The 132,012-nt window shown below is 41.6% G+C and overlaps 5 protein-coding genes across 8 annotated transcripts; 1 reads left to right on the top strand and 4 right to left on the bottom strand.

Annotated features, from left to right (window-relative positions):
- The first annotated feature begins 13,197 nt into the window (after positions 1–13,197).
- LOC139535926 (ly6/PLAUR domain-containing protein 1-like) lies at positions 13,198–16,076 on the top strand. Its single transcript, XM_071335894.1, has 3 exons — positions 13,198–13,504; positions 15,201–15,338; positions 15,515–16,076. The coding sequence occupies exons 1-3, from the start codon at positions 13,453–13,455 to the stop codon at positions 15,742–15,744; spliced, it is 420 nt and encodes a 139-aa protein (XP_071191995.1). The 5' UTR covers positions 13,198–13,452; the 3' UTR covers positions 15,745–16,076.
- A 674-nt stretch (positions 16,077–16,750) lies between these two features.
- LOC139535925 (probable Bax inhibitor 1) lies at positions 16,751–27,838 on the bottom strand. 3 transcript variants are annotated; one of them, XM_071335892.1, is made up of 10 exons: positions 27,705–27,838; positions 23,322–23,420; positions 21,065–21,173; positions 20,707–20,827; positions 20,015–20,063; positions 19,823–19,920; positions 19,488–19,567; positions 19,217–19,317; positions 18,855–18,930; positions 16,751–18,581 (listed from the first exon to the last, which is right to left on the bottom strand). In XM_071335892.1, exons 2-10 carry the CDS (start codon positions 23,405–23,407, stop codon positions 18,561–18,563), a joined length of 741 nt encoding a protein of 246 aa, XP_071191993.1. In that variant the 5' UTR covers positions 23,408–23,420; positions 27,705–27,838; the 3' UTR covers positions 16,751–18,560. The 3 variants fall into 3 exon arrangements, with proteins under 3 accessions (XP_071191993.1, XP_071191992.1, XP_071191994.1); XM_071335891.1 differs by having other exon boundaries at positions 17,360–18,584; XM_071335893.1 differs by lacking the exon at positions 23,322–23,420 and having other exon boundaries at positions 18,422–18,584; positions 27,705–27,830.
- A 4,675-nt stretch (positions 27,839–32,513) lies between these two features.
- Positions 32,514–54,719, bottom strand: LOC139535927 (advillin-like). Its single transcript, XM_071335895.1, has 20 exons — positions 54,440–54,719; positions 53,923–54,045; positions 53,743–53,817; positions 42,662–42,858; positions 40,698–40,806; positions 40,472–40,582; positions 38,909–39,114; positions 38,590–38,668; positions 38,376–38,474; positions 38,043–38,196; positions 35,940–36,040; positions 35,686–35,823; positions 35,405–35,563; positions 35,027–35,206; positions 34,606–34,757; positions 34,252–34,396; positions 33,869–34,057; positions 33,674–33,742; positions 33,255–33,365; positions 32,514–33,010 (listed from the first exon to the last, which is right to left on the bottom strand). The coding sequence occupies exons 2-20, from the start codon at positions 53,980–53,982 to the stop codon at positions 32,897–32,899; spliced, it is 2,448 nt and encodes an 815-aa protein (XP_071191996.1). The 5' UTR covers positions 53,983–54,045; positions 54,440–54,719; the 3' UTR covers positions 32,514–32,896.
- An 8,087-nt stretch (positions 54,720–62,806) lies between these two features.
- On the bottom strand, positions 62,807–93,869 carry LOC139535928 (carboxy-terminal domain RNA polymerase II polypeptide A small phosphatase 2-like). Of its 2 annotated transcripts, XM_071335896.1 has the most exons (8): positions 93,346–93,869; positions 80,325–80,476; positions 73,230–73,268; positions 71,663–71,764; positions 70,827–70,883; positions 65,533–65,625; positions 65,086–65,271; positions 62,807–64,826 (listed from the first exon to the last, which is right to left on the bottom strand). In XM_071335896.1, the coding sequence occupies exons 1-8, from the start codon at positions 93,404–93,406 to the stop codon at positions 64,701–64,703; spliced, it is 816 nt and encodes a 271-aa protein (XP_071191997.1). In that variant the 5' UTR covers positions 93,407–93,869; the 3' UTR covers positions 62,807–64,700. The 2 variants fall into 2 exon arrangements, with proteins under 2 accessions (XP_071191997.1, XP_071191998.1); XM_071335897.1 differs by lacking the exon at positions 73,230–73,268 and having other exon boundaries at positions 93,346–93,706.
- An 8,423-nt stretch (positions 93,870–102,292) lies between these two features.
- On the bottom strand, positions 102,293–103,802 carry LOC139535238 (probable splicing factor 3A subunit 1). Its single transcript, XM_071334572.1, has 4 exons — positions 102,925–103,802; positions 102,767–102,829; positions 102,627–102,691; positions 102,293–102,477 (listed from the first exon to the last, which is right to left on the bottom strand). Exons 1-4 carry the CDS (start codon positions 103,223–103,225, stop codon positions 102,475–102,477), a joined length of 432 nt encoding a protein of 143 aa, XP_071190673.1. The 5' UTR covers positions 103,226–103,802; the 3' UTR covers positions 102,293–102,474.
- Positions 103,803–132,012: the final 28,210 nt, after the last annotated feature.

A 132,012-nucleotide genomic window follows, 5' to 3' on the forward strand; every position in this document is an offset into this window, starting at 1 on the left:
TGCAACAATCATGTGCCTATGAACCAGATTTATGCTGTTAGCACTGAGGCGGTGTACCCTAGTAGGATGTCAACTGTGTGCAGCTCACCCTGCACGGTGGGAAGCTGCTATAGACCACCAAGTGCTAACAGTCAATATCTGGATAACGTGTGAAATGCTTGATAATGTATGTGATATCAACAGAGGTATGCTTTCTGGGTGATTTAAATATTGACTGTCTTTCATCAAGCTGCCCACTCAAGAAAAAGCTTCAAACTGTAACCGGTGCCTGTGTAAGGGATGTGAAATGACTAGCTAGTTAGCGGGTACGCGCTAATAGCGTTTCAATCGGTTACGTCACTTGCCCTGAGACTTGAAGTAGGGTTTCCCCTTGCCCTGCAAGGGCCGCCCGCGGCTTTTGTGGAGCGATGGGTAACGACGCTTCGTGGGTGTCAGTTGTTGATGTGTGCAGAGGGTCCCTGGTTCACGCCCGTGTCGGGGCGAGGGGACGGTCTAAAGTTATACTGTTACATTGATGCTGTTGACCCGGATCACTGGTTGCTGCGGAAAAGGAGGAGGTCGAAAGGGGGGTGAGTGTAACGGATGTGAAATGGCTAGCTAGTTAGCGGGTACGCGCTAATAGCGTTTCAATCGGTTACGTCACTTGCCCTGAGACTTGAAGTAGGGTTTCCCCTTGCTCTGCAAGGGCCGCGGCTTTTGTGGAGCGATGGGTAACGACGCTTCGTGGGTGTCAGTTGTTGATGTGTGCAGAGGGTCCCTGGTTCGCGCCCGTGTCGGGGCGAGGGGACGGTACTAAAGTTATACTGTTACACCTGCAACCTGGTTCAGGTTATCAGTCAACCTACCAGGGTAGTTAAACAGCACAGGAGTGAAATATTCAACATGTATTGATAACATCTTTACTAATGCTACAGAAATGTGCTTGAAAGCTGTATCCAGATCCATCGGATGTAGCAATCGCAATATAGTAGCTATATCTAGGAAAACCAAGGTTCCAAAAGCTGGGCCTAATATAGTGTATAAGAGGTCATACACATCCAAGTATATCCAATTTTGAATTCCGTAAAGTGAGCGTGAGGTGAGGTGAAAAAAGTATTATTGTCTATCAACAATGACAAGCCACCGGGGTCTGACAACTTGGATGGAAAATTACTGAGGATAATAGCAGATGATAATTCCACTCCTATTTGCCATGTCTTCAAACGTGTTGCTGTGCGTTTTGTTGCTGTGCGTTTTGTTGCCAACCTTACTTTGCTAGCTGACAACTTTACGTTTTTTTTTCTTTTTACTTTTTAATTACCGTTTATATTTTTAGTTTTTCCATCACAACTTTTTTCCCTCATTCAACTTTTTCACTCCGGACGCTTTATCTGGACATGGTTCGTCAGCACCTTCAATAGCCGAAGCTAAGTAGTAACATTAACATGATGTCTTCTAATTGCAGTCGCTGTACTCATAATATACAGGAGAACGATCGCCTTATGGCGAGGATAGCTGTGCTGCAAGCCCAGCTTCAGACGCAATCGTTAGGCAAGGGTAATTTCAGTGTAGGAAAGGATGAAACAGCGTCTGTGCCACCAGTAAGTACAGATAGTAGTATAAACCCCCCCGCACATACCCCGCAGCCGGACAACTTTCTCATGGCTTCTGGAGGGAAATGCTGTAGGAATGCTCAACTGGTGTCGCTCATTCAGCCGACAGAAACTTTCAACTGGTTTTCCCCATTAAGTAGCGAGTCGGAGTCTGAGGCCGAGTCTTCTCTTGTCTCTACTCCTCCCGTTACGGGGTCTGAGACGCCGAAGGCTCCCACCATTAGCTCTGACAAATTGAAAACCCTAGTCATTGGCGACTCCATTACCCGCAGTATTAGACTTAAAACGAATCACCCAGCGATCATACACTGTTTACCAGGGGGCAGGGCTACCGACGTTAAGGCTAATCTGAAGATGGTGCTGGCTAAAGCTAAAACTGGCGAGTGTAGAGAGTATAGAGATATTGTTATCCACGTCGGCACCAACGATGTTAGGATGAAACAGTCAGAGGTCACCAAGCGCAACATAGCTTCAGCGTGTAAATCAGCTAGAAAGATGTGTCGGCATCGAGTAATTGTCTCTGGCCCCCTCCCAGTTTGGGGGAGTGACGAGCTCTACAGCAGTCTCACAACTCAATCGCTGGTTGAAAACTGTTTTCTGCCCCTCCCAAAAGATAGAATTTGTAGATAATTGGCCCTCTTTCTGGGACTCACCCACAAACAGGACCAAGCCTGACCTGCTGAGGAGTGACGGACTCCATCCTAGCTGGAGGGGTGCTCTCATCTTATCTACCAACATAGACAGGGCTCTAACTCCTCTAGCTCCACAATGAAATAGGGTGCAGGCCATGCAGCAGGCTGTTAGCCAACCTGCCAGCTTAGTGGAGTCTGCCACTAGCATATTCAGTGTAGTCAGCTCAGCCTCGACCTAGGTTGGGCAAAACTAAACATGGCGGTGTTCGCCTTAGCAATCTCATTAGGATAAAGACCTCCTCCATTCCTGCCATTATTGAAAGAGATCGTGATACCTCACATCTCAAAATAGGGTTACTTAATGTTAGATCCCTCACTTCAAAAACAGTTATAGTCAATGAACTAATCACTGATCATAATCTTGATGTGATTGGCCTGACTGAAACATGGCTTAAGCCTGATGAATTTACTGTGTTAAATGAGGCCTCACCTCCTGGTTACACTAGTGACCATATCCCCCGTGCATCCCGCAAAGGCGGAGGTGTTGCTAACATTTACGATAGCAAATTTCAATTTACAAAAATAAAATGACGTTTTCGTCTTTTGAGCTTCTAGTCATGAAATCTATGCAGCCTACTCAATCACTTTTTATAGCTACTGTTTACAGGCCTCCTGGGCCATATACAGCGTTCCTCACTGAGTTCCCTGAATTCCTATCGGACCTTGTAGTCATAGCAGATAATATTCTAATTTTTGGTGATTTTAATATTCATATGGAAAAGTCCACAGACCCACTCCAAAAGGCTTTCGGAGCCATCATCGACTCAGTGGGTTTTGTCCAACATGTCTCTGGACCTACTCACTGCCACAGTCATACTCTGGACCTAGTTTTGTCCCATGGAATAAATGTTGTAGATCTTAATGTTTTTCCTCATAATCCTGGACTATCGGACCACCATTTTATTACGTTTGCAATCGCAACAAATAATCTGCTCAGACCCCAACCAAGGAGCATCAAAAGTCGTGCTATAAATTCTCAGACAACACAAAAATTCCTTGATGCCCTTCCAGACTCCTTCTGCCTACCCAAGGACGTCAGAGAACAAAAATCAGTTAACCACCTAACTGAGGAACTCAATTTAACCTTGCGCAATACCCTAGATGCAGTTGCACCCCTAAAAACGAAAAACATTTGTCATAAGAATCTAGCTCCCTGGTATACAGAAAATACCCGAGCTCTGAAGCAAGCTTCCAGAAAATTGGAACGGAAATGGCGCCACACCAAACTGGAAGTCTTCCGACTAGCTTGGAAAGACAGTACCGTGCAGTATCGAAGAGCCCTCACTGCTGCTCGATCATCCTATTTTTCCAACTTAAATTGAGGAAAATAAGAACAATCCAAAATTTATTTTTGATACTGTTGCAAAGCTAACTAAAAAGCAGCATTCCCCAAGAGAGGATGGCTTTCACTTCAGCAGTAATAAATTCATGAACTTCTTTGAGGAAAAGATCATGATCATTAGAAAGCAAATTGCAGACTCCTCTTTGAATCTGCGTGTTCCTCCAGGGCTTAGCTGTCCTGGATCTGCACAGCTCTGCCAGGGCCTGGGATCGGGAGAGACACTTAAGTGTTTTAGTACTATATCTCTTGACACAATGATGAAAATAATCATGGCCTCTAAACCTTCAAGCTGCATACTGGATCCTATTCCAACTAAACTACTGAAAGAGCTGCTTCATGTGCTTGGCCCTCCTATGTTGAACATAATAAACGGTTCTCTATCCACCGGATGTGTACCAAACTCACTAAAAGTGGCAGTAATAAAGCCTCTCTTGAAAAAGCCAAACCTTGACCCAGAAAATATAAAAAACTAAATCGGCCTATATCGAATCTTCCATTCCTCTCAAATTTTTTTGAAAAAGCTGTTGCACAGCAACTCACTGCCTTCCTGAAGACAAACAATGTATACGAAATGCTTCAGTCTGGTTTTAGACCCCATCATAGCACTGAGACTGCACTTGTGAAGGTGGTAAATTACCTTTTAATGGCGTCAGACCGAGGCTCTGCATCTGTCCTCGTGCTACTAGACCTTAGTGCTGCCTTTGACACCATCGATCACCACATTCTTTTGGAGAGACTGGAAACCCAAATTGGTCTACACGGACAAGTTCTGGCCTGGTTTAGATCTTATCTGTCGGAAAGATATCAGTTTGTCTCTGTGAATGGTTTGTCCTCTGACAAATCAACTGTACATTTCGGTGTTCCTCAAGGTTCCGTTTTAGGACCACTATTGTTTTCACTATATATTTTACCTCTTGGGGATGTCATTCGAAAATATAATGTTAACTTTCACTGCTATGCGGATGACACACAGCTGTACATTTCAATGAAACATGGTGAAGCCCCAAAATTGCCCTCGCTAGAAGCCTGTGTTTCAGACATAAGGAAGTGGATGGCTGAAAACGTTCTACTTTTAAACTCAGACAAAACAGAGATGTTTGTTCTAGGTCCCAAGAAACAAAGAGATCTTCTGTTAAATCTGACAATTAATCTTGATGGTTGTAAAGTCGTCTCAAATAAAACTGTGAAGGACCTCGGCGTTACTCTGGACCCTGATCTCTCTTTTGACGAACATATCAAGACTGTTTCAAGGACAGCTTTTTTCCATCTACGTAACATTGCAAAAATCAGAAATGTTCTGTCCAAAAATTATGCAGAAAAATGTATCCATGCATTTGTTACTTCTAGGTTAGACTACTGCAATGCTCTACTTTCCGGCTACCCGGATAAAGCACTAAATAAACTTCAGTTAGTGCTAAATACGGCTGCTAGAATCCTGACTAGAACCAAGAAATTTGATCATATTACTCCAGTGCTAGCTTCCCTACACTGGCTTCCTGTTAAGGCAAGGGCTGATTTCAAGGTTTTACTGTTAACCTATAAAGCGTTACATGGGCTTGCTCCTACCTATCTTTCCGAGTTGGTCCTGCCGTACATACCTACACGTACGCTACGGTCACAAGACGCAGGCCTCCTAATTGTCCCTAGAATTTCTAAGCAAACAGCTGGAGGCAGGGCTTTCTCCTATAGATCTCCATTTTTATGGAATGGTCTGCCTACCCATGTGAGAGACGCAGACTCGGTCTCAACCTTTAAGTCTTTACTGAAGACTTATCTCTTCAGTAGGTCATATGATTGAGTGTAGTCTGGCCCAGGAGTGTGAAGGTGAACGGAAAGGCTCTGGAGCAACGAACCGCCCTTGCTGTCTCTGCCTGGCCGGTTCCCCTCTCTCCACTGGGATTCTCTGCCTCTAACCCTATTACAGGGGCTGAGTCACTGGCTTACTGGTGCTCTTTCATGCCGTCCCTAGGAGGGGTGCGTCACTTGAGTGGGTTGAGTTACTGACGTGATCTTCCTGTCTGGGTTGGCGCCCCCCCCTTGGTTTGTGCTGTGGTGGAGATCTTTGTGGGCTATACTCGGCCTTGTCTCAGGATTGTAAGTTGGTGGTTGAAGATATCCCTCCAGTGGTGCGGGGGCTGTGCTTTGGCAAAGTGGGTGGGGTTATATCCTTCCTGTTTGGCCCTGTCTGAGGGTATCATCGGATGGGGCCACAGTGTCTCCTGACCCCTCCTGTCTCAGCCTCCAGTATTTATGCTGCAGTAGTTTGTGTCGGGGGGCTAGGGTCAGTTGGTTATATCTGGAGTACTTCTCCTGTCTTATCCAGTGTCCTGTGTGAATTTAATTATGCTCTCTCTAATTCTCTTCTTCTCTCTTTCTTTCTCTCTCTCGGAGGACCTGAGCCCTAGGACCATACGTCAGGACTACCGGGCATGATGACTCCTTGCTGTCCCCAGTCCACCTGGCCTTGCTGCTGTTCCAGTTTCAACTGTTCTGCCTGCGGTTATGGAACCCCTACCTGTCCCAGACCTGCTGTTTTCAACTCTTAATGATCGGCTATGAAAAGCCAACTGACATTTATTCCTGATTATTATTTGACCATGCTTGTTATTTATGAACATTTTGAACATCTTGGCCATGTTCTGTTATAATCTCCACCCGGCACAGCCAGAAGAGGACTGGCCACCCCTCATAGCCTGGTTCCTCTCTTGGTTTCTTCCTAGGTTTTGGCCTTTCTAGGGAGTTTTTCCTAGCCACCGTGCTTCTACACCTGCATTGCTTGCTGTTTGGGGTTTTAGGCTGGGTTTCTGTACAGCACTTCGAGATATTAGCTGATGTACGAAGGGCTATATAAAATAAACTTGATTTGATTTGATTCAATTGAAGCCTACTGGAAAGTATGTGCCCTCAGGCCTGGAGGGAAGCAAAAGTCATTCCACTACCTAAGAATAGTAAAGCCCCCTTTACTGGCTCAAATAACCAACCAATCAGCCTGTTACCAACCCTTAGTAAAGTTTTAGAAAAAAATGCTATTTTACAGTAAACAAGTTGACAACAGTTTTTCAGCACGCTTATAGGGAAAGACAATCAACAAGCACAGCACTTCTACAAATGACTGATGATTAGTTGAGAGAAATTGATGATTAAAAGATTGTGGGGGTCTGTTTTGTTAGACTTCAGTGTGGCTTTTGACATTATCGATCATAGTCTGCTGCTGGAAAAACGTACATTACCAGTCAAAAGTTTGGACACACCTACTCATTCAAGGTTTTTATTTTATTTTGTTTTTTTACTATTTCCTACATTGTAGAATAATAGTGAAGACATAAACTATGAATTAACACATATGGAATCATGTAATAACCAAAAAAACAAAAAAAAATCTAAAATGTATTTAGAATTCAAGGCACACTTGAAACTAGGGGGCAGAATTGTTATGTTTGGAAAAATAACGTTCCCAATGTAAGCTGGCTATTTCTCAGGTCCAGATACTAGAATATGCATATAATTGACAGAGTAGGATAGAAAACACTTTAAAGTTTCCAAAACTGTCAAAATATTGTCTGTGAGTATAACAGAACTGATTTTGCAGGCGAAAACCTGAGGAAATCCAACCCGGAAGTGACTCTTATTTTGAAAATTCACTGTTCCATTGCCTGCCTTTTGTCCAATTAAAGGGATATCAACCAGATTCCTTTTCCAATGGCTTCCTCGGGGTGTGAACAGCCTTTTGACATAGTTTCAAGCTTTTATTCTGAAAAATTAGTGAGATTTATCAAAACGCGTCAGTGGATAGACGGAGGTCCTTACATTAGTTCATGAGCTTGACACTAGTTGCTCGACATTTTCTTTCTCTCCAGTATTGAATAGTTTACAGTCCGGTTGAAATATTATCGATTATTGATGTTAAAAACAACCTGAGGATTGATTATTAAAAACGTTTGACATGTTTCTACGAACTTTACGGATACTTTTTGGAATTTTCGTCAAGCCTTGATGACCTGCCTAAGGCTGTGGAATACTGAACATAATGCGCCAAACAAATGGAGGTTTTTTGATATAAAAATAATCTTTATCGAACAAAAGGAACATTTATTGTGTAATTGGGAGTCTCGTGAGTGCAAACATCCGAAGATCATCAAAGCCATTAATTTTATTGCTTTTCTGGCTTTCGTGACCAGTATACATTGCTGCTTGGTGTTCTTAATGTTTTGTCTAGTGATCGATAAACTCACACAAACGCTTGGATTGCTTTCGCTGTAAAGCATATCTTCAAAATCTGACACGACAGGTGGATTAACAACAAGCTAAGCTGTGTTTTGCTATATTGCACTTGTGATTTCATGAATATAAATATTTTTAGCAATTTTGGGGAAATTTGGCGCTCTGCAATTCAGCGGTTGTTTACGAAAATGATCCCGCTAAAGGGATCCGTGCGTCAAGAAGTTTTAACCAGCATGGCTACCACAGCATTCTGCAGCGATACGCCATCCCATCTGGTTTGCGCTTAGTGGGACTATCGTTTGTTTTTCAACAGGACACTGACCCAAAACACACCTACAGGCTGTGTGAGGGCTATTTGACCAAGAAGGAGTGATGGAGTGCTGCATCAGATAACCTGGCCTCCACAATCACTTGACCTCAACCCAATTGAGATGGTTTGAAATGAGTTGGACCGGAGAGTGAAGGAAAAGCAGCCTATAAGTGCTCAGTATATGTGGGAACTCCTTCAAGACTGTTGGGAAAGTATTCCAGGTGAAACTGGTTAAGAGAATACCAAGAGTGTGCAAAGCTGTCATCAAGGCAAAGGGTGGCTACTTTGAAGAATCTCAAATATAAAATATTTTGATTTGTTTAACACTTTTTGATTCCATATGTGTTATTTCATAGTTTTGATGTCTTCACTATTATTCTACAATGTAGAAAATAATAAAAAATAAACCTGGAATGAGTAGGTGTGTCCAAACTTTTGACTGGTACTGTATGTGTTATGACTTCACACCCCCTGCTATATTGTGGATAAAGAGTTACCTGTCTAACAGAACACAGAGGGTGTTCTTTAATGGAAGCCTCTCCAACATAATCCAGATAGAATCAGGAATTCCCCAGGGAAGCTGTCTAGGCCTCTTAATTTTTTCAATTTTTACTAACGACATGGCTTTGAGTAAAGCCAGTGTGTCTATGTATGCGGATGACTCAGCACTATACACATCAGCTACTACAGCGACTGAAATGACTGCAACACTTAACAAAGAGCTGCAGTTAGTTTCAGAATGGGTGGCTAGGAAAACGTTTCCTAAATATTTCAAAAACTAAAAGCATTGTATTTGGGACAAATCATTCACTAAACCCTAAATCTCAACTAAATCTTGTAATAAATAATGTGGAAATTGAGCAAATTGAGGTGACTAAACTGCTTGGAATAACCCTGGATTGTAAACTGTCATGGTCAAAACATATTGATACAACAGTAGCTAAGATGGGGAGAAGTTTGTCCATAATAAAGTGCTGCTCTACCTTCTTTACAGCACTATCAACAAGGCAGGTCCTACAGGCTCTAGTTTTGTCACACCTGGACTACTGTTCAGTCGTGTGGTCAGGTGCCACAAAGATTGACTTCTGAAAATTGCAATTGGCTCAGAACAGGGCAGGGCGTAGAGCAAACATTAATAATGTCAATATCTCTTGGCTCAAAGTGGAGGAGAGTTTGACTTCATCCCTACTTGTATTGGTGAGAGGCATTGACATGTTGAAAGCACCAAGCTTTGTTTAAATGACTAGCACACAGCTCAGACACCCATGCATACCCCACAAGACATGCCATCAGAGGTCTCTTCACAGTCCCCAAGTCCAGAACAGACTATGGGATGTGCACAGTACTATATAGATCCATGACTACATGGAACTCTATTCCACATCAGGTAACTGATGCAAGCAGTAGAATCAGATTTAAAAAACAGATACAAATACACTTTATGGAACAGCAGGGACTGTGAAGCAACAAACATAGGCACAGACACATGCATACACACACATGATAACATATGCACTATACACACACTGCCTTGACAGCAGCTAATGGGGATCCATAATAAATACAAATAGCCACCATAGGCCTACACAGCACAGCCATTGGTTAGGCAGCACAATAAAACATTTTTTTTTATCAGCAAGAGCAGAGCAGGCCAGGGCTAAGAGTCGGAAAATCCATTGCAGTGTGTAATGCAGCCTAGTTTTATTTATACCATCCCAGCAGCTGTTAGAAATATAACTTTGCTCTGTGCTTCTCCGAGCACGCACTTTGTAGCCTATAGCCTATAGGCTATGGCTCATTTGATTGAGACCACACTAAGTAGCCTATAGGCACACTTGATACTGCGCACCCAGCGGAGAATCAGAGATGAGGGACATCAATTTATAGCCTAATAAGCATTGCTTGACTTGGGCAGGAACTCACCGGAGCGGAGTACCACGACACCTCAAATATTCTTCTGCTTGAGCGCCTGTTCCTCTTATACAATATTAGCTCAAAAGTTTTGTGGAGCTCCTGCACCTAAATATAAACAGTACCAGCACCCAAATTGAGTATCGGTACCTATTTCGGTTCAAGTCAAGCACTGCTAATAAGCAACTCATTCAAAAACACTAAGAAATATTGAAATATTGATGAACTGGAAAAACCACAGAACGTTGCCTGTAGTTATGGCATTGAAGGAGTACTGTTACAAGAGCATGAATGGAAAATGCTGCCCATAGCCTTCTGCTCGCGTACCCTCTTTCCTGCTGAGAGAAGACATGCCCAGATAGAGAGGTAGTGCTTGGCATCAGTTTGGGCTTGTGAGAAGTTCTCACGTTACCTGTGCGGCCTGGAGTCTTTCAAACTGCTAATAGACCACAACCGTTGGTGGCGTTGTTTAACTACAAAAACCTGGATGAGGTCCCTCTGCGCTGCCAGCAATTGCTTATCAGAATGATGAGGTTCAGCCCCAAAGCTAAATATACCCCAGGCAAAACGCTGCTCATTGCCGATACAATCTCAAGACACCCGTCGGTCCGCCTAGAGAGCTCAGACCTGGAAGAAGAGGTCGCAGCCTTTGAAGCTTCACCAGATTGCGCAACCAAACAGTGAAGATGAGGAAATACAGACAGCACTGAAGTATACAAGGCACGGATGGCCGAAGCACATCAAAACAGTTCCTGAGACAATCAAGAACTACTTTAGCGTGAATCAGATGGGCTACTGCTGCACGGAGAGAGAATCGTGATTCCAAAGGTCCTGAGAAGCGAGATTCTCAGCCAGATCCACGAGGGTCACCAGGGCCTCACAAAGTGCAGAGAACATGCTCGGCTTTGTGTGGTGGCCAGGAATCAGCATGGACATAAAGGACAAAGTGAGCCAGTGCAAGCAGTGTCAGGCTACCAAGCCAACGCAAAGAACCGTTGATGACGACCGAGTTGCCAGACAGACCTTGGAAACGCATTGCAGCCAGCCTATGTAAGGTTGACAGACAGCAGTACCTGGTTGTTGTCAATTACTTCTCAAGATTCATAGAAGTGATACACATGCCAGATACATCAAACAAAAGAGTGATCAGGAAGCTGAAGAGCATGTTCCCACATTTAGGAATAGCTGAGGTCTTGGCGTCCGATAACACAAGGCAGTTCACATCTTCCGAGTTCCAGTTCTTCAAGGAACAGTATGGCTTCGACCACGTGACCTCCAGCCCTCACTTCCCACAAGCTAATGGAGAAGCTGAGAGAGCTGTCCAGACTGCTAAGAAAATCTTAAAGCAAGAAGATCCCTTTCTCGCTCTTCTTACCTACATAGCGACACCGATTGCGGCTACAGGCTGTAGCCCAGCACAGCTACTCATGGGTCGTCAGTTACGGACAACGCGTCCAAACCTAGCGAAGAACCTATAACCTAGGTGGCCAGACTTGAAGAAGGTTGCCAAGCAAGACACTGAGGCAAAAGCATCCTACAGGACCTACTAAAACAGGCATCACAGAGCCAGACCCCTGCCACCGTTACAGCTGGGTGACTCCGTGCTCGTGAAGCTCGACCAAGACAAGCTGAACAGGCCAGATCATACATTGTGGATACTGAGCGTGGCGAGTTCATGAGAAACCGGAGACACCTCCAAGCTACTCCCGAGGACAGACACCACACAATGGAAACCCCACAAGGCGAGTCTGATGTTCTAGTGGAATGTCTGCCATCTGCTACCCCAGAGCCAGAGTTGGAAGCAAACCACACTGGTGATCCTCCAACCACACCAAAAAACCCTAGGTCTACAGAGTCACCAAAAGTTACCGGGACGACCTGTGAAGAGACCCGTCAAGATACCGGTCAAAAAAACAACAAGGAAAGAAAAGGAACACTGACAGTGAAATGGACAATTGAAGAAAGGTTGAATGTTGGGACTTTTAGTTAGGGTTAAGTTTAGGAGTTAGGTTAGGGGAAGAGTTAGCTAAAAGGGTTAATGTTAGGGTTAGCTAACATGCTAAGTAGTTGCAATGTAACTAAAAAGTAGTAAGTAGTTGAAAAGTTGCTAATTAGTTAAATGCTAAAGTTGTCCGTGGTGACATTCGAACTCGCAACCTTTGACTTGATAGACGTTTACAGTTGTGTTATGCTTGAGCTGAAAATGTGGTCTGAGGCTTCTTATGGCCGGTGCAATGCGAAGTCGGTGGAGGCATGCAGAGGCCAAATCAAGCTCCTTACTGCATCACCGTGCGCCTCTCAAATTGTGTAACAATGCGGAGGGCTCAGTATAGCTCCACATTGACATGATTGGTTGACGGTAGGAGGTCCAGTATAAGAGACAATTTATGTTTGATCCGAAAATGTGGTCGGTGATGCGTACGAGGAGCCTACGGAGGCACGCTGAGGCCAAATTGAGCTCCATACAGTATCGCCGTGCTCCTCTCAAATGTTGTAACAATGTGGAGGACAATAGCGCTGCGTTGACATGATTGGTTGACAGTAGGTGAGGGCGGGACGTCTTGTATAAACATAAACTCACTTCCTTGACAACTTCATTCACAACAGCTCTGTGCTGCTCGGCGAGGTGTCAGAAGTATGAATGCCCTGACTTCTGCATATGCAGTGTCACCCTAAATGCAGCAAACCCAATGCAGACGACAGATTGACCATGCAGCGCCTTAGAACACAAACTCACTTCCTTGACAACTTCCTTCACAATAGTTCTGCTCCACTAAGCGCAAGGAGTATGAAAGCCCTGACGTCTTTGGTGGCTGTATCACAGTAAATTATGTACGGCCACTTCAGACGTCGGATTCGTCATGCAGAGCCCTACAAAATGTAGGAGCTGCACAGCGATGCAGTACAGAGCACAATTTAGCCTCTACATGCCTCTGGAAGCTTCGCAATTGCGTCACACCCTCCAAATGGAGTCTCGGACACATTTACAGATCAGGCATACATGTGCTCTTAATCCTTCTGTAGGGCCCATTGCGACCAGCACTAGCTGGTCAATGTACGACTAAAATGAACGAGTCACTCAGAAAAATGAATCATGACTCTCGAGTCAGTAAAATGAGTTGTTCAAAGGGAACGAATCGTTTGCGAATTGTACATCACTACACACAGCACTCTGAGATTGATTGCCCACAAGAGCGCACTCACGGCATCCAAGTTAGGAAACGCAAGCCCACCCACTGGAACCAATTTCGGCTTCTGGACGCTTACTGGTGATATTACTGCTTCCACTATACTTTATCAGGCGTGAATTAAAGTCGAGGCTAACCTTACACCTGGGTAATATTTTTTGGAGACAAAGGAACCTTTTGATGGAGTTTATGGAAGATGCAATCGTTTGTTCTCCTCGCTTCTCTATGTGGATGCGTCCTCTGCTCAGGTACATATCTACTGTTTCTCTTTTGTACAGTTCAGTGTAGGTTTATTTATATTATGTATAATATTTGCAATCCCCAGTGTTGATTAATTTCTCAATTATTGCCTCGGTGCCCTAAAATCTCTCAAATTAAAAATATAGCCATTACGTGTGGGATGGCTTCTCACACATCTATTTTATTTTACTTTCTAAACTCAAATGTAGGCTAAGTATGTATGCAATCGTTTTAAATTTAAGATAACCATGCACAATTACGAACATAGACAGAAGTTAATTATTTATTTAACTTGTTTTACCTTTGAAGACTGAGACAACCTGTCATAAACACAAAATCATGAAACCAGTCTCTGTCATTTAGACAGACGCATGAATAATTTCTGCTCCAACAGCATTAGCCTATAGTTAGACCAGTTAATCTCTTTGTTTGAAATATGGATAATGCAATAATAATACAGTATGTGTGGCCACTTTGGATTATTCTTTATGGTAGATGACCCTACAGACAGACAGATCTATGTAGAACCATGCATATAGGATGCAATCACACAGAAAAATAGTAATACAATTTCAAAATAGTGGAGCTGTATAGTGATATGTGTTTTACAAAGTGCTGCTATAATGTTGTTCATGAGTTGCAAGCAATACCCATCAGATCATGCTGGCATAACATATTGCAGCAGCCTCTACTCTTAAACCTTTGGATGCCGTCTACCATAGCGCCATTCGTTTTACCACTGGTGACAGTTTTAATACTCACCGTTGCATCCTGTATCAAAAGGTTGTCTGGTCCTCATTAAAGTCCCGTAGATCAACTCATTACTCTCCTTTTGTTAAAAAAAACCCTACTACACAAGCTTCCAATTTACCTAACTTCGTTGTTAAAGTAAAAAAAAATCATGAGAAACAAAACCCGCTCCCAGAATTGGTTAACTCTTGAGGTTCCTCGGGTTTCCACCGAAATACGTCATTTTTGTTTTGTTTTAATCCACCTCATTGCTGGAACCAATTGCAAAATACACTGCAATTGGATGCTCTGATAACACTTGGGCAATTTAAAATATTGATTGGGGAACTATTTGCCGAGGAATGTGGCTGTTTTTCTTGTTTGTTTGTTGTACTGTATTTAGTTCGTTTTTATGTATGTGTAGGTCTCCGTTGCAAAAGAGACCCTGGTCTCATTGGTGACACCCTATTTAAATAAATGTAACATAAATAAACATCAATCCAGCCCAGATAGTCAGAGGACGAACAACAGATCAACTCCAAACATCTCTGTTGAACAGAGCTGGGTGACTACTGATTGATTGCCAAGGATTCTTAATACTAATGATTCTCTGTATATTGGATAGCCTTCAAACTTGAAGGTGCATGTGATGATCTCTCCCTTTTTTGCTGGGACAGTGGTCATAATAATATGGTGTTAAAACGAGAAACAGTGTAATTTAAAAAGCAGTGGCTGTAGCATTTTTAGAGGGTTTAAACTCATGCTAATTGAAAAGGGCACTAGCCAATGGTCATGTCTATGTATTAGAGAAGGAATAGAGGCATCAACAGAAGGAAATGGCTCCCTCTTGTGGATATTCTGCACTGCATTTATCTACATGGACGTTGCTTGGAAACACGTGAATGCGCTTCCATGTTGTATTGCACCATAACTAGATGTTTCCTTCCATGTATTTTAAGCATGCGTGTGTGTCAGGCTGGCCTTTTCAGATGCAGTGTTACCACTGTGAAGAGACTGTGTTGGACAATGACTGTTCAGCTCCAAAGTTCATTGTCAACTGCACAGCAAACATCCAGAATGCCTGTCAGAAGGAGGTGATTGTGGGTGAAAATGGTGAGCCTGGTGGACTTTTTTTGCTGTCAAGTCTGAATCCATTCTAGCAGGGTTAATAGTAATATAAAAAATTATCTTTGTTGTTTTACAATAACAAACAAAATTGCACCCTTTGACATGTGTAACGTTTGGCCAAGGCTTTGATGTCTCAGTGTTCTCTCTCTCCCTCTCTCCAGGTGTGTCCTACAGGAAGACCTGTGCCTCTTTCTCCACCTGTCTAATCGTATCAGCAGGGTATCAGTCCTTCTGCGTCCCGGGTCGGGTGGGCTCTGTCTGCATCAGCTGCTGTAACACCCCCCTCTGCAACGGACCCCGCCCCCCCAGGATTTCCCTGGGCCCCACCCATCCTCCCGCTAGACCCACTACCCTCCTCATCATCACTGTTGCCATGGGAACACTTCCCTGATGTGGACACTAGTATTGCCTGGATTGGACAGAAGGTTCTCAGGTATGGAGGTGCCTTGCGTTGGAGCCAACAGACACTGCCCTGAGAGATGACTGGAAAAACTGTGTCTACTGTGGACAGAGATTCTACAATCTACCAACAGGGCTGACTGACACATGGCTCCATTGACCAAAAAGAGTGACAAACATAAGTGAAATTGGTCTACAAAGATAACATATATAATTGTTTTAAGATGCTCATACCATGGATCATTAAGCAATTTGATTTTGAATTTTAGGACCACGTTATGTATCAAAAAATATATTTAAATAAAATATTGAATTTGGCCTTTACTACTATAGCCCATAGAAACACATTGAATAACACATTCATACATGGCAAAAAAAGACAGTCTAAAAATAAATCATAAGGAATATGATTTAAGTGTCTGTCCTGAAATCTAGGAGTTAGGAAATGTTTGTTTTTTTAAACATATTTATCTGCTTTTTTGTTGCCACAAAACTACCTCCATTCATTTGTATGGGTTACCTTGAGACAAGTCCCATGACACTTGTGGGGGTTGTAGAGCTAATTAGCATATTAGTTTGTTGTCCAAACAGTTTGGACAGTAGAGACAGAAGTTGCCACATCGGCGGTACTGATTTCAGGCGAGTCCCACGGGACTCTTTCCATAGAGTGGTCATAATAGTTAAAGGCCAAACTGTTAGGATGCTACAGAGGTTTGTGAGAATACCAATTTTTGGGATGTCTCCTGGTCTGACAGTACTGTAGCCACTTTCCACCGCAGTTTTGGAAGGCTGACAGAGGCTGATGTGGTGGATTGAGACGCAGCCCATGCAACAAAACAAAAAAAACATCTTAAACTGACAGATTTTGATGGGGATTTTTTAATCATGTTAATTAGATTGATACACAGGTGCGTCAATAGACTAAGGATTAAAAAACCCGTAGGGATGTGTGTGATACTTTGCAACCCATAAAAAAATCATAATGAACAAATTACAAGTCCCATTGATTTAAACTTTATTTTAACACATTTTTATTCTTACATTAATTTAGTAGATTTACAACAGCAATTCCTGGAAAAGCAAAAGTTTTCACAGTATAAGAGATCAGTTATTTAATTTTTGAAACCGTAAAATCCTCAGATGAGTAGTAGGTGATAGTTTGGTAAACCTGTATTGTTATTGGCACTTCTAAGAAAGGAAAGCCTTGAGGTGCATAGCAGGTAGGATCTTTGACTGCCAGATCATCTATATTCAATTTCATTCAACCAATGTTGAAAACCTAAGGAATATGACCCATATCAGAATGGAAACCGTTCATTTCCCTGCATCTTGATTCCCCTCAACATCAAGGAAGAAGCTTTTGTAACAGCTCATCCTTTAGCCAAGGATGCAGAATTAATGGGTAGAAGACTAGTTCTGACTAGTTCTGACTGGTAATTGGATGCTATGCCATGTGCTTCAGTGACTGAATTGACTGGAATAGTTTGAATTTGGCAGAAATGCCATACCTTATCAATTAATCCTATAACCCCTGTCACAAGAGATTACTTCTCAATTAAACTGTAAGTGCACCTTGTAAATCAATTTTGTTACTCCTGGACATTCCATTAAGATGAGTGGGATTTATTTATTTCATTTCACCTCAATACATAAAATAAAATCCATAGCACATGACACACAGGTTCTCTACTGTTCACCTGTTTCAAGCACTGAATCTTTTTTAGTAGGGGAAAGACAGAACAAGCTTGACAAAAGAAATATCTGGAAAAATATATTACACTTCTCAACACAAGTCAATCAATATATATCACTTTCTAGACACCATAGCGGACAACACCACCAGCAATTACCATACAACTCCTATAGCAATCATTTTTATGTTGATTGAGGTGCTTTGGGCCAGGTCTGGATATTTAACATGATTAAAATCCTCGAACGCAATCGTTTGCATCTTATAAAAAACTCTGAAAACATCCCCTAAATGACAACCTACAAAATAAAAAATACTGATGTAAGAGCATCCTCACCTTGAGAAAGACAATGCCTTAACTAATCAGTAATTTACTGGTTTCATTTAACAGACATAAAAAATAAATGTCCTAGAAAGGGATTGTACTGTAATAGAAGTAGTAATATTTGTTATACCGGTATGCTAATAACAATGATAAACAATGTAAATGACCACCCTACGAACTCATGTTCTTCATTCATCACAACGCTGAAATCCTGCGATGTCATCGTTATGAGACGAATATGGTGGGGTGGGGGGGTTATTTAAGTGGCAGAATTCCCAACTGGACAGATAATATTCACAGAATTATCATCCTCTTTGCAGTAAATGTATCCATTTCCATTATATTCACAGCTACTGAAAGAGGTCCCACAAATGCAAACTGTTATTGTACTTATCAGTAGGTATATAAAAAAATTGCCTTTTTTAATAATTTGAGGCATTGTTCACATGGGAAAAAATAATTTGTACAATTGTCTCCTCAACACTTGTTACCACACAATGTGAAAATAACTATCAAAATAAGTCTGTGTTAATTACTTCAAAGCAACTACACGGTCCCTTCAAAATGGGACTTCTAGAGCTTTTACATCAAAGCTCAAATACATCAAACCTTATGCCAAAGTCAAATTCCAAATGCAACCAATCGATTCCTAAAAATTAAGACAATATACCAAAGAACAAAATCAAATCATGGTCTAAATAATGAATAATAATCAAGCAGTTAAGGCGAATGCACCAGAAGCACTCCTGATGCAATTCCAGGTCACAGATCTTTCCTCTTTCCTCCACTTAATTTACTTATTTTTCTTGTTGTCCTGCTAAATAAATAACATATTTACAATACAGCTCTACATAAAACAAACAAATTCTCACCTAACTAACCTCAAACCATTATTAACCTGGCAGTGCAAAGTACAAGAATATGCTGGTTAATCATACATAGTATTTAGGATGCTTTCTGGTCCTATGTGCATATTATTAGATTGTTCAAAACATAGCAAAGTGTATAAGAGTTAGTGGAAGTATAGTATAGTTGGTATACTACATAAAAAATGCACTGTGTTTGAGCACCCTTGCCAATATTGTACCTTCTCATTCATGGCCAGAATAACCATTAGCTTCCTGAAGATAGTCACAAAGTCCAAGAAGAGATCCACAGAGTGCCTTCAATAGGGTGAAGAGAGAAAAGAGTTAACAAATATCTTATAAAAACACTTAAAGTTCATTGTAAAAGAGCCAAGCTATTGACACAGTCTACATAATACCAAGTCCGCACCAATTGCATTGTATATCCTACTCTATGTTTTAATGTGTTAGATAAGGAAAGATTGCATGGCCTGACAGACACACCCATGCACGTTTCTAAATTCCAGATCACAATGGCAAAAGACTGTTTCAACAACTAGTCCCCCACCCTCTTCACCAGGTCCAGAGAGTGTGTCCCCCTTACCAGATGTAGTCTTTGTCTCCCATCTCAGCCTTCTCAATGATGAGTTGAGTGTCAAACAGCACAAATCCACACATGATGGCCAGGCCAAGGTATATGTGAGCCTACACACACAAAAACAGAAACGCTTTATTGGTGAAAATGACAACTAGCACACATTCTGTGTCATACTATAACTAAGTCATTGAAGAGTAGTGTTGGACAGCACTGTGTATAGTATTATTATTATTCAAAACAATGCAAACATGACTATAGTAGGTTGTTTTCCTCTTACCTTGAACAACATGACAGACCCCAGGAACATGTTGAGGAAAGAGACCAGGAGCAGGATGGACAATCCGGACGTCAGAGTACCTGAAAGGCAGACATGGGGTATTTTAATTTAGTAACATTTATTTTGTACAACAGTACAGTTTCACTAAAACCGGAGCGGTTAGTTTCAGTCCCTTAATAAAAATGTGAAAAAATAAAACTCCAGGACACTGGTAATAACTAGACTATTTTCTCCATGTATCTGACCTAGTAGCACGTCAAGGTGTGCAAGTTTACGTTCTATAGTTTCAATTCCTTTACATTACACAATGTGGTTAGCAGCAGACAACACTTTACCCCAGAGGAAGAGGAAGCTCCTACGCTGGGCGTAGAGAGCACTCAGTGTGAAGGACACAAAGATGATGGAGGTCCCCAGGAAGGCTGTAACTATGATGCTGGTTGGAGAAGGAGAGCAGATATGAGAAACATTTAGAAAAACCTTCAGTCAAAAGGAAACTAGCTACTTACAGATCATTATTGTCATTTTACCTAGGGTTAATAGAGATTATGTAATCCATGGTTGGGCCCAAACCAACACCTGGAATGGAGAAGGAAAAAAAACATAAAATATCAGCACATGACCACTACAATAGCTAAAAATACATAGGCTGCGTTCAGATTCTCTACCCTTCTTTGGAAGTGTGCACTCGTACCCTCCCCCTCAAGGATTTATTAAAAAGGAATGGACTGGTGTAAGGAATATGGTGGCAACTCCCTCCAGCCATGTTTGCACCAATCCAAAGCTTTTAAAATGCATGAGGGTGAGTGAACAAGTACACACACACACACTGTGTAGGCCCTTTTCTGACAGCGCTATGAGGCAGATGAGGTTACCTGTCAAGTAACCTTCGTTAACCCAGAAATAAAGTCTTGTGTAATTGGTCAGCTGCTCAATTAAGTTCTGGGTCCATAGGTGTTAAGAGAAGGGATCAAGACATGCTAAAACAAAGAGCGGAACTGGAACGAGGAGCTCCACCCTCTCTATGCAAGTTACAGGGCTGAATGTCCCCTCCCCTTCCAAAAAATGCTAACACCTGCGAAATCGTGATTGTCCAAATAACCAGTGACGGAAAACCCAAACAACGAAACTACTGCTGCTCGTTATCCTACGCGTCCCATTCCTTCCAGACAGATTCTACGTTACCAGTTATATTTACATAGATCTGTCCACAAGAGATTACCTGTGAAGAAGGCAAAGCCAGAGAGGATGGCCAGTCTCTTCTTCTCCGTCTGAGGGCAGTGGGGGGTCATCGTCAGCCAGACCATCATGGCCAGGGAGCCCAGTATGGTTAACAGCCCACCCTAATGGACATAAAACACACAGCAACAGTTATTATAATGTAATAAGATAAATGGTGATTGTCAATTACCAGTTAATGCAAAACATTACCACACAATCATATGTTATATGACCCTCTTTTGTGAAATCTACCCCCAACTCCACACACACACTTAAGTGTTCTTAATAGTTACAACACACTAATAGAGTGCTTCAGTTTAGTTGTACTTGTTCCTATGGCTACCACTATCTCCGTTTACCTGGAATAGTCTGGTGATGACGTGGACGTAGGCTCCAGCTGCAGCCACAAACATGCACAGGGCCAGGCTGGAGTAGACATTCTTCAGGTGCAGCTGAGTGGAGCGGGAGCTGAGACAGAAGGGAGAGTTGTACTGTATGAGGAACACACAGACACACATATATATATATATATACACACACACAGTTGAAGTCGGAAGTTTACATACACCTTAGCCAAATACATTTAAACTCAGTTTTTCACAATTCCTGACATTTAATCCTCGTAAAAAATTCCCTGTCTTAGGTCATTTAGGATCACCACTATTTTAAGAATGTGAAATGTCAGAATAGAGAGATTGATTTATTTCAGTTTTTATTTCTTTCATCACATTCCCAGTGGGTCAGAAGTTTACATACACTCAATTAGTATTTGGTAGCATTGCCTATAAATTGTTTAACTTGGGTCAAACATTTCAGGTAGCCTTCCACAAGCTTCCCACAAATTGGGTGAATTTTGGCCCATTCCTCCTGACAGAGCTGGTGTAACTGAGTCAGGTTTGTAGGCCTCCTTGCTCGCACATGCTTTTTCAGTTCTGCCCACAAATGTTCTATTGGATTGAGGTCAGGGCTTTGTGATGGCCACGCCAATACCTTGACTTTGTTGTCCTTAAGCCATTTTCCCACAACTTTGGAAGTATGCTTGGGGTCATTGTCCATTTGGAAGATCCATTTGCGACCAAGCTTTAACTTCCTGACTGATGTCTTGAGATGTTGCTTCAATCGATCCACATTCATTTCCTTTCCTCATGATGCTGTCTATTTTGTGAAGTGCACCAGTCCCTCCTGCAGCAAAGCACCCCCACAACAAGATGCTGCCAGCCCCGTGCTTCACGGTTGGGATGGTGTTCTTCAGCTTGCAAGCATCCTCCTTTTTCCTCCAAACATAACGATGGTCATTATGGCCAAACTGAAAAATGAGTTTTAATGACTCCAACCTAAGTATGTAAACTTCAACTGTATATACATGCACATACATATCTCTTAATCTTCTCTATGTCTCTCATGTCTCAGGCAGAGTTGCAAAGAAAAAGACATATCCCAGACTGGCCAATAAAAAGAAAAGATTAGGATGGTCAAAAGAACAGACACTTGACAGAGGAACTCTGCCTAGAAGGCCAGCATCCCGGAGTCGCCTCTTCACTGTTGACATTGAGACTGTTTTGCGGGTACTATTTAATGAAGCTGCCTGTTGAGGACTTGTGAGGTGTCTGTTTCTCAAACTAGACACTCTAATGTACTTGTCCTCTTGCTCAGTTGTGCACCGGGGCCTCCCACTCCTCTTTCTATTCTGGTTAGAGACAGTTTGCGCTCTTCTGTTAAGGGAGTAGTACACAGCGTTGTATGAGATCTTCAGTTTACTGGCAATTTCTCACATGGAATAGCCTTCATTTCTCAGAACAAGAATAGCCTGACAAGTTTCAGAAGAAAGTTATTTGTTTCTGGCCATTTTGAGTCTAATCGAACCCACAAATGCTGATGCTCCAGATACTCAACTAGTCTAAAGAAGCACAGTTTTATTGCTTCTTTAAATCAGGACAACAGTTTTCAGCTGTGCTAACATAATTGCAAAAGGGTGTTCTAATGATCAATTAGCCTTTTAAAATGATAAACTTGGATTAGCTAACACAACGCGTCATTGGAACATGAGTGAAGGTTGCTGATAATGGGCCTCTGTATGCCTGTGTACATATTCCATAAAAAAACTGCCGTTTCCAGCTACAATGGTCATTTACAACATTAACAATGTCTACACTGCATTTCTGATCAATTTTATATTTTAATGGACGAAAAAAAAAAGGAAATTTCTAAGTGACCCCAAACATTTGAATGGTAGTGCACATCACATGCAACACCCACAAAGCCTAACATCAACAGATTAATTGATCTATCACTACACCCAACCCACCCACCCAGAATCAGGTATGCTTGTAGCCTGAGTGGAGCAGGAGGTGAGATCAAGGGGAGAGTTTTTATTGTATGAGGAACAGGTTAAGCTCTACAGAAAATGTATTTTAACATAAAATGTCCAACTCATCAGTTAGGACTAATCTAGTCATATTGTAATTTAGTAACACACCAATGCCTGCAACAGTAGCAAAGCCTGTTAGTGACCAGTACAGACTGCTTCTGTTCAATGACTAACTCATGATGACAACACTAATGATGCCAGTAAGTCTCCTTAATGTTGTCAGATAGTGTGTGGAAATAGTAACTTACATTTGGGAAAATTTAAAAAGGGAATCAAAATGTATATTCCGATCAAACATGTTCATCTTGTCTGGACTTGGTTGGACCCTGTCCATGGAATAAAATTTCCTGAAACAAAACAAATATGTGATGGACATTAGGCATTACTGTTGATTAGTACAGTAATGGCTTGAAATAAACAGCCTTCTTAATTAAATAAAACTTGAACTAGCTATAGTGAGGGGGGAAAGTATTTGATCCCCTGATGATTTTGTACGTTTGCCCACTATAATTTTAATGGTAGGTTTATTTGAACAGTGAGAGACAGAATAACAAAAAAATCAAGAAAAACTCATGTCAAAAATGTTATAAATTGATTTGCATTTTAATGAGGGTCTGAGACTGGCTAGGCCACTCCTTTGTTGCCTTGGCCGTGTGTTTTGGGTCATTGTCATGCTGGAATACCCATCCACGACCCATTTCAATGCCCTGGCTGAGGGAAGGAGGTTCTCACCCAAGATTTGATGGTACATGGCCCCGTCCATCGTCCCTTTGATGCGGTGAAGTTGTCCTGTCCCGTTAGCAGAAAAACACCCCAAAGCATAATGTTTCCACCTCTATGTTTGACGGTGGGGATGGTGTTCTTGGGGTCATAGGCAGCATTCCTCCTCCTCCAAACACGGCGAGTTGAGTTGATGCCAAAGAGCTCCATTTTGTTCTCATCTGACCACAACACTTTCCCCCAGTTGTCCTCTGAATCATTCAGATGTTCATTGGCAAACTTCAGACGGGCATGTATATGTGCTTTCTTGAGCAGGGGGACCTTGCAGGCGCTGCAGGATTTCAGTCCTTCACGGCGTAGTGTGTTACCAATTGTTTTCTTGGTGACTATGGTCCCAGCTGCCTTGAGATCATTGACAAGATCCTCCCTTGTAGTTCTGGGCTGATTCCTCACTGTTCTCATGATCGATGCAACTCCACGAGGTGAGATCTTCTATGGAGCCCCAGGCCGAGGGAGATTGACAGTTCTTTTGTGTTTCTTCCATTTGCGAATAATCGCACCAACTGTTGTCACCTTCTCACCAAGCTGCTTGGCGATGGTCTTGTAGCTCATTCCAGCCTTGTGTAGGTCTACAATCTTGTCCCTGACATCTTTTGAGAGCTCTTTGGTCTTGGCCATGGAGGAGAGTTTGGAATCTGATTGATTGATTGCTTCTGTGGACAGGTGTCTTTTATACAGGTAACGAGCTGAGATTAGGAGCACTCTAATCTCAGCTCGTTACCTGTGTAAAAGACACCTTGGAGCCAGAAATCTTTCTGATTGAGAGGGGGTCAAATACTTATTTCCCTCATTAAAATGCAAATCAATTTATAACATTTTTGACATGCATTTTTCTGGATTTTTTTGTTGTTATTCTGTCTCTCACTGTTCAAATAAACCTACCATTAAAATTATAGACTGATAATTTCTTTGTCAGTGGGTAAACGTACAAAATCAGCAGGGGATCAAATACTTTTTTCCCTCACTGTATATGTCCTGGAATGAAAGTGAAAAAAAAAAAGTCTGGCTGAATCACCTGAGCCAAAAGTACTTTTTTCACTTCATTCTTTATATTATGGATCACATACTTGGGCAGATCAAATAGACAGCTAACGTTAACTGTGTGGGTCTGAAATTGAACAAATGTAGCCTCCTCTTATGCAAAGCAATAATTAGTGTAATGATTAGCCTGGCATTACGGCATCACCGTATTCTTATCGGCAGACTCAATAGCCTTGGTTTTTCTAATGACTGCCTCGCCTGGTTCACCAACTACTTTGCAGACAGAGTTCAGTGTGTCAAATCGGAGGGCATGTTGTCCGGACCTCTGGCAGTCTCTATGGGGGTACCACAGGGTTCAATTCTCGGGCCGACTCTTTTCTCTGTATATATCAATGATGTCGCTCTTGCTGCGGTCGATTCCCTGATCCACCTCTACGCACACGACACCATTCTGTATACTTCTGGCCCTTCCTTGGACACTGTGCTAACTAACCTCCAAACGAGCTTCAATGCCATACAACACTCCTTCCGTGGCCTCCAACTGCTCTTAAACGCTAGTAAAACCAAATGCATGCTTTTCAACCGTTCCCTGCCCGCACCCGCTCGCCCGACTAGCATCACCACCCTGGACGGTTCCGACCTAGAATATGTGGACAACTATAAATACCTAGGTGTCTGGCTAGACTGTAAACTCTCCTTCCAGACTCATATTAAACATCTCAAATACAAAATCAAATCTAAAATCTATTCTATTCTATTTCGCAACAAAGCCTCCTTCACTCACGCCGCCAAACTTACCCTAGTAAAGCTGACTATCCTACCGATCCTCGACTTCGGCGATGTCATCTACAAAATAGCTTCCAACACTCTACTTAGCAAACTGGATGCAGTCTATCACAGTGCCATCCGTTTTGTTACCAAATCACCTTATACCACCCACCACTGCGACCTGTATGCTCTAGTCGGCTGGCCCTCGCTACATATTCGTCGCCAGACCCACTGGCTCCAGGTCATCTATAAGTCTATGCTAGGTAAAGCTCCTCCTTATCTCAGTTCACATGTTCCAGCAGGTATATCTCACTGATCATCCCCAAAGCCAACACCTCATTTGGCCGCCTTTCCTTCCAGTTCTCTGCTGCCAGTGACTGGAACGAATTGCAAAAATCGCTGAAGTTGGAGACTTTTATTTCCCTCACCAACTTTAAACATCAACTATCTGAGCAGCTAACCGATCGCTGCAGCTGTACATAGTCCATCTGTAAATAGCCCACCCAATCTACATACCTCATCCCCATACTGTTTTTATTTTATTTACTTTTCTGCTCTTTTGCACACCAGTATCTCTACTTGCACATCATCATCTGCTCATTTATCACTCCAGTGTTAATCTGCTAAATTGTAATTATTTGCTCCTATGGCCTATTTATTGCCTACCTCCTCATGCCTTTTGCACACACTGTATATAGACTTTCTTTTTTCTACTGTGTCATTGACTTGTTTATTGTGGTATTGGCTTGTTTATTGTTTACTCCATGTGTAACTCTGTGTTGTTGTCTGTGTCACACTGCTTTGCTTTATCTTGGCCAGGTCGCAGTTGCAAATGAGAACTTGTTCTCAACTAGCCTACCTGGTTAAATAAAGGTGAAATAAAAAATAAAAAAAATTACGAAGGTCTTGTATGGCATTTAGTTTTTCACTGACTTGGTTGTAAGGGATTGTGGTAAGGGGCTTCCTGAGTTCAATTCTTATATAGCGCTGTCTCACAATGACCATCTCTGGCTACGTTTCAGATTTAACGTTACTTAGCTACTGTAGCAACAGTTGCGCCACCGATAACTAAACACACAGTTACTGTTAGCCAATACACCGTGGCCAAAATCCCCCAGAGTAACAAACTATTACGGGTAATTAGGCCTACAGTAAACTAATAGTCAACACTTTTGTCAAACGTAATGAAACCTTATCGTAAACGCACACGAGTCGACAATTGATCAGTTACATCAGGCCAATACGCACTGATTCAAAATGACAGTTGCCATGCTCATTTGCTAATCTGAACTAGGAAACTCGGAATTGTACGACTTGCCAAATGGTTAAACGCGGCACGAGTACAACAACAACCAGTAAGCAAGTCGTTCATTTCCGAGTTCCGACTAGTACATGAACGCGGCAAGGGCTTTTAGTGGTAGAAGAAGATAGTGCATCCAGGAAGCTAACTTCCTGGATTGTTAATTGTTAATGTAATCGTAAACTAAGATAGCTAGCGTTTAGGTGCTCCCAAACAGATGGCTAGTTGAAGGGGCGCTGTCATGATAGCCAGATATCTAATGCCAGCACGCTATCCTAGCTAACTTGGCTAACGAAGGCCCTTACCCAATCAAGCGTAACTCAAACAAACTTAACCTTACACGAAACAGTGAACAAGCTATCTAAAACTAGCTAACTTCACTCCGATGAAGTACAGTTGCCTATTGTAAAATAGTTAACCAAAAACCTTCAAATAAAAACCAGGTGACAGGATAACGTTAGATCAGTTTTATGGATAAATAAAATGTGAGTAGAAAGTCAACCATTTAACGTTAGCTATCTAACATTGGCCGTGTTCGAGAGCATCAAACACGTAATGTAGCATGGGTGAATTGACTGACTGATCTACACATTTTAATGGGAAGTTATTTAGATCAGTCAGTCGGTAGTGACTGATTGGCTGCAATGTCGAACAAGCCCACTAAATAGCTATTTTATGTTGACATTGGCTAACAACGTTTTCCCTTCTCTGGCTTTTCATTATCAGACGTCAAAACGAACATAAGAGCAGGTGTCGTTTACAACTTTCTGGATAGCTGCATTTTATATATAATACAAATTACCTGATGGTGATATTTGCACAACGATCAGCAACAGATAGATTTTTAGATAGCTAACGAAAGGTAAGCTGTTTCCACAAATGAGCCAGATATTTCACTGAAAGTACAAGTGTGAAGCATCCGGATGGCGTTTCCGCTCACTACCAAATATGGCGATGAGAGGAAGCCCAGTGGGAGAAGATGGAGTGAGATGGATTTTGGCCGGAATTATGCAAACGTTCTCATCGATGAAACATTTGATCTCAATACCGTTTACTGTTGCCAAAACTAGAATCTGTTACGAACAGAGTGGACTGAGTTTTGTAGATTTTAACCTTTGCAAAAGTTTATTTAAAAATTGCGTTTAGCGTTCTATCAAATACATGCGTGCTTGGCTCTGCCCACTATGACTTATTTGTTCCCATTTGAAACGACATGCTCTGGTCTATCTTGAGTAGAATAATCTTGCAGCTTCTTTACGTACTTTAGCCAGAGCTACTCCTTTCTCTAATATCAATTCAATTTAAGGGCTTTATTGGCATGGGAAACATATGTTAACATTGCCAAAGCAAGTGAAGTAGATAATAAACAAAAGTGAAATAAACAATAAAAATGAACAGTAAACATTACACTCACAGAAGTTCCAAAATAATAAGACATTTCAAATGTCACATTATGTCTACAGTGGGGAGAACAAGTATTTGATACACTGCCGATTTTGCAGGTTTTCCTACTTACAAAGCATGTAGAGGTCTGTCATTTTTATCATAGGTACACTTCAACTGTGAGAGACGGAATCTAAAACAAAAATCCAGAAAATCACATTGTATGATTTTTAAATAATTAATTTGCATTTTATTGCATGACATAAGTATTTGATCACCTACCAACCAGTAAGAATTCCGGCTCTCACAGACCTGTTAGTTTTTCTTTAAGAAGCCCTCCTGTTCTCCACTCATTACCTGTATTAACTGCACCTGTTTGAACTCGTTACCTGTATAAAAGACACCTGTCCACACACTCAATCAAACAGATTCCAACCTCTCCACAATAGCCAAGACCAGAGAGCTGTGTAAGGACATCAGGGATAAAATTGTAGACCTGCACAAGGCTGGGATGGGCTACAGGACAATAGGCAAGCAGCTTGGTGAGAAGGAAACAACTGTTGGCGCAATTATTAGAAAATGGAAGAAGTTCAAGATGACGGTCAATCACCCTCGGTCTGGGGCTCCATGCAAGATTTCACCTCGTGGGGCATCAATGATCATGAGGAAGGTGAGGGATCAGCCCAGAACTACACGGCAGGACCTGGTCAATGACCTGAAGAGAGCTGGGACCACAGTCTCAAAGAAAACCATTAGTAACACACTACGCCGTCATGGATTAAAATCTTGCAGCGCACGCAAGGTCCCCCTGCTTAAGCCAGTGCATGTCCAGGCCCGTCTGAAGTTTGCCAATGACCATCTGGATGATCCAGAGGAGGAATGGGAGAAGGTCATGTGGTCTGATGAGACAAAAATAGAGCTTTTTGGTCTAACTCCACTCGCCGTGTTTGGAGGAAGAAGAAGTATGAGTACAACCCCAAGAACACCATCCCAACCGTGAAGCATGGAGGTGGAAACATCATTCTTTGGGGATGCTTTTCTGCAAAGGGGACAGGACGACTGCACCGTATTGAGGGGAGGATGGATGGGGCCATGTATCGCGAGATCTTGGCCAACAACCTCCTTCCCTCAGTAAGAGCATTGAAGATGGGTCGTGGCTGGGTCTTCCAGCATGACAACGACACGAAGCACACAGCCATGGCAACTAAGGAGTGGCTCCGTAAGAAGCATCTCAAGGTCCTGGAGTGGCCTAGCCAGTCTCCAGACCTGAACCCAATAGAAAATCTTTGGAGGGAGCTGAAAGTCCGTATTGCCCAGCGACAGCCCCGAAACCTGAAGGATCTGGAGAAGATCTGTAGGGAGGAGTGGGCCAAAATCCCTGCTGCAGTGTGTGCAAACCTAGTCAAGAACTACAGGAAACGTATGATCTCTGTAATTGCAAACAAAGGTTTCTGTACCAAATATTAAGTTCTGCTTTTCTGATGTATCAAATACTTATGTCATGCAATAAAATGCAAATTAATTACTTAAAAATCATACAATGTGATTTTCTGGATTTTTGTTTTAGATTCCGTCTCTCATAGTTGAAGTGTACCTATGATAAAAATTACAGACCTCTACATGCTTTGTAAGTAGGAAAACCTGCAAAATCGGCAGTGTATCAAATACTTGTTCTCCCCACTGTATATACAGTGTTGTAACGATGTGCAAATAGTACAACATGGAAAGTAAATAAACATAAATATGGGATGTATTTACAATGGTGTTTGTTCTTCACTGGTTGCCCTTGTGGCAACAGGTCACAGATCTTGCTGCTGTGATGGCACACTGTGGTATTTCACCCAGTAGATATAGGAGTTTATCAAATTTGGGTTAGTTTTTGAATTCTTTGTGGATCTGTGTAATCTGAGGGAAATATGTGTCTCTAATATGGTCATACATTTGGTAGGAGGTTAGGAAGTCCAGCTCAGTTTCCACCTCCTTTTGTGAGCAGTGTGCACATAGCCTGTCTTCTCTTGAGAGCCAGCTTTCTCAATAGCAAGGCTATGCTCACTGAGTCTGTACATAGTCAAAGCTTTCCTTAAGTTTGGGTCAGTCACAGTGGTCAGGTATTCTGCCACTATGTACTCTCTGTTCAGGGCCAAATAGCATTGTAGTTTGCTCAGTTGATTTGTTAATTCTTTCCAATGTGTCAAGTAATTATCTTTTAGTTTTCTCTTGATTTGGTTGGATCTAATTGTGTGGCTGTCCTGGGGCTCTATGGGGTCTGTTTGTGTTTGTGAACAGAGCCCCAGGACCAGCTTGCTTAGGGGACTCTTCTCCAGGTTCATCTCTCTGTAGGTGATGGCTTTGTTATGGAAGGTTTGGGAATCTCTTCCTTTTAGGTGGTTGTAGAATTTAACGTCTCTTTTCAGGATTTTGATAATTAGCGGGTATCGGCCTAATTCTGCTCTGCATGCATTATTTGGTGTTTAACGTTGTACACGGAGGATATTTTTGCAGAATTCTGCATGCATAGTCTCAATTTGGTGTTTGTCCCATTTTGTGAATTTATGGTTGGTGGGCGGATCCCAGACCTCACAACCATGAAGGGCAATGAATTCTATAACTGATTCAAGTATTTTTTTGCCAGATCCTAATTGGTATGTCGAATTTTATGTTCCCTTTGATGTCATAGAAGGCACTTCTTGCCTTGTCTCAGCTCATTCACAGCTTTGTGGAAGTTACCTGTGGCGCTGATGTTTAGTCCGAGGTATGTATAGTTTTTTGTGTTATCTAGGGCAACGGTGTCGAGATGGAATTTGTATTTGTGGTCCTGGCAACTGGACCTTTTTTGGAACACCCTTATTTTAGTCTTACTGAGATTTACTGTCAGTGGCCAGATCTGACAGAATCTGTGCAGAAGACCTAGGTGCTGCTGTAGGCCCTCCTTGGTTGGGGACAGAAGCACCAGATCATCAGCAAACAGTAGACATTTGACTTCAGATTCTAGTAGGGTGAGGCCGGGTGCTGCAGACTTTTCTAATGCCCTCGCCAATTCGTTGATATATATGTTGAAGAGGGTGAAGCTTAAGCTGCATCCCTGTCTCACCCCACGGCCCTGTGGAAAGAAATATGTGTGGTTTTTGAATTTTTTTACTGCACACTTGTTTGTGTACATGGATTTTATAATGTCGTATGTTTTCCCCCCAACACCACTTTCCATCAATTTGTATAGCAGACCTTTTGTCAATTGGGGTGTGCAGGGTGAATACGTGGTCTGTCGTATGGTAATTTGGTAAAAAGCCAATTTGACATTTGCTCAGTACATTGTTTTCGCTGCAGAATTGTACGAGTCTGCTTTTAATGATAATGCAGAGGATTTTCCCTATGTTGCTGTTGACGCATATCCCATGGTAGTTATTGGTGTCAAATTTGTCTCCACTTTTGTGGATTGGGGTGATCAGTCCTTGGTTCCAAATATTGGGGAAGATGCCAGAGCTAATGATGATGTTAAAGAGTTTAAGTATAGCCAAATGGAATTTGTGGTTTGTATATTTTATAATTTCATTGAGGATACCATCAACACCACAGGCCGTTTTAAGTTGGAGGGTTTGCATTTTGTCCTGTAGTTCATTCAATGTAATTGGAGAATCAAGTGGGTTCTGGTAGTCTTTAATAGTTGATTCTAAGATTTGTATTTGATCATGTATATGTTTTTGCTGTTTGTTCTTTGTTATTGGGCCACAAAGATTGGAGAAGTGGTTTACCCATACATCTCAGTTTTAGATAACTCTTTGTGTTGTTGTTTGTTTAGTGTTTTCCAATTTTCCCAGAAGTTGTTAGAGTCTATGGAGTCTTCAATTACATTGAGGTGATTTCTGACAGTGCTGTTCCTTCTTTTTCCATAGTGTATTTCTGTATCTCTGCTTTAGATTCTGTTGTTTCAATGTGTACGTGGTGATGTCATAGGAATAGACACGCCCCGAATATAGTGCAACATGGTACAACGGTTGCATGCATTGCATTGATCACAACACAGCTCCAATAATGTCTGCTAATAAAAATAGTTTGCCATAAAATATATATTCAGGACTCAAAACAATTCAATCACAGTTATGCATGTTTGATTTTGACATTATTAACAACAATTTATTTAAGATGGATTAGGAGAAAGATAATTACACCAAGAAATCAAGACCCTGAAAGCCTCTTGTGAACTACACGCATGAAACACACAACAATGAGAGACATCTCCCCTTTTTTTATTTGTATATTGAGTCCTACCATATTACAATCAACAAAACTACAGGATATTTGGTAGTTGTGCGTGGTCCGAAGATGCAATATAATAATTGAGAATACACTGATATTTTTATTAGATTGATTGTATTTAACATGGATGTTTGATTGAGAGGTAGACATGTACAATCAAAATATTTTTTTAAATGCACAAAACATTAAATATCTCAGTTAATGTCTTCTGACATCCATTGAATTTATGACAGACTTTGAAATTAGAACAAAATAATAAGACAAATTAAAAGTAATGTTGGAACAAGGTACAATTAGTATGCTTTGCAAATTTCAACATCTGGAAATTGATGCAAAATTATGAGAGATTCAGTCCCCTTAAAATAAGCCTTTGCTTTTTTTAATGCTCAGCTGCTTCCATAGAGGCAGGCTGGCAAACAGGTTTTTAGACATTCCAAATATGGCACTGAAGTCTGAGTCTGAGAGATGTTTCTGGAAGACAGAGGAGGGAGAGAGAGAAGGAGACCATTTACATTTTTCAAGGCAACAATGTAAAGAATACATTTGTCAAGACACTTAAAACAAGTTGTACTACACCGTAACTCATAGTAGCGTATTGAGGAGAGAATATACTTTTCACACTTTATAAACTACCAATGAATACAGCATCTGAGTGTATCAGTGTGGCAGTACTTTGAACACTATTCACTTCATTATAGCAGCTCAGTACACCTACCTCCTTTTGGGTGGGTTCGACACCCTTAGGCAGCTCATTGGCTAGTTTGTTGATCAGGTCCTTTGGTGGGTAAGACTGGAAGTTCTTCTTGGTCTCAACACCATTCTGCTCCTGAGAGGCAAAGATTAGATTTAGGCGTTTGTCTGACAAATTTTTTTACACAACAGCTGCCGAGGCATAATGGATGTGTACTTTGTTCAGACCAACTAAACGATCAGTTGTATCATAACCAAAGTGGGTTGTAAATCTGTTGTATGGCCTGAGTGTGTACAGGGCCAATACAATTGAGGTATCCCTTAGTCTGTTGGGTTCACAGCAAGGTTAGGTCAATTGATTGATGGATTCAGCTCATAATTTTCTCAATCTCTCTCTTTACACCAAGTTTTGGTGAATGCATAGATAAATAAAATTGTGCTTACATTTGTGATCCTTACGAGGAATGTCACCTCCCCCAACTCTTTCTTCAGCTCTTCGTAAGTCTTCCCTCCCTAACACAACAAATGTGTGTACAGTATTATTGATGGAATCTATTTACTTAAACAGTTGTGTACAATTTTTGACACACACACAGGCCGAGAGTTCATCTGGAAGAGAAGGAGATCACTTGCACTCACGCTCCATTTGGAGGGGTCCCAGGCGGTGAACCAGCCGGTGAAGGTGGGGGGTTCGTACCCTTGCTTGATGAGGATGATGGGGGTGTCAGGGTCCCGGGACCCTGGGTGGGTTCGCAGGTACTCCTGACTGGTGACCACAGCCTCCTTCCTCTCCAACTCATTGGCCTCATTCCCTACCCAGAGGAAAACCTGGATGCAACATGATCAGATATCTGATGACGGTTCACAAATGGAATATAAAATATAAAAATATACAAAATAAAGTAAGTTTTGATTGCAGACCTATTACCTTTTTTGTTAGTATATTGTTTTATAATTGTGTGATTTACTTTATACCAATTTGGTTAACATTGCAAGTTGTGTTTTAACAATACACACTGTACCTGGTCCCACGTGTCTAGCAGCATAACATCATCCTCGCTGAGGTCATCCTGTGTGAACTGGGTCACCTCGGTAACGATGAAACGACCAGTCTTATTGGAGCATTCAAAGAGACGCTGCTGATGATCCAGAGCAGCCTGCTGTAGTCTTTCAGAGACAAGAAACACACAAACACACAAATGTAAATACACCAAACTTTACTTGAAATCGAACCTATCTAGCACAGTGACTCACATCAATCAATTGTACATGGTTTAGGATTGCAATCACTTCACTAACGTAATACAGCTGCTCCAATTGACATTATATGAGAGAATATTTGGTTGAAATACAGATACTTTCTGACAGTTTATTACCTCTTGTCGTTGGCATAAGGGGCCTTCCCTCCAAGTAAATCCCAGAATTCAACAGGCTCCTGACCCTCCGCCACGATCTCCTCAGCAGTTGAGTGCTGTCCAATTACAGAACTGACCTCCTTCGCCATGGCTCTCTCATCCCCACTTGATCCCTGGCCAATCAGAGAGAGACTATTAGACAGAATGTTGTACCATCTCTATATCTCTGTGTCTGCATCCCAAATGGCACCCTTTTCCCTATACTCCTCAAACTCAACTCTGGACCTCGAAGCATGTTCCACATTGTTCCCCTTCAGTCAGGGACTGATTTAGACCTGTGACACCAGGTGTGTGCAATTAATTATCTGGTAGAACAGAAAACCAGCAGGCTCCACACCTGGTATCCACACCTGGATATACCTATTTATCCTCCCTACAGTACCTTGCCACACCACAGGTGAATCCCGGACTGGCTCCTCAGCAGAAAGACATCGTTTGAGTTGAGCGAGGCTGCCAGGGCCGGCACCTCGATGGCTTTGGTGTTGGAGGCTTCAGAACCGCGGACCTGGAACAATCTGATGGGTGGCTCTGGGTCAGATGTTCCTTTTCTGGAGGTACCACCCTGAGGAACAGAAGATGAGAGCAGGTCAGGTTTGATTTAAATATGTTGTAATAAATTACTTCATGGTTTGAAATCCTAAATCAACCTATAATCACAGATAAACAAAAGACAATCAATTGATATCAGAAAATGAAAACCAGTTTCACAATTCTTAAATTGTATCATTGTACCATTAAATCAAAAACAAAACTGGCTCACCTCAAATATAACCATTTTACCCTTGAACATGGCCATGAAGTGTCTGGGTTCCTTGCCCATGGTGATCCTTACTTGTACAGGCTGGTCACCATACTTTTGATCCAGGGCCACGGCCTGGAAGGCAGATGCCGCTATCTCATCCTGAGAGGCATGACGCCCCTGAAAAAAATATTAACTGTAATGATGTATTTAGGTCTAAAGTAATGCAATTTTATTGCCATGTTATTACAAATAAATGGATGAACCTTCATGCGTTCTACAAGGGCAGTGAGCTCCTTTACCTGCCACATGTAAAGGAGGTAGTTGAGTTTGTTGTGGACCTCATAAGTGTAGAGGACCAAGTAGCAGTCTCCTCCATAGAAGAAGCCATGCCACTGGGATTCCACTGGGACCAACTCCAGGTCCTCGATACGCCACACCTGCATGTGTCACAGAGAGTGTATGAAATGTCCACAAGGAACAAACAGTGAGTCAAATGACCGAGAGATATCTTCGAACAAATTACATGAATCAGAGTTAATGTTTGTGAGTTTACCTGCACTTGGCCAGTGCCATCATCCACCATGCGCTCCTGTGCTGCTACATCTGGCATCACATGCATCCGTGTGGCATCAAACTTCTCCTGAGTGATGTTGGCTAACGTACATATGTATACAGTATTAGTCAAAAGTTGACACACCTACTCATTCTTTATTTTTATTATTTTCTACATTGTAGAATAATAGTGAATACATCAAAACTAGGAAATAACACTTATAACACACAACCAAAAAGAGTTTAAATACACCTTAGCCAAATACATTTAAACTCCGTTTTTCACAATTCCTGACATAGTAAATCATAGTAAAAGTAAAAATCATAGTAAATCATAGTAAAAATTCCCTGTCTTAGGTCAGTTAGGATCACCACTTTATTTTAAGAATGTAAAATGTCCGAATTAAGGTAGAGAGAATGATTTCTTTCAGCTTTTATTTCTTTCATCACATTCCCAGTGGGTCAGAAGTTTACATACACTCAATTAGAATTTGGTAGCGTTGCCTTTAAATTGTTTTACTTGGGCCAAATGTTTCGGGTAGCCTTCCACAAGCTTCCCACAATAATTTGGGTGAATATTGGCCCATTCCTCCTGACAGAGCTGGTGTAACTGAGTCAGGTTTGTAGGCCTCCTTGTTCACACACACACGCTTTTTCAGTTCTGCCCACAAATGTTCTATAGGATTGAGGTCAGGGCTTTGTGATGGCCACTCCAATACCTTGACTTTGTTGTCTTTAAGCCATTTTCCCACAACTTTGGAAGTATGCTTGGGGTCATTGTCCATTTGGAAGACCAGTTTGTGACCAAGCTTTAACTTCCTGACTGATATCTTGAGATGTTGCTTCAATATATCCACATAATTTTCCTTTCCTCATGATACCATGTATTTTGTGAAGTGCACCAGTCCCTCCTGCAGAAAAGCACCCCCACAACATGATGCTGTCACCCCCGCGCTTCACGGTTGGGATGGTGTTCTTCCTCTTGCAAGCCTCCCCCTTTTTCCTCCAAACATAGCGATGGTCAATATGGCCAAACAGTTCTATTTTCGTTTCATCAGACCAGAGGACATTTCTCCAAAAAGTGCGATCTTTGTCCCCATTTGCAGTTGCAAACCGTAGTCTGGCTTTTTTATGGCGGTTTTGGAGCAGTGGCTTCTTCCTTGCTGAGCGGCCTTTCTGGTTATGTCGATATAGGACTCGTTTTACTGTGGATATAAATACTTTTGTACCTGTTTCCTCCAGCATCTTCACAAGGTCCTTTGCTGTTGTTCTGGGATTGATTTGCAATTTTTCGCACCAAACTACGTACATCTCTAGGAGAGAGAACGCGTCTCCTTCCTGAGCTGTATGACGTCTGCGTGGTCCCATGGTGTTTATACTTGTGTACTATTGTTTGTACAGATGAACGTGGTACCTTCAGGCGTTTGGAAATTGCTCCCAAGGATGAACCAGACTTGTGGAGGTCTACAATGTTTTTTCTGAGGTTTTGGCTGATATCTTTTGATTTTCCCATGATGTCAAGCAAAGATGCACAGAGTTTGAAGGTAGGCCCTGAAATACATCCACAGGTACACCTCCAATTGACTCAAATGATGTCAATTAGCCTATCAGAAGCTTCTAAAGCCATGACATAATTTTCTGGAATTTTCCAAGCTGTTTAAAGGCACAGTCAACTTAGTGTATGTAAACTTCTGACCCACTGGAATTGTGATACAGTGAGTTATAAGTGAAATAATCTGTCTGTAAACAATTGTTGGAAAAATTACTTGTGTCATGCACAAAGTAGATGTCCTAACCGACTTGCCAAAACTACAGTTTGTTAACACGAAATTTGTGGAGTGGTTGAAAAACGAGTTTTAATGACTCCAACCTAAGTGTATGTAAACTTCCGATTTCAACTGTATATATATATCATAACAACGGTGTTGAATCACAAAATAAAGACAAACACAAAGTGAGGAATTAGATACTAAAGATAGTATTTTCCAAGCACTTATGTCAAACATACATCCAAAGGGGGGAAAGGTAGTCACTTAAAGACAATACCTTTTATCCCATTTCTAGCTATTGATTTGGATCTGGTACCTAACATAGAAACACATACCCACTCTCCCCACATTGTGTGTTTTGCCCAGGCCTACAGTCTGCTCCTTCACACTCCAGCTCTGGAACAGCTGCTTAAAGAGGGAAGACTCTGCCCCGTCATTCACTGTCTCCACATTGGTGGTGGTGGGGTAGTTCTTCAGCTTAATGAACTCCTGTTCACAGAGGAAAGAGACAGATTCAGTGCATTCCCATCAGATACTGCAACTGGTTACTTGGCACACAAAACTCAAGCTGCCACTATGGCTGATTATCTGTTACAAAAGAGGAAACAAAAAGAAGATACCATACAGTATGTACAGTATGTACAGTATGTGTGATCTCTTGTACCCACCAAAGCTCTGGACATGGCAGCCTGTCTCTCGGCCTTGTTGGCTCGCTTCCCCTTCCACACAAAGATCTTCACCCCTCCCTGGTCTAGGAAATAACAGTCCTGGAGAAAGATTAAGTCACATGAGCTAATGTCTATAACTGGGAGCCCACAACTCTTCATAATGCTTATATCAAATGATGTCCGACTTGTACAATTTTCTGCTCTGCAGACTTACATCATGATTTAACATGTCCTGAACCAGTGGCCTAGTGGCAACTTCTATGACTTTCATCTGGCCCTCAGCATCAGACACACTGTTGGGGAAAGGACATACTTACTAATGACTAAGTATGATTTTAGCCTGAGTGCCAGTCATGCTATCATGCCAACTCTTTGTATCTTATTGGCATGCCAAACATGGTTTGGACTAGACTAACTATGATTCAGAATGAGTTTTAAACTTTTTGGAGTTAACTTTTTTTGCAATAAATGCCTGACACAATCCAAACAGGCAAAAATACAGGACATCTGGACATGGGCCGTTAGCCACTCACTGGTACAGAGTAAGCTGCGCTTTCTGTTGTTGGTCAGCTATTTCATCAGGCGTTCCACTGGGCAGCTTGGAGGTCCGTTGCCCCAGGATGCTAGTCAGGATGTCCATCAGTTTAGAGGAATTTGCCTCTGCTTCCCCCTCTATCACCCCTATCTCCATCCGACCCCCTCGCTCCCTGTCCCGAATGTCTTTAGCCAGCAGCATGCCCTAAGAGTCACAGAATGTAAAGTTAGAGATGTCGTTCCATGAAAAGAGTGCATGTTGCGTCCCTTTGATATTTTCAGTAGAAATTGTTCACCAATATTGCATTTTAAAAGTATGTTAAATGAAATGAAGTGCCCTTTAATATATACCACCTGGAGAATTCGAAAAATCTGATTTTTTTATATGAATTAAAGCTTATAAAGTGCAAAACTTCTGCATTTGTACATGTCCCTCCATCAACCCTGTGTCACTTTTAGGAAGATTTCAACCCACGTCAACCCACCAAACATTTTCCCAAGTTTCATCATCATTGTAAAGCCCTAGTTATTTACTTGATTTGCCAAAGTCATTTCTGAAGATTATTTATTTAATGTGATTAGTGGTTCAATTTACGTCTCTCCCTCTTTTAAGGTCAACCATGTTACAATAACTGCATTTTATTGAGTTTTGGATCATTTTTTCCCAAAAGAAATATTGAACATCTAATAGTCAAATCATAGTGTAAATGCAAGTGAGCTGGTTCTACTCTTTTTGGCAATTTTCTGGTGTTTTGTGATGGGACAACTGAACAGGTCGAGCATAACACCTGTCAACCCTGTTACCCATAAGATAGACAGGCTAGAAATGTTTTAGCAATAAATGTTTTTTTGTGAAGCTTGCATTCAACTGCTGCTCTCTGTTGCAGACAACAAGCTTCCATTCCCCCTGTCACAATGGGATTTATGTCTGATTTAAGATGAAATCATCAACCCTGTTATGGTCAACCCTGTTACTTTATTTGGCACTTAATAGGCACTTATTATAGTATTTTTTATTTATTAAACCTTTTGTGATGGAAAGATTTATTTTGAATAATCCTTGTCAGAGATTGTTTGTTGTATGTAGGTGTGTGACGGGTTGTGCACCCTATTATGTTATTTTTTTGAAAACTTTGGTTTTCAGAGGTTTTTGGAATGTTTATTAAACAGCTCTGTTTTTACCAAGTTTATTTTTCTGCGCCTGACTTCCCTGCCACCAGCAGCATTACATGAACATGTGCTCTTTATGACAGAATGTTATAATTAGGTGAAATCAAATATTTTCAAAAGGCACAGAATTGGTGGAATAACCCAGAGGTGCGTGATTGGTTTACTGTGATTCTAATCTAGTGTTGATTCTAATGTGTTTCTACTAGGGGTCTCTTCAGCCAATCTTTAGGGGAGTGAAGTGGGTTTCACTTCAACCACTCTTGGTTTATTGAGCTACCAATGTGGAATTAGCTTCATCGTGTCACTGATAGGAGGTAGGTGTAATAAGATTACATTGACTTCACTGTTGATGCACTCCTTGAGAACAGCAATTGCACAGATCGTTACCGTACCTTGAGCCTCTCCTGTCTGTTGCTCTCTGGTCCATTCCACTGAATGATGGTTTTACCAGAGTCCAACAGAAAGACATCCCCAAGATTGAAGCTTTTCCAGCTCATCTCTACCTACAGTATGGGCAAAATTGTGCCAGATACATTACAAGTTCACTTTCAAGCATTTTCAGCAGCACTTCCTGTTGTGTTACACAGAATGAAATCCCCCTGTATCTATGTTTCTCACCTCCATGGCGCTGACCCTTTTCTTCCCTTTCACATGCAGCAGTCTCTGGATGTCATAACTGTTGGTCTCTATGTGTTTCATTCCTGATGCCACCCCACCCTTCTTATAGCTGTAGGAGACAGAGAGGTAAGTAGGCTATAAAATCAATTTCTCTTGGTTTTATTACAGTGTAATGTCTGTATTGCGTGCACAAAATACATTGTGTTTTTAGTGATGTTGAAATAAGAGCTTTTGCTCAATAATCAAATCTGTATGGGTGGGTACACTAATCACCATTGATAACTATGCTCCTTTGCCCAACCTACACCCACAGAAGATTTACCCACAGTGCTTCAGAATAAGATCAGAATGGGAATACTGAACAGTGTATAACGATGAGATTGTTTGATTTCTCTATGTCTGTGTATATATGTGTATATATATTTTAATATGTACAGTGCCTTGCAAAAGTATTCATCCCCCTTGGCGTTTTTCCTATTTTGTTGCATTACAACCTGTAATTTAAATGGATATTTATTTGGATTTCATGTAATGGACATACACAAAATAGTCCAAATTGGTGAAGTGACATTTAAAAAAAATTCGCCCCCTTTGCTGTGAAGCCCCTAAATAAGATCTGGTGCAACCAATTACCTTCAGAAGTCACATAATTAGTTAAATAAAGTCCACTTGTGTGCAATCTAAGTGTCACATGATCTCAGTATATATATACACCTGTTCAGAAAGGCCCCAGAGTCTGCAACACCACTAAGCAAGGGGCACCACCAAGCAAGCGGCACCATGAAGACCAAGGAGCTCTCCAAACAAGTCAGGGACAAAGTTGTGGAGAAGTACAGATCAGGGTTGGGTTATAAAAAAATATCAGAAACTTTGAACATCCCATGAGCACCATTAAATCCATTAAAAATGGAAAGAATATGGCACCACAACAAACCTGCCAAGAGAGGGCCGCCCACCAAAGCTCATGGACCAGGCAAGGAGGGCATTAATCAGAGAGGCAACAAAGAGACCAAAGATAACCCTGAAGGAGCTGCAAAGCTTCACAGTGGAGATTGGAGTATCTGTCCATAGGACCACAAAAAAATAAGCAAACATGTTTGGTGTTCGCCAAAAGGCATGTGGGAGACTCCCCAAACATATGGAAGAAGGTACTCTGGTCAGATGAGACTAAAATTTAGCTTTTTGGCCATCAAGGAAAATGCTATGTCTGGCGCAAACCCAACACCTCTCATCACCCCGAGAACACCATCTCCACAGTGAAGCATGGTTATGGCAGCATCATGCTGTGGGGATGTTTTTCATCGGCAGGGACTGGAAAACTGGTCAGAATTGAAGGAATGATGAATGGCGCTAAATACAGGGAAATTCTTGAGGGAAACCTGTTTCAGTCTTCCAGAGATTTGAGACAGGGACGGAGGTTCACCTTCCAGCAGGACAATGACCCTAAGCATACTGCTAAAGCAACACTTGAGTGGTTTAAGGGGAAACATTTAAATGTCTTGGAATGGCCTAGTCAAAGCCCAGACCTCAATCCAATTGAGAATCTGTGGTATGACTAAAAGATTGCTGTAAACCAACGGCACCCATCCAACTTGAAGGAGCTGGAGCAGTTTGCCTTGAAGAATGGGAAAAAATCCCAGTGGCTAGATATGCCAAGCTTATAGAGACATACCCCAAGAGACTTGCAGCTGTAATTGCTGCAAAAGGTGTCTCTACAAAGTATTGACTTTGGGGGGGGGGGGGGGTGAATAGGTATGCACCCTCAAGTTTTCTGCTTTTTTGTCTTATTTGTCATTTGTTCCACAATAAAAAATATTTTGCATCTTCAAAGTGGTAGGCATGTTGTGTAAGTCAAATGATACAAACCCCCCCAAAAATCAATTTCAATTCCAGGTTGTAAGGCAACAAAATAGAAAAAATTCCAAGGGTGGTGAATATTTTCACAAGCCACTGTATATACTTACATGACCCCTTGTTTGAAGTATCCCCGGAAGGCATCCGACTCATGGTTCTGGGCCTCGCGGTGCTGGATGGGCCCTGATCCCAGGAACTCATCCAGCTGGATGGTGTAGACTGCGGCTGCACCCTGTTCATCCTGACTGGACTGGGAGCCGATCCAGTAGTGGATGTCATAGGACAGAGAGCTACCCACTTTCTGGGTCTGAGACAGACAGGGGGAGATAAAGAGAGAGAGATCAATATGCCCCCCTAGACACAAGTACAACAAAACAACCAACAAAAACGGGTCACAACTCCTGCAGCTCTGTTGCACGCTGGGTCTGTACATAGTCAATGATAGGCTTCGAGGGAACTACACCTGTAGGTACACCTATAGCTCATCTCTTGGCAGTAATACTGCAGACCACTTTATCACTGACCTTAACTCAGAGCGTTCACAGTTAGCCCACTGACACCCCTATCAGATCACAGCAAAATCACAATCTACTTGAAGAGAGCAATACTCAACCATGAGACATCGAAGCCGAAAAAACTGAATGCTATTGAGAAATGCTATCGATGGAAGGAGGGTAGTGTAGACACCTACCAAAAAACAATTGGCCAAAAACAAAGCCAATCACCCCTAGAGAACTTCCTGGACAAAATGTTTCCCTGCAATAGTGAAGGTGTAAACTTAGAAGTAGGAAGCCTGAACAATATATTTGACCTATCAGCTAACATATCACATTTTAATTCAGGCAGAAAACCTAAGAAAACTAACAACAATGAGAAATGGTTTAATGAAGAGCTATCTATTAAAAATTGAGATGAAGTGGTTTGTCCATACACCAACCTTTTCAGCAATATAACAAAATTTCTAACATTTAAAAAAAACTGTTTTCACTTTGTCATTATGGGGTATTGTATGTAGATTGATGAGAGAAAAATCAAATTTAATTCATTTTAGAAAAAGGCAAAGAATAAGAGCGAAAATCAGCTATTAAAGACTACCAGAACCCACTGGATTCTCCAATTACTTTGGATGAGCTACAGGACAAATACAAACCAAAAAGGCCTGTGGTGTTAATGGTATACTAAACAAAATGATAAAATATACAGACCACAAATTCAAATGGGCTATTCTTAAACTCTCCAACATTATTCTTAGGTCTGGCATATTCCTCAATATTTGGAACCAGAGTCTGATCACCACAAGCCACAAAAGTGGAGACAAATTTCACCCCAATAATTACTGTGGAATCTGTGTCAACAGCAATCTCAGAAAAATCCTCCTCAGTATCATCAACAGCAGACTCCAATACATCCTCAGTGAAAACAATGTCCTGAGCAAATGTCAAATTGGCTTCTTACCAAAAACACATACGACAGACCACGTACACAGTGCATTCGGTAAGTATTCAGACCCCTTGACTTTTCCACATTTTGTTACATTACAGCCTCATTCTAAAATTTATTAAATTGTATTTCTCTCATCAATCTACATACAATACCCCATAATGACAAAGTGAAAACAGTTTTTTTTAAATGTTAGAAATGTTAAAAAACATATCTTATTTACATAAGTATTCAGACCCTTTGCTATGAGACTCGAAATTGAGCTCAGGTGCTTACTGTTTCCATTGATCATCCTTGAGATGTTTCTACAACTTGATTGGAGTCCACTTGTGGTAAATTCAATTGATTGGAAATGATTTGGAAAGACACACACCTGTCTATATAAGGTCCCACAGTTGACAGTGCATGTCAGAGCAAAAACCAAGCCATGAGGTCGAAGGAATTGAATTTACCACAGGTGGACTCCAATCAAGTTGTAGAAACATCTCAATGATGATCAATGGAAACAGGATGCACCTGAGCTCAATTTCGAGTCTCATAGCAAAGGGTCTGAATACTTATGTAAATAATGTATGTTGTTTTTTGTAAATAAATTTGCAAACATTTCTAAAAAACGATTTTTCATTTTCATTATGCGGTATTGTGTGTAGAAGGATGAGGATTTATTATTTATTTCATCCATTTTAAAATACGGCTGTAACATAACAAAATGTGGGAAAAGTGAAGGGGTCTGAATACTTTCCGAAAGCACTGTACACCCTGCACACAATTATTGACAAACAAAACAAAAAAATAATTTTCATGCTTTGTTGATTTCAAGAAAGCTTTTAATTCATTTTGGCATGAGGGTCTGCTATACAAATTGATGGAAAGCGGTATTGGGGGAAAAACGTGACAATATAAAATCAATGTACGCATCGATTGCGATCGAATGGTTGACCTCCAAGTAATTCGTATTCGATCACCAAACAATTCTGTAAAAAACAACACTGATAAACCTTTGCGTTCCTATTTTTTTAAATTTCGTTTAGCACTGTTGGCCGTAGGTGTATTTGATTCGTCAGCCCTCGCGCCTGGAAGGCAAAGTGTTCCCATTTTGAACCATTTCATGTGTCTGAAGGTAGAACTCTGCATACGCTGCAGGCCCAGATAGCAAATCAAGTGTACCTACAGGCCTACTGCTGGCCAATCAGATAGGTCACATCACGGTGTCTGCACAGTTTCCTCGAGCCATAGGCAGTAAAAAGAAGCCTCGAGCGCACAGCAATGTTGATAATGTGAGATTTCAAAACTTTTAAAACCATGACTAGAGAGAGACTAAAACTTTTAAAACCATGACTAGAGAGAGACTAAAACTTTTAAAACCATGACTAGAGAGAGACTAAATGAATACAGCAAAGAGCTGCTGTTTTTATAAGTAAGTTCATGTTTCAGTTGTTATTCAGCACGTCAACACTTAGTTCAACACTTTTATAGGGCATAAAATGTGCGTTCTCTGTACTTCCACTTACGTTACCTCCAGCAGTTCAGCTGCAATGAATGAGTATAGCAAAGTGTTTCGATTAAGCTTGCGTTGTTATTATTAGCGGCTTGTCTTTTTTAATATCAAAGAATATTTCACTTTCTCATAGGAGGAACATGAGGCAGAAATAATGCAGTGCGACTTAAGTTTTGCCATCAGCTGGAAGACTATCCAGAGAGCTGGAAGTACAGAGAACGCTTCACCGCTGCTCTCCCCCCCCTCCCCTCAGACTGACCATCAGATACAGGCCATTAGTGCAGTAAAATGAAAAGCAAATTATTATGCTCACTCAGCTGTGCCTCACAAGTAATACAACAAATTGTCTATTACTAGTGTGATCATATACCTACAATTGTTTTATATAATTTCCAAATGATCTGAGAAGAACAAGATTGGCAGGTTAATTCAAGCATAGCCAATATGCAGTGATAATGTATTGGGCCTACTGTACAAAGCTCATTGCTACAGAACTGTTTTTAATAGGTTAATGTTTTGAAAAATATCTGAGCGGTAGATGTTGGCTTGCTTTTGGACTCAGAAAGTGTTCTTGACTCAGAAAAGGTTGATGACCACTACCCTAGACCACACAAAGAAGTATACCTACCTTGGCCTAAACCAGGGGCCCATCTTTGGTTTTAAAAGTGGGGGGCACATAATTATTATTATTTATTTATTATCCAATCGGATAAACACTCCAAACAGCCTACCCGACCACTCGGAGGCGTCCACGTGGTCCTAAATCACACCGCTGCCTTGTTTTGTATCACATTCACGTTTTGTATCACATTCCAATGATAAAACTGGGGAGGGGCGGCATGTGAAAGTTGAGCTCCTGGCCTAAACACATTGCTTGACTTCGGCCAGAGCAGTACAGAGCGCCACACCGGCACTTCAAAGTTTAGGGGAACTGCGTACTATCTCCTCTATAAAACAAAGTAGTCTATCGCCGGGCCCAGATTCACACACAGGCAAAAAATGATTGATCGAAGTGGAATGAAGGCGAGATCTGCATTGAATAGCAATGGAGAGTTGGCATTCATTTCCTGATTCCGTTTTGTTCAAGTTTATTTGCTGCTAGTCTGAATCTGTGCGTGACGGTAAACTGTTCGAAATTGCGCAGATTGAATGCACATGATGCGCTGTTCCAAGTTGTCAAATTAGGGATTGTAAGGTCATGGAAATGAGTTTAATAATTTTAGTTATGTAATTCATAAAGGCACATTTTTTTTGGAATGACCCTTCAGTGCCTGTCTGTGTGTGCTGTTTGTGTGCCAGTGCGAGTTGGCCGTTGCCTGAGAAAGAGCGACATTTCAGTAGAAGGTATACAAATAATTACAGACAAGTCTAACTAGATAGCCAATTCAAAACATAACTTGTAGAAATTATCTTGCTATAGCTAACTAAGCATTAATGTCGTTGTCTCATTTCCACCACCACTGTAGAGCCTAAAGAAATCTGCACTGTTGGAAAATTGGGATTCCCCTCTATTAGACAGTAGCCATAATTGCGACAATGTTAAAAAATATTCGAAGAATAGTCTAATTGACAAATAACAAATAACATGCTGTGCATAGATCTCCCCCAAAACATGAATATTATAGCCTTATATATAAATATGTCTAGCTAGATACCTGGCTTTGAAGTAGCTTACTTTATCCATTTGATCCCTGATTCATTGAATGAGGGAATCATTTTATAAAGACAAAAGCATTTTGTTGTAATGTTGCAATATTTTATATCAAGCGTGGTAACCATCCTCCAGGATAGCTACTGGGTGTTCAAGCTTTTGTTCAAGCCCTGGTCTAACCACATTGTAGTCAAAACAGGAGCTGCTCAACAGGGCCTTGATAAGTAGACTTGGGCGTTTCAGGGCTGGATCAATAGCCAAGCCTCCTCACCCAGGAGCTCTCCAGATTGAGGGTTGACCACATGTTGACAACATGTGACTAACTGGAGTTCTACTGGGGGTTAAGTGCCTTGATCAAGGGCACAATGGCAGGAGATGGTAAGTCTACATGGGATCAGACACAGCAGCCTTCCAGTGTCAATAATGCTTACTTTTCATGTACGCTATAATAATGGTCATGAAAATGTGGTTAAAAATCATGGAGAAGTAATGGAAAATGTGTATAAACCATTAACAGTGAATAATCAGGTCTCTATAGCATAATGTAATTTGTGAATTTCGGTGAACATAGTCTAATGAACCAACTTGGAAAATGACAGCTCCTGAACTTCTTTCATCCCAAGTCAAGCATTACTTAAACATCAACACCACAGGTAACTTCCACAAGGCTGTGAGCGATCTAAGAGACAAGGCAAGAAGGGCCTTCTACACCATCAAAAGGAACATAAAACTCGACATCCCAATTAGGGTCTGGCTAAAAATACTTGAATCAGTTTTAAAACCCATTGCCCTCTGGTTGTGAGGTCTAGGGGTCCACTCACCAACCAAGAATTCACCAAATTTGAAAAAACACCCAATTTAGACACTGCATGCAGAATTCTGCAAAAATATAGTTAGTGTACAACGCAAAACTCCGAACAATGCATGCAGAGCAGAATTAGGACTATATCCGGTAGTTATCCGAATCCAGAATAGAGATGTACAACCACCTAAAACAAACCGATGCCCAAACATTCCACCACAAAGCCCTCATACAGAGAGATGAACCTAGAGAAGAGTTCCCTCAGCCAGCTGGTTCTGGGGCTCTGTTCAAACACAAAAGGACAGCAACACAATTAGACCCAACCAAATTATGAGAAAGCAAAAAGAGAACTATTTGACAAACTGGAAAGAATTAACCAAAAAACAGCAAATTGGAATGCTATCTGGCCCTAAACAGAGAGTAGACAGTGGCAGAACACCTGACCTCTATGACTGTCCCAAAATGAAAGAACATCCTTGACTATGTACAGGCTCAGTGAGCATAGCCTTGCTATTGAGAGAGGCCTCCATAGCTCTCAAGAGAAGACAGGCTATGTGCACACTGGCTGCAAAATGTGGTGGAAACTTCCTAACTTCCTGCCAAATGCATGACCCCATTAGAGATACATACACTGCTCAAAAAAATAAAGGGAACACAAACAACACAATGTAACTCCAAGTCAATCACACTTCTGTGAAATCAAACTGTCCACTTAGGAAGCAACACTGATTGACAATAAATTTCACATGCTGTTGTGCAAATGGAATAGACAACAGGTGGAAATTATAGGCAATTAGCAAGACACCCCCAATAAAGGAGTGGTTCTGCAGGTGGTGACCACATACCACTTCTCAGTTCCTATGCTTCCTGGCTGATGTTTTGGTCACTTTTGAATGCTGGCGGTGCTTTCACTCTAGTGGTAGCATGAGACGGAGTCTACAACCCACACAAGTGGCTCAGGTAGTGCAGCTCATCCAGGATGGCACATCAATGCGAGCTGTGGCAAGAAGGTTTGCTGTGTCTGTCAGCGTAGTGTCCAGAGCATGGAGGCGCTACCAGGAGACAGGCCAGTACATCAGGAGACGTGGAGGAGGCCGTAGGAGGGCAACAACCCAGCAGCAGGACCGCTACCTCCGTCTGTGCAAGGAGGAGCAGGAGGAGCACTGCCAGAGCCCTGCAAAATGACCTCCAGCAGGCCACAAATGTGCATGTGTCTGCTCAAATGGTCAGAAACAGACTCCATGAGGGTGGTATGAGGGCCCGACGTCCACAGGTGGGGGTTGTGCTTACAGCCCAACACCGTGCAGGACGTTTGGCATTTGCCAGAGAACACCAAGATTGGCAAATTCACCACTGGCGCCCTGTGCTCTTCACAGATGAAAGCAGGTTCACACTGAGCACATGTGACAGAGTCTGGAGATGCCATGGAGAACGTTCTGCTGCCTGCAACATCCTCCAGCATGACCGGTTTGGCGGTGGGTCAGTCATGGTGTGGGGTGGCATTTCTTTCTTTGGGGGGCCGCACAGCCCTCCATGTGCTCGCCAGAGGTAGCCTGACTGCCATTAGGTACCGAGATGAGATCCTCAGACCCCTTGTGAGACCATATGCTGGTGCGGTTGGCCCTGGGTTCCTCCTAATGCAAGACAATGCTAGACCTCATGTGGCTGGAGTGTGTCAGCAGTTCCTGCAAGAGGAAGTCATTGATGCTATGGACTGGCCCGCCCGTTCCCCAGACCTGAATCCAATTGAGCACATCTGGGACATCATGTCTCGCTCCATCCACCAACGCCACGTTGCACCACAGACTGTCCAGGAGTTGGCGGATGCTTTAGTCCAGGTCTGGGAGGAGATACCTCAGGAGACCATCCGCCACCTCATCAGGAGCATGCCCAGGCGTTGTAGGGAGGTCATACAGGCACGTGGAGGCCACACACACTACTGAGCCTCATTTTGACTTGTTTTAAGGACATTACATCAAAGTTGGATCAGCCTGTAGTGTGGTTTTCCACTTTAATTTTGAGTGTGACTCCAAATCCAGACCTCCATGGGTTGATAAATTTGATTTCCATTGATCATTTTTGTGTGATTTTGTTGTCAGCACTTTCAACTATGTAAAGAAAAAAGTAATTAATAAGAATATTTCATTCAGATCTAGGATGTGTTATTTTAGTGTTCCTTTTATTTTTTTGAGCAGTGTAGTTCTCACAGATCACACAGACCCACAAAGAATTTGAAAACAAATAAAACGTTGATAAACTCCCTTATTTGTTTGGCAAAATACCACAATGTGCAATCGCAGCAGCAAGATGTGGCCCGTTGCCATGAGAAAAGGGCAACCAGTGGAGCAGAAACAACATTGTAAATACCACCAATACTTATCTGTTTATTTATCTTCCCTACTATTCCTACTACAACTATTTGCACATTGCTAATATAATAATATAACACTTGAAATGTCTTTATCTTTTTGAAACCTTTGTGAGTGCAATGTTTACTGTTCATTTCTAATAATTGTTTGTTGATGTTTTGTGTCTTCTCACTTTTGTTTACTTCCCTTGCTTTGTCAATGTAAACATGTTTCCCATGTCAAATTTAGCCCCATTGAATTGAGAGAGCGAGAGAGATAGATCCAGTGCCTTTAGAAAGTATTTACACCCCTTGACTTTTTCCACATTTTGTTGTGTTACAAACTGAAACTAAAGTTGATTAAATTGAGATTGTGTCACTGGCCTACACACAATACCCCATAATGTCAAAGTTGAATTATGTTTTTATCTAAAATGTCTTCAACCCCTTTGTTATTGCAAGTCACATAAGTTGCATGGACTCACTCTATGTGCAATAATGGTGTTTAACATGATTTGTACCCCACACATACAATTATTTGTAAGGTCCCTCAGTCGAGCAGTGAATTTCAAACACAGATCAACCACAAAGACCAGGGAGGTTTTCCAATGTCTCGCAAGGGCACCTATTGGTAGATGGGTAAAAATACAAAAAACATTGAATATCCCTTTGAGCATGGTGAAGTTATTAATGACACTTTGGGTGGTGTATCAATACACCTAGTCACTAAAAATATACAGGCGTCCTTCCTAACTTAGTTGCCGGAGAGGAAGGAAACCACTCAGGGATTTCACCACTAGCCAATTACAGAGTTTAATGGCTGTGATAGGAGAAAGCTGAGGATGGATCAACAACATTGTAGTTATTCCACAACACTAATCAAGATAATGTATATTAGTATTTTATTTTTCGTTACATTTTTTTACCAATATTATAATTTTTGTGTAGATCATTGACAAAAAATTACCATTAAATACATTTTTATCCCACCTTGTAACACAACGTGGAAAAAGTAATGGGGTGTGAATACTTTCTGAAGGCACTGTAGATAGATAAACAGAGAGACAGATAGGGAGAGGGTGGAGATGGGGGAGATAGAAAGAGATAAAAGCATGGAGGGAGATTGAAAGAAGAGGCAGAGGCAGACAGACAAACAGACAGACATAGAAAGAGGAAACATCACAAAGAGCATTTTGTGACTCACAGGCCTTCAAACCAGGACCAATGGTATATAGCCGTTACCAAGCAAATACTGTCACCACTATGATAATCATGCAAAACAGACTCCAAAGCAAACACACGGATTCCCTCCAGGGCATTAATTAACATGCAGTGCCTAGTGAAAGTCTACACACCCTATGCACAGTCTTCACATTTTGCTGCCCTAAAATTCAATTTAAAAATGGATTAAATGTGTGTGTGGGGGGGTGGGGGTTCCCTACAGATCAACACACCATTTTCAAAGTTTAAAGGAAGTTATAGAAAATGTTTAAAAAACAATTTTTTTAAAGTCTGGATTGTGTTTGTTTTCACACCCCAGAGTTAAAAAAAAAACATAGGGCGGCGCACAATTGGCCCAGCGTCGTCCGGGTTTGGCCTGGGTAGGCCGTCATTGTAAATAAGAATGCGTTCTTTACTGACTTGCCTAGTCAATATGTGGTTAAATAAAAAAATTATAAAAAAATCTTGGTGGAAGCACCTTTGACAGCCATTACAGCTGTGAATCATTTAGAAAATGATTCTACCAACATTTAGGGCAACATATCCATTGTTTTTGTCAAAATTGCTCAATCACATTACATTTGGTTGGAATCATTGATGGACTGCAATATTCAAACCTTGTTTCAGATTTTTCAAGCAGATTTAAGTCAGGACTGAGACTGGACCATTCAGAAATACTCAACACCACTTTGAAAGCCATTCTGGTGTGTCTTTGGCATTAACATTGGTGTAATTGTCTTGCTGTAAAATAAAACTCTATCCCAGGGTATTCAGAAGACTGAGGCAGGTTTTCCTCTAACCTTTTACCTGGGCTTTGCTCTTTTCATATTTATTTTGATCCTGACAAACTCCTCAGTTCCTGCCGATGACAAGCATACATATAACATGATGCTGCCACCACAATACTTGAAAATAGAGAGGGTTTCCCTCTGTAATGTATTGGATTTGACCCAAACCTGTAGTTTTATATTTAATGTATTCGCTGTGTTGTCTTGCAGTATTGCTTAATATCCTTGTTGCAAACAGAATGGATGATTTGGAGTGGATGTTTTACTTTATCATACAGGCTAGTAATATGGAGTGAATGCAATGTTGTGGATCCCTTTGTATTTTCAAGAATTGTGGTGGCAGCATCATGTTATGGGTATGCTTGTCACTGGCAGGGACTGGGGAGTTTGTCAGGGTCAAAATAAATATGAACGGAGCAATGCCCAGGTAAAAAGTTGAAGGAAACCTGCCGTAGTCTTCTGAAAACCTAACCTTGGGATAGGGTTTTATATTTCCGCAGGACAATTACACAAATGTTTATGTAAAGACACACCAGAATGGCATACCAAGAGGAGCTGAGTGTTCCTGAATGGTCCAGTCTCAGTCCCGACTTAAATCTATCTTAAAAATCTGAGACAAGGATGAAATATTGCTTTCCATCAATGATTCCCAAGCAAATTTACTGAGCTTGACCAGTTTTGACAAAAATGATGGATATATGTTGCGCTAAGAGTTGTGCAAAGTTGGTAGAATCGTATTGAAAATTATTCACAGCTGTAATGGCTGCCAAAGGTGCTTTCACCAAGTATTAACTCTAGTGTGTGAAGACATATGCATTCAAGAAATCTTAGTGCTAAAGGCGTCACTACAGAGCTGGGTTCAATCCCAGGCTGTGTTGCAGCCAGCCGTTACCGGGAGACCCTTGAGGCAGGGCACAATTGGCCCAGCGCTGTCCAGGTTAGGGGAGGGTTTGGCTGGCCGGGATGTACTTGTCCCATCGCGCTCTAGCGACTCCTGTGGTGGGCCGGGCACTTGCACGCTGACATGGTTGCCAGTTGTACAGTTTTTTCTCCGACACGTTGGTGCGGCTGGCTTCCGGCTTAAGCGAGCAGTGTGTCAAAAAGCAGGGCGGCTTGGCAGGGTCGTGTTTCGGAGGACGCATGGCTCTCGACCTTCGCCTCTCCCGAGTCCGTACGGGAGTTGAAGCAATGAGACAAGACTGTAACTACCAATTGGATATCACAAAAAAGGGGTAAAAAGTACCACAAAAAAATGTGGAGAAGTTGTGTATATCTGTAGAGGGAAAACAACTATTGAATCCCTTTTAGATTACATTTTAAGACAGAAAAATGTGAAGAGGGGTGTGTAGACTTTCACTAGGCACTGTAAATCATAACTCCCTCATTCAACAAATGAATGTGCTGACATGACATCCCTGATGAGTATCATGGCCTCGAGACTCACAGAGAGTAGGATGTAGCAGTCGCCCTCGTAGAAGTTGCCATGTGATTTTTCAGGGACCTGCACCAGCTCCATTTTCTGTGAGGACAAAGAAATGCAGACGTTTGTCTTTTTTACAACTGACTTTGTGAAATCCACACCCTGATCATTTTCAAAGAATACACTGACTGACAGCTGCCTTACCTCGATTCGCCAGATTATAATCCCAGGATTGTGGGTTACTGCTCTGAATGTGTACTCCATGTTTCTCAGATACAGGCAATCTCAATCTATGTGGGAAAGTTCCTTGGACCTGATTTTTGGACCCTGGAAGAAGGAGTATTTCTGTAACCACTGAACCAAATTGCATTATCTGACACAGGAGGTTATTGAGATGGATATTAAAAAGGACTTCAATATCAATTTCAGGATTTATGGAGGTTTACTGCAGAACGAATGTATTTGCATTAAAAAAATGGGTGTTGTCGGAAGAAGAGGGAGAAGCATTCAAAAGCACTGCGTTGCCATTGACATCCACTACTATACATTAGATTCAGTCAATGTCACAAAGTTCACAACATACTGTATCTTACTGTTCTGATGGTCAAAGCTGTGTACGCCTATATCGATCCAGCCATAAAACATCCTGATTCTCTTCCCTCAATACACACCATGAAACTCAGAAATCACAGAGGGCAGATATGATCAAGTCAAACAGTACCTGGAGTTGCTGTTGCAGAGGTAGAAGACAAGGGTGTCCAGCTAGAAAGTTATTTGCTTGACTGTAGGAGTAAGTGCCTCTGTGTGTGTCTGGATGGTTCTTCTGTTGACTCAAGGTTGGACACAGCAGTACATCCCCAGGAGAGTACCAGAGGATTTAGGATTGTCACTGGGGCATCAAAGCATCCTTCTTCTCCTCTTCCTCCTCCTGGCCCTTGGACTCTGGGAGATTTGCCTGAGTTTGCATGTTCCAGGACCTCTCCTATCGCTCCATCCAATCGCTGATTAGAGAAAAGGAAAGATACACAAATCAACAGGGAAATGAGAGAGCAGACACGACTCATATTCAAAAGACCACGGGCTTAAAGGACACATTAGTGATAGTGGAGGTGGGAGGGAAGGGGGAGAGGAGGTGGAGAAAGAAAGGGAGGGAGGGGGAGTAATGAATAACCCTCCCTTTGCCAGGAAATGCATCTGGCTGTATGAGGAAGGAAGCCACAGAGCTATAGATGTTTTGATAAATGATGCACTGCACAATGGACTATTGATGCTGTAATGCAGTTGCTGCCTATAATAACTAGGCATTAGAAGGTCCTCCCCAGTAGAGGGTATACCGTAGGAGAGGTCCTAAGAGCCATCTCCAGTAGAGGCCTATACTGTAGGAGAGAACCTAAGAGCCATCTCCTGTAGGAGAGGTCCTAAGAGTCATACCTAGTAGAGGCCTATACTGTAGGAGAGGTCCTAAGAGCCATCTCCTATAGAGGCCTATACTGTAGGAGAGGTCCTAAGAGCCATCTCCTGTAGAGGCCTATACTGTAGGAGAGGTCCTAAGAGCCATCCCCAGTACTGGCCTATACTGTAGGAGAGGTCATAATAAGAGCCATCCCCAGTACTGGCCTATACTGTAGGAGAGGTCCTAAGAGCCATCTCCAGTATAGGCCAATACTGTGAGTAGTCCTGAGAGCCATCTCCAGTATAGGCCAATACTGTGGAGAGGTCCTGAGAGCCATCTCCAGTAGAGGCCAATACTGTGGAGAAGTCCTAAGAGCCATCTCCAGTAGAGGCTAATACTGTATGAGATAATCTCACATGATGACACAGAGCTACGTGACACTCACTTAACACTGATTATGTTTCAAATGGTGTTATTGATTTTTAGAATGCTCTCACTGGATGTCCTTAAAGCCAAATCTAGCTGCACTCTAGAAGTACAGGTAACTGCCAAAATAAAGGAAAAACCAAAATAATAAAGTGTACACTGAGTGCACAAAACATTAGGAACACCTTAATATTGAGTTGCACCCCCTTTTGCCATCAGAACGGATTCGTCAGGACATGGACTCTTCAAGGTGTCAAATGCGTTTCACAGGGATGCTGGCCCACGTTGACTCCAATGCTTCCCACAGGTATGTCAAGATGGCTGGATGTCCTTTGACCAGTCTTGATACACACAATAAACTTTTGTCTTGCCCATTCACCCTCTGAATGGCACATATACACAATCCATTCCTCAATTGTCTCAAGGCTTAACAAGGCTCCCTTCATCTACACTGATTGAAGTGGATTTAACAAGTGACATAAAGAAGGGATCACAGCTTTCACTTGGAGTCACCTGGTCAGTCTATATCATGGAAAGAGCTGTTTTGTACACTCAGGGTATTTTAATAGGGCGTTGGCACACCACGAGCCAGAACAGCTTCAATGCACCTTGGTATAGATTCTAGAAGTGTCTGGAACTCTGTCGGAGGGATGATGCACCATGCTTCCACCAGAAATTCCCTAACTTGGTGACTTGTTGATTGTCGTGGAAAACACTCAGGCTTGTCGTGGCAATTTCCTGTATTACCAAATGAGGAGAGTTACAAACCACACACCAGTCAGAGTTATACTTACATTTTATTTTTAATAATATGTGAGCTTTACTATAGCCCTTTGACTCTCAGATCAATTCAGTGTCTATAATGAATTCTGAGTGTGCCTACAAAAGAATACCAAGATCGTTTATAGCCAAGATACACCCCTCTCAACTTACATGACGAACCACAGAACTCTTCACAAAGGGCCTTTTACTTGAGAAAGGAGTATCCCATAGCCAGATAGCATTAGCTATAAATTATCGTTCAGTTTGGTCTCTAAGACGAGGTTCTAATCTCGTTCCTGGTACTTCATAGTACCAAAACATTACCTCATCCAAGGCATAACTCAATTGTCAACTCTATATTCTCCCATCTCAAGTAAACCCCCCCTTCTCTTGCGCACAGACATTGTGGAGCCAAGAGATAATTGGTTCCCCCTTAATCACACCATCCCTTCACATGGTTTAACAGATACATTCACATATGAAGACAACGTTCCATTCTGACCTCTCCCTTTCTGATATTCTGCATATTACCAGACATGTAAAAGACAAGCCTGACCTCTCCCCTCTCTGGGCCCCAAGTGACTTTTCCCTAGTTGAGAAGGGAAAAGTGCAACTGCCAACAATATAGTCCCAAGGGAGACATTCTAATGACAAGTATCTCACATAAGCATATTATGTACATAAAACATCTTATTTATCTATGTTACCCAACTAATTCTGATTCATCCTCCACAGGCTCCACTCCAGAATCTCCCATAAGTGTTCTGATGAGATCTGGTGACTGAGACGGCCATGGCATTTGGTTCACATCGTTTTCATGATCATCAAACCATTCAGTGACCGCTCATGCCCTGTGGTTGGGGCATTGTCATCCTATGGGGGCATAGCCATGGTAGCCAACATAGTGGCCTGTATAGCATTTTTATATATGACCCTAAGCATGATGGGATGTTAATTGCTTAATTAACTCAGGGACCACACCTGTGTGGAATTCCCTACTTTCAATATACTTTGTATCACTCATTTACTCAAGTGTTTCCATTATTTTGGCAGTTAACTGTAGCTTTCCATGAAATCTGATGGTTCATGCCAGACATACAAACCCACTGGGCAAAAACTGGTTGAATCAACGTTGTTTCCACGACATTTCAACAACAACAAAATATATTTTGATGACATTGAATAAAAGTGGAAAACTGATTGGATTTGAAAAAAGTAAAAGGTAATTGAATTTCTTATTTTATACACCCAACCTTTAACCTAAATCCAATGACATGGTGAATTTTTTGGTTGACTTCACGTTAGTTGACAACGCAACCAAATGTAAATCAAAACTAGACATTTAACTGACGTCTGTGCCCAGTGGGGAGGCAGTCTGGAAGGTTTATTCAAGAACTCAAAAGTGTATTTCTCGACCTAGTTTTTTTTTTTTTTTTACCGTTATTTTACCAGGTAAGTTGACTGAGAACACGTTCTCATTTGCAGCAACGACCTGGGGAATAGTTACAGGGGAGAGGAGGGGGATGAATGAGCCAATTGTAAACTGGGGAGTATTAGGTGACCGTGATGGTTGAGGGCCAGATTGGGAATTTAGCCAGGACACCGGGGTTAACACCCCTACTCTTACGATAAGTGCCATGGGATCTTTAATGACCTCAGAGAGTCAGGACACCCGTTTAACGTCCCATCCGAAAGACGGCACCCTACACAGAGCAGTGTCCCCAATCACTGCCCTGGGGAATTGGGATCTTTGTTTAGACCAGAGGAAAGAGTGCCTCCTACTGGCCCTCCAACACCACTTCCAGCAGCACCTGGTCTCCCATCCAGGGACTAACCAGGACCAACCCTGCTTAGCTTCAGAAGCAAGCCAGCAGTGGTATGCAGGGTGGTATGCTGCTGGCTTTCCATGTTGGAAACATAGTTGGAAACATAATGCAAATACCAGAAAGCCCTTAACAGCCTGAGAAGTTTGACAGGCAAATTACTTGTGTTGAAGTCTACAAAATACTAAGGACATCACAAACATGTAAACTCAGCAAAAAAAGAAACGTCCTATCACTGTCAACTAGGTTTATTTTCAGCAAACTTAACATGTGTAAATATTTGTATGAACATTCAACAACTGAGACATAAACTGAACAAGTTCCACAGACATGTGACTAACAGAAATGGAATAATGTGTCCCTGAACAAAGGGGGGGTTAAAATAAAAAATAACAGTCAGTATCTGGTGTGGCCACCAGCTGCATTAAGTACTGCAGTACATCTTCTCCTCATGGACTGCACCAGATTTGCCGGTTCTTGCTGTGAGATGTTACCTCACTCTTCCACCAAGGCACCTGCAAGTTCCTGGACATTTCTGGGGGGAATGACCCTAGCCCTCACCCTCCGATCCAACAGGTCCCAGACATGCTCAATGGGATTGAGATCCGGGCTCTTCGTTGGCCATGGCAGAACACTGACATTCCTGTCTTGCAGGAAATCACGCACAGAACGAGCAGTATGGCTGGTGGCATTGTCATGCTGGAGGGTCATGTCAGGATGAGCCTGTAGGAAGGGTACCACATGAGGGAGGATGATGTCTTCCCTGTAACGCACAGCGTTTAGATTGCCTGCAATAACAAGCTCAGTCCGATGATGCTGTGACACACCGCCCCAGACCATGACGGACCCTCCACCTCCAAATTGATCCTGCTCCAGAGGCCTCGGTGTAACGCTCGGTGTAACGCTCATTCCTTCGACGATAAACGCAAATCCGACCATCACCCCTGGTGAGACAAAACCGCGACTTGTCAGTAAAGAGCACTTTTTGCCAGTCCTGTCTGGTCCAGAGACGGTGGGTTTTTGCCATAGGCGACGTTGTTGCCGGTGATGTCTGGTGAGGACCTACCTTACAACAGGCCTACAAGCCCTCAGTCCAGCCTCTCTCAGCCTATTGCAGACAGTCTGAGCACTGATGGAGGGATTGTGCGTTCCTGGTGTAACTCTGGCAGTTGTTGTTGCCATTCTGTACCTGTCCCGCAGGTGTGATGTTCGGATGTACCGGTCCTGTGCAGGTGTTGTTACACATGGTCTGCCACTGCGAGGACGATCAGCTGTCCGTCCTGTCTCCCTGTAACGCTGTCTTAGGCGTCTCACAGTACGAAAATGGCAATTTATTGCCCTGGCCACATCTGCAGTCCTCATGCCTCCTTGCAGCATGCCTAAGGCACATTCTCACAGATGAGCAGGGACCCTGGGCATCTTTCTTTTGGTGTTTTTCAGAGTCAGTAGAAAGGCCTCTTTAGTGTCCTAAGTTTTCATAACTGTGACCTTAATTGCCTACCGTCTGTAAGCTGTTAGTGTCTTAACGACCGTTCCACAGGTGCATGTTCATTAATTGTTTATGGTTCATTGAACAAGCATGAGAAACAGTGTTTAAACCCTTTACAATGAAGATCTGTGAAGTTATTAGGATTTTTAACGAATTATCTTTGAAAGACAGGGTCGTGAAAAAGGGACGTTTCTGTTTTTGCTGAGTTTATTTTGTACAGAGCTTCATAATGTTGAATCTGGTCACAGTTTGTGACTATTATACTACCTCACCCTTGATGCAAACAAATTCAGAACATGGAACAACTACAAGTGATCTGTTCTCAGGGAAACCCCTGCAGAATGGAAATAATGCAAGATTAGTGAAACATAAAAGGATTAGTTAACAACCCAGGGAAGGAGCCACATTTCCTCATGCTGACCTCTGTGATTGGACAATCCTATGTGATCAGAATGACCCACTTTCATTATATAAGCCCCACCTCTGCCCTAGCTATTGCCAAAGATTGTGTTATATTGACAAGATAGTCAAGTGACCGCTCTAACAATGGAAATACGTCAATCGCATCTACTTATAAAGCCCTTTTTACATCAGCAGTTGTTGCAAATTACTTAAACAGAAACCGAACCTAAAACCCCAGAGAGCAAGCAATACATGTCCTCAAAGATGAAGGCAGGCGAGATCAGGTCTGACCATTCTAGCCAATGAGAGGGCATATACGTGTTTCAACAACAGGGCATAGAGATAGATAAGAGGACTCATCTTTGTATCTGTGCCATTACAGCGTTTGTGACAGCCTCAATGGCACTGCCCTTGCTATGTTTTTCATTGGCTGATTGACTTCGAAATCATAGGAATCCCCACCCAGTTGACTACTTTAAAATGGCAAAGTCCATGCTAAATGGGTTATATCATGAGTCCTCTAACTTTATAACAACTGCAGAAATGCCACGTACGTCCACTTATATCATTGCATTTGTAACAACCTAACCATTCATTACGAAACGTATATTCAATCAAATAAGCCTCATGTAACAAATTAGCAATTATATTTTTTGTTTACAAAATTTGACTAATTGACCTCCATACAAAAATTCCTCACTTCGTAGGCTTATTTTCGTGGACAGATTTTGGGTGGACAAAAACCTCTCTCGTCACCACTCCCTCTGCTATTGCCCAAAATGTAACATGGCCACTGATTCTTAACACATGTTCATCACATATTATGATGTCATAATGTAATGAATGTCCCTAAATGCCTTTGCTGGTCCCAAATGAAACCCTATTCACTACATAGTGCACTACTTCTGACCACTGCCACTATGGGCCATAGTCAAAAAAGTGCACTTTATAGGGAAAACAGTCCCATTTGGGATGCCCCCTCTGAATTTGACTTTGATTCAACTATATTGTTTGTGGAATGCAAATCTGTGTGATTAGGAATTATGAGATCTAATTGCTCTCTGGAGATGCGGACACAAATGCACTACAGTAGACACACATGCACTAATCAATGTTTTTATTCCATCTTTGAAAAACAACTTTCAGAATTGCTAGTTTAACAAAAAAGCCAAAATATAATGCAGGAGTCTTACGTTTGTTTGATAAAATAGCTGTAAAAACAGTATTTTGAACTCCAGACGTGCACGAGAGTAATGTTTTATAATTTTCGCATTATACTGTATGTATTACTGCATAGTTTCTATGCAAAATTTGAAGTTTGTTCATTGTACACAACCTGACCCAACCCCACAATCAATCCAACAGAGTCCAGTTAACAAAAAACTAAAATGGAGAAATTATTTTATCCAAACAGAAATCTCATCCATCACTTATCAGAAGAATACTAGACTGGTCACCATTACAATCTATCCAATAGATTGATCAATATATACATAAAAACAACGCTGCATCAATCGATTGTACCCTCGGACTCATGTCTCATTTTGTTCCGATTGGTTGGCATCTAAGAATCCATACAGAAAGTAAGCCAACTGAACACTGAAAATAGATCTCCATATTTTGTAAAGGCCAAAATATTTTAAATTGGAATAATTCATTTCCAAAACAAAAGAACACCAAAAGCTTTTTAGAGCTACATTTCTATCCATTCTTTGCTTTCAATGTTTCTAAAATATTGTGACTTTGTATACATATGGCTTTCATATAAAAAAATTATAATAATTACAAAGAATTCTCTTGATAAGTCACCAAAACTTTTTTTTTTACAGATGGACTGTTTAGGACAATCTATTTCAAATACATTTATCTCCAGTTCTTTACATTCTTTCTTTCCAGGACTTTGAGAAAATAAAAACTGTCGTATGAGTAAGATAAAATTAATACTATTATAATTATCCTAGCATCATTCAGATGCTTAGCGATCATGAAGTGATCATGAAATCTAGTACTTCTCACTAACAGTAAACTATATTTGAATCAAACACAGGACATGTCTGATGTCGCTTTGGTTGAGGGCCATAAGCATGCCCTTCATGGGCGTTACATATTAACTCGCAATCAGGGACGAACGTTAACTCCTTCCGAAACAGTTATCCAAAACATTACTAATTAGGGTTCGACACGTCACTTCTGATGTGAATGTCAATATATTTAATTACATCTAGTCATTTCATGTCAGCAGACATTATGACTGAATATACCAGGTATCATGTGTGGGCCTCTAACCTAATCACCATTACTGACAATTAAGTGATGCATTTTTAAAGCAACAAGACTGGTTCTTTCGACTAGAAGAAAGGAAAGTGAAGCAGAAAACACTTTAATTGAAATTTGTGAATATTTGGTTCCCCCTCCCCTCCAACCCACCCACCCACCTCCACAAAATAAAAGTGTTGAGCTTTTGTAACAATGAATGTCTAACCCCACTTTACCTTTTAGTGTTTCAGACATAATAAGACAGTCAGGTCATGCTCTGTGCACCCTCTACCACGTCCCACCACCAGAAGAGACAACTTAACATCCCATACAGCACTACTATATAGGGAATAGAGTGCTATTTGGGACACAACCAGAGATTAAAATGCTTACAAATATCTAAAGAACAGAAACTATAGATTGGGAGACATGGAGTAGGCCTAAATGGACATATTTCTCTGACAGTATGGGTGTGGGGTCCACAACATCATAACACACGGCCACTTCTTTGAATCCAAATGAAACAGCGGAGTAGGATTACTTGGTAAAGAGTTTTATGGATACTCAATTTCAGCCAAATACGAGAGACAGGTAACAGTTATAAAATTGTAAAATAAAAAATGGGGATGGAGACCCTTCGTGCTTTATTCCAAAGCTTCTATTGCAGAAAGAAACCTTAGGCACTTCATAGTGTAATAGTATGAGAAGGCGCTTTATCTTGTGAATAAAACCACAAAACAAAATCTCTTTGGGATGCAGTGACTAGTCTGGCCTGGGCATGTCTATGTGTGCTAAATTACAACTTGAGCAGTAGAACATCTCTTGCTAAATCCATCCAGTTTATGGCACCACAAAACCGCTGCCACCCCACAATGTGTACAACACCTGAGATATGGCAGTGAGTACCGTAGACCTTCTAGAACAACAGGCAATAACGCAAAGATAATTTATCAGACATACTTTTAAGTCTCAGTAATGTAGAAACATCTCACCAAAAATATAATACATTTTTAAATAATGACTTGGCAAAGTATGGAGAAAGGGCTAAAGGTGGGGGCTAAACTAGTGTGCATTGTGTTCACTCTTAGCAGCTTATACAAGTCCCTCAAGCTAACCAAATAATATGGCACCCAGAAGGCTTGACATAAAATGTGAATAATTTTAAAACAAGGCCTTGGTTTATCCACTATGGCATCCTTAGAAGACTAAATACCAGCAGAGAATTACTCCAAATTTGCAACACGAAGTCTAAATCAGTCTGTTCATTTAAATGTTTTTTTTTTGAGTGCGCTAAAAGTTGGAGGTGAATCAGCTCAAGTATCCTGTAGCTGATGCATCTCAGGGTGAATCGGCATAGAGGCAGGGTTTGTTACACCACTGCATTTACACGATGGGTGTGACCCCTTGGATTGTGATGATCCCTATTGGCTGAGGATATCTTCAGCAAATGAGAATGGAGGATTTCATGTAACTACAACATACAGAGGCTCTTAATGTATGGCTGTTCTTCCTCAACATCCCAGACATTACAAAATTCATCATCTGTACTTCTAACCAACATATCCAACATTTAAAAGACATCTTAAAAATGTATAGAAAAGCGTAAAGATTGAAAAAGAACAACCATTTTCTACAAGGAACAAAGCTTTTTTTCCTTCTTTAAAAACACAACAAAAACAGATTTAATTATTTTGTTCTTATACAGAAGGCACAAAGATGGAGATCCCTTGCTCCCCATGTAAGGTCTGGTCTAATGAGGTCATATCATCTTATGTACTGTCATGTCTAGTTATGTCATGACGGCCTCGACTTCCAAAATTAATTTCCTGAAGGAATCAATCCATTCAGGAGAGAAAAGTCCTTAAAAACAGCCTTTATAGAGGCTGTTGTACTAAGAAATTGAAATTAAATCACTATGTGGATTTTGCCGTTTCCTTGCAATGCTTTAGAGTCCTTCGTCAACGTGTTTCTACTGAGATTATTGTCGAAGCAGAGAGGTGATGTGCAGAGTCCATTGTTTTGTGTCACAATTCGTTTTGTGTCACTATAAAATCAAAGTCTTGTTTTTGGAGAAACAAAGACCTGGCCCGTCAGTTTGAATGATTGGAGTAATAGTATGTGTTTGAGTTCCGATTTTAAAATGAGAAAAGAGTGAGCCACTTTGCATTGTGTTTGTTGGATTGTTTCCAGGACAGCAGTTTTTGCAGCACCAGCTAACATACTGAGAAGGAGGAGGACAGTAGGAGCGGTGGACAGCCGTCCAAACACACAGTTCAGGCGCCAAACAAACACACCGCCAAGTGTGTCTAGGATACTAACACCGCACACAAAGTGCGTGTATGTAAGTAAGGTTTTGGCTTTTTCCGTCGGTTGATGGGTGTGGTCTGGCTGAGAGGGGGAGGTTCTGGCTTGTCAGAGGGGGCGTGTTGTGTCAGGGGGCTCGTAGCTGCTGCAGCTTGGCATAGACGTCGTCCGCCTCACTCAGCTCCTCAAAGACGGGTAGGAGGCTCAGCAGCTCAGTGTCCTCCAGGTCGTCAAACCAGGACACCACAGGCACCTGAGGACACACACAATCAGAATAAAACAGTTACATTTTAGAGAAGGCTATAAATGACGGAAAGACCCTTTCCTGCCACTCCGCAGTTGGGAAACATTGATTTCCACAGTTTAGACAAAACACACATTCAGAAAATAAAATTGGCATCATCAAATAGCTTAAAACAGGGAGATCACCTCAGTGATTCAACATTGGGACAGGCCAGTATGTCCTTTAGAGTAAAGCTCAGAGAAAGATTGGGCTAGGCAGCAGCACTCACAGCATTCTCCGGATGGAAGATGTAGGAGGCGGGGGAGTTGTCCAGGATGAGGGTCTTGTTGAGCTGGCGGCCCAGGCGGCTCAGGTCCTTGACGTAGCAGCCCTGGTGGAACACACAGGACTCCCGAAAGAGACGCGTTCCGAACACACCACACTGATCCAGCAGGTCTGTCACTGGGTCTGCATACTGCAGGGGAGACGGAGGAAGGAGGAAGAAGAGAAAGGGGATAAGACATAAAGATAGAAACAGAAAGGTAGAGAGTGCCAGGCACGGATGGATGTAGAACAGAGAGTAGTGTGTAAGGGGAGAGTGGTATGTTGGGTGGTAGACGACTGAACATAGCTGGAATTGCTACTTTTTCTAACAGGCATATATCATCACCACCAGGGGGAGCAAATGGAATAAATACCAGTTAATTCTCCAAATCAACAGTAAAAGCAATGTTACCTTCGCAAGACTTGCAGTGAAGAGAACACACTCAAACAGCTCTCCCATCCTCTGGAGGAACTGGTCTACATGTGGCCTCTTCAGGACGTAAACCTGGGACACATCACAGCACGGCCATAAGCATCTGGCTAGGAGAATCAAGTACAGCTATCTAACAGCGACCATCTATGAACACTAGTCTATGGACTAACTGACTGGAGAAACTACACACACAACTCCAGTCCCTAAAGACCACAGTATCTATTGATCTTCAATCTGATCAACCTTATTTACTGGCTAGTGACAAGTCTACTCACCTGGTTTAACAAGACTAATGTTTTGGATAATTGAAAAGGCAACAGTGGGGGGAAAAACAGAGGCTGGTGAGCACAAGTGGATCCATCTTTCATCCACCCAACAACCTGGTTCAACATTTCAGAAAATAATAGAACGTGAACATAAAAAACATAACTGAACATGAATGTTAAAATAAGGGTTAGAAATGAGGCCTGCCTCCCGGTTTGGTCTGCCTGTTCTTTCCTTCTCATTCCGTCTGTGGGTTAGGGAAAGCGTGCAAGTATCTGTATGTGTGGTTGTCCCAGAGGGCCATGTTGGAAGAGGTCAGCAGCCTCCTGAAACAAGTAATCGAGAATAGGCCGTGCTGGTGGGAACCAGCCTATCCTGGATTACTTGAACCAGGCTGAGGCCAGGGAGCTGTGGCCAGTGTCCCAGGATGAGGAGGCCGGAGTGGGGAGAGGGAGGCCTCGCTGACCCTTGGCTTAACTGTACTATACAGCTCCAAAATCTAGTATATTCATCTTGACCATGGAAGAGAACACATTTATACAACAAATGTTCCATTTACACATGACTTTTGATTTCAAATTTGATTTCATGTATTCATTTAAAAAAAGTGTTACATTTCAGAAGCAGTAGTGCTACTCCAATGGGCTCCAAAGTATAAAAATAACCACAAGGAGTCACTTAGCAATGTCCTTGTTTTTGAAAGAAAAGCAATTTTTTTGTCCATTAAAAGAACATCAAATTGATAGGAAATACAGTGTAGATATGGTTAATGTTGTAAATGACTATTGTCAAACGGGATTTTTTTAATGTAACATCTACATAAGTGTACAGAGGCCCACTATCAGCAACCATCACTCCTGTGTTCCAATAGCATGTTGTGTTAGCTAATCCAAGTTTATAATTTTAAAAGGATAATTGATCATTAGAAAAACCTTTTGAAATTATGAAAACTGATAAAACGGGCCTTCTTTAGACTAGTTGAGAATCTGGAGCATCAGCATTTGTTGGTTCGACTACAGGCTCAAAATGGCCAGAAACAAATAACTTTCTTCTGAAAATCGTCAGTCTATTTTTGTTCTGAGAAATGAAGGCAATTCCATGCGAGAAATTGCCAAGAAACTGAAGATCCCGTACAACGCTGTGTACTACTTCCTTCACAGAACAGCGCAAACTGGCCCTAACCAGAATAGAAAGAGGAGTGGGAGGCTCCGGTGCACAACAGAGCAAGAGGACAAGTACATTAGAGTGTCTAGTTTGAGAAACAGACGCCTCACAAGCCTTCAACTGGCAGCTTCATTAAATAGTAACACCAGTCTCAACGTCAACAGTGAAGAGGCCTACTCCGGGATGCTGGCCTTCTAGGCAGAGTTCCTCAGTCCAGTGTCTGTGTTATTTTGCCCATCTTAATCTTTTATTTTTATTGGCCAGTCTGAGATAAGGCTTTTTCTTTGCAACTCTGCCTAGAAGGCCAGCATCCTGGAGTCGCCTCTTCATTGTCCTCCATTGGAACACAGGAGTGATGGTTGCTGATAATGGGCCTCTGTACGCCTATGTAGACATTCCATTAAAAAGAAGAAAAAAAAATAGTCATTTACAACATTAACAATGTCTACACTGTATTTCTGATCAATTTGAAGTTATTTTAATGGACAAATGTGCTTTTCTTTCAAAAACAAGGACATTTCTAAGTGACCCCAAACTTTTGAACAGTAGTGTGTGTATACACACACACATTTACATTTTACATTTAAGTCATTTAGCAGACGCTCTTATCCAGAGCGACTTACAAATTGGTGCATTCACCTTATGACATAGACACACACACACACACACACACACACACACACACACACACACACACACACACACACACACACACACACACACACACACACACACACACACACACACACACACACACACAAAGTACCAGTCAAATGTTTGGACACCTAATCATTCAAGGGTTTTTCTTTATTTTTACTATTTTCTACATTGTAGAATAGTAGTGAAGACATCAAAACTATAAAATAACATATATGTAATCATGTAGTAAGCAAAAAAGTGTTAAACAAATTCTTCAAAGTAGCCACCCTTTGCCATGATGACAGCTTTGCACGCTCTTGGCATTCTCTGAACCAGCTTCATGAGGTAGTCACCTGGAATGCATTTCAATTAACAGGTGTGCCTTATTCATTTGTGGAATTTATATCCTTCTTAATGCGTTTGAGCCAGTTGTGTTGTGACAAGGTAGGGGTGGTATACAGAAGATAGCCCTATTTGGTAAATTACCAAAGGTCAGTCAACACGGAAAATTTCAAGAACTTTGAAAGTTTCTTCAAGTGCAGTCGCAAAAACCATCAAGCGCTATGATGAAACTGGCTCTCGTGAGGACCGTCACATGAAAGGAAGACCCAGAGTTACCTCTGCTGCAGAGGATAAGTTCATGAGAGTTATAAGACTCAGAAATCACAGATCAAATAAATGCTTCACAGAGTTCAAGTAACAGACATCTCAACATCAACTGTTCAGAGGAGACTGCGTGAATCAGGCCTTCAACATTGAATTGCTGCAAAGAAACCACTATTAAAGGACACCAATAAGAAGAAGAGACTTGCTTGGGCCAAGAAACACGCGCAATGGACATTAGACCGGTGGAAATCTGTCCTTTGGTCTGATGAGTCCAAATGTGCGTCTCCGTGAAACGCAGAGTAGGTGAATGGATGATCTACGCACTGTGAAGCATGGGGGAGATGGTGTGATAGTGCTTTGCTGGTTATTTATTTTGAATTTAAGGCACACTTAACCAGCATCGCTACCACAGCATTTTTCAGCGATACGCCATCCCATCTGGTTTGCGCTTAGTGGGACTATCATTTGTTTTTCAACAGGACAATGACCCAACACATCTCCAGGCTGTGTAAGGGCTATTTGACCAATAAGGAGAGTGATGGAGTGCTGCATCAGATGACCTGGCCTCCACAATCACCCGAATTCAACCCAAATGAGATGGTTTGGGATGAGTTGAACCGCAGAGTGAAGGAAAAGCAGCCAACAAGTGCTCAGCATATGTGGTAACCCCTTCAAGACTGTTGGAAAAACATTCCAGGTGAAGCTGGTTGAGAGAATGCCAAGAGTGTGCAAAGCTGTCATCAAGGCAAATGGTGGCTACTTTAAAGAATGTAACACTGTTTTGGTTACTACATGATTCCATATATGTTATTTCATAGTTTTGATGTCTTCTAACATTCAACAAAGTAGAAAATACTAAAAATAAAGAAAAAGTAGGTGTGTCTAAACGTTTGACTGGTACTACACATTATATATATATATGAATATATATATATATACTGTATATATACACACAGTTGAAGTCTGAAGTTTACATATACTTAGGTTGGAGTCATTAAAACTTGTTTTTCAACAACTCCACAAATGTCTTGTTAATTAACAAACTATAGTTTTGGAAAGTCGGTTAGGACATCTACTTTGTGCATGACACAAGTACTTTTTCCAACAATTGTTTACAGACAGATTAGTTCACTTATAATTAACTGGATCACAATTCCAGTGGGTCAGAAGTTCACATACACTGTGCCTTTAAACAGCTTGAAAATTCCAGAAAATGTTATGCTTTAGAAGCTTCTGATAGGCTAATTGACATAATTTGAGTCAATTGGAGGTGTACCTGTCGATGTATTTCAAGGCCTACCTTCAAACTCAGTGCCTCTTTGCTTGACATCATGGGAAAATCAAAAGAAATCAGCCAAGACCTCAGAAAAAACATTGTAGACCTCCACAAGTCTGGTTCATCCTTGGGAGCAATTTACAAACGCCTGCAGGTACCACATTCATCTGTACAAACAATAGTACGCAAGTATAAACACCATGGGACCACGCAGTCGTCGTACCGCTCAGGAAGGAGACGCGTTCTGTCTCCTAGAGATTAACATACTTTGGTGCGAAAAGTGCAAATCAATCCCAGAACATCAGCAAAGGACCTTGTGAAGATGCTGGAGGAAACAGGTACAAAAGTATCTATATCCACAGTAAGAACGAGTCCTATATCGACATAACCTGAAAGGCCGCTCAGCAAGGAAGAAGCCACTGCTCCAAAACCGCCATAAAAAAGCCAGACTACGGTTTGCAACTGCACATGGAGAAATGTCCTCTGGTCTAATGACCATCGTTATGTTTGGAGGAAAAAGGGGGAGGTTCGCAAGCCGAAGAACACCATCCCAACCGTGAAGCACGGGGGTGGCAGCATCATGTTGTGGGGGTGCTTTGCTGCAGGAGGGGCTGGTGCACTTCACAAAATAGATGGCATCATGAGGCAGGAAAATTATGAGGATATATTGAAGCAACATCTAAAGACATCAGTCAGGAAGTTAAGCGTGGTCGCAAATGGGTCTTCCAAATGGACAATGACCCCAAGCATACTTCCAAAGTTGTGGCAAAATGGCTTAAGGACAACAAAGTCAAGGTATTTGAGTGGCCATCACAAAGCCCTGACCTCAATCCCATAGAAAATTTGTGGGCAGAACTGAAAAAGTGTGTGCGAGCAAGGAGGCCTACAAACCTGACTCAGCTCTGTCAGGAGGAATGGGCCAAAATTCCCCCAACTTATTGTGGGAAGCTTGTGGAAGGCTACCCGAAACGTTGACCCAAGTTAAACAATTTAAAGGCAATGCTACCAAATACTAATTGAGTGTATGTAAACTTCTGACCCACTGGGAATGTGATGAAAGAAATAAAAGCTGAAATAAATCATTCTCTCTACTATTATTCTGACATTTCATTCTTAAAATAAAGTGGTGATCCTAACTGACCTAAGACAGGGAATTTTTACTCGGATTAAATGTCAGGAATTGTGAAAAACTGAGTTTAAATTTATTTGGCTAAGGTGTATGTAAACTTCCGACTTCAACTGTACATACATATACATATATACACACACATACATACATATATCTATACACATGTGTGTTGATCTAAATGTCATTGTCAGTTACCTGGTGTGTTGTTCCTTCAATCTCCACAGGTACAATGAAGTCAGCATTACTGATGGGCTACAGCATTAGAGGAGAAGACAACCGTTTATCATCAGTTTTCAGATAAAATATAATCAGTTGCAGTGACACACGCAAAAGACAAACGTATACATTAACAAAAAAAGTTAGATATTCTGATTAGGAGATGCATCTAAAAGCATAGCAAAGTTTTAAATTAGGAAAAAACTAACCCTCCCACCCTCTCAACTAACCCTCCCACCCTCTCAACTAACCCTGCCACCCTCTCAACTAACCCTCCCACCCTCTCAATTAACCCTCCCACCCTCTCAATTAACCCTCCCACCCTCTCAATTAACCCTCCCACCCTCTCAACTAACCCTCCAACCCTCTCAACTAACCCTCCCACAATCCAAATAATGCCTTGTTATGAGAAACATGTTAACTATGGGGAACGTGGACAACACTGATTTGTCTGCCAGTGACCATTGATTTGTTGATTGAATGTGTTAACAGCATCAGCAGCTCCCGTTTCACAGCCAGTGTAAAGAGCAACCTGATCCAGCTAACAGATGTCCATTAACACTTACAGTCTAATAGTGGGATATAGAAGTGAGACGGGACACAAACAAAGAGGACTAGCCGATCAAACGATTACAGCTTGTTGTTGCAAATGAGTAAAGTAAGAGTTATGGATCATGCTATTATATATAATCAACTGCCCTGGCCTGCATAGGATCAAAACAAGGTGTCTTCGAATTCTTGGTATGTGGTGAGATAATAGGTCAAACTATGTTTTCCAATAGCACTGTTTCTTATTAACAGTGTATGTATATTACCTTGAAGGAGCTGTGCACCAATGTCTCATCCAGGTCAATGACCACACAGATCTTGCCCTCATCCTGAGGGGTTACCTCGGGCAGTAGACTTGTCCCTGGAACCTGAGAGGAGCGGAACAGGGGAAGGGTAGGAAGAGAGTAGAGAAGTAGAGGATATAGGAGTAGTAGAGGAGGAGGGTGGAGGAGTAGAGTAGTAGAGGAGGACAGTTAGAGGAGGAGATGAGGGTAGAAGAATAGAAGAGGCGTAGAGGATGAGTAGGAGGATAGAAGATTAGAGGAGTAGAGGAGGGTAGAAGAGTATAGGAGTAGAGGAGGGTAGAAGATTAGAGGAGGAGTAGAGGAGAGAGGATGATTAAAAGGGTAAAAGAGTAAATGATTAGAGGAGCGTAGAGGCAGGGTAGAGGTGGGTAGAGGTAGGATAGAGGTGGGTAGAGTGACTTTTCCCCTACAATTTAAATGAAAGATGACACACCCCACACTTAAAGCTGCAATACAGAACTTTTTGGGAGACCTGACTAAATTCACATAGAAAGGTCTGTCATTCTCATTGAAAGCATGTCTAAGAAGTGGTAGATCTGTAGTATGTGCGCTATTTCTATGCTTCCCTTAAGTTTTGTTTTTGCATCATTTACTTTCGGTTTTGTACACCAGCTTCAAACAGCTGAAAATACAATATTATTGGTTATGGATGGTACAGTGATTCTCTACACAATGACGGCTTGTTTTATCACAAACTGAAATTAAGCAAACTATTCTAATTTTATCAACCAGGAAATGGCAGCGTGATTTCTGCATATTGCATCTTCAATGAAATATTCCAGAGGGAATCGATCATCTATTGACCTGGAACCTCTGGTGCGATTCTATACAGGAATCACATTTTTCCAGTTAGGAAAACCTTTTAGTTTGAGAATGAAGGGTTCAATGTGAGTTCCAGAATAATAACCAATGACCTATCTACAGTAACAAATGGGTCATCTAAATATGTTAATGTATTTGGTCCTAGTGTATATAATTAGCCCATACACATTACAATTTCAGACACGTATCCTATTGCACAATGCACACTGTCCTGTAAAAGTGAATTAATTTCCTTTTCCACCCCAAATACAATACAATTTATTCATGATTATTATTTGACCATGCTTGTCACTTATGAACATTTTGAACATCTTGGCCATGTTCTGTTATAATCTCCACCCGGCACAGCCAGAAGAGGACTGGCCACCCCTCATAGCCTGGTTCCTCTCTAGGTTTCTTCCTAGGTTTTGGCCTTTCTAAGGAGTTTTTCCTAGCCACCGTGCTTCTACACCTGCATTGCTTGCTGTTTGGGGTTTTAGGCTGGGTTTTTGTACAGCACTTTCGAGATATTAGCTGATGTACGAAGGGCTATATAAAATAAACTTGATTTGATTTGAATAGCTTAACGGTAACATGTCTGAAGAAAATGGACCAAACACAGAAATATCAGTTACAATACATAGCATCATACCAAATGTGACAGTTTAATCTAAGCCCATTGTATCTACTTCCACAAAAAAACACAGTGATATTGTCCTTTACGTACTTGATGAAACTGGTAGCGAAGGTTTTGAAGTAGATCAAGCTAAACAGAGAGATGGAAAAGACAGTTAAAGGGAAATTTCACAATTTCTCTACTTCATATTCATCATCTCCAGTACCACCCCAACATGTGAAAATGGCATGTTTCTATATTTTGTAGTAAGAAAGTGAGGAAGATAAGTGTTTCCAATGACAACAACCAATTAGTATGCCATGCCTACTCGTAATTGGTTAAAATCACAGATGATGTCATTGAAACAATTATCTTCCTCTCTTTCTTACTACAAAACATAAAAATGCACAATTGTCACATGATGTTGGGGTGGTGCTGGAGATGAATGTGCATTAACTATACTGAACAAAAATATTAAAATGCAACATGCAACAATTAAAAATATTTTACTGAGTTACAGTTCATAAGGAATTCAGTCAATGGAAATAAATTAACTTCTTTGGGACAGGGGGGCAGTATTGAGTAGCTTGGATAAAAAGGTGCCCAGAGTAAACTGCCTGCTACTCTGTCCTAAAAGCTAGAATATGCATATAATTAGTAGATTTGGATAGAAAACACTCTGAAGTTTCTAAAACTGTTTGAATGATGTCTGTGAGTTTGACATGTTTCTACGAACTGTAATATGACTTTTCGTCTGAACTTTCGCATGGACCTGCCAGCACGCGCTGGATTGTGTACTGAACTCGCGAACAAAAGGAGGTGTTTGGACATAAATGATGGACTTTATCGAACAAATCAAACATTTATTGTGGAACTGGGATTCCTGGGAGTGCATTCTGATGAAGATCATCAAAGGTAAGTGAATATTCATAATGCTATTTCTGACAATGTTGACTCCACAACATGGCGGATATCTCTTTGGCTTGTTTGGGCTCTGAGCGCTGTACTCAGATTATTGCATGGTGTGCTTTTTCGGTAAAGCTTTTTTGAAATCTGACACAGCGGTTGCATTAAGGAGAAGTTTATCTAAAGTTCCATGCATAACACATGTATTTTCATCAACATTTATAATGAGTATTTCTGTAAATTGATGTGGCTCTCTGCAAAATCACCGGATGTTTTGGAAGCAAAACATTACTGAACGTAACGCACCAATGTAAACTGAGATTTTTGGATATAAATATGAACTTTATCGAACAAAACATACATGTATTGTGTAACATGAAGTCCTATGAAGATCAAAGGTTAGTGATTAATTTTATCTCTATTTCTGCTTTTTGTGACTCCTGTCTTTGGCTGGAAAAATGGCTGTGTTTTTCTGTGATTTGGCGGTGACCTAACATAATCGTTTGTGGTGCTTTCGCTGTAAAGCCTTTTTGAAATCGGACACTGTGGTGAGATTAACAAGAAGTGTATCTTTTAAATGGTGTGAAATACTTGTATGCTTGAGGAATTTTAATTATGAGATTTCTGTTGTTTGAATTTGGCGCCCTGCACTTTCACTGGCTGTTGTCATACCGATCCAGTTAACGGGATTGCAGCCCTAAGAAGTTAATTTGGTGTATTGCATGTGTGATTTCATGAAAGTTAAATTTTTATAGTAATTTATTTGAATTTGGCGCTCTGCATTTTCACTGGATGTTGGCCATGCGGGACGCTAGCGTCCCACATATCCCAGAGAGGTTAATAAGGCCCTAATCTATGGATTTCACATGATTGGGAATACAGATATGAATCTGTTGGTCACAGATACCTTAAAAAAAGTAAGGGTGTGGATCAGAAAAGCATTTCTGATCCACAAGGAGCATTTCTCCTTTGCCAAGATAATCCATCCACCTGACAGGTGTGGCATATCAAGAAGCTGGTTAACAGCATGATCATTACACCAGTGCACCTTGTGCTGGGGACAATAAAAGGCCACTAAAATGTGCAGTTTTGTCAGACAACCCAATCCCACAGTAATATCAAGTTTTTAGGGAGCGTGCAATTGGCATGCTGACTGCAGAAATGTCCACCAGAGCTGTTGCCAGAGAATTGAATGTTAATTTCTATACCATAAGCCGCCTCCAACATTGTTTTAGAGAATTTGGCTGTACGTCCAACCGGCCTCACAACCGCAGACCACGTGGGCCTCCACATCCGGCTTCTTCACCTGCGGGATCTTCACCTGCGGGATTGTCTGAGGGGGTTTGGGGGTGGGGTGCTGAGGAGTATTTCTATTTCAGGGCTCCACCCCTGTCCAGTCATGTGAAATCTATAGATCAAGGCCTAATTTATTTATTTATATTGACTGATTTCCTTAAATGACCTGTAACTCAGTAAAGAAATTGTTGCATTTATTTTTGTTCAGCGTATGTATATGTGTATATATTTTTTTCTTCTCCAGCGCTGGTCCAATAAAGTTGTTTATTTTTCGAACACTTTTGCATGGAATTATTACTTTCTCTTAACCTATTTATCTTCAACCTAGACAGCTGCTAACACCGGACAGACTTCCTAAAAGTAAGTTAGGCTGGCTGAGTACTTTATAGAAAGACCTAGCATTAGTGTAGTAGACCAACTTCTGTCCAAGAGGTTGTGGCTAGTAATAATGTCATTTTATATCAGAATTGGTCTTAAGTGGCATGTCCCATTAAAAGTTTTGATTTGAGGTAAGTCATTTGAGATAAATCGGAGTAAATAGAGAATAAAGGCTGAATGGAGATTTATATAACTTCTCCCTGACTGATAAATTTGACTTTATCTTTTACATTCTTATCGCCTCAGATTGTGTGCTGCTGTCTTCTTAAATCTGCACTTACGTTGTTCAGTAGTCTAGATGCACCATGTAATTACAAGATCAAATGGCTAATGGGGCCTAATATGAGTCTGATTCATGATGGCTCTATTAAATGTAATTAACCAGCTAGAGTAGAGCTGACCTGATTTATACGGTACAACACTAGTATTTGGGTAAGCATGGCTGTGTCCCCAATTGCACCATATTCTTGATATAGTGCACTAGTTTAGACCAGGGCCCATAGGGCTCTAGTCAAAAGTAGTGCTCTATATTGAGAATAGGGTGCCATTTGGGACATGTCCCATGTCGTCATTACCCTGCAGATTAATATCTGTGATTCTCTGAATTACAGTTTCACTTGGCTTAATTACTCATGTCCCCACACCATGTTCAGATGTCCAACTGCTCATGAACATCACAATAATTTACTCAATCCCCAGTTCAAAGTATTCTGGATTTAATTGGGCCAAGATAGACGTTGGCGATAAAGACAATTAAATTATTCAAATGCAAGCGTTTTCTCGTAGTTGAAAGGCAGGTTTACAACCACACTTCACAGATCCACAGTATATTGATGACACTGTTTTAGTTAGCATGTTGGTGAATGGGCATTTAAATGTGAGAAATTTAGACTTAGGCTAACAGATCAAACTCTGCCCTGTGTTAAGGGATCGCACCCTTTTTTTCAATTTTTGCCTAAAATGATATACCCAAATCTAACTGCCTGTAGCTCAGGAACTGACGCAAGGATATGCATATGCTTGATACCATTTGAAAGTTAACACTTTGAAGTTTGTGGAAATGTGCAATTAGATCTGGTAAAAGATAATACAAAACAAAAAAACATGCGTTTCCTATTATTTTCTTAATCTTTGAAATGCAAGAGAAAGGCCATAATATAATATTGCAGTTTAGGCGCAATTTAGATTTTGGCCACTAGATGGGAGCAGTGTGTGTGCAAAGTTAAATATTGATTCAGTGAAGCATTGCAATACTGGACAATCTTTTGTATCAAGTCTGCCCAAATGAGCCGAATTGGTCAATTGATACATTTCCAAGTACATACAAAAATTATATGGTAATACAAAATTTAAGTTTACACACTACACTCCCAGGAATGTCATACATGATGGATCATTAGCATATATACTAATTTACACACATCTAGAAGGCTGGGCGGGCTGGGTGTGGAGCCAGAGACAGCAGGGGTTCAAACTGTAGAACCCAGTTCCTACATTTGACTATAAAAATGTATTTTATCAAACAGACCTATGCTAAATATTATCTCTGGGACCCTCAGCATGACAAATCAGAGCAAGATTACTGAATGTAAGTACATTATTTACCTTCAGAGGTGAATGTATCAAACCAGTTGCCGTGATAAACGTTTTGTTATTGTGCACTCTCCTCAAACAATAGCATGTTTTTTTTTCACTGTAATAGCTACTGTAAATTGGACAGTGCAGTTAGATTAACAAGAATTTAAGCTATCTGCCCATATAAGACATGTCTATGTCCTGGAAAGTTTGTTGTTACTTACAACCTCATGCTAATCACATTAGCGCACGTTAGCTCAACCGTCCCGGTATAGGAACACCCATCCCGTAGAGGTTTAACCTCTCTAGGCTAGGGGGCGGTATTTTCACGTCCGGATGAAAAGCGTGCCCAAAGTAAACTGCCTGCTACTCAGGCCTAGAAGCTAGAATAGGCATATCATTTAGATCAGTAGATTTGGATAGAAAACACTCTGAAGTTTCTAAAACTGTTTGAATGATGTCTGTGAGTATAACAGAACTTATTTGGCAGGCAAAACCCTGAGGACAAACCATCCAGGAATTTTGTTTTTGATGTCACTCTCTTTTCAATGGGTTTTCTACAGGGATCTAGATTTCTAAGGCACTTGCAGTTCCTATCGCTTCCACTAGATGTCAACAGTCTTTAGAAATTGGTTTATGTTTTTCCTTTGTGTAATGAAGAAGTAGGGCAGTTCAGAACGAGGGTCGAGTGAAGTGTACTGTTTGTTAGAGGCGCGTGACCTGAAAGCTCGCTCCACTTTGTTTTTATCCGCTATTGAACGCAGTTTATCCCGTCTTAAATTTTAGCGCTTATTTACGTTAAAAAATACCTAAAGTTGTATTAGGAAAGTTGTCTGAAATGTTTGAACAAAGATTACAGGTAACTTATTAGATATTTTGTAGTCATGTTGCGCGAGTTGGAACCGGTGTTTTTCTGGATCAAATGCGCCAAATAAATGTACATTTTGGATATATAACGACGGAATTAATCGAACAAAAGGACCATTTGTGATGTTTATGGGACATATTACGGTGCCAACAGAAGAAGCTCGTCAAAGGTAAGGCATGAATTATATCGTTATTTCTGAGTTTCGTGTCGCGCCTGGCGGGTTGAATTATGATTGTCTGTGTTTGTTTGATGGGGTGCTGTCCTCAGATAATAGCATGGTTTGCTATCACCGTAAAGCCTTTTTGAAATCTGACACGTTGGCTGGATTAACCTCTCTTGGGTACGTGAGACGTTAGCGTCCCACCTCTTCAACAGCCAGTGAAACTGCTGGGCGCCAAATTCAAATACAAAAATACTCATTATAAAAATTCAGAAAACAAAACATATTTTACATAGGTTTAAAGATTAACTTCTTGTGAGTCCAACCACGGTGTCAGATTTCAAAAATGCTTTACGGCGAAAGCATACCTTACGATTATTTGAGAACATAGCCCACTAGACAAATCATTACAAACAGTAACCAGCCAAGTAGAACAGTTACACAAGTCAGAAATAGAGATAAAATGAATCCCTTACCTTTGATGATCTTCATATGGTTGCACTCAGCAGACATTCATTTACTCAATAAATGTTCCTTTTGTTCGATAAAGTCTCTTTATATCCAAAAACCTCAGTTGTTCGCCCGTTTTCTTCAGTAATCCACAGGCTCAAACGCAGTCAAAACAGGAAGACAAAAAAATCCAAATTGTATCCATAAAGTTCATAGAAACATGTCAAACGATGTTTATATTCAATCCTCAGGTTGTTTTTAGCCTAAATAATCGATAATATTTCAACCGGACAATAACGTCGTCAATTTAAAAGGTAGACAAGAAACGCACTCTCTCGGTCTCGTGCATGAAAAAGCTCTGTGACACTTTAGGGTCCACTCATTCAGACTGCTCTTACTTCTTCATTTTTCAGAATACAAGCCTGAAACAATTTCTAAAGACTGTTGACATCTAGTGGAAGGCATAGAAACTGCAATTTGAGTCCTAAGTCAATGGATACTGTAATGGCATTGAATAGAAAACTACAAAACCAAAAGAAAAACTACTTCCTGAATGGATTTTTCTCAGGTTTTCGCCTGCCAAATCAGTTCTGTTATACTCACAGACACTATTTTAACAGTTTTGGAAACTTTAGAGTGTTTTCTATCCAAATCTACCAGTTATATGCATATCATATCTTCTGGGCCCGAGAAGCAGGCAGTTTAATTTGGGCATGCATTTCATCCAAAATTCCGAATGCTGCCCCCTACCCTAGAGAAGTTAACAACAAGTGTAGCTTTAATTTGGTGTATTGCATGTGTGATTTCATGAAAGTTTAATATTTATAGTAATTTCAATTTGAATTTGGCGCTCTGCCATTTCACCGGATGTTGTCAAATCGATACCGTTAACGGGATTTGATCCCTAAGAATTAAGCTCTTAATGAAAAATGTCTGGTCCATGTATGTATGCATAGTATCAGCGAGGAAGAGGCAAAACGAGATATTTCACTTTTGCCAAAATCTGTCCAAAACAAGCCTAAATCGTTTCTATGGGCTTATTTTGTGCCTAAGCTTGTCGCCTGCCTTCCCACCTTGGGCCGACTCCCGTTGTTAGGGCGGAAACATAAGCATCTTGTCATTATATACAGATCTCTAATAGTGTTTTCTGTTGGTCTGGTCATTTAACTGTTTTATTAAATGTAACTGTTTGTTGACCGCTTAATGAGGGTCTGTTAGTCATTTGCACCCCTAATTTATATTTTTGTTCAGTGAATATTACTATATAAAAAGATAGTTCTCCATCAAAGTGGAAAATAAACACAATCGTAGTGAATTTCAGCTAACTACTCAGCAAACACATTGCATAACTGTTTTACTGGCATTCTATTCATCATTTTAAATGAATTATCTACCGCCACTTTACTACTTGATTTCCCCATTGCAGGTCACGGTTTCAATGCTAATGTAGAATCAGCAACAGTGCTGGTCTAACCCTGCCACATGGAATTATTACGTTGTCTTAACCTGCATTTTTTTCGACCTGTGCAGCTCTGCACCACTGGAGTGGCTGGCTGACTGGCAGTTGTGTTACCTTGTCGATCGTCCCATTGTCCTCAGGAGGGAGTAGAGTATCCTGGGCAGGGGGTGGAGGCTGAGGGGCATCCTGTGCTCGGAGGCAACAGAAAAGCGCTTTGAAGATATTCCGGCTCCGAGGCTTCTTTGGGGAAGATTTGTTCACCTGGCCTAGGGCGAGAAGGAACAAACTAATATTAACACATGGAGAAATGTGTAAATAAACTCATGGAAGGTGAAACACCATATGGGCCATCCCAAACCTAGACTAATAAGAGATAGTGTTGTTATATGGGATTAAAGGACAAAAATGTAATCCCCTACAACCTCCCCCTTGCCCCTAAACAGACATCTCTGGGACTCCATTAATTTGCACTCGTGAGTCTTCCAGTCAATCTCAAATCAGTAACAAACACCCACAACAAGTAGACCTACAATAACTGACACCCCTAATTGGTACCAACCCTTTTGTCACCCTCTCTAATAACCAGTATAACCTTAGGGCTGGTTTCCCCAGACACAGATTGAGCCTAGTCCTGGACTAAAAAGTTATTTCAATTAAGATTCTCCAATTAGCATGTTTTTTAGTCCAGGACTACGACAAATCTGTGTCCAGGAAACCGCCCTGGCCATAATGTGCCTTCCGTATCCCTCTCTAGAGGAGAATCCTGTTTCCACTAGAATAGATCCATCAGGCCTGGTCTTCACCAGGGCTAATAGATCAGATCAGAGCAGAAAGGAAACTGATCCTGCTCTCTGTATGGGTCTATTTCGGCATAGCCACAGTTCACCAGGCCTGATAGAAGAGGAGGGAGTCGGCTCCATTTACACACTCAGGCATTAGAGGCATGAGAGGACATAAAAAGCCACTGACTGACTCCCAAAAAGCACCCTTTTGCCTATGTAGTGCACTATAGGCCCTGGTCAAAGGTAGAGCACTAAATAGGGAATAGGGGGCCATTTGGGACACAAACAGACTCAAGAGGAGGCTACAGTCAACAAGCGCTGACTAACATAAAAGGTGTAATATGTAGAAATCACTCTGCCATTTCCTGGTTGCTAAAATTCAAAGTTTTCCTTATTTCAGTTTGTGACAAAAAAAAGCAATGCATAGTGAAGAGGATAATTGTACCATCTTAAACCGCTGTGAAATGTATTATCAATAAATACAAATATTGTATTTTCAGCTGTTTGAAGTTGGTGTACAAAACTGAAAGTAAAAGTGACTTAAACGAAACTAAACCGGAAGCATAGAAATAGCGCACATAGAACAGATCTACTGCTTCTTAGACATGCTTTCAATGAGAATGACATCTATAACTCACATTTCTATGTGAATTTGGTCAGGTCACCCAAAAAGTTACATATTGCAGCTTTAATGACAGTTAATGTATTTAATTAGACAAATGCCGACATTGCTATTAATAGTGACTATACCAGGCGGTAGGGTTAGGCAGCATCCAGATTTTCATATCGTCATACCATCCTTCTCTAATGTCGGGATTTACGGTATTAACGGCTTAGTACACAAGGGGGTACCAAAAAAACAAAGACCATTGGGCATCCATTACCAGAATGCTAACAAAATTAGCACAAATAATACCGAATTTCTATGGAGGCTGCTAGCTAAATAAGCTAACAAGTGCAAACTAAAATAAACAAATTCCAAAGACAGGCAATCCAGCTAACAAAGGAATACATGTATATGTAGGAGCTACGGAATGTCATTTTTGGTGAGTTTGGACATTTACAAGCGAATGTGAACAAGAGATTGTGGAAATTGACAAAGTTTTAAAGCATGCTTTTCTGAAGGAAGTCTGGGAGTTCTTAGGGCAAAGGCCCTGCCAGCTCAGCTCCCAGCTCCGAGAAGATGGGGGAGGAGCAGAGCGGAGAAAAAACCCAAGGAAATCAAGCTGCAGTGGCAGCTGTACAGATAACTCATCCAACGGGCTTTGAAGTCTCAAACATGGCAGAAAGCTAACAATATGATGCCCAGCCACCTTACTAATTCAGCCATTTAATTAAATAACTAGCAAGTTAAACTTAGGGGTCACAAACGCAGAATTCTTTGTTTTTCACACAGGAAATAAAATATTAAAATGCTACAGAAATATCTTGATGCGTTTTGTAAACGCAGATCTAAAATGCTTCTTATTGTAATTTCTGATTGGCATCAAACTAATGTTGTGCTTCAGTTGCATTTCTCCACTCGCATGAGAATTCACAAACAAGCATTCCATCAGCAGACAGCACCCTGTTTGATGTGTAGCTACTTTCTCCGGTACTTTTCTCCAGTGTACTGCCGGATTAACTTTAAGCAAAACATTAGGAAATGTAGCTTGCTACACTCTTTCTATGATAAACATTAGAAATAATGTGACCATGCATTGTTTTTATAAAAAATAACTTGCTTTTTGATTGTAAGCTTATTTACTTGTGTGGCTGTCAGCCAAATATAATTGCACATTCATCTGATGACAATTAAGCTATTTCCTAACGAATGTTCACTTTCTGTGAACTATAGTTGCATGTCCCTGATCACTCTATTGAAGCAAAAAAAAACTTCCAATATATAAAACGCAACAACTCCTGTCACTACATAGCTGGACTCAACTGATCCCGCTTTCTCTGGTTGTGCCATTTATAAACAAACAGGTCTGGGGAACTACGGTAAGCTTCATAATGTAAGATAACGTGACAGGTGAAATGAAGAACGTGATCTGCTTTGTCTCCTAATGTATTGCACAAGATGACTGCAGGTATTTACTTAAAGTAGCTACAAATATTAAAACGTATTGAAAAACCTTTGCATGGCTATTTCCATACCCAGTATACGGTATACCACCCAAGCCTACCAGAAGGTGTAAGAGGAAAGCCCCCCAAAATTGTCAGACTCCAGCCACCCAAGCCAGACTGTTCTCTCTGATACAGCATGGCAGGTGGTACCAGTGCACCAAGTCTGGAACCAACAGGACCCTGAACAGCTTCTACCCCCAAACCATAAGACTTTAAAACAAGACTGCTAAATAGCTAATCAAATAGCTACCTGATTTTTTGCACAAAGTATTACACTGACACCTCAACACACACACACACACACTACATATGCACGCACACATACACTGACACCACACACCCCCACTTTCACACTCACCACATACATTGCTGCTACTGTCTATCTATCCTGTTGCCTAGTAACTTTACCCCTACTTACAGTACATAGCTACCTCAATTACCTTGTACCTCTGCACATTGACTCAGAACTGGTACTCCCTGTATATAGCCATGATATTTTTACTAATTATTTTTTATTTGTTATTCATTGTGTATTCATTCCTTGTCACTATTTCTATTTGATCTTATCTTAAACTCTGCATTGTTGGAAAAGGACCCTTAAGTAAGCATTTCACTTTTAGTCTACAAAGCATGTGACAAATAACATTCGATTTTGATTTGTTTTACTCTGCACCAAAAACAGGCTAGAATTGAAGAAGTTGTTGAGTACGCCAGCTCTCTGAGCGCAGCTACTCCAGTTAGGAGAAGAGATAAAGAGATGAGTAATTTGTCATTCAAATATATTTAACATGCTCCCTCCTGGATGAGGTGAACACGTGTACACACACTTTGATGTGAATGCCAAGCAGTTTGAGAATGGTCCTCTCACTTAAGAGTTAAATGATTACTGAAGTTTCAATAGGCCACATGGTTGGTATGAATGTAAACAGTGCGGGTGTGGTGTGAGGGAGGCAGTGGGGAGTCACAGCGAGGCGCTACTAGCCACTATCTTAATTGAAGACTACAATCTTGTTGCTTGCCCTCATTACGCATGCCATGTTTCTCTAAGTGGAACACTTAAGTGTAACATTTCTCCACTTATAGAGATAGTAAGCACATGAAGCATGGAAATGTAGACTAAACATATTAGATAGGCTATTATAAAATAGGCTATTATAAAATAGGATAGATCCACCTGAAACAGGAGCTAGTCGATTTTAAACTCATGTCTGTTTAGTATTCTTTAGCCTACATATCACTCCCACTTTGTGATACAAATTCAGTTAATACTTTCCCCGTCCTTTATTGTAACCATTTTCTGTTCTCTGCCCAGTTCAGGTTAAAGATGCTACACCTAGAATTTCTCAGAGTCCCACTCCCCACGCAAACCTAGGTGAATTGCAACACTAGGCTGCATTCAAAACATAATCTCCCCCCTCCCCTGCATCACATTTACACTTAACTTCTTATGGCTGCAGGGGCAGTATTGAGTAGCTTGGATGAAAAGGTGCCCAGAGTAAACTGCCTGCTCCTCAGTCCCAGTTGCTAATATACGCATATGATTATTAGTATTGGATAGAAAACACTCTGAAGTTTCTAAAACTGTTTGAACGATGTCTGTGAGTATAACAGAACTCATATGGCAGGCAAAAACCTTCAAAAAATCCAACCAGGAAGTGGGAAATCTGAGGTTTGTAGGTTTTCAACTCATCGCCTATCAAATACACAGTGGGATATGGGTCAGTTTGCACTTCCTACGGCTTCCACTAGATGTCAACCGTCTTTAGAACCTTGTCTGATGCTTCTACTGTGAAATGGGGCCGAAGGAGACGGGAATGAGTAAGGTCTGCCATGAGCTGACCATGCTCTGACCATGCGCATTCACATGAGAGGGAGCTCTGTTCCATCGCACTTCTGAAGACAATGTAATTCTCCGGTTGGAACATTATTGAAGATTTATGTTAAAAACATCCTAAAGATTGATTCAATACATCGTTTGACATGTTTCTACTGACTGTTACGGAACTTTTTGACATTTCGTCTGCTTTTAGTGAACACGCTTCGTGACTTTGGATTTGTTTACCAAACACGCTAACAAAAGTAGCTATTTGTACATAAATGATGGACATTACCGAACAAAACAAACATTTCTTGTGGAAGTGGGAGTCCTGGGAGTGCATTCCGACGAAGATCAGCAAAGGTAAGTGAAGATTTATAATGCTATTTATGACTTTTGTTGACTCCACAATTTGGCGGGTAACTGTATGGCTTCCTTTTGTGGCTGAACGCTGTTCAGATTATTGAATATTGTGCTTTTGCCGTAAAGCTTTTTTGAAATCCGACACAGCGGTTGCATTAAGAACAAGTTTATCTTTAATTCTATGTAAAACGTGTATTTTTCATCAAAGTTTATGATGAGTATTTCTGTTATTTGATGTGGCTCTCTGCAATTTCTCAGGATATTTTGGAGGCATTTCTGAACATGGCGCCAATGTAAACTGGATATAGGTTTTTGGATATAAATATGAACTTTATCAAACAAAACATATGTATTGTGTAACATGAAGTAATATGAGTGTCATCTGATGAAGATCATCAAAGGTTAGTGATTCATTTTATCTCTATTTCTGCTTTTTGTGACTCCTGTCTTTGGCTGGAAAAATGGCTGTGTTTTTCTGTGATTTTGCGGTGACCTAACAATCGTTTGTGGTGCTTTCGCTGTAAAGCCTTTTTGAAATCGGACACTGTGGTGGGATTAACAAGAAGTGTATCTTTAAAATGGTGTGAAATACTTGTATGCTTGAGGAATTTTAATTATGAGATTTCTGTTGTTTGAATTTGGCACTCTGCACTTTCACTGGCTGTTGTCATATCGATCCCGTTAACGGGATTGCAGCCATAAGAAGTTTTAACATTGCAGACTCACGCTTGAGCCTTTTACTCTCAGTTTTTGTCCACCAGCTTCAGCTGTAAAAACTATATTCTTTGTAATTGAAAATATATTTCACAGCGATTTAGATGATGCAACGATTCCCTACACTATTCAGTGCTTGTTTTCTCAGATTAAGCTAACTGAAATTGAGCGAACATTGTAGAATTGTAGCAACCAGGAAATTACATAGCAATTTCAACATTGGCGCTTGACCCGATTTCCACTAGATAACACAGACAGCTTTCCCATTTTGCCCAAATTAGGAGGTGAATATCACAGCCAATCACAACACTGGCGGGTAAGTAACACTGAAACACAATCATTCCACTATTACTGCATATATATTATGGACATTTTCTGAAATTACAATGTTAAAATCATTTTTTTTATCCTGTGTAGCACCTTTTAAGGCCTGCTTCACACTCAGTGTCTGAGATCCCCCTCGTAATTTATATCATACTTTGGACTTAGATTGACAGCAGCATCCTACTTTTGGACTTAGATTGACACAGCAGGCCTAGCCTATCAATAGATTTGGATTTCCCAACTAAACTCATCAACCCAGTTTTATCCGACATATTCTCAACTACAGGCATGAAGCTGCTGCAAAGTACACTTCCTGTTCTACACTGGAACTGGGTTCAACTTCACAACTGAAACTCATCCTACTGTCACTGTCCTGTCTGTTCCCTACAGTGCACATGACTACTGACAATGCTGTCATAAGCATGTTGTCTCCAATCTTACCTTTTCATAACAGCCGGTCTAGTGTTTGAGAATGTTGAATGGATACTTTTACAGCCATGAGTGACAAACCAAGCTTTCAAGTAGGGCTAGGCGATATATCGAATTAATTCAAATGTATGTTTTTGCACAGTATTCCAAATTCCTGTATAGCAAGAATCAAATAAATATATATTTTTTTTAGTGAGTGTTTATGTCTGCATATTCTCATGTTGTCTTTTTGTTCTGGTCTCCTTGGCTCCATTCTGTGCATTCTCTCTGACAAGTGGTTTTAACTCGGTTTGGTCCAACAGAAAATCGGTCATATGGACACTGAAAGACATTATTTTACTGTAATAGAGGAGTAGTTAACCTTTCTAACGATACCCTTTGTCTCAACTTCTCAAATTGCGTACAGAGCAGACTACTAAAACAGGAGTATCAATGGAAATTGATTCTGGAAAATTCATGCTCAGTTTGTCGCTAGCTGTCTAGTCTGTTTAATAAATGTGCAACAAGCATAAAACAATTATATGGAATTGGCAACTCGTTCGCATTCTGAGAAATAAGGTAGGCCACTTGATATCAGCATCTGAACAAAGTGAAGAGGCTAGCATGCTGTTCAAAAAGTTGGAGACGGACAGAAGGGTGTGCTCATAACAACTCAACTGTTCTACCTTGTTAGCTAGCAAATAGATCCAAGTTGGCTAAACTTGAAATATAAAGATTAGCTGGCACATGGGCTTGTGAGATTGTTTAGGAGACCTGGGTTAATTTTCTATAATGCCTGCTACAAAAAAAGTAAGTCATTATTAGTGAATGTGCATTATGAATGGTTCAAGTTAAATGTACAACAAAAGTGGCATTTTCATAGACAGATTTGAAAGCCAGATCAGTGAATATAGCAAAAAGCAGGTTAAACAGTTTTGATAAATTAAAGTATTATTAGAAGGCTTATATTTATAGCCTAGGTATAATTTCCCAAGCCCTGAATTCATTAAACGATTGCTGACGGTTTGAAATGCAGTGTATTTGACCCTTCATTTTACAACAAAGCTTATTTGAGCTTTTTATCCCGATAGATAGCTAGCTCGAAACCAGTAAAAGCATTCCAACAAAAACAGTGATCATGATGACCTCAGACCAAACATGAGAAGTTAGACAATCACAGTACCGTGCTCTCATCGCAAACTGAAAACAAGTCTGTGTCAACCAGAATGCTTCACACAGAGGAATCAAATCATTCCACACAGCCTTGTCTTGAAGTGTAACTATCCCCCTAAGCCATACCCCAATAACAGAAGTCAAGGAATTTACTCCGACATTTCTTATCCCCCCTGCTCAACATGCCATCCTCCAATGTAGCATTGTGGTATGCCTACATTGCTAAGAAACAAACTTCCCCCTCTTTGCCTGTGAGATGTAGGCCTATCTGTGCAGGAAGGACAGTTGATGATAACTCGCAATAACATCCACCCACACACAAGAGCTCAAGACAATCTGAAAAACAAACATGGAGTTTCCCATCTGGACCAGGCAGGGCCTTTAATCCAGATCAGAGACAGAGAATAAAAAACACACAATGCCTTCATATCAGCTGCACCATCTCATTCCAGGCTTTTGAATGTTTATCCATGTCTTATGGGGTCCTAAAGACAGTGTAGTTACATGGTGGTATGTCTGTGTTATACTTTTAACATATGGGTAGGATACTGGGTAGGGGTGAAGTTATCTGAACTGCACAAACATGCTTATCATATACAGCCATCGTGACCATCTTTCCTGTCTGTGGCATTAACCAGATCTTATGTTGACTGTCTGTATTGCTTAGCAAAATGAACACATTCTTTTTTTTTTTTTTAAGTAGGTTGTTAGGTGACGCGACAAACAATGGACGCTATGCAGAATTCTACAAAAAACGCAGTGAACAAATCTGTTTTCACTAAATGTCAACGTGTTTGCCAAAAAATAAATAAATCATCTGAAAAAATGTGGCACTTGTTACCCATGTCTAAAAATCGAAATACTGTATGTTATGATATTTATAGGATATGAGCCCAAATGTAAATCAACTGCCATGCTAAGAACATTCAAATCTGAGGAACAGCCCCTTTTGTGAAATCCGCGAAATCTGTGTGTTCGTTCATTTGCTCTTTGCGATGGGTATTCTTCAACCTAAAGTAAGATTGATGTAACATTGTATTGCCAAGAAGTATGGGAAAGTCATGATAGCATGTTTCACGGTAGAGGTCTGCGTGGGACTGATTTGTCCATTCTGCTATCGCTGGGCCTGCAGCTTTTCATACCGTACCCTCCCGCACCTGCTGGCTTTCTGTCCGACTCCCACCTTCTACCGCAAGAACTGGTCCTTAACCCAACCGCAGTCCCGCAATTTTATTTTAAGCTTATGTGAGGCAGCTCACTTGCCAGGCATGGTCCCATCAATTTTGCACCCTATATGCAATATCAAAATGCGCAAAAATAACCTAGGAAATAGGTTAAAATACCAGAGATTCTCACGCGGCCCATTATTAGGCTATCGAATCAATATTTATTGAAAATTAAAAGGTGCAAAGCTCGCTCACCATGATAACCTGTGCGCTCATTATACCTTTTTCTTTTAAAATGATCAAATGTTTTGACTGCAACTCAACTCACGTTGGTTGAGCACCCTCCCCCTCTTTCCATTATCAATATTTATTTACAGAAACTGTAGTTAACTATAGTCTAATCATATTTAAGTTAATGTCCTTGGAAAGATACTTGCCACATGATTCTCCGTCCATGCATTGGCACTAGGCAGTCTACTTTATTTCAATGAGACCACACATACACTAAGCGCACTTGATCTTGCATGCCCAACTAGAAGAGGAGATAGGCTTCTGAACTTGAAGCAGCGAATTCTGAGTGTGTGAATAATGCGACAAAGATGTGCTTTTCATACAATAGATTGGCCTAAGCTAAACGCATACAAAGCAGAAAGACGACCATTTCACAAAAATATTCTTATCCCAAAGTTGTCTGAAGACTCCCTGCTCCCACCCGCAGCATGACAAATGCCGACTGCGCAGCAAAGATCTCCGTCGGGTCCTGCGGAAATGCAGCCCGTTAACTTCACGAACATCTTTTGACTGAAATAAGTTAAAACGTTTTTCCTTTGCTTCTGTCATTCGAATATTTTGAGACACGAAAAAGAAACATAGCAGATTCCAAATTAGAGCTTTGTAACTACTTTTTGATGTATAGATTGTCAGGGATTGGTCCAAATTAATGTTGCAACACCCCTTTCTATGACGAGACCTAGCTTGCTAGCTGTGTGGGAGTGCCTGACGCCATTCGCTTAGCCAACGAGTCGGGCGAGAAGCAGCGTGGCATTGGCTGTGTTGTGCCAGCTGCGAATTTTGTGATTGATGATTTTATTCTTTCAATTAAAAACTAGCAGAATTCAGTGGCCACAGCCCTACAATTGATGAGAACATAGCCATACTAACCAAAAATGTTTCTTGAGCTGAAATAAAATATAAGCTTTTTGCGCATATGGAAAATGTATATTTCTCTCATATTTTTGTACTAATTTGTTTACATCCCTTTTTAGAGAGCATTTCTCCTTTACCAAGATAATCCATCCACCTGACAGATGTAGCATATCAAGAAGCAGATTAAATAGCATAATTATTACACAGGTGCACCTTGTGCTGGGGACAATAAAAGGCCACTAAAATGTGCAGTTTTTTCAGACAACCCAATGCCACAGATGTCTCAAGTTTTCAGGGAGCGTGCAGTTGGCATGCTTACTGCAGGAATGTCCACCAGAGCTGTTGACAGAGAATTGAATGTTAACTTCTCTATGTCAGTATGTTCAACCGGCCTCACAACCGCAGACAATGTGTAACCAACACCAGCCCAGGACCTCCACATCAGGCTTCTTCACCCTCCAGCATAGTCTATCACCAGCCACCCGGACAGCTGATGAAACTGTGGGTTTGCACAACCGAATAATTTCTGCACAAACGTCTCAGGGAAGTGCATTTGCATGCTCACCAGGGTCTTGACCTGACTGCAGTTCAGAGTCATAACCAACTTCAGTGGGCAAATGCTCACCTTCGATGGCCACTGGCACACTGAAGAAGTGTGCTCTTCACAGATGAAACCCGGTTTCAACTGCACCAGGCAGATGTGGGGACAAGAGGTTTGCTGATGTCAACGTTGTGAACAGAGGGCCCCGTGGTGGTGGGGTAATAATATGGGCAGGCATAAGCTACAGACAAGGAACACAATTGCATTTTATCGATGGCAATTTGAATGTAGATACCGCGACAAGCTCCTGAGCCCCCCTGTCATGCCATTCATCCACCGCAATCACCTCATGTTTCAGTATGATAATGCATGAAATCATGTCGCAAGGATCTGTACACAATTCCTGGAAGCTGAAAATGTCCCAGTTCTTCCATGGCCTGCATACTCACCAGACATGTCTCATGATTGAGCAAGTTTGGGATGCTCTGGATTGACGTGTACGACAGCGCGTTCCAGTTCCTGCCAATATCCAGCAACTTCGCACAGCCATTGAAGAGGAATGGGACAACATTCCACAGGCCATAATCAACAGCCTGATCAACTCTATGCGAAGGAGACGTGTCATGCTGCATGAGGCAAATGAAACACCAGATACTGACTGGTTTTCTGATACACACCCCTACTTTCTCTTTTTTAAAGGTATGTGACCAACAGGTGCATTTAGGTATTCCCAATCATGTGAATTCCATAGATTAGCGCCGAATGAATTTATTTCAATTGATTGATTTCCTTAAATAAACTGTAACTCAGTAAAAATATTTTTTAAATGGTTGCGTTTTTTTCTTCAGTGTAAATACTAGGGAATTGAAATTGTGTCCCATCTATCCTTCTCTGCAGCTGGCTAGCAGGCAGCTCACTGTCTCTTCTGAGCCCAGGCTAATTATTTGCTCAAAATGGGGCAGTTCATCTTATCACCAGAGTAACGCATTAAAACCAAAAATAACATTACAATGTAACTCAACTCAGTTGTAGGTTTACCTTAGAAGTAAGCTGTAATTAGACAAGTAGCCTTCTATGTTACAGTTTAGACTTAGTGAGAAGTGTGTGTCAGGCTGTGTGTGTATGTGTGTGTGGTAATGCTGAAAAGTCTGTGTTGTGTGTATGCAGGTGGCACAGGGTTGGGTGTATTATTTGGAACTTTAGGCCTAATCAGTTAAGCTACTGAATACAGCCGAACAGTTACTAATTGGTCAAAATAATAATTTTTGTTCATTATTACTTAATCCCAATTGGATGTACTCTGTTACCACCCCCTGCGAAACATCAATATGTTAACAATATGACCACCTTACTTTAAATGAGTGAGCTTAACATGCTGTATTTTTCAAATTCCGTACAAACGAATTACCATATTAACTCATTTGCATAAAATAGTATAAAAAATTGTATTCCTACAAACTCAGTTTTGCATGAAGATATGTTAATAATATGACCACCCTAGCTTAAATTAGTCATAAATTACTGTAATACCACATTTTAATTGAATAAATGTTACTTTAACTTGGATCATCTCTGTGTTCTACATCAGGCCTGAAAATGTTATAATAATATAACCACCCTATCTTGAGACACTGAACAAAATGTGTTGAATTTAAGAATCCAGACAGGTGATTAGGTGCCATTACTGACAAGGGATTAACATTGACCTTTTCCAATAACATGAAAATAAGATCTTAGCAATGGTAAATCCTATCATCAAGAAATAGTGTTCTATGTTATAAGAAGCTTAAAACATGGAATAGAAAGTAGAACACCAGAGGCAAAGTTTTATTTTGTCCCCTAACACCCTAATAAAAAGGAGTCTACTTTGAGAGATATTTGCATGACAGTCCATGAATGAAGATTGTAGTTACATCCATGCCAAAAGAAAATTATTTATACAAACTGATATGACAAATGACAAAAGTATGCAATCTGTGACTGACTGGATAAATAAAACGATCAGGCGCATTCCAGACATTACAGTACTTCCAGACGGTCAACACTTGTGTTTCACAGCTTTTCAATTATACAAATATTTAAAATCTATGGAGTGTCTGGCTGACAATATAGGCTAGAATCGATGGTTTGCATAATATTAGCCAACAAGACAGTTGTTGGTAAGTTTGCGGATAAAACAAACAAAAAAACTATCCAGATGTTCCCTATCCCTGACTGATGTTATCGTCTGCGCATAAATAGCACTAACTCGCTACGTTCTATTATTTGACTCGCGCGCTGAATGTAAAATGGACACCCACACAGTGCAAATCTGATTCAGTACATCCAGCAGTTGGGATATCTCTAGGCCATAACCCAAATCTCCGAAACACATTCAACAAGAACCTAAATAAAATGTTGTTCACATGACAAAACCAACTCAAACCTGTCCTTACATTAATTAATTAGACTGGCGTGTAGCTATTAGCATGCTACTAGCCTAGTAGCAGCCGCTTGCTTGCTAGCTACCAGTTGACTAGCTAGTGTCCGAGTCAGCTTCAACAAGATTATATTTAAAAGTGATCACACTGCGCCAATAAACCCGAGGATTTACCTGTCTTGGACGGCAGTTGACTATCTTCTTTCTGCACTTGAGTGATAATAGAACTTTCCATCTAACAAATGCACAGCCCCTCAAAGTCCAATCCGTTCCCCCAATTCGCAGGTAGCTACTTTCAACATTCAGCTAGCTGGTTAGCAATTGCGCTTACCAACCCGTTGGTATCCTAAAATATTTAGATAAAAACGTTTTTTCTCGTGGCAATTGCAGCTAGCTGCCGCTATCTTTCCACGTTCAAGCTACCCAATTTGTCTCATGCATTTAACACGAAGTATATTATTGTAACGCCAAGGTCCCCTCTGACAGCTAGCTAACACTAGGCAAGTCCTCGCTATTGCTCCAACATGGAGAATCCAGGATAAAAAAGCAAAACAACCGAGGGAAAATGGCAGGGGCCGGTTTCAAGTTCCCCTTACTACTGATAAACAACCCTGATGACCATAATCTCCAATAAGAAAACGGAAAATATATTGGTCAAATAATTGATTATCTTGGTCCAAAGTAAGAATAGGTGTGTCTGATTAATAATGGATTGTTTTCGTTTATCGAATGCTTTGTTTTTTCTCTTCTGTGGATTTCAAGGGCGCCTTGAAACTGCTCGTCGTCGCGGATTGGATCTCATAGAAGTGGGAGTACCACAGGCATTCTTCTCAACCCGTTTCGTCCTGAGCGCATTCCTGTGTGGTTAGTGCTATCTAGAATCCATTGGAACGTCCCTACTCTAAACCACACTTACCATTTTAAATTCAACATTGGACGTCCCAAGGATCCCGAATAGCAACGATTTCCTGTGTTCGCTCATAGCCTCATCAAATATACTGTATTATCGATATAGCATGCAAAACTTGTTTAATATCGTAAACGTATTTATTTAATTGCATATTTACACGCTGAATATTATTCCAAATGCTACTTATTTATTTTACAGTAAATGTATGTATATGACGTAGTAGACCTATGTGGTTGAAGTAGACCTATCTGCAGCTACGGAGAACAAAGGAATAAATTACTACCATGTGAAACATTTGAACTAAAGACTATAAAGGCAGGATACTTTTTCGTTTTGACCATGTGCATCACCAATCTTTTGATTACAAACCACATTTTAGATTTATCATAAAACCTCAAATTAGCTACCTCTTTACATGTCAGTCATTTAGAAGACGAGCGACTTACAGGAGTAATTAGGGTTAAGTGCCTTGCTCAAGGGCACATCAACAGATGTTTCAACTAGTCGGCTCGGGCATTCGAAACAGCGACCTTTCGGTTACTAGCCCAATGCTCTTAACCGCTACTCTACCTGCTGGCCGTTAAGAATCCTAAATCATAATTGAATCATTCAAACCGGGAGAGGCACGGATCACCAATGACCAGTAATTAAAAATTATCATCAGTCATAACAGTAAAATAAATCAAAGCCTTTGCTGATGCATTCAGAAGACCAAATGTATTTGATCAATTTCTTATCAACTAGTTATCTTGCCTTTGATTGATGGCCTATATCATATTTTCAAACTAGAGTATGATTGTGGTAATGGGAGTATATAGCATATTATAACACTTTATTTGAAAATATCTGCAAATAAACTGATTATAAACATTATGTACATTATTATGTAATCTTACATGCTGACCAGACCGGACACGTCGCGTGCGCGAGCGTCGCAAAATACATTTTGAAATCCATGTTATTCAATTATTGCACCAACACTGCTCGCGTGCGCCAACGAGCGTCTGCGACGCCAAGGGTTAAAATAGAAGTCATTCCTATTTCTGACACAGATCGAGCTGCAAGTCCTGCCTCTCCCATCTCCTCATTGGTTTATAGAAGCAGGTACCCACGTGCCATCTCCTCATTGGTTATACCGACGTGGGTGATTGAAAGACGAACTGTTTTGCCAGTAGTCGTGGTAATACAATGAAAGTTTAGATGCGATCACCATATAAGTTAAACGATGAAAAAGCCTGGAAGGAGGAGAGATGACTAGAAAGGATTTGGTTGGCCTTTTTATGTGTGGATTAATTGTCGGAGTAGAGGTCCTTGTGCATTTCAGGTAAAATAACAACTCAATGTTTATATCCCAGGACAAATTAGCTAGCAACAGCAAGCTAGCTAAATAGGAAAAATTAACGTTAGCTAGCAAGTGCAAGCTAACTAGCTAAATTGCCATACATGTTTAATGCTTTTCGACCTGTACCCAAATTAATGTCATTGGTTCAGAGTTTGTTTTGATATTTTAACCTGCGTGTTGTGATCGCGTTTGGTGTGGGGGGGCAAAATAAATGCACGATAGCGCACAATGGCGCACGCGCACAGCCGGTTTGGGTTCTGTGTTAGGTACATTATTAAAAATGAGTGTTTGAATTTGACATGAATAACTATTAAAAAAAAGTAAATACAGTGCCTTTCGGAAAGTATTCAGACCCCTGGACTTTTTCCATTTTTTAAAAATGTTACAGCCTTATTCTAAAATGGATTAAATAAATAAAAATCCTCGATCTACACACAATACCCCATAATGACAAAGCGAAAACAGGTTGTTAGAAATGTTAGCAAATGTATTAAAAATAAAAAAACAGACACCTTATTTACATAGGTATTTAGACACTTTGCTATGAGACTAGAAGTTGAGCTCAGGTACACCCTGTTTCCATTGATCATCCTTGAGATGTTTCTACAACCTGATTGGTGTCCACCTGTGGACATGATTTGGAAATGCACACACCTGTCTCTATAAGGTTCCACAGTTGACAGTGCATGTCAGAGCAAAAACCAAGCCATGAGGTCAAAGGAATTGTCCGTAGAGCTCCAAGACAGGATTGTGTCAAGGCACAGATCTGGGGAAGGGTACGAAAACATTTCTGCAGCATTGAACGTCCATTCTTAAATGGAAGAAGTTTGGGACCATCAAGACTCCTCCTAGAGCTGGCCGCCCGTCCAAACTGAGTAATCGGGGGAGAAGGGCCTTGGTCAGGGAGATGACCAAGAACCCGATGGTTACTCTTGACAGAGCTCTAGAGTTCCTCTGTGGAGATGAGAGAATCTTCCAGAAGAACAACCGTCTCTGAAGCGCTCCACCAATCAGGCCTTTGTGGTCGAGTGGCCAGACGGAAGCCAGTCTTCAGTAAAAGGCACATGACAGTCCGCTTGGAGTTTGCCAAAAGGTACTTAAAGACTCTCAGACCATGAGAAACAAGATTCTCTGGTCTGATGAAACTAAGATGCAACTCTTTGGCCTGAATGCCAAGCGTCACATCTGGAGGAAACCTGGCACCATCCCTACGGTGAAGCACAGTGGTGGCAGCATCATGCTGTGGGGATGTTTTTCAGTGGCAGGGACTTGGGAGACTAGTCAGGATCGAGGGAAAGATGAACAGAGCAAAGTACAGAGAATCTTGATGAAAACCTGCTCCAGAGCGCTCAGGCGAAGGTTCACCTTTCAACAGGAAAACGACCTTAAGCACACAGCCAAGACAACGCAGGAGCAGCTTCCTACAGATCCTCTTGTGGTATTATGTATGCATGTAATAAGACCTCAAAGTCCAATATAATAACATGTCCTAGCTACTCTGTAGCTCATCATATAAGACGCTTCTAGCCCCTTCATATTAATGGTATCTGTTGCTTTTATACATGTCTTACTACTCGAAAGTCGTCTTTATTCTCGCTCAAAAAACTCCCGTGGCTTATTTTTCAAATGGTCATGCTTCGTTTCTAAATGTCTGCACAAGAGTGAAGGTTTCCCGCGAGAGAGTAATGGTTAATGTGATTGGATGTTAATTATTTGACTAGGCTACCTATATTTGACATTGTGTTGTTATTTCGCTGAACACTAGATAATTGTATTTTATTTTTGGCAGTGAAATGAGGCTACTCAGGTGAGAGAGAAAAAACTCACTTGTTGAAAAATATAAATATACTGTTGGAAAATGTGAAGATTATTATTATTATTTTTTTTAAATGTGAATCACATTTTTATTTGGCGTACCCTCGACGGCATTGGGCGTACCACAGTTTGGAAATACCTGGTCTGGAGGATTAAGAAATGTAGAATATCTGTTATATTGGCAATCACAGAATCTTTGCAACACCACCTGCAAAACAATGCAATACCAGGCAGAAATTAAATGAATCTATAATGATTTTTGCATATGGGTCTGTTGGATTGTTTTTTAAACTAATTGTCCTAAGAGATGAAGATATTAAAAGTGTTCACCAGCTGACAAAACACAGCTGGAAAATAAATGTATCAAATTAAAACAGAAAACAACATGCATAACAGAAATGTCAGGAATAAGTTTAAACAAACAAGAAGTAAAGAACACAGGAAGTGTGGGTTTTTATAAGATAAAAAGCTAATGAAAAAACAGCAGTGTGAATAGGCTGCAGATAAGAGCTATACATTAATTATATGAATTTCATTGTAATATACAAACAAAATACATTGCAGCGAATGATAAATAGGCCAACATGTCTATAGTTGACACCAGGATGAAAGATGTTTTCTATATGTTGTTTCATCATGGCCTCTGAGGACTAATGTAATGGACTAAACTTTCACATGTAATGTCTCACTCTCTGACAACATACTCTTCCAACAACCTGTGCCTGATCAGCAATACAGTGTGCTGTGCATTGTGCGAGGTACGGCTTGGCCTTGCACTATAGATTAGCCTATACATTGACCTATAGGGAGAGATACTGAAGAGAGCACACGTGCAGGCAGGAATGAGGTAACAGGGAAACAGAAGGTTGTGATACTGGATGCCCATTGGTTGAATGTGAGGAATTTATGGAAAACCTATACAGAGGTCACGTGATCCTCAGGGTCTGGCAGGAATGAGGGGGCTGGAGAGAGGGAGACAGGATAAGCAGAGAACACCAGAACTCACAAGGGTGGGGCAGGCTGACACACATAGCGAAGATAACTAAAACAGTGGTGTAGAAATACTACACAAAGCTGTGGCAGGATGGACACATATGGGCAGTTGGCATATCAGGGTAATCGGCCACTGTACTCCATGCTTCCATTTATCTCTCAACCACATCGTAGACCACAAGCTGAACTCATTTAAGACAAGAAGTGAAGGCACCTCCTGTACCACGTGATTTCCAGGAAGATGCTTGTTCCCCCTCTTCCTTCCTATCTTGCCCTGAGGTGGCCTCAGCCATAGGGCCCTGTTTCTAGGAAAAGGGTCCTAGAAGGAAAACTGTGATGCCTGGGCTGAGCGAAACAGGGGGATATGAGAGAGGGAACGAGATAGAGAATGTGAGAGTGAGGAGAGAGACAGCCCACAAGAGAGGTGTAGTGAAAAGAGGTGATGAAACAAGAGAAGCAAACCAAATTGCCCAAATGGAGAGAAGGAAATAAAAGGCGCAAAAACCCTCCCAACTTACATAACTCCCAAAACAATCTCACTGCCCAGCAGTGCAGACTGCTCGCTTTGGGATAATTGGCATTTCATTGAAACAAACCCTCTGTAAAGTACACAAGTCGCTGTACCTGTAAAATGGTATAGAGTAGGTATTCCCCCAGGGGTACGTGCAATGCCGTCGGCGGTACGCCAAATAAAAACGTGATTCTAAGTTGAAAAAATATATAAACTCAGCAAAAAAAGAAATATCCCTTTTCTGGACCCTGTCTTTCAAAGATAATTCGTAAAAATCCAAATAACTTCACAGATCTTCATTGTAAAGGGTTTAAACACTGTTTCCCATGCTTGTTCAATGAACCATAAACAATTAATGAACATGCACCTGTGGAATGGTCGTTAAGACACTAACAGCTTACAGACGGTAGGCAATTAAGGTCACAGTTATGAAAACGTAGGACACTAAAGAGACCCTTCTACTGACTCTGAAAAACACCAAAAGAAAGATGCCCAGGGTCCCTGCTCATCTGCGTGAATGTGCCTTAGGCATGCTGCAAGGAGGCATGACGACTGCAGATGTGGCCAGGACAATAAATTGCAATGTCCGTACTGTGAGACGCCTAAAACAGCGCTACAGGGAGACAGGACGGACAGCTGATCGTCCTCGCAGTGGCAGACCACGTTTTACAACACCTGCACAGGATCGGTACATCCGAACATCACACCTGCGGGACAGGTACAGGATGGCAACAACAATGGCCCGAGTTACACCAGGAATGCACAATCCCTCCATCAATGCTCAGACTGTCCGCAATAGGCTGAGAGAGGCTGGACTGAGGGCTTGTAGGCCAGTTGTAAGGCAGGTCCTCACCAGACATCACCGGCAACAACGTCGCATACGGGCATAAACCCACCGTCACTGGACCAGACAGGACTGGCAAAAAGTGCTTTTCACTGACGAGTCACAGTTTTGTCTCACCAGAGGTGATGGTCGGATTCGCGTTTATCGTCAAAGGAATGAGCGTTACACCGAGGCCTGTACTCTGGAGCAGGATCGATTTGGATTTGGAGGTGGAGAGTCTGTCATGGTCTGGGGCGGAGTGTCACACCATCATTGGACTGAGCTTGTTGTCATTGCAGGCAATCTCAACGCTGTGCGTTACAGGGAAGACATCCTCCTCCCTCATGTGGTACCCTTCCTGCAGGCTCATCCTGGCATGACCCTCCAGCATGACAATGCCACCAGCCATACTGCTTGTTCTGTGCGTGATTTCCTGCAAGACAGGAATGTCAGTGTTCTGCCATGGCCAACGAAGAGCCCGGATCTCAATCCCATTGAGCACGTCTGGTACCTGTTGGATCGGAGGGTGAGAGCTAGGGCCATTCCCCCCAGAAATGTCTGGGAACATGCAGATGCCTTGGTGGAAGAGTGGGGTAACATCTCACAGCAAGAACTGGCAAATCTGGTGCAGTCCATGAGGAGGAGATGCACTGCAGTACTTAATGCAGCTGGTGGCCACACCAGATACTGACAGTTACTTTTGATTTTGACCCCCCCCCCTTTGTTCAGGGACACATTATTCAATTTCTGTTAGTCACATCTGTGGAACTTGTTCAGTTTATGTCTCAGTTATTGAATGTTATGTTCATACAAATATTTACACGTTAAGTTTGCTGAAAATAAACGCAGTTGAGGCTTTGAGTAAGAAGTTGGAGCTCTTCTCTATCTGCATTAACAAGGACAACTCACAGGTCTTCCCATCATTGTATAATTTTGTGTGTGCAAATGAACTCAAGCTTACAAACAATGTCAAATGTGATATAGCAAAGCACCTGAGTGAGTTGGGTGCGCAATTCGCAGGTACTTTCCCAAAACAGATGACACAAACAACTTGATTCGTTTTCCCTTTCCCTCCAGTCCTTTTCGTTTTCCCTCCAGTCCACTTACCGATATCTGAATAAGAGAGCCTCATCGAAATTGCAACAAGCGGTTCTGTTAAAATAGAATTTAATCAGAAGTCACTGCCAGATTTCTGGATGGGGCTGCGCTCAGCGTATCCTGCCTTGGCAAATTGGCTGTTAAGACACTGATGCCTTTTGCAACCACATACCTATGTGAGAGTGGATTCTCAGCCCTCACTAGCATGAAAACTAAATACAGGCACAGATTGTGTGTAGAAAAAAAAGACATTGCAGAGTTATGTGCATCCTTTCAAGCACACCCTTCTCATTAACCTGTGGTGAGTTTTTCACAATTTTGATTTACAAATAAGGTTTTATGTAATATGGCTAAATAAAGTACAAAAATATTGATTGTGCCCTGGTCCTATAAAAAGTCTTTGTCGCTTCCCACGAGCCGGGTTGTGACAAAAACTCACACTCATTACGTTTAATAAATGTATCGTATAGTGTGTGTGTGTGTGGCAGGCTTACAATGATGGCAAAAAACAACATTGGGGAGTGCGCTGACCCTGGTGATAGAGGGGATACGCAGCTGGAGGTTGAATGTTTGAAGGGGTACGGGACTATTAAAAGTTTGGGAACCACTGGTATAGAGCATTATGTTTGAGGAAGAATGTAAAAAGTATGTATAAATGATGTGGCTTATTTGATCGAATAGAGGTTTCGTAATGATTGGGTTCTTACAAGTGTACTGATTGATATAAGTAGGCCTCGTGATAGCCAACCGAATCTGACTGACAGTCGCACCGATCTGCGCCACAAATAAACGTTTTGGTGCTTCTCTCCCACAACTCCGCTCAATAGTTGGCGTGGAACCCCGTATTACCGGCATATTCAACAGCGTTTAAGAAATATATTACCTTCAACAGTGTTATCTTGTGATCAAGCCATCAATGTTTTGTGATTATTGGTGTCGTAAAAATGTTAGCTAACGGGTTAGCAAGTTTGACATTTCTGTGGAAATAATATCAGCTTTTTGATAAGCGGTTTAGCAAAAAAAAAGACGTCCAGTATTTTCGGCATACGGTCCCCGCCCAGTTATTGCCCACCTTACTATTTTGTTAAATTACAAGATATATCCGTTTCATTTAGTTAAAAAAAAAATAGACACCAACCTCGTATCCGAAGTGTTTACTAGATAATTGACTAGTTGGCTAGTCTTCCGGTTTAAAAAAAATAAAATAAAATTAGTTGCTCGTCAACTTTTGGTTGCGTAGCCTGGTGCGCCCTCATGTGGACTCTTAAAAAAAAAAAGGTACTTCACCAACATCTTCAGTGTTTTAACCAAATAATCTCTCAATTTGTTTTACAGATTAATTTTATGTTGTGAAAAAGTAGATACCAGTTTAATAGTAAAATATAAATGAGTATGAAAGATGTACATCAAATAAAACTTACATTTTATTAATGTGCATTGACAAACAATGAAAACACTGTTGGAGTTTGTGTTGCAGACATGCACTTGGAAAGTAAAGGAAGCAATACACAAGACGGGTTGAATAAACACACACACATTATATATATAACAGTTTATTTTTTATACAAATAAATCATTTAATCTGAAAACAAACATTGCAAACAATTAAATCTCAACCTCCATCCCTATATTGTCACAAAAATAATGATAAAAATCCAGATCCACCGGTACCTCTGGATCCTCCTGCACACACCTGCAGTGGAACCAATGCTGACAGAAGTCACAGCACACCCATGGCACCACGGACCTACACTCCTGAGGTGAGCTTGCAGGCGGATCACGCTCTCCGCAGCGAGCACAGCAGGTGGTGTCTACTTTTATTTGAAAAAACAAATCAAATTGATGAACATGATTTGCAATTTATTTTATTTTATTTAACCTTTATTTAACTAGGCAAATAGAGAAGTACTACAGCAACAATAGTAATTGATACAACTGAGAGAAAAACAAACAGATTAAGTACCTGAATGTGGTGCCATGGGTGGCGTGACAGAGGTGCCGGTGGAGCTTTTCTCTTCCTTTTCTGTGCTGCAGTTGAGAGAAAAAGTAGTGTTAGACAGAGCATGTTTCATGAAAAACATTTTCAACTTTTTACATCAATACCTCTGGAGGAAGCTGCAGAAGTTTTGGAGGAGGTGGACATGCCTTCAGGGCTGGTGCTCTGAACTGTAGATATGTAAAGATAGAAAAATGTTTAAACATTGCAGTTTTATAAAACACATCACTAACAGTAATTTTTTCATAATTTAACATGTGTTTACCTGTGGAGGTGATTATTAAAATTGCCGGGGGCAGGGACACCAGACGAGGCTGCTGTGGTGGTGTGACCAGGGGAGATGGAGGAGGCAAGTAGTCCAGGGGAGGCCGTGTTGGTGGTGACAGACAGGGGGGGTGGTGTGCATCGTAGTGGTGGTGGACAAAACCGCCGACAACAGCTTGGAGGAGCTGGTGTTTGTAATGGTGGGGTTGAGGGGCCGACGATGGTGTGGCCGGGAGAGCAGACACGTGGGGATTCCGGCGGCTCCTACAGGTGTTGCACACTGGGAGGCAATGGCAGGACATGGGTGCACTGTGGTGGAAGACAAAGAACTATAACCCCTTCCCTTAGTGCCGCCGCAAGCACCTCCGTGTCCATGTGGCTCTTGTGCCCGTCAAAGAAGAGGAGAGGGCTCTCCTTCACTGCATGCTTAATGAAGTGCTTAAACCACTTCGTGAACAGGTCAATGTAGCCATTGTTTGATCGTCCATACAAGGCTTGGGGGGGGGGGCAGTATGTAGTGGCCACCAGGGAAACACTTGGGGTAGATGATAAATGGGGGGGACATCCTCCCCAGCTGCGTTGAAGCAGGCCAGCACTGTGATGTGCTCCTCCGTGCTCCAGCACTTCATGCCTGCTCTGGTCGCTATGATACCCAGACTCATTGCAGTTATAGATTTGTCTGAGTTTCTCCCTCAACCCACTCTCCTCCAAGTGCTTCTCATAAGTGAAGAAGGTGTCCATTGTCGGACGTGTGACACACTCAGCTCTCCCCCTGTCCAGGGTGTCCGGCCTCCTCATGCTCAGGTTCTTGTGCCTCCTCCTGAACATTTCCCACCACCTCTTCCCCAGTGGTGGGATTGTTTCCCCTGGGTGCCAAAACCTACAATAGAATAGAATATAAAATTGTCCATCCAGGATGAAAATGTTTATTTTGGCATCACCATACACATCCACATTTACATCACACACATTAAGGACAGTCATTCCAGCATTCTACATATATAAACACATAGAACACCAAATACCTGCATATTTTGTTGGCGTATTTCATCAGCCTGTGTCTGATGAAGGGGAACCCATGGCTGGCGCAGTAGATACAGTACTGCACCAAAGAATGTTCATCCTCTGGTGCAAGCAATGTGGGTGGTCCAATGCGGCAACCATGGGTCATCCGGCCGCTCAGGCTGTCTGCCAGGGTCTGCCGAGGTACACCATACACCTTGGTAGATAAGAAAAGAAAACTGTTACTAGCAAATAAAATTTGCATACATGTGGTAATCTCTTAAAAACAAAAGATGCCTAACCTTGGCAGCCTGGCGGATAGCCATCCTTGCCCCTCAGTCCTCCATGGCATAGAAGATGTCCACCTCACACCACTGCTTCCTCTTGACTTTCTCCATGCTGTGGTGGGAAGTAGATGTAGCTAAATAACTAGGCATACTATACACATTTTAGAAAGATAACTCAACCTGAATATGTATAAACATTTACATTTCAAAGCTAAAGCATTGAAAGATGAAAGTTCTCACAATAACAAAGTGTACCCATGTTTTTTGTTATCTGTAATGGAAATTAGTGTACCAATTGGTTTAATATACAGTGGGGAGAACAAGTATTTGATAACCTGCAAAATCGGCAGTGTTTCCTACTTACAACGCATGTAGAGGTCTGTAATTTTTATCATAGGTACACTTCAACTGTGAGAGACGGAATCTAAAACAAAAATCCAGAAAATCACATTGTATGATTTTTAAGTAATTAATTTGCATTTTATTGCATGACATAAGTATTTGATCACCTACCAACCAGTAAGAATTCCGGCTCTGCAAAATTGGCAGTGTATCAAATACTTGTTCTCCCCACTGTACATTGTAACATTTGACCAAATACGTCCTCTATGTAGCTGTTGTAAGATGACATATAGCCTACAGTGAAAGGTGTCGAAAAGTTCATGGTTCAAAGCAGTGGCGATTTTAGCATGGTCGTCTTGCTGGGGCAATTTAAAAAAAAAAGTTTTTAGATGCATGCCAGCAAAGCCACTACTCAACACTAAACAATACATTAACTGGACTATAACGGTGACAAACTGTGCCCACAAACTGTTAGGGCCTACATAATGCTGTCAACAGCAGTCAACACCTTACCTCTATTACACCTGGCTATCACCAGAGCCTCGTCTGGCAGCAAAACAGTTAATTGAGCCTCATATACTGCCTATTAAAAAAACATAGTTGATATGGCTGACTTGCTTAAACAAATGTGGCTTCCACTGACAATTGAGACGTACAAACTATGGCACAAGGGGACGACGATGGGATAAGACGCCATCTGTAATTTCGATTAAGACATTAATGAGCGAGCTACGATGGACGTAGTCAATATAACTATTTTTTCAGCACTTTTGAAATGTACAGCAACAGAATACAGGACATGGGCCGTTCTTACAGTTTTCTCCCTGTACACTAAGTCAGAACCATAGGATAAATAAAAGGGGCATAAGCAGACAATGAAAGCTCTTACAATATTCGATGATGACATTTCTCTTAAACAGGCTATAGGCTACATGTGGATCACCAAGTCAGAACAGTAGGCTAAATTACAAGGGGAAAAAGGACCAAATTATTAGGGTGAGCCACATGGGCTACTAATATCTTACTACACAACATACACTTAGTATTACTTTCTTAGCTAAAGTACACATATCTCCCTGGCATATTACATAATTTATGCAGCAGCATACAAAACATTTTTGGACTCCTCTTGTTGTGCGTTGCTCACTTGAACAGGAAGATGGCGCGATGGTCCTTCGTGGGTAAATTTAGTCATCAAACTTTGTCATCAAGGTCTGGCATTCTCTGGATTTAAGGTGCTTTCAAGACAACTGGGAACTTTGAAAAAAAAACAAGGTTGAATCACGATACTAGTGATCTTCAGGTTGGAGCTCTAGAAACAGGCCCGAGTTCCAGACTTGGAATTCCAAGTTGTATGACCGTTCAAAAAGTATTTTCCCAGTCGGAGCTAGTTTTTTTCAGAGTTCCCAGTTGTCTTCAACTCACTGTAGCCTGAGATTTCCCAGTTCTGAGTTTCCAGTTGTTTTGAAAGCTGCAGAAGTCATGCTGGATGTTGAATGTTTATCCTTTTAAGCTTGGAAAAGAGACTCTTAAACCCAGACTGATTACTTCCTTCCCCACAAACACTCATTGTTGAATTGCGATTTCAAACTTAATGTTTATGTCCAATGAGCACCGATACCTTTTATCTATAATTTCTCTTCATATGACAAGGATTGAAAAGGATTTGCCAGTAGATTTTCGACTTGATTCATGTTGATGACTGCTAGCTTGCAAGCTAAGATTTTGAAAGTATTAGGTTGACATTTTTTTTATTTTTACATTTAACCTTTATTTAACTTTTACTGCCTCAGAAACCCGGATCCGGGAGCACCCCCCACCCCCCCCCACACTGATTAGCATAGCTAGCATAGCTTCACAAGTAAATAGTAGCATCTAAATATCATTAAATCACAAGTCCAAGACACCAGATGAAAGATACAGATCTTGTGAATAAACCCATCATTTCTGTTTTTTAAAATGTTTTACAGGGAAGACACAATATGTAAATCTATTAGCCAACCACGTTAGCAAAATACACCACTTTTCTTTGTCCACCATTTTTTCTCAACACCACTAGCTATCACCAATTCGGCTAAACTAAGATATTGATAGCCACTAACCAAGAAAAAACCTCATCAGATGACAGTCTGATAACATATTTATGGTATAGGATAGGTTTTGTTAGAACAATTTGCATATTTCAGGTATAAATCATAGTTTGCCATTGCAGCCACCATCACAAATCTCACCAAAGCGACTAGAATTACTACAGAGAGCAACGTGTATTACCAATTTACTCATCATAAAACATTTCTTAAAAATAGACAAAGTATAGCATTGGAAAGACACAGATCTTGTGAATTCAGACAATATTTCAGATTTTCTAAGTGTTTTACGGCGAAAACACAATAAATCGTTATATTAGCATACCACATATGCAAACGTTACCCCAGCATGAATTCAAGCTAAAGAGAGCGATATCGTTATCATCGCCAAAATATATTAATTTTTTCACTAACCTTCTCAGAATTCTTCCGATGACACTCCAGTAACATCATTTTACAACATACATATAGAGTTTGTTCGAAAATGTGCATATTTAGCCATAAAAAACCGTGGTTATACAATGAAAATAGTAGCAAAACAAGCCTGGAAATGTCGGTCGCCATCTTTTAGTGATCTAGTTTAATCAAAAGCTAATCATATACTTGACTAAAAAATACAGGGTTGACAGGAATCGAAAGACAAATTAGTTCTTAATGCAATCGCTGATTTACATTTTTTAAATTATCCTTACTTTTCAATACAGGTTGCGCCAAGCGAAGCTATACAAAACAAAATGGCGACATAAGCGTTTAACATTTTTCGACAGAAACACGATTTATCATCATAAATTGTTCTTACTGTGAGCTGTTCTTCCATCAGAATTTTGGGCAAAGAATCCTTTCTTGGGTCTAATCGTATTTTGGTCGAAAGCTGTCCTCTTGCCATGTGGAAATGCCCACTAACGTTCGGCATGAACTGGAAACGTGCCCAGCTGTTCAAAGTGCCTCAGAAATAAATGGGTCAAAATCGCACTAAACGGATATAAATTGCTATAAAACGGTTTAAATTAACTACCTTATGATGTTTTTAACACCTCTAACGAGTAAAAACATGACCAGAGAAATATTACTGGCTAAACAAACGCTTGGAAGGAGGCGAGTCCGACGTCCTCCGTGCGCAAGGCGCAGGCAGCAAAGGGATGCTACTTCCGGTATTTGCTCTTTTATGCAGCCCCTGATTGCGCAATCGACTCCATTCAAAGCGTCATCACGTACTGACATCCAGGGGAAGACGTAAGAAGTGTCTGTTTCTCCATAGCATTTACAGGGACCTTTAAACTGACTCCAGATCAGGGGCCAGGATGTCTGAAATCTGACTCCCTATCATGAAAAGTGCTGTAGATTGAGTTCTGTACCACTCAGAGACAAAATTCCAACGGCTATAGAAACTAGAGAGTGTTTTCTATCCAATAATAACAATAATATGCATATTGTACGAGCAAGAATTTATTAGGAAGCCGTTTAATCTGTTGAGCAAATTATGCTAATGCGAAACAGCACCCCCTATAGTGGCAAGAAGTTTTAACCAAGCAAGTCAGTTAAGAAGAAATTATTTTTTTAAATGACGGCCTACCCCGGGCCAATTGTGCACCGCCCTATGGTACTCCCAATCACGGCCAGATGTGATACAGCCTGGATTCAAACCAGGGACTGTAGTGACACCTCATGCACTGAGGTGCAGTGCCTTAGACCCCTGCGCCACTCAGGAGACCAATTGAACATGATCAGTCCAATCAAGCTATAACGTGATTTGACGTCATTTTATCTGTGGCCAATGACCTTGAGCCTTCTTGGATGGGCACTTCTAATGCAACTTTATGGCAACACCCAAGGGGCTTGAATGTTCGAGCTCTCCCCGTAGATTTTGAGGTGAGGTAGTGTCCCCATGAGTGACAGAACACTGAGCCAATCACAACGCAACTAGAGAACATTACCAACCCCTACGCTCCGTATTTTCTGATGGCTGCCCCACCACCACAGAAAGCACTGAGCTAGGTTGAAAAAAATGCAACAATATGTCTGTGAAACTATATATTCACAGTATTATGAATGAATTGTGGTTTATTTGGAAGCATTTCGTAGTGTGATTGATTTTACTAATTGCATTAGTACTGTACAAAGTTAGAGGTGCGCTATTTGATAGATTCCCCCGCTCCCCCTACCTCGGGCTTTCAGTGGGGAGACCTGAGGTCAACCTACTCCCGCCCCCCTCCCCATCTCGTACTTCTGAGTGGGAGACCTTCCCAGGCAGTAGCCTGCCTAGCTCACAAACTAGAATCAGTGCGCCCACTCCAACAAGGTTAAATTGACCCACAGTCCCACATGGTGACATGATATCATTGACGTGACGTGCAAATGAGCGATAGAAAACCGATCGCGCAAATGTCACCATTACGATTGTTTTTGTGCGGGCACCCAGTGCCGCCCCGGCAAGATGCCACCTATACCTAAATCCACCACTGCATGTAGGAGCACATCCTTGTGACGTCTATCTACACCAGCGAAGGGGGTCTCCTATATTATAAGGTACATTACAGAAACATTTTAAAAGCCCCTTGGTCAGCACACACAATAAATAGCTTTTATTGGGAAACAGTTTCAGGATACAGATGTTGCACTGGCACATATTTTTATGTAAGCAGTATTTTCCAAACTGATGGAAGATGGTGATATCATCAACTGTGGGAGCAGGTTTGGTGATTGACAAGGGTAGAAACCTGGTAGATTCATGAGACTTTAGTGTCAACTTCATGTCATGCATACGGTTCTCTTCAAAGGCCTCATGCACTCAGAGATAAAAATAAATAAACATGTAAATCATACTGGCAAATTAGAAACAAGAAAAGATCCAGCTAGAACATTACCAAAATATCACAGAGTGCATTCTGAAAGTATTCAGACCCCTTGACTTCTCCACATTTTGTTACATTATAGCCTTATTCTTTTTTTTCAATTTAAAGTTTTATTAAGTTTTCAAACAACCAACCAAACACATTCCACATTCACAGATGTGACAGACTTAAAAAAATAAAAAATAATAATAATAAAAAATAAAAAAATGTTATATATATATATATACATATATACATACCTACATATACATACATACACACATACACACAAATAATAATTATAACAAAATTTAAAATGTAGAACTTGCAGCAGCACTATCAAGGTTCTTATTTGCTATTTCCAGCCTTAGCTGAGATGACGAGCCAATGATTAGTTTTTAGATTTTACAGCACCTTACACAACACGCATCTGCTCACCTCCCCGATCCCCCCATTCACTCTGTCCAATTTGAGATATAGTGGAGTAGTGGAGACCAGAGTCTATCAAACTTGGGCTGTCTCTTGTGGAGGTCATAAGTGAGCTTTTCAAGAGGGAGAAAGTCAACAATCTGGTCAATCCACATTTTAAATGTAGGAGAGGTACTAGAGGCCCACAATAGAAGGATACATTTCTTAGCAAAGTATGTAATGGTCATGAGCAAATTTTCTCTGTCAGGATCAAGAACAAAGTCCTGCTGGGCATTAAGAAGATAGAGACACGGGGTCATATCAAACTGTACATCTAGTATTTTCTGTGCAGCAGTATGTATAGATTGCCAAAATCTGGCAATCTCTCTACAGCTCCAAAATACATGCATATAGGTTCCACTTTCAGAGGTACATCTTTTACAGTTAGGAGAAATGTCTGTTTTCATTTTATGGAGTCTCAAGGGAGTGTAATAAAATTTGTACAAAAATTTGTAATTCGATTCTTTCATTTTTACATTAGTAGAGGAGCAGTATACCCTGTCGCAAACCTCCGCCCATAACTCATCACTGATAGTCAGACCAAGGTCCTTTTCCCAGATTATTTTCAAAGGAGTAAAGGAGGAGCCTCCTTTCTCAGAAAGGAGTCTATAGATATAGGATATTTTGCCTTTAATGGATTGTGCTGTGACAAGAAGGGTTTCAACTTCGTTCAACTGAGTTCTAAACCTCCTCTTGGAAGTAAATGAGGAGATGACATGTCTAATTTGAAGATATTTATAAAAAAATGGGATCTTGGCACATTGAATTCACTGCAGAGCTCTTGAAAGGATTTCAGTGTAGTGGTCTTCTGATGAAATAGGTCTGAAAAGGTCCTGATTCCTAGAGTATGCCAAAGATTAAAGTTGGCATCCCTCAGGGCTTTTGGCAAGTCTGGGTTGCCTACTATAGGCGAGTGAGAGCATATTTGGGAGGAGATGCCCAGGTATTTCTTACAGTCCCTCCACGCTAGTAGGGTGCTGTAAATCACAAATGTTTTGGCTATGTTGCCCACTTCACTAAAGTTATTAATGAATATAGTTGAGCTTAGTGGCAATGAACCACAGGATTGGGCTTCTATCTGAATCCACGTTGACTCTTGTCTGTATGTGATCCATGTTAGCATATTGCGAATTTGGGCAGACCAGTAGTACAAATGAAGGGAGGGAAGGGCAAGACCGCCCTTAGATTCAGGTTTCGATAGAGTGGAGAGCTTGATCCTAGGTTTTTTATTGCCCCATATAAATTTGGTGATGCTTTGGTTAATTGTTTTGAAAAAGGAAGCTGGGAGATAGCATGGGAGCATCTGAAATAAATAGTTCAGTCTAGGGAGGATGTTCATACGGATTACATTAATTCTTCCTACTAAGCTAATTGGGAGGGAGATCCAGGTTTGGAGGTTGTTTTTGATTCGATCCAGGAGTGGAAGATAATTCTCCTTGAAAAGCCTATTCAGATCTGGTGTTATGAATATCCCAAGGTATTGAAACCCCTGTGTCTTCCATTGGAATGGGCATAGTGTCTTCATAGAACTGGTGAGTGTAATATTGAGAGGGCAGACAGTGGATTTGTTAAAATTTATCTTATAACCTGAAAACGTGCCATACTGAGCAATTGTGTCTAAAATGGGAGGAAGGGATTTCTCAGGGTTGGATATGTAGAGCAAGACATCATCCGCGTAAAGCGAAATCTTGTGCTGCAGGCCGCCTGCAGGAACACCTGTAATACTTGGATTGCTCCTTATCAACTCTGCCAGAGGCTCCGCCCCCAACAAGTAGAGCAGGGGGGATAGCGAGCACCCTTGTCTTGTGCCCCGTCCCAAAGTGAATCTGTCAGAGTTCAGTCCGTTAGTAGTCACCATGGCATTTGGATGAGAGTATAGTGATTTGATCCATTTAATAAAGTTTGGGCCCATATTGAACTTTTCTAAGACTGAGAACAAAAAGCTCCACTCCATCCTGTCGAACGCCTTCTCAGCATCCAGTGAAGCCAGCAGGACAGGGGTCTTCTGTGCGTTTACTTGATCAATAATATCAAAAAGACGGCGAATGTTATCAGAAGAGTATCTGTCTCTAATAAATCCAGTTTGGTCCGCTTTTATTATTTTGGGAAGAAGAGTGTTTAGTCTTTTGGCCAGCAATTTGGTAATTATTTTGTAGTCGAAATCCAACAAGCTTATGGGCCGGAAGGAGGAGCAGGATAGGGGGTCCTTGTCTTTTTTGAGCAACACTGTAATGCGAGCTGTGCGCATTGAGTCTGGGAGAACTCCGTTTTTGCAAAAATCCTCCAGCATTGGCATGAAAATAGGGCTAAGCTGGGGCCAAAAAGCTTTGTAGAACTCTCTGGGGAATCCATCTGGGCCTGGGGACTTGTTAGGTGGCATGGAGGTAATTGCCTCCAGGATCTCCTCAGGAGTGAAGGGGGAGTTGAGATCTTCTTGGTCAGTCTCTGATAGTTTAGGTAGCGAGATTCCCTCTAGGAAGGAGTGGAGTTCTGCTTCCGTGTGTTTTCTCTCAGAGGTATATAGTTTGCAGTAAAAATCATGAAAAGTTAAATTGATATTTTTTGGGTCATATGTGACCTCGTCCTCTGCTGTTCGGATAGCCATAATTGTACGCTCTGACTGCTCTTTTTTTAATTGATAAGCAAGCAATCTACTAGGCCTATTGCTATACTCATGGTATTTCTGTTTAGTAAAGAAAACTTTTTTTTTAATCTCCCGAGTATAGTCCAAATTCAGTTTGGCTTTGGCTGCTTTAAGTTGACTCCAGGAGGTGCTGTCTGTGGATTGTTTATGTACTTTTTCACAGCGTTCCAGCTCCCTCTCCAGATCTAGCCTGTGTGCTTCCATTGCTTTTTTCTTAGAGGAAGCATATGCAATTAGATGACCTCTTAGTGTGGCTTTAGCAGCGTCCCACATTGTGGCCGGAGAAACAGGAGAATCTTTGTTGTCTTGTGTGTAGTTGTCTATCCATGTAGTTACCAATGTATGGAATGCTTCGTTTGATAGCATGGAGGTGTTGAATTTCCAGCTCTTTGACCTCGGGATGTTTTTGCAGAGGTCAAAGCGGAGGTGGACAAAGGCGTGATCCGAAAGCGCTATGGGTCCGATTCTACACGTGGCTGAATTTATGAAACTCTTTGGGATAAAAATGTAATCTATACGGGAGTAGGTGTTATGGACATTAGAGTAGTATGTATAGTCCATAGATGAGCTATTAGTCTCTCTCCAGATATCTATCAGTCCCATCTCTTTAGTAAGAGAGTTCAACATCTTTGCAGATCTAGGATTTGTGGTGGGGACTTGAGATGATTTGTCTAGGGTTGGGTTCAGGGTACAATTAAAATCTCTGGCCAACACTCCAAAGGAGACACAATGCTCATTGAACAGGGTTATCATTTTCGACATAAAAGCAGGAGTATCTGTGTTAGGGGCGTATATGTTTAAGAGAGTAATTGGTTGCCCATACAGTGACCCAGTTATCAAAATAAATCTCCCCTCCGGATCAGATATGTTTTTGTCAATTATGAATGGAACATTCTTATGGATAAGTATGGCTGTGCCTCTACTGTTGGATTTGAAAGATGAGAAATACACCTGTCCCACCCAAGCTCTGCGGAGTTTGGCATGTTCAGCATCACAGAGGTGTGTTAGAGCACATAGTATCTTTTTCCGTTTTATTGCATGACCTAGACCATGGCAGTTCCATGTCAATAGATTTAAGGTACTAGTCATCGTCATCGAACAGTAATCGAACTTTAGTGCAAGTCATCTCTGGGTAAAGGTGGATAGTAGTTACAGCTGCGTTCACATAAAAGGAAAATAAATGGTTTACATAAAATAACAGTCTCTGAACACCCCAGCCGAGTTCCCAAACAACTCGACATATCCCGTTGGATCTATTACCTCCCCGCTCAGTCACAATTCTGTGTTCCAACAACAACAACAACAAAAAACCGGGAACAGTTAGCAACGCACAACGTCTCCCCCTCCCCACCAAAGAAATGCCTCATCCTCTCCGCCCCGCATTGGGTAAATGACAACGTAGCCCCCGTCCAGACCACATTAAAAATGGGAGAAAATAAAATCAATAGCCCAGCCTACATATAGTAGGCCTAGGTTATAATATGGAGCCTATCCCTCTCAGCTAAAGGAACATAAATATAGATTAGACGGCTATAATGACATTTAGCAGGGCGGGTGGGTCTTTGGATATCGGCTATATGTTGTCTTACCTCCTTTAGTAATAATAGTAATCGCATTTAGTCATTGGTCCATTTCTCATTGACCGGGGTTGTCTTTCAAAAAACGTTTTGCCTCTTCGGGAGTTTTGAAGTGTCGCAGGGCTCCTTGGTGAAGAATCCTGAGCTCGTTTGGGTATTTGAATCCCCTAAAGATGCCTCGGTCAATGGAGCATTTCTTCACCTCGTCAAACTCTCGGCGCTTTCGGCGTATTCCAGCTGACAGGTCCTGGAGTAAGGTGAGTTTGGCGTTTCCCACTGTAATGGTGTTGGTTTTCGCCGCCTGTAGGACTCGTTCCTTGTCGGTGAATCTCAAGAAACGTATGGTGATTGGGCGCGGTGGTTGTCTGGCTGCTGGTGGGGGCCTCAGTGCTCGGTGAGCTCTCTCGAGTTCTATGGGTCTGTCGGTGGACAGGTGGAGCCACTCGGGAAGTTTGTCTTGCAGGTAGCGGATCAGTGGCATGTTTCCCTCTTCTTTTTCGCCCAGATTTAATAGAACACAATTATTCCTTCGCCCCCTGTTTTCCAGGTCCTCTGTTTTCTCTTCCAGCTGCTCTATTTTTTTTTTAGCATATGCTATTGTTTCCATGGCGTCTGTCAATAAGTTTTCCGTGGATAGGATTCGCCCCTCTGCCTCGTCCAGGCGCCCCGCGTTTATGGTTATCTTGTTGTTTATGTCAGGCAAAGCATTTTCCAGGATTGTCACCTTGCCCCCTATCGCACTGAGCTGAGCGTTAATGGCATCTAGTTTAGTGTTGAGTTCTGTACGTTGGGATCTCAGCTCAGAAAAGATGTCTTCGACAGAGTGCGAGGTTGGCCTTCGTTGGGCCTCGGGGGGGAACGGGTCCTCTTGCTCCTGGCTAATGGCGCTAGCTTTTTCTGAAGCTAGCTGCTTCTTGGAGGCTTTTTCCGTCGCTAGTGCTCGAGTCCGGGTAAAAATGTCACCTGTAGTGTCGCCTTTTGTAGCCGCCATGACTTTTTGACTAAAGCTAAATGAGTTTAAACTTGAAGTGGAGGTAAGATTAGGAATTGGAAACTACTTGTGCGGAGCTCCTAGTTCATGCGGCCATCTCGTTCAGGGGTCACGTGATCCCCTCTTATAGCCTTATTCTAAAATGTATTACATCATTTCCCCCCATCAATCTACACACAATACCCCATAATGACAAAGCAAAAACTGATTTTTAGAAATGTTTGTAAATGTATTTCAAAATAAAACTGAAATATTACATTTACATAAGTATTCAGACCCTTTACTCAGTATTTTGTTGAAGCACCTTTGGCAGCGATTACAGCCTTGAGTCTTCTTGGGTATGATGCTACAAGCTTGGCACACTTGTATTTGGGGAGTTTCTCCCATTCTTCTCTGCAGATCCTCTCAAGCTCTGTCAGGTTGGATGAGGAGCATTGCTGCACAGCTATTTTCAGGTCGCTCCAGAGATGTTCGATAGGGTTCAGGTCCGAGCTCTTGCTGGGCCACTCAAGGACATTCAGAGACTTGTCCCGAAGCCACTCCTGCATTGTCTTGGCTGTGTGCTTAGGGTCGTTTTCCTGTTGGAAGGTGAACCTTCCCCCCAGTTTGAGGTCCTGAGTGCTCTGGAGCAGGTTTTCATGAAGGATCTCTGTACTTTGCTCTGTTCATCTTTCACTCGATCTGGTCTAGTCTCCCAGTTCCTGCCGCTGAAAAACATCCCCACAGCATGATGCTGCCACCACCATGCTTCCCCGTAGGGATGGTGCCAGCTTTCCTCCAGACGTGACATTTGGCATTCAGGCTTGGATGAAACCTTGGTTTCATCAGACCAGAGAATCTTGATTCTCATGGTCTGAGAGTCTTTAGGTGCCTTTTGGTAAACTCCAAGCGTGCTGTTATGTGCCTTTTACTGAGGAGTGGCTTCTGTCTGGCCACTCTACCATAAAGGCCTGATTGGTGGAGTGCTGCAGAGATGGGATAATCTTCCAGAAGGACAAGCATCTCCACAGATAAACTCTGGAGCTCTGTCAGAGTGACCATTGGGTTCTTGGTCACCTCCTGGACCAAGGCCCTTCTCCCCCGATTGCTCAGTTTCCATTTAATAATGATGGAGGCCACTGTGTTCTTGGGGACCTTCAATGCTGCAGAAATGTTTTGTTACCCTTCCCCAGATCTGTGCCTTGACACAATCCTGTCTTGGAGCTCTACGGACAATCCATTTGGCCTCATTGTGTCAGAGTCGTGTGTATAGGTGGCAGGGAAGTCAGGCGCAGGATAATCAAACTTAATGAAATTGAGTTGTTTAATGACTGTAAACAAAACATAACTCAAACTATGAATAAAAATAAAACAAAGTGGGTACGAGGACCCGTCGCGCACCAATACGACAATACAACACGGAATCTGAATAACAAACAATCTCTGATAAAGACATGAGGGGAAACAGAGGGTTAAATACACAACAGGTAATTAATGGGATTGAAACCAGGTGTGTAGGAAGACAAGACAAAACCAATGGAAAATGAAAAATGGATCAATGATGGCTAGAAGACCGGTGACGTCGAGCACCGCCCGAACAAGGAGAGGCTTCGACCTCGGCAGAAGTTGTGACAGTACCCCCCCCCCCCGACGCACGGCTCCAGCCACGAGGTACTGAGGGCCCCTCGCCCGACGTCTCAAATCCAAGATGGATCGAACGGAGTACGCCGGGACCCCCTCGATGTCCAGAGGGGGCGGAGGAACATCCCGCACTTCAGCCTCCTGGAGCGGGCCAGCCACCACCGGCCTGAGGAGAGACACATGGAATGAGGGGTTAATACGGTAATTAGTGGGTAACTGTAACCTATAACATACCTCGTTCACTCTCCTCAGGACTTTAAACGGCCCCAAAAACCGCGGACCCAGCTTCCGACAGGGCTGGTGGAGGGGCAGGTTTTGGGTCGAGAGCCAGACCCTGTCCCCTGGTGCGAACACCGTATTGAGCGCTGAAGGTGGACGTGGGCGGCCTCCCAGGTTTCCTCCGCGCGCCGGAACCAATTGTCCACCGCAGGAGCCTCGGTCTGACTCTGATGCCAAGGAGCCAGAACCGGCTGATACCCTAATACACATTGAAAGGGAGAAAGGTTAGTGGAGGAGTGGCGGAGTGGCGGAGCGAGTTCTGGGCCATCTCTGCCCAGGGTACGAACTTCGCCCACTCCTCCGGCCGGTCTTGGCAATAAGACCGCAGAAACCTACCCACATCCTGGTTAACTCTCTCCACCTGCCCATTACTCTCGGGGTGAAAACCTGAGGTAAGGCTGACCGAGACCCCCAGACGTTCCATGAACGCCTTCCAGACCCTTGACGTGAACTGGGGACCCTGATCAGACACTATATCCTCAGGCACCCCATAGTGGCGGAAGACGTGTGTAAACAGGGCCTCCGCAGTTTGTAAAGCCGTAGGGAGACCGGGCAAAGGGAGGAGACGACAGGACTTAGAAAAACGATCCACAACGACCAGGATCGTGGTGTTACCCTGTGAAGATGGAAGATTAGTTAAGAAATCCACCGACAGGTGCGACCACGGCCGTTGTGGAACGGGTAAGGGTTGTAACTGACCTCTGGGCAGGTGTCTAGGAGCCTTGCACTGGGTGTACACTGAGCAGGAGAAAACATAAATCCTCACGTCCTTAGCTAAAGTGGGCCACCAGTACCTCCCATCAAGACAGCGCACCGTCCGACCTATCCCAGGATGACCAGAGGAGGGTGACGTGTGGGCTCAAAGATCAGTCGGTCGCGGACAGCAGACGGAACGTACAGACGCCCAGCTGGAAACTGAGGGGGAGAGGGCTCTGCACGTGACGCCCGCTCAATGTCCGCGTCCAGCTCCCACACTACCGGCGCCACCAAACAAGAAGCTGGGAGTATGGGAGTGGGATCCATGGACCGCTCCTCTGTGTCAAACAGCCGGGACAGTGCGTCTGCCTTAACGTTCTGGGAGCCTGGTCTGTAAGAGAGGGTAAACACAAAACGGGTGAAAAACATGGCCCACCTTGCCTGATGAGGATTCAGTCTCCTTGCCTCCCGGATGTACTCCAGATTGCGATGGTCAGTCCAGATGAGAAAAGCGTGTTTAGCCCTCTCAAGCCAATGTCTCCACGCCTTCAAGGCCCTGACGACAGCCAACAGCTCCCGGTCCCCCACATCATAGTTTCGCTCCGCCGGGCTGAGCTTCTTCGAAAAAAAGGCACAGGGGCGGAGCTTCAGTGGCGTACCCGAGCGCTGAGAGAGCACTGCTCCTATCCCAGCTTCGGATGCGTCCACCTCCACTATGAACGGCAAAGAGGGATCCGGATGAGCCAACACAGGAACCGAGGTAAACAGAGCCTTCAGGTGCCTAAAAGCCCTGTTCGCCTCAGCTGACCACTGCAAGCGCACTGGGCCCTTTAGCAGTGAGGTAATGGGAGCAGCAACCTGACCAAAACCCCGGATAAACCTCCGGTAGTAGTTGGCAAACCCGAAAAATCGCTGCACCTCCTTTACCGTGGTGGGAGTCGGCCAATTACACACGGCTGCAATGCGGTCACTCTCCATCTCCACTCCTGACGTGGAAATCTGATGCCCTAGGAAGGAGACGGACTGTTGGAAGAACAGGCATTTCTCAGCCTTGACGTACAGGTCATGCTCCAACAGGCGACCAAGAACTTTGCGCACCAGGAACACATGCTCGGCACGTGTAGCGGAGCATATCAGAATGTCATCGATATACACCACTACACCCTGCCTGTGCAGGTCTCTGAAAATCTCGTCTACAAATGATTGGAAGACTGATTGAGCATTCATCAACCCATACGGCATGACGAGGTATTCATAATGCCCTGAGGTGGTACTAAATGCCGTCTTCCCCTCGTCTCCCTTCCGAATACGCACCAGATTGTACGCACTCCTGAGATCCAGTTTAGTGAAGAAGCGCGCCCCGTGCATTGACTCAATCGCCGTAGCGATAAGAGGTAGCATGTAACTATACCTCACCGTGATTTTATTGAGACCTCGATAATCAATGCACGGGCGCAAACCTCCATCCTTCTTCTTCACAAAAAAGAAACTCGAGGAGACGGGTGAAATGGAGGGCTGAATGTACCCCTGACGCAGGGATTCAGAGACATATGTCTCCATAGCCACCGTCTCCGCTTGTGACAGGGGATACACGTGACTCCTGGGAAGTGCAGCGTCTACCAGGAGATCTATCGCACAATCCCTCCGTCGATGGGGTGGTAATTGAGTCGCCTTCTTTTTACAGAAGGCGAGAGCCAAATCGGCATATTCTGGGGGAATGCGCACGGTGGAGACCTGGTCTGGACTTTCCACCGTAGTAGCACCAACGGAAACCCCTAAACCTACCTGAGCACTCTCCGACCACCCCGTGAGAGCCCTCTGTGGCCAAGAAACAGTGGGGTTATGACAAGCTAAGCAGGGTAGGCCCAGCACCACAGAATACGCAGGAGAATCAATAAAGAAAAGACTAATCCTTTCCCTGTGACCCCCCTGCGTTACCATACTCAAAGGAGCGGTGGCCTACCTGATAAACCCTGACCCTAATGGTCGACTATCTAAAGCATGAACGGGGAAAGGCATATCCACAGGAACAATGGGGATCCCTAAACTATGAGCTAATCCTTTATTAATGAAATTCCCAGCCGCGCCTGAATCTACTAGCGCCTTATGCTGGGAACGCGGGGGAAATTCAGGAAAAGTGACGGAGACAAACATATGTGCAACAGAGGGCTCTGGATGAGAATGGTGCCTACTCACCTGGGGTGACGCCAGAGTGCCCTGCCTGCTGCCTCGATTCCCAGAGGAACCAACCCGGCACCGACCAACAGTGTGACCTCCGTGACCACATATGGTGCACGAGCGGGAACCCCCTCCGGTCTCCCTGCGCACCGTCCCTCCCAACTCCATGGGTACAGGAGAGAGGGTGCGGGAGGATGGAACAACCAGACCCCGATCTAGACGTCCACGAGTAGCCAGCATGTTGTCCAGCCTGATGGACAGGTCCAGCAGCTGGTCGAAGGTGAGGGTGGTGTCTCTGCAGGCCAGCTCCTGACGGACGTCCTCGCGTAGACTACAGCGGTAATGGTCGATCAGGGCCCTGTCGCTCCATCCAGCTCCGGAAGCCAGGGTCCTAAACTCCAGAGCAAACTCCTGGGTGCTCCTCATCTCCTGCCTCAGATGGTAGAGGCACTCACCCGCCGCTCTGCCTTCGGGTGGGTGGTCGAATACTGTCCGGAAATGGCGGGTGAACTCCTCAAAATGATCCAACGCCGCATCCTCTTCTCCACACACAGCGCTGGCCCATTCCAGGGCTTTCCCGGTGAGGCACGAGACGAGGGCGTAACTCTTCTCACGGTCCGATGGAGCTGGGTGGACCGTGGCCAGATACAAGCTTAGTTTGAGGAGGAAACCCTGGCAGCCGGCAGTATCTCCGTCGTACCCTTGTGGCAGGGATAAATGGATCCTGCTGGGTTCAGGCAGGGAAGGGGCGCTCAGGGGAGACCCCGGTTGTGCTGGTGGAGGCGCTAGAAAAACTCCCTGTGTCTCCCAGCGGTCCATATTCTGGACAACACGATCCATGGCGGTGCTCAGATTGTAAATCATCTCCGTATGTTCCATGACGTGCTCCTCCACCTCCATGGACCTTCTCCTGCTGACTTCATGTTGGGTCAGAGATTCTGTCAGAGTCGTGTGTATAGGTGGCAGGGAAGTCGAAGTTGAAATGGAGTTGTTTAATGACTGTAAACAAAACATAACTCCAAAACTATGAATAAAAATAAAACAAAGTGGGTACGAGGACCCGTCGCGCACCAATACAAACAACACGAAATCTGAATAACAAACCATCTCTGACAAAGACGTGAGGGGAAACAGAGGGTTAAACAGGTAATGAATGGGATTGAAACCAGGTGTGTAGGAAGACAAGACAAAACCAATGGAAAATGAAAAATGGATCAATGATGGCTAGAAGACCGGTGACGTCGAGCGCCGAGCACAGCCCGAACAAGGAGAGGCTTCGACTTCGGCAGAAGTCGTGACACATTGCTTGATTTTTGCTCTGACATGCACTGTCAACTGTGGGACCTTTTATATAGACAGGTGTGTGCCTTTCCAAATCATGTCCAATCAATTGAATTTACCATAGGAGGACTCCAATCAAGTCATAGAAACATCTCAAGGATGATCTATGGAAACAGGATACACCCAAGCTCAATTTCGAGTCTCATAGCAAAGGGTCTGAATATTATGTAAATAATATATTTTTTATTGAACAAATTATACAGTTACAAAAATGTCTAAAAACCTGTTTTCGCTTTGTCATTATATTATGTGTAGATTGAGGATTTTTTATTTATTTAATCCATTTTAAAATAAGGCTGTAACGTCACAAAATGTGGAAAAAGTCAAGGGGTCTGAATACTTTCCGAATGCACTGTATACAGGACGTATTTGTAAAAGAGACCTAGGTTAGGGTTAGGGTGTCTTCCCTATTAAAATATACAGTACCATTGAAAAGTTTGGACACACCTACTCATTCAAGGGTTTTGTTTATTTTTACTATTTTATACATTGTAGAATAATAGTGAAGACATCAAAACTATGAAATAACACATATGGAGTCATGTAGTAACCAAAAAAAGTGTTATATTACCAAATATATGTAAAAATGTAACCAAATATATTTGATATTTGACATAATCCAAAGTAGCCACCCTTTGTGGAATTTCTTTCCTTCTTAATGCGTTGAGCCAATCAGTTGTGTTGTGACAAGGTAGGGGTGGTATACAGAAGATGGTCTTTTACCAAATAGGGCTAAGTCCATATTATGGCAAAAACAGCTAAAAGAAAGCATGAAGGTCAGGAAGGTCAGGATAAGTTCATGAGAGTTACCAGCCTCAGAAATTGCATCCCAAATAAATGCTTCAGAGTTCAAGTAACAGACACATCTCAACATCAACTGTTCAGAGGAGATTGCATGAATCGGGCTTTCATGGTCGAATTGCTACAAAGAAACCACTACTAAAGGACACCAATAATAAGAAGAGACTTGCTTGGGCCAAGAAACACAAGCAATGGACATTAGACTGGTGGAAATCTGTCCTTTGTCTAATGAGTCCAAATTTGACAATATTAGTTCCAACCGCTGTGTCTTTGTGAGACGCGGAGTAGGTGAACAGATGATCTCCGCATGTGTGGTTCCCACCGTGAAGCATGGAGGAGGAGGTGTGGGGGTGCTTTGCTGGTGACACTGTCGGTTATTTATTTAGAATTCAAGGCACACTTAACCAGCATGGCTACCACAGCATTCTGCAGCGATATGCCATCCCATCTAGTTTGTTTTTAGTGGGACTATCATTTGTTTTTCAACAGGACAATGACCCAACACACCTCTAGGCTGTGTAAGGGCTATTTGAACTAGAAGGAGAGTGATGGAGTGCTGCATCAGATGACCTGGCCTCCACAATCACCCAACCTCAACCCAATTGAGATGGTTTGGGATGAGTTGGACCGCAGAGTGAAGGAAAAGCAGCCAACAAGTGCTCAGCATATGTGGAAACTCCTTCAAGACTGTTGGAAAAGCATTCCAGATGAAGCTGGTTGAGAGAATGCCAAGCGTGCGCAAAGCTGTCATCAAGGCAAAGGGTGGCTACTTTGAAGAATCTCAAATATATAATATATTTTTATTTGTTTAACACTTTTTTGGTTACTACATGATTTCATATTTGTTATTTCATAGTTTTGATGTCTTCACTATTATTCTACAATGTAGAAAATAGTAAAAATAAAGAAAAACCCTTGAATGAGTAGGTGTGTCCAAACTTTTGACTGGTACTGTAGGTGGGAAGGAAAACAAATATTGGCGGCAAGGAAATACTCAATACGCATTGAATATAGGATGTTAGGATATATATAGGATCAGATACTCTGATTCTCAAACTGTGTGGAAGAGATGATGACCAGTTGTAAGCAAGCAGACTTTAGTGGACTAGCTATATACTCAAGTCCTCTTAAAATTTGACAAAGACATCACTTGTTGATCAAGCTAAAGTATACAGTTAAACGGGTTGCTAGCCAGTTAGCAGAACAAACTTGCCTCTCACCATAGCCAACTATCTAGGGTAGCTAGCTACATATTAGCCATCACATTGTTAGCTTTAGTTTCAGCACCTTGCATGCACGATCTGTCTCCCCTTTTCCCAGAAACTGCTTGCATGCGCCTGTTAGTGTAGTAACTATGTGGCAGAGTTGTGGGAGAGAAGCAGCAAATCAGCACCCAAAAAGTTTATTTGTGACAGATCTGCACGACCGTCAGTCAGATTTAGTAGGCGGTCAGATCTGGCATCAGGGTTGCCAGGTCTAGCTAAAATATCTAGCCCAATGACCACTCAAACCTGCACAAAAGGCCTGAACACTAGCCCAATTGTTTTTCTCACAGCAAGAGAGAAGTTGCCATATTTATACAATAAACCCTTTTTCCATAAGGTTATCGAGCCAATTAAGAAGGAATATTGTAGTAACTTGTAACGACGTTAGAAGCAAAATGAGGTTTTCCTCAAAATAAGAATTATTGCGAGCTACGACAAGATGTAATAAAGGAATTTAAATATGTGGCAAGAGAAAAGACAATTCGCCCCTGAACTCCGCCAGATCCTTTTCCATCAATGGATGTCGATTTGACTATACCACGGCTAAGGGCTGTTCTTAAGCATTACATATGCTGGATACAGCCATTAGCCGTGGTATATTAGCCATATACCACAAATCCCCGGGGTGCCTTATTGCTATTATAAACTGGTTACCAACGTAATTAGAACAGTAAAAAGTCATTTTTTGTTATTCCTGTGGTATATGGTCTGATATACCACAGCTTTCAGCCAATAAGCGTTCAGCGCTTGAACCAACCTGTTTATAATGCAGTTTAAACCACCTCTAAACAAATGTATGTAATGCACTGTAGTGCGTCCAAAGTAGTCTTTGTGTTATGTCTCCATTATTTCTTGATGTGCATCAGTTCTAGCATATTAATGGTTTATGGAAAAAGAGTTGGAAATAGGTGTCTCCCATAATGACAATCTAAATAGCCTACCTACAACTGGTAAAAAGTTGTCATGATGTGTGCGCTTGCTGCTCTCTCTCCTCACGTGACTCAGCCAATAGCTGTAGTGTATGGGGGGTGATTCTTGCCAGAATTAAGCCTCACGAGACTACTGATACCTCTCACTAAGTCACCTAACGTCTTCATAGAACCATAAAATAATGCCATGAATTAACATGGACTGTCAATGGAGACAACTTTGTTTCTAAGCGTCAAACTGCCGACGCGTTCACGTCACGTGACACGTACACGTCATGTAGACGTAGTGTTCATGTCGCCTAACGTCACGTGTCAGTTTGCGTGTAAGTTTATTATGAATGACCTTACCATGAACACCTTAAAAATGTCTACATGTGTTATGTGTTACGTGTTAGTTTAAGTGTCTGTTTAGTTAATCAATTTCATATGTCGATTTAGCTAAAATAAGCCTTTCACCTCAATGCAAAAATTTGTAGGCTAGTTGATATCGCAGCCAGCATTACTGTATAGATATGCCTATTTTTCACGTCAATACAAACAGAAGGGCTTATTGGTAGCCTAGTGGTTAGACAGTAATGCTAGGTAAAAATCTGTCGTTCTGCCCCTGAACAAGGCAGTTAACCTCCTGTTCCCTGGTAGGCCATCAATGTAAATAATAATTTGTTCTTAACTGACTTGCCTAATGAATTTAACTTTTTAGGGATAGGGGGCAGCATTTTCACTTTGGATGAATAGCGTGCCCAGAGTGAACTGCCTCCTACTCTGTCCCAGATGCTAATATATGCATATTATTATTACTATTGGATATAAAACACTCTGAAGTTTCTAAAACTGTTTGAATGATGTCTTTGAGTATAACAGAACTCATATGACAGGCAAAAACCTGAGAAAAAATCCAAACAGGAAGTGAGAATTCTGAGGCTGGTCGATTTTCAACTCATCGCCTATTGAAATCCCAGTGGGATATGGATCTGTTTGCACTTCCTATGCCTTCCACTAGATGTCAACAGTCTGTAGAACGTTGAATGAAGCTTCTACTGTGATGTTGAGCCGGATGGGAGCTGTTTGAGTCAGTGGTCTGGCAGAGTGCCAGGTCATGGTCACGCGCATTCCACATGATATCGACTTGCGTTCCATTACTTCTATAGACACAAAGGAATTCTCCTGTTGGAACGTTATTGAATATTTACGATAACAACATCCTAAAGATTGATTCTCTACTTAGTTTGACAAGCTTATTCGACCTGTAATATAACTTTTTGAAGTTTTTGTTCGACGTTCGCCTGGATCTGTGCAAGCGTTTGGATATGTGTACTAAATGTGCTAATGAAAGTAGCTACTTGGACATAAATAATGGACATTATCGAACAAAACAACAATTTATTGTGGAACTAGGATTCCTGGGAGTGTATTCTGATGAAGATCATCAAAGGTAAGGGAATATTTATGATGTAATTTCGTATTTCTGTTGACTCCAACATGGCGGAGAAATTTTATATCTATCTGAGCACTGTCTCAGATTATTGCATGGTGTGCTTTTTCCATAAAGTTTTTTTGAAATCTGACACAGCGGTTGCATTAAGAACAAGTATATCTTTAATTCTATGTAAAACATGTATCTTTCATCAAAGTTTATGATGAGTATTTCTGTTATTTGATGTGGCTCTCTGCAATTTCTCCGGTTATTTTGGAGGCATTTCTGAACATGGCGCCAATGTAAACTACGATTTATGGATATAAATATGCACATTATCGAACAAAACATACATGTATTGTGTAACATGATGTCCTATGAGTGTCATCTGATAAAGATCATCAAAGGTTAGTGATTAATTTTATCTCTATTTCTGCTTTTTGTGACTCCTATCTTTGGCTGGGAAAATGGCTGTGTGTTTTTTGGACTTGGCGGTGATCTAACATAATCATATGTTATGTTTTCGCTGTAAAACATTTTTTAAATCTGACACGATGGGTAGATTAACCTTTCTAGGACACACGTTCCGCTAGCGGAACCCCCCCACAACATTCCGCTGAAAAGGCAGCGCGGGAAATTCAAAACATTTTTTTTTAAATATGTAACATTCACACATTAACAAGTCCAATACAGCAAATGAAAGATAAACATCTTGTTAACTTCTTCGGGGTAGGGGGCAGCATTTTCACTTTTGGATAAATAGCGTGCCCGATTTCAACTTCCTTCTACTCATCCCCAGAATATAAGATATGCATATTATTAGTAGATTTGGATAGAAAACACTCTGAAGTTTCTAAAACTGTTTGAATCATGTCTGTGAGCATAACATAACTTATGTAGCAGGCAAAACCCCGAGGACAAACCATTCAGAATTTTTATTTTTTTGAGGTCACTGTCTTTTCAATGAGCTTTCATTGGGACACCAGATTTCTAAGGGACTTGTTTGCAGTTCCTACCGCTTCCACTGGATGTCACCAGTCTTTGGAAATTGGTTGAGGTTATTCCTTTGTGTAATGAAGAAGTACAGCCATCGTAAAGGAGGGTCACTTGAAGTAAATTGTTTGAGAGAGGCACATTACCAAAAAAGTTGCGTCAGTTTGTTTTCTTTTTGTATTGAACACAGATCATCCCGTCTTCAAATTGATCGATTATTAACGTTTAAAATTACCTAACGTTGTATTACAAAAGTAGTTTGAAATGTTTTGGTAAAGTTTACATGTAACTTTTGATATATTTTGTAGTGACGTTGCGCAAGTTGGAAGCTGTGTTTTTCTGGATGAAACGCGCCAAATAAATTGACATTTTGGATATATATCGACAGAATTAATCGAACAAAAGGACCATTTGTGATGTTTATGGGACATATTGGAGTGCCAACAAAAGAATTTCGTCAAAGGTAAGGCATGAATTAGATTTTTATTTCTGCGTTTTGTGTCGTGCCTGCAGTGTTGAAATATGCTACTCTCTTTGTTTACTGTTGTGCTATCATCAGGTAATAGCATCTTATGCTTTCGCCGTAAAGCCTTTTTGAAATCTGACACGTTGGCTGGATTCACAACGAGTGTAGCTTTAATTTGCTATCTTACATGTGTGATTTAATGAAAGTTTGATTTTTATATCATTTTATTTAAATATGGCGCTCTGTATTTTCCCTGGCTATTGGCCAGGTGGGACGATTGCGTCCCACCTACCCCAGAGAGGTTAATCTACCCATCCTGTCCAATTTAAAAAATGCTTTACAGCGAAAACACAACATATGATTATGTTAGATCACCACCAAGTTCAAAAAACACACAGCCCTTTTCCCAGCCAAAGATACGAGTCACAAAAACAGAAATAGAGATACAATTAATCACTAACCTTTGATGATCTTCATCAGATGACACTCATAGGACATCATGTTACACAATACATGTATTTTGTGTTCGATAATGTGCATATTTATATCCAAATATCTTAGTTTACATTGGCGCCATGTTCAGAAATGCCTCCAAAATATCCGGAGAAATTGCAGAGGGCCACGTCAAATAACAGAAATACTCATCATACACTTTGATGAAAGATACATGTTTTACATATAATTAAAGATACACTTGTTCTTAATGCAACCGCTGTGTCAGATTTCAAAAAAACTTTACGGAAAAAGCACACCATGCAATAATCTGAGACGGTGCTCAAATATAAATAACATTTCTACGCCATGTTGGAGTCAACAGAAATACGAAATGACATCATAAATATTCCCTTACCTTTGAATATCTTCATCAGAATGCATTCCCAGGAATCCTAGTTCGACAATAAATTGTTGTTTTGTTCGATAATGTCCATTATTTATGTCCAAATAGCTGCTTTTGCTAGCGCGTTTAGTACACATATCCAAACGCTCGTGCAAGTGGCGCATAACGTCGGACGAAAACTTCAAAAAGTTATATTACAAGTCGAATAAACTGGTCAAACTTAGTAGAGAATCAATTTTCAGGATGTTGTTATCATATATATCCAATAACGTTCCAACCGGAGAAGTCCTTCGTGTCTGTAAAAGTTATGGAACGCAAGGCGATATCATGAGAAATGCGCATGACCAGGAACTGGCAATCTGCCAGAACACTGACTGAAACACCTCCCATCCGGTCCCACATCACAGTATACACTTCATTCAACGTTCCACCGACTGTTGACATCTAGTGGAAGGCGTAGGAAGTGCAAACAAATCCATATCGTCCTGGGATTTGAATAGGCGATGAGTAGAAAAAACACCAGCCTCAGAATTTCCACTTCCTGTTTGGAAGTTTGCCTGCCATATGAGTTCTGTTATACTCACAGACATAATTCAAACAGTTTTAGAAACTTCAGAGTGTTTTCTATCCAATAGTAATAATAATATGCATATATTAGCATCTGGGACAGAGTAGGAGGCAGTTCACTATGGGCACGCAATTCATCCAAAGTGAAAATGCTGCCCCCTATCCCTAAAAGGTTTTAACAATATGTTTATCTTTCATATCCTGTATTGGACTTGTTAATGTGTGAAAGTTACATATTTCAAAAAAATATTTTTGAATTTCCCGCGCTGCCTTTTCAGCGGAATGTTGTCAGGGGTTCCGCTAGCGGAACGTGTGTCATAGAAAGGTTAAAAAAAATGTTTTTAAACGGTACCGAGTCAGTGTGTGGGGGTACAGGTTAGTTGAGGTAATTTGTACATGTAGATAGGGATGAAGTGACTATGCATAGTAGGCCTAAATATTTCTTAACGATATCACAACTTAAATATAGCCTACTTACTCCTCAATTGGATCAAGTACGTCTCGGTAATTATTTTCATAGTCTCTAATGAAACTATCTGGGGCAGACACTCGAAAACCGCTTCTGCTGCTTATAAAATAAATTAAGAATAATTCATGTTTGTGTCGCCGCCGAGCTCTCAAATACCATGCCAGTCTCTCACTCTATGAACGGTCACTGCAATCCGTATACCTTGGGACGTCCTTACCCTAAACCCTAAACTAACACTAAACTTAACCAATTTACATTCATACTTCATAGTGGTATGGACATCCCAAGGATCCCAAATAGCAAAGACACTCTGAGAAAGTCTATGAAGTGCTCTATTCGACTGATGGGACATCCCAAGGATCCCGGAACTGGTAACAACACAGTCTGTGATTGGCTAAAAACATTTAGATCTGTATACAGCAAGATAAGATATCATACCAAGCAAGCAAGATATCATACCATGAGGTGTTGAGGGAAAGACAGATTATCTATAGATAGGGCATCATATTTTCTAGGCCATTAGCGATAACAGGAAATACGCAAGCCGTAGGCTACACTATAGCTCACGGTGGCTACGTTGGAATGTCTGCTCGCGCGGGAAAAATTGTAAGTTTCTAAAGTTTATGGTTGAGATTGAATGAATATAAATATAAACTATGCACATTATGACTTTCATTAACACGTGATGCAGGCGTCACGCAGACATTAGTAAGACGTTGGTACAATTTGTCGGGAAAACCCCAAACATCAACAACTTTGAGAAAAAATACTTTATATCGGAGTTGTGTGTTGTTTTTCGTTTCTTAGCATGCTTTTATTGGTCAGTTCCCAACCATGTGAAACAAGACTGGGAGAGCAAAAAGCCAGTCTATTGTTGGCATAGAATCATACTGTGCCATAGATGTTTTGGTGCCTGTAAGACAGTTTAAATGCATATTACATGAACTTTTTATTATAAACTGTGATTTTTTGTAATGTGTGTTTTTCTTATAAAGTTTATTTACTTTTATATTTTTAATCTCCATCTTGTATCTCCATTTTATATGTTTTAACTTTGTTTGGTTTTAAATTCTTATTAATTGCTTAGTTGTTTTTATTGTTGTAATCACAGGGCACAACTGTAAAAGAGACTATCTCAGCTTGTTTCCCCTGTTTAAATAAAGCAAAAAAATTAAAAAATATATAATTTGAATGTTAACAAAACAAACATCTCACTTGTAGCCTAAATATGAAAATATGAAATTTTCTCCATCAGTTATTAGTCTACCTGTGTTTCATGTATTACCAGTAAATCTTCATTCATTATTAGGCCTATAACTCATTGACGTCTGTTTGGCTATCTGATGATGACAAAATTGTGTTTTGTGAATAAGACTTACTCTTGGGCAGCAAACAGCCTCCCGATTTTTTTCATTCACCAATAAATCTGTTTGATTATTATAACTCATGGCATCTATTTGACTATCATCAGATGATACATTAAATTGTGTTTGGCTCAATGTAATTATTCTTGTAGAATTGGGCAGCAAACCAGCTTAGAATTAAGTGTATTCAAGAAAAAGGGTTAACAATAAAATCCATGACTCCCACCAGGAACAAACAGACAAAAAGAAAATGGCAAATTAACTTAATGACCTCTACATAAAGTTTGACTGACATTACTTCTCTGCCAAGTGTGTTAACATGCTCATCACCATTGTTATTGATGGCTGTGACCCCAAGTTAGAATTTAACCCTAGAGAGGCCACAAAAGTCTTTAAGCAAACAGGCAACAGGCCCGATGGGTCTCTGCTTTGTGCAGAGTAACTTACACCACCAGCCTAGGTCCCTGTCTTTCAGAGGTCTGTACATTCCCACTAGGTTCCACCTGGATGGAAGAAGGCAATCATCACCCCTCTTCCCCAAAAGCCTTCTCCCAAAGAAAAGAAAGACTATAGACCTGTTGCACTGACCTCCATTGTAGTGTATTGAAGTGTCTTGAAAAGATCAAGGTGTGTAAGCTTCAGTCAGACTAAACACACTGTTGGACCCCTATCAGTCCAAATACAAATGTGGCACTGATGAAGCAATCCCCAGCATAGTGCATCTCATCCTGCAACATGTGTAGAACTCCAAGGCCTATGCTGTACTACTATTTGTGGATTTTAGTTCAGCATTTAACATCTTGCAGCCACACATCCTCCTCAATAAGCACAGACAGATGTCAGTAAAACCATCAGGTGGTATCACTCATTTCTGACCAACAGGACCCAGCAGGTCCGAGTGAATGAGACCCTGTCTGAGCACAAGGCCATTAAGGTGCCCCCCCAACACAAGTAGACACCCTGATAACTATATTATCCAGTTTTCTGATGATACTGCCATATTGGTTCTAATGTATAGACACTACTGTGTATAGGTCAGAGAGAGGGTTGTGCAGTGGTGTGATGACCACCACCTCATCCTAAATGTCAAGCAAACTGAGAAAATGGTTTTTGACCGCAAATCTGTTGGTGACCACACAGCAGTGGTGGTCCATAATGTGGCCATTACTCAGGTCCACTCTTACTAATGCTCTAGGGTCCAACAACGCCTTTATTTTTTGCGTAGATTCTGGATTTTTTGAGTCAAACAGAAGGTCATGCTCCTATTCTACCAGGCTGTCAGAGAGCATTCTATTCTGTTGCATTTCAGCCTGGTTTGGCAATTTGTCAGTTACCTTAAATTCACAAATAAATGGCCTGGTCTAGACAGCCATGCAGGTGATGGGAGTGAAGTAGCACCCGTCACTGTAGACTGAACAAACAATCATGAGATGCCTCGAGAAAACAATGTTAGATCTCTCCCATGTACTCCACCCAGAGCTTCAGTTTCTGGGTGGAGTACATGGGTGAGGAACAACATGTTCCTCAGTGTAAGCTGAACAGATATAAGCACTCCTTCATCAGCCCCTGTCAGTCAAACTCCTAAACAGCAGTATGTAGGTGGAGACCATGTGCAATGTGATATATACTGTATGTAGGTC

The sequence above is a fragment of the Salvelinus alpinus genome, chromosome 12, assembly GCF_045679555.1.
Source record: "Salvelinus alpinus chromosome 12, SLU_Salpinus.1, whole genome shotgun sequence".
Classification (NCBI taxonomy): domain Eukaryota; kingdom Metazoa; phylum Chordata; class Actinopteri; order Salmoniformes; family Salmonidae; genus Salvelinus; species Salvelinus alpinus.

Bases quoted from the DNA above. Each gene is read 5' to 3' on its own strand.
- LOC139535926 (XM_071335894.1), top strand. From the start codon at position 13,453: ATGCAATCGTTTGTTCTCCTCGCTTCTCTATGTGGATGCGTCCTCTGC. The intron at 13,505-15,200 runs GTACATATCTAC...CGTGTGTGTCAG, and splicing joins TGGATGCGTCCTCTGCTCAG to GCTGGCCTTTTCAGATGCAG. The intron at 15,339-15,514 runs GTGAGCCTGGTG...CCCTCTCTCCAG, and splicing joins GGTGATTGTGGGTGAAAATG to GTGTGTCCTACAGGAAGACC.
- LOC139535927 (XM_071335895.1), bottom strand. From the start codon at position 53,982: ATGGAGTACACATTCAGAGCAGTAACCCACAATCCTGGGATTATAATC. The intron at 38,475-38,589 runs GTAAGTCTGCAG...ATCTTTCTCCAG, and splicing joins AGGACATGTTAAATCATGAT to GACTGTTATTTCCTAGACCA. The intron at 38,197-38,375 runs GTGGGTACAAGA...CTCTGTGAACAG, and splicing joins CTGCCATGTCCAGAGCTTTG to GAGTTCATTAAGCTGAAGAA.
- LOC139535925 (XM_071335891.1), bottom strand. From the start codon at position 23,407: ATGGACAGGGTCCAACCAAGTCCAGACAAGATGAACATGTTTGATCGG. The intron at 19,921-20,014 runs GTAAAATGACAA...TTCTCCAACCAG, and splicing joins ATAATCTCTATTAACCCTAG to CATCATAGTTACAGCCTTCC. The intron at 19,568-19,822 runs GTAAAGTGTTGT...TCTGCCTTTCAG, and splicing joins GAGCTTCCTCTTCCTCTGGG to GTACTCTGACGTCCGGATTG.
- LOC139535928 (XM_071335896.1), bottom strand. From the start codon at position 93,406: ATGGAAAGTTCTATTATCACTCAAGTGCAGAAAGAAGATAGTCAACTG. The intron at 80,477-93,345 runs GTAAATCCTCGG...TTCTCGCCCTAG, and splicing joins TCAACTGCCGTCCAAGACAG to GCCAGGTGAACAAATCTTCC. The intron at 65,626-70,826 runs GTAACTGACAAT...GATGTGTCCCAG, and splicing joins TTGAAGGAACAACACACCAG to GTTTACGTCCTGAAGAGGCC.
- LOC139535238 (XM_071334572.1), bottom strand. From the start codon at position 103,225: ATGTCCTGCCATTGCCTCCCAGTGTGCAACACCTGTAGGAGCCGCCGG. The intron at 102,830-102,924 runs GTAAACACATGT...ACATATCTACAG, and splicing joins TTTAATAATCACCTCCACAG to TTCAGAGCACCAGCCCTGAA. The intron at 102,692-102,766 runs GTATTGATGTAA...TCTCAACTGCAG, and splicing joins TTCTGCAGCTTCCTCCAGAG to CACAGAAAAGGAAGAGAAAA.